This window comes from Saccopteryx leptura, chromosome 3 (assembly GCF_036850995.1).
Source record: "Saccopteryx leptura isolate mSacLep1 chromosome 3, mSacLep1_pri_phased_curated, whole genome shotgun sequence".
Classification (NCBI taxonomy): Eukaryota; Metazoa; Chordata; class Mammalia; order Chiroptera; family Emballonuridae; genus Saccopteryx; species Saccopteryx leptura.
This window is the reverse complement of record NC_089505.1, coordinates 64,024,002-64,129,470: the sequence shown is the minus strand read 5'-3', so window position 1 is coordinate 64,129,470 and position 105,469 is coordinate 64,024,002. Positions and strand designations below refer to the sequence as shown.

General features: G+C 48.7%; 4 protein-coding genes and 1 pseudogene across 4 annotated transcripts; 4 read left to right on the top strand and 1 right to left on the bottom strand.

Annotated features, from left to right (window-relative positions):
• Positions 1-273: 273 nt before the first annotated feature.
• PGLYRP1 (peptidoglycan recognition protein 1) lies at positions 274-1,433 on the top strand. The gene is made up of 3 exons (XM_066372557.1): positions 274-289; positions 388-603; positions 1,179-1,433. The coding sequence occupies exons 1-3, from the start codon at positions 274-276 to the stop codon at positions 1,355-1,357; spliced, it is 411 nt and encodes a 136-aa protein (XP_066228654.1). The 3' UTR covers positions 1,358-1,433.
• Positions 1,434-1,941: 508 nt separating this feature from the next.
• CCDC61 (coiled-coil domain containing 61) lies at positions 1,942-31,190 on the bottom strand. The gene is made up of 15 exons (XM_066373810.1): positions 31,135-31,190; positions 19,585-19,695; positions 18,424-18,582; positions 18,093-18,175; positions 14,229-14,386; positions 12,675-12,836; positions 4,857-5,067; positions 4,686-4,768; positions 3,858-4,027; positions 3,668-3,743; positions 3,302-3,438; positions 3,136-3,214; positions 2,914-2,971; positions 2,380-2,458; positions 1,942-2,256 (listed from the first exon to the last, which is right to left on the bottom strand). Coding segments are annotated over exons 2-15 (1,554 nt in total). The 5' UTR covers positions 19,586-19,695; positions 31,135-31,190; the 3' UTR covers positions 1,942-2,158.
• Positions 31,191-46,441: 15,251 nt separating this feature from the next.
• On the top strand, positions 46,442-77,352 carry NOVA2 (NOVA alternative splicing regulator 2). Its single transcript, XM_066373809.1, has 4 exons — positions 46,442-46,652; positions 55,937-56,080; positions 60,863-61,029; positions 72,154-77,352. The coding sequence occupies exons 1-4, from the start codon at positions 46,568-46,570 to the stop codon at positions 73,234-73,236; spliced, it is 1,479 nt and encodes a 492-aa protein (XP_066229906.1). The 5' UTR covers positions 46,442-46,567; the 3' UTR covers positions 73,237-77,352.
• A 9,319-nt stretch (positions 77,353-86,671) lies between these two features.
• LOC136399039 (PRELI domain containing protein 3B-like) lies at positions 86,672-87,416 on the top strand (annotated as a pseudogene).
• Positions 87,417-100,892: 13,476 nt separating this feature from the next.
• On the top strand, positions 100,893-101,309 carry NANOS2 (nanos C2HC-type zinc finger 2). Its single transcript, XM_066371863.1, has one exon. It carries the CDS (start codon positions 100,893-100,895, stop codon positions 101,307-101,309), a length of 417 nt encoding a protein of 138 aa, XP_066227960.1.
• Positions 101,310-105,469: the final 4,160 nt, after the last annotated feature.

The following is a 105,469-nucleotide window of genomic DNA, read 5'->3' as shown; positions in this document are numbered from 1 at the left end:
CACAGAGAAAGAATAAATAACTTACATTATTTCCGTTTTATTTATATTTAAGTCTGAACGATGTTTTATTTTTAAAAAATGACCAGATTCCCTCTTTTACATCTGTCTAAGACTCACTCTTGACACTTGTCTCGGTCACGTGATACATTTATTCGTCCCATCCTAAAGGCTGGTCCATGAAAATATTTTCTGACATTAAACTGGTCCGTGGCCCAAAAAAGGTTGGGGACCACTGATCTACAGAATGGGGGCAGCAGTGACTCATGAGTTACTATGAGGATGAAACAAGGTGTGTACAGAACTGTGCTTGGCCTTTTAGGGGCCACTGTCATTGTTCTTATTGAAGATGAGGGGATAAAAAGGAGTGTGGGAGAAATTGTGTGGCAGGAACAGGGGCAAGGCAAGTGGAGGAGGGGAAGGGAGTCCTCTCCCAGGAAGCCCTCCTTCCTGCATCAACCTCCCTCACCCCCCCTCCCCACAGCTTCCTGATTGGAGAAGATGGGCTCGTGTATGAGGGCCGGGGCTGGAACACCAAGGGTGACCATGCAGGTGTCACCTGGAACCCCATATCCATCGGCATCACTTTCATGGGCAACTACATGGGTGAGTGACTGTCCTGCAGGTCAGGAAAGGGGGCTGACATGGGCCCGGGGGAGGGCACAGTGTGGTGTGTAGCTGTTGAGAGGCTCTGCCACCCACAAGCTCTGTGACCTTTGATAAGTGACTCAGCTTTGCAGGGCTTCATTTTCTCCTTTGTGGATAGTGACCATTTTCAGCAGCACGGTTCAGAGGAGGATTACTCTATATAAAAGTACTTAGGCTAGTCCATGGTGCGTAAGAAGTGCTTGAAGTGCTGTGGTGGGTAGGCCCCAAGGCCTGGGGACAGAGGGCAAATGAGCAAGAACCATAACAGCCACACACGCTGCACCAGGCACCATCGGTGGGCTTTACCTAAAGTAACTCATTTTATGGCCCCATAACCCTGTGGCAGGTGCCATTATTCTCTTCTTTCACATAGGAGGAAACTGGGGCACAGAGGTTAAGTCATTGCTAGAGAGTGGCAGACTGGGTTTGGGGCCCTAGGGAGCCAGGTGGGAATGCACAATTGGAACCATTACCCCACACTACTTCTGCCCTTGAGGAAGCTCCAACTTAACTCCTGCCTCTGCCTCCCCCAGAGCGGTCACCCCCACCACGGGCCATCCGGGCAGCCAAGAGTCTGCTGGCTTGTGGAGTGGCACGGGGAGCTCTGCTATCCAACTACGAGGTCAAAGGGCACCGGGATGTGCAGCAGACGCTCTCTCCAGGGGACCAGCTCTACGAAATCATCCAGAAATGGCCACATTACAGGGAGTAAGCCCTTGTCTATCTCTACCCCCAGTCATAAATCCACAGCCTCCCCTCCCCTCCAATAAAGATGCAACTCAAACTGTGCTTCTGTATCTGCCACATGCTCCCCTCCCCACACCCCTCCCAGACCTCAGCCACCCCCCCACCTCCCAGCACTCTGTCCTCACTGGTGCTCAAAACCCAGAGATGCTAGCTCAGAAGGCACATCACAGCTCAGAACCCAGAGGTGTCAGGTCAGAGTGCAGGAATCAGCACCAAGCCAGCCCAGATGTCACCAGCAGCAGCTCGGGGGGGGGGGGGGGGGTCTCCCGGGCAGTGAACCATGCTACAAAACATCCCTCTCCACCACACAGCCAGACATCCTGTGCAGAATCTCTGCTTAGACCCCTCTGAGGACGGGCTGCTCAGTAATGCCCACAGGTCTCCAACTTTCACGGCTTTAGAGAATGCAAATTTTTCCTGAGCCTGAAACCAAATCTGCCCCTCAGTCACACAAACATGCCCAGAAATATACACAGGCCCCAACTATACCTCCCCCCTGTATCCATACCTACCCCCTCCACTCCCACCCTTCAATCATAAGGTGAGGGATTCCAAGGGCAAATATGTTTATTTATAAAATGCACATACCCTCCGTCCCAGCATGCGATGTCTGGGGGAGCAGGAGGGGTAAGGGCCTCACACATTTGATACCCTAAAAGCACCAGGAGGGGCGGGGCCTGGGCGGAACTGGAAACACACAAGCCCCACCCCCACGCTGAATCCAAAGGTGGATAGGGGACAGAGGGACAATGCTCCCTCTCCGAGGTCATGATCGAGTGTCCAGTCGGTTCATGTATTCCTGCAAGGCCTTCAAACGGGAGTCTATTTCGGCCATGTCGGGCGCCTGGTAGTCGGAGCAGTACTCTGTGAGAGCAGGCATGGGTGTGGAGGGCTGTGAGGGGCCTGAAGCCATAGAGACCTCCAGGGCCCAACACGCTGCCAGCAGCCTCTGGGGCATGAGGGGGAGATGTGGAGTCCCAGCCTCACCTTTGTTGGGGACCCAGCCCCCCGAATTGGCCAGATGTCTCTGATGGCGGCTTCGTTCCACGGGGGTGGACTTCTGCAGCTGAGGAAGGCATGCAAGGGGTCAGGCACCCTCCCTCTATTCCTGTCCCCCGAAATCCCACAAGAAAATTCTGAACTTAAGGACCTCAGAAAAAAATAACATCTGACATCTTTTAGGCAACTATACAAAATAACTTTTTAACTTCACCAGAACCCTCTGAGGTGAATACTATCATCTTCATTTACTGATAAAGAAAATGAGACAGAGGCTGACGACCTCGGAATCACACAGGTGGTATGAGGCGATTTGTGGCCCGAGCTGATGGTCTTAACCAGCGTCCTCTGCCCACAGCCCACCCCCATCCTCCCCTCCAGTCCAGTGGTCTGAAAAGTGTCCAGAGCCATTTGAGAGGCATGTCTACAACGTGACACCCGGAAGAGAATCACGGAGAAGGGAACATTGGCTTCTGGCGGTTTCATCTGCCCCTCCTCCAAAGCCTGAGGAAAGGCACTCACCGTATTGGACCCACTCAAGGTTGTGGGGCTGAGGTGCTTCCCGCGGCGGCGGTGAACACTGAGGAAGGCGGATTGAAGGACCAATGGGAAGAGTCTTTGGCACCTCCCACCTCCCCCTCTCCGAGTTTCAAGGCTCTGTCACTTAATTTCCCCGCAAAAGACTGTTTCCTGTCTCCCAGACGAACGTTTGGAGGCGGTCCTTTCCCCCCACCCAAGTTTTACCCTCTATGGAGGGATTCAGAGAAATCCTCGAACTCGCTGCAGGAGCTGGCGGACGAGCAGCGGCTGCGGAAACTGTCCACTAGAGGGAGGAGGAGACGGTGAGCCGCCAGCACTCTCCGGCCCCGCCCGGCCCACCTGCCGGCCCGGCGCGCTCCAGCCCGGTTACCCGAGGAGCTGCGGTTTCGAGAGCGGCTAGCCGCGTTCCCTCGACCGGTCACGGGAGCAGAGGGACGAGTCTGGCGAGCCCAGGAGATGGACGGCGCGTCCCCGCTTCCTCCGCTGCCGAATCGGTTCCGCTGCTGCCTGGGGAACCGAAAGGAGACTGCGCCTGTGCGCCTGACTAATGCGGGGAAGGGCATCGCGGCGCCCCCGTGGGTCACAGCCGGGGCGGTGACCCGCCTGAGGTCACGCAAGGGAAGGAAAGAGATGGAGCGGGTGACCAGAGGATGGTGACAGATGGGAGACGGGGACAAATGAGGGTACTGGTAAAGAGGCAAGGATATGGGCAGGTGAAGAGGAAATGGACGCTAACTTCATCTTGATTTCTCTCAGCTTCTTCTCCTTGGCTTTCACAAAGGCTGTGGGGTCAAAGCGGGGCATACGACCACCTAGGATGGGGTGGGGTGGGGTGTGGAGTGAAGAAGCTGCGGTCACGGGATCGTGCCTCCACCGCTCTAGTCCGTTCCATGTCCTCCCACAGGAAGGGCAGGGCTGGCACAAACCTGTGGGCGAGGGAGAGGGGCAGGCAGGGTGGCCTCGACCCCGGCCCCCGCGGCCACTCTCCCGGGATGAGGAGCGGGCGGCGCCGCGGCCACGCGACGTGGAGCGCTCCCGGGACGATGAAGCCCTGTCCTCCCGGGCTGGGTGTGGCACCACTGGTGGAGTCCGTCTCCTGGGAGCGCAGGGCCCCACTGTCAGTTTCCCACCGGCCATAACAACTCCTATCCCAAGCCTCCCCCGGACTTCATCATCTTCGAATCTTCAGGCCCATTAGTTTCTAGACCTTCACAGAACCTTCTCCTAGGCTCTGCCCTCAAGAAGTCCCATTACCCCTTCCAAAAAAAACCACCTGCCATTCCCGACAGCCTAACTACCTACCCCCTTCACCTGACCCTCCTCCTGAGGTCTCCCACAGCTACCTGGTTTTCTAACACCAATTTTCCACCACCCACCCCCAATAAACACCAGCAGAGATCATCCAGATCCCCACCTGCTGGGTCGCGCCTTTTCGTTCAACCCTCAGGCCCTGCCCCTCCCCAGTCCCTTAGTCCAGCCCCAACCTCCTGAAAGCCGCTTCAAGCCCTGCCCATCCCTCCCGACCCCATTCACCTTTTTCCAACTATCCTAATCCCCTACGCCGCCCCGCCCACAGTCCGTTAGGCTTCTCCTACCCCTTCAGGCCCGCCCATCCTCAGGCTCCACCCACCCTCTCCATCCAGCCCGGGCCCCGCCCAACCTCCCTCAGACTCCGCCCGGCCCCGCTGGTCCGCAGCCCACCTGCAGGCGGGGTCGGCTGCTCCGAGGCCCCGCCCCCGAGCCACGCCCCTCACCCCCTCCTGTACGTGGCCAGCTCGCTGTTCAGCGTCTTCAGCCGGGCGCGCAGGCTCCGCTCTGACGCCTTCACCTCCTCCAGCTGCCGGGAGGAGACAGGAGCGCAGAGGTCCAATCTGAGGCCCAGGTCTGCCCGAAAGCCACCCCCGCCGGCCGCAGCGCTCCCTCACCTCCTTCGCCAGGCGGCGGCAGTCTTGGCTGCGGCGGCCAGACCCGCGGGTCCCGAGCCCGCGCTCTTGCCGCAGTTCCAGCTCCAGCCCGCGCACGAGCCCGCGCAGCGCCTCGGCCTCCTGGCGCGCGGCCCGCCCGGCCAGCGCCTCTTCGCGCGATCGCCCCAGCTGGACCTCCAGCTCGCGCTTCTCAGCAGCCAGGCGCGACACCCTGGCGGAGGAGATAGAGGGAAGAAAGCGAAAGCTAGGGGGCGGGGAGGGGAGCAGAGGGGAACGGTCCTTTCATCCCTATTCCTCCCAGGAGTGGGAACGCACCATCATTTCATCTCCCCTCCTCCACCTTCTCCCTACGTTACAAGGAGCATGGCCACATTACCGCCATCCACCCCATGAGCGGACACAGCTGTGTTGAGCTCTAATTCCAAAATATCACTGACCTGTCCTCTATAACCTCAGAGCCCAACACTGAGGTCCTGACCCCAGCCAGCCTCCCCCTGACCCCTTAGCCCGGTCTCACTGCCTCCCACTCACCAGGAGACTTTGTAAAATGCAAATATAATTAGGTCACTACAGTGCTCAAAACCCTTCTTTGAGAAAAAGATGTGCACACAAGGCTATTAACTTGCAGCCCTATTTGTGATAGCAAAAGAGTAGAAATAACCAAACTGTACACCAACAAAGAACTAGTTGGATTTCTAAGGTAGATCCACTAAACTGAGTGCCACACAACTATAAGAAGGAACAAAGAAGAGCTCTGTGTCCTGTCACCAAGTGGTGGCCAGGATGTAAGTTTGAAAACAGTACAGAAAAATGTTTAGTATATCTTTTTACATAAAAGGAAAGGGGGAATTATACATTATATGTGTTCATACTGTCTAAAATATATAAGGATAAATCAAAAAGGTTTTAAAAGCAGGAACAGCAGTGACAATAGGGATATAAGCAGGACCCCTCTGCATGTACTCTTTTTTTGGTATTGAATTTGAACTAGGAAAATATTGTATGTAAATAAATTTTAACAAAATCAATTGCTAAAATTTTTAAAAGAAACTGGCTCAGCCTGACTGGTGGTGGCGCAGTGCACAGAGTGTCGACCTGGGACACTGAGGATCCAGGATGGAAGCCCTGAGGTCGCCAGCTTGAGCACACGATCACGGAGCATGGGATCATCGACAGGATTCCATGGTCACTGGCTTGAGCTCAAAGGTCACTGACTTGAGCAAGGGGTCACTGGCTCTGCTGAAGCCCCCCAGTCAAGGCAGATATGAGAAGCAATCAGTGAACAACTAACACGACGCAACTACGAGTTGATGCTTCTCATCTCTCTCCCTTCCTCCCTCCCTCTGTCCTTTTTTTCCTCTCTCTCACTAAAAAAAAAGGAAAAGAAAAAAAAACTGGTTCAAACAGATCCAACTATATCAAAGTTAGTGGCATACTGGAAAATCATGTCAAGTGACCAAAAAGCTTTATTTTAGCAAGTAGGAAACAGTATAAGGACAAAAAGAATTGCAAAGAAATCTAAACTTCATTCAGTACTCTTTTCTTAGCAAAAGAGAGAGACACACACAGAGAAAGAGACAGACAGGAAAGGAGATGAAAAGCATGACCTTATAGTTGTAGCACTTTCATTGTTCACTGATTGCTTTCTCATATGTGCCTTGACTGGGGAGTTCCAGCAGAGCCAGTGACTCCTTGCTCAAGCCAGAGACCTTGGGCTCAAGCCAGGAACCATGAGGTCATGTCTATGCTCAAGCCTGTAACCCCGTGCTCAAGCTGGCAACCTTGGGGTTTTGAACCTGGGTCCTCAGCATCCTGGGTCAGTGCTCTATCCACTGTACCACCTCCTGGTCAGGCTCAGTACTCTTAGTAGTAGTAATTATATTGGTATTATTAGGATAAAGAATATAAATAATCACATTACTATTACTAGAAACTAAGATATTCAGTACGAGAAAAGACATACAAATCAAAGAGGTTAAATAAATAGACGTCATTTTTCTATTTCTAAAAACCTATCTACTTTCTGACTCCACTAAAAAGGCCTAAAAGCTATGTCAACCCAATGGCAACAAGCACCGCCAACAACCAGATAGACTGTGATCTATAAATACAACTTCCCACTAAAAGAAACCAGAGCTCCTTGGAAAAATTACTTATACCAGTTCTGAGGCTAGAAAAGCAAAAGAAAGTCCAAACATCTTGACTTTCCAGAAAACATGGAAGCCATCAAAAATTATGGGGGTCATTTCAAAAGAAAGTAGGAGCCAACATGAGGATGTTCCTACTAGCCAAAGAAAGGACAGTGCGTCAAAAGAACACCTGCAATAAATAACGAACTACAAACATCTGTGGCAGGCTGAATAAGCACCCCCAAAATATATCCCTAAAACCTGTGACTATTACCTTATATGGAAAAAAAAGACTTTACAGCTGATAAAATCAAGCACCTTGACATAAGGAGATTATCAAAGTGGCGCCTAAATATAATTCCCAGCATCTTTATAAGAGAGAAGTGGAGAGAGATTAGACACAGAGAAGGAGAAGGCAATGTAATTACAAAGGCAGAGAGACTGATTGACATATGGTTATAAGCCCAAGAATGATGACAGCCACCAGAAGCTGGAAGAGACAGGAAATGGGTTCTCCTGTCAAGCCTCTGGGTGGAGCACTGCTCTGCCGACACCTTCATCTCAGCCCAGTGAAAGTGATCTCAAGTTTCTGGTCTCCAGAAATGGAACAGGATAAGTTTCTGTTGTATCAAACCACCAAATTTATGGTCATTTGTCACAGCAGCCATAGGAAATCAACATGACATCAATTAAGTTTAAATTCAAGTTCCTAATGATAGCAAAAACTAAACAAAACTCATTGATCTCCACAAAGGATATAAGGGTATAAGGGAACCAACTTTTCTGAGAAAAGTTAAAGTAAAAACAAAATCAAGCATTAATCATGCCTTTCCCATACGAATTGTACCTCAGGAAACCAAACAGTTGATGAGATGATGCTTTTCTTTATGAAGAATTCCAGCTAACAAAAGCAGAAAGAATTATGGAATTAAATCATTACCTTTTAAAACTCCTAATGAAAACTCTTGGCCCTGGCCGGTTGGCTCAGTGGTAGAGCGTTGGCCTGGCGTGCAGAAGTCCCGGATTCGATTCCCGGCCAGGGCACACAGGAGAAGCATCCATCTGCTTCTCCACCCCTCCCCCTCTCCTTCCTCTCTGTCTCTCTCTTCCCCTCCTGCAGCCAAGGCTCCATTGGAGCAAGGATGGCCTGGGCGCTGGGGATGGCTCTGTGGCCTCTGCCTCAGGCGCTAGAATGGCTCTGGTTGCAACAGAGTGATGCCCCAAATGGGCAGAGCATCGCCCCCTGGTGGGCGTGCCAGGTGGATCCCGGTCGGGTGCATGTGGGAGTCTGTCTGACTGCCTCCCCGTTTCCAGCTTCAGAAAAATACCCAAAAAGAAAAAAAAAAGAAAAATCTAGCCACTGATCAATAGCTGCTTGTTCTCACCTTGCCTAAAAATTAAAATTAATCAAGGATCTGAAAAAAATATATAGATGTTTACATTTTGGGCCAAATATTGAACTTACCCTCTGCAATCAAGAAGACAAGGACCCTGGCCGGTTGGCTCAGAGCTAGAGCGTCAGCCTGGAGTGCGGGAGTCCCAGGTTCAATTCCCAGCCAGGGCACACAGGAGAAGCGCCCATCTGCTTCTCCACCCCTCTCCCTCTCCTTCCTCTCTGTCTCTCTCTTCCCCTCCCGCAGACAAGGCTCCATTGGAGCAAAGTTGGCCCGGGCGCTGAGGATGGCTCTGTGGCCTCTGCCTCAGGCGCTAGAATGGCTCTGGTTGCAACAGAGCTACGCCCCAGATGGGCAAGAGCATCGCCCCCTGGTGGGCATGCTGGGTGGATCCTGGTCGGGCGCATGCGGGAGTCTGTCTGACTGCCTCCCCGTTTCCAACTTCAAAAAAATACAGAAAAAAAAAAAAAAAAAAAAAAAAAAACAAGACAAAGATACCACCTATTCCTACTTCTCAACATGGTATTGGAGGTCCTAGCCAGAGCAATGAGGCAAGAAATATAAATGAAAGATAAGGATTGAGAGGGAATAAACAAAACACTCATTTGCAGGTAATTATAAACATTGAAAACCAAAGACACTCTAACAATAAATTATTAGAAACAAGAAATCTGAAGTTACTAGATATGAAATCAATATGTAAATATCAATTATACAAAAAACAATGTGATTTATATTTAAAGTAAAGAAACTATTAACAAAAGCATCCAAAGTGTGGTGGAACAGCATTACTGAGACATTAACTAAGACAAATAAATGTAGAGAGATAAACTCTGTTCATAGATTGGATACACACTACAGTTTTTATACAGATTTCAGCTCTCCCTAAACAGTTCTATTGATTCAATGCAATTCAATACCAATAAAATTTCCAACAAGTTTTATGTGCTTGTATTGAAAAACATATTGATTCTGAAATTTATACAGCAATTCAAATTGTCAAAAATAACCAAAAATATCTTGAAAAAAAGGGATAATACTCGCTCTATCCAATATCAGGCTAATTATAAACTTACAGTAATAAAAACAGTATGGCACTGGAACCAGGATAGATAAATAAACCAATGGACTGAAGAACCTCACCTGTGTATAAACGTGGTTTGTGATAAAGGTGACAATGGCTGAGCAGAAAGGAAAGGACAATCTTTACAATAAACGGCACTGGGATGGTTGACAGGTCATAGGAAAGGCCCGCTACCTCACCCAAAATCAATTCCAAGTGGGCATGAATGTGAAAAGCAAAACACAAAAGAATTACAAATGATGATATGGGAGAATATTTTCATGACATTGGGAGTAAAGGAGTCTAAGACAAGACTGCAAAGAAAAATATTATAAATAAGTCTACATAAAAATGAAGAGTGTCTGTTCCAAAGACATTATTAAGAGAGTGAAAAGGGCAGGGGAAGCGGTCCTATCAGACCATATGAAGAACTCCTGGAAATCAGGAAGAAATAGACGATTAGAAGAAAAACAGACAATTCACACAAGAGGAAAGCCACGTGGCTACTACACACGTGAAGAAGTGCTCAGCCCCACGGGAACAGGAAATGCAAATGAAAACTACCAAGAGAGGTGGGCTGTAGGAACTTGATCAGAGAGGGATCCAGCTTTGACATCGGAACCGTCAGTCCAGCGCCCTGACTCAGGAGGCAGGTACACAGCACCAACAAGGAAGGTGTCTTTCTAACACCTGAATCTGATTAGCCGATGGGTTTGATAACTATTTCACCAGAAATATGAAAAACAGAGCAATATTAACCATGGAGATAAAATGAACAAAATCCAGACTGTAGAAAACTCAACAAGAGAAATACCCTGGCTTCTTCCACAAATAAGTAGCATGAAAAAACGGAGAAACCGTAATAAATCAAGAGATTTAAGAAACACATCAACAGATTGCCATGTGTGGCCGTAATAATTCACACAAGCCAATTACAAAAGACATCTGTGAGATAATCAGAAGTGTCAACACATACACACGTTAAGGAATTTTTGTTACCTTTGTTGTATGTGATAACAGCACTTCTGTTTTAAATGCCCTTGCATGTTAGAGGTACATATTGAAGTGTTTCCAAGGGAGGGGGTTTGCAATTTGCTTCTCAAGGGACAGGGCAGAACGCAGATCCAACAAGATGGGCAGTGTCATGACCGCTGAAACTTGGACACAAGGATACACACATTATACTATTGTCTACTTTTGTTGTGTACTTGGAATTTTTCCTAATAAAATGTTTTCCAAACTCTGTGGCTCCCCCAAACTCTCCACGGAGCTTCCCACTCAGCCCCTTCCAGCAGACAGCCCCCTAGCCCCCTCGCCCCCTCACCCAGCTCCCTCTTCTGGGGTTGCGCCCGCCAAACTTCTCTGAGCAAATGTCACTCCCCACTCCTGAACCTCTCCTTCTCCGAGCAGGAACGACTGCACTCAGCCTTCCAACATCACCTCCCAGGGAAGCCTGGCTGCCGCAGCAGGCGGCACATCCCGGTCCTCTGCTTCCGGGCCCTCTGTGCACTCCCTTCCTGGCTTCCCAACTGGTGTTATCAGTGGTTTCTGTCTGGATCCTCCCACCATGAGGGCAGTCACCAGCTATCTGTCACTGAGTAGGAACCCGGGCTCTGTGACCAGGCTGCCTACATCCAACTCTGCTACACTTACTACAAGCTGGCTGACTTTGGGCAGTTTCGCTTCACATCTCCATGAAGTGGGACAATAACAATACCTACCTATAACGTTGTAGGAATCTAGGAAGGGGGTTAGACCAAGTCTGGCACTGAGTAAGGGCTCATTAAATATTAATAGCGTCGGATGATGTGCCTGGCATACAGTATAAACTCGTTAAATAAATGTTGGATGAATGAATGAATAAATCTGGGAGCCTTCCCAAACTCTCGGACTCCAAATTGGGAAGGAGAAAAGAAGCCACTGTCAAGCTGTGGGATCTCCGTGCAGAGGGCGCCACCTTGTGGTCATCCTGGGAAACACACACGCATGCCGGCACACACCCAACCAGGCCTGAGGGCTGGTCCTGAGGATGAACTTACCCTGCTTCCAGCACTGCACAGCCAAGCCCCTCCAGGAAGAAACATACGGTTCTCCACCCCCTAAGCTCGCACACCCGGGAGGGGAGAGGGCTGAGCCAACCTGTAAACACTGAGGGCTTGGTCCAGGGCCGCAGATGGCAACAGTACTCAGTGGCTGCAGAACCCAAAGGGGCTGCCTGGATTCAAGGTCTAGCCTGGCCATATCACTGTGTGACCTGGGACAAGTTCTCTACCCTCTCTGGTCCTCAGTTTCCTCTTCTGTAAAATAGGGACAATAGCAATGCCTACTTTGTGAGGATTAAATGAATTAAAATCATAAAGCACTGAACAGAGTCCTTGCTACCCAGTTAAATGCTCCATAACATTTGCTACTGGTATTATATCATTACTATTACTACTACCACAAATATTAGCTCTCCCACAGCTAATGCTGCCACTGCAAACACTACTACTGCTACTACTCCTACTAAAAATATTAGCCCTCCCTAATGTTTGGGGCCCCCTCCAGGTGGACCAAGTCCCCAATTCAGCCCCAGCACACAGCAGGCACTCAGTATGTCAAAAGCATTTGCTCTCTTCACTTCACTTTCAGTTCCCTTGTTCTCAGCACATTCGCACCTAACACAAGGCCTTTGTACATGCTGTTCCCTCTGTCTAGAAAGAACACCCTTCCCCACACCAGTCTCTGACCCACCCCAAGACCCCGTCAGGTCCTGTCACAGCACAGCCTCCCTTTCTTGACCAACTGCATCTCCATTTGCAGTGATATACTCGGGAGGTTATGTGATCAACGTGTATCTCACTCACAGGAGGGGCAAGGAGGGACCAGCACAAAAGAGGCGCTAAATATAGCACTTCCTCTCCCCCTGTCTTTGCACATCCTGTTCCCTTTACCTGGAATACCACCCCTTACCAGGTTTCCTTTCTGGGGTCCCCCACTGTGCCCACTCTGCAACTTCACAGATCTGTCTCCCCCATAGGACTGGAAGTCCCAGAAAGGAAGGGTCAGGATTGTCTCGGTCACCACTGTGTCCCCAACACCACCAAGCACAAGGCGGGCACAGAGAAGAGTTCAGAATAAATATTCAGTGAATGAGGGACTGTAGTCCTCCCAAAAGTCCTGAGCATGGGGTCCCACAGTGCATGATGGGATGTGCCCCCCAGCCCCAACTGTCCACCCCTCCCAGACTCACTGCTCCCGCAAGTGCCAGATCTCGGAATCCCGGATGTCCCGAGGGTCCTGGCCATCCAGCCCTCGCAGGCGGCCCAGCTCCTCCTTCAGTGAACGGATGACGCCCTGAAGGACCACGGGGTCTGGCTTGCCCTGGTACGGGAGGGGCAGCGGGTAGTGAATCCTGAGGAGGATTAGAACCACAGCATCTCAGAGGCCAAGAATCCCTAAGGGTACCTACCAGACCCCGAGAGCCTTAAAGTACAAAAACACACAATTCCCAACTCTCACTCCTAGAGGCTTAAGTTCCAAATGCAGCTTTGAGCCCCCTCCCTGCCCTCTTTGCACCAGTCAGCCACCCCTAAGACCCTCTCATACAGCAATCGTGGAACCACTGGGTCATGTGATTTGCAACCAAGCACAATCCTAGGTGAGATTCCACAGTAGGAGACTCAAGATGACCTGACCTGGGTCCCCCTTGGCTGGAAAAAGGTAGGACACCTTGATTATCTGACCCACCAGGTGCTATTCATAGATTGATAACTTCCCACTAGCAAATCCAGGAGCAGTTAACAAAGGAGCAGACACTGTCCCCAGCTACCCAACTGCCATACCCAACTCCCTTCTCCCTTGCTGCCTCCATTTATAAAGACAGACAGCCAGTCATTTTCCCAGCATCCTTTCCATGTGACCACTTCAGGCAAAGGCCATGTGACCATTTCTGGCAAAATATAGTAAATCTGTTGGGAGACTTCTGGGAACACTTTTGTTTCCCTGACAAAAAACAGTAGATGCAATTGGCTAGCACAGCCCTGTTCCTCTTCCTCTTTCTTGGATACATATGCAATGCCTGGAGGTCCACAGCCATTTTGTCACCATGAAGAGATACGAACCAAATCAAAAAGCTAACTCGTTAAGGATGACAAAAGAAGGCCTTGGCCAGTGGCTCCGTGGATAGAGCTTTGGCTCAGCATATGAACATCCCAGGTTAGATTCCCAGTTAGGACACACAGAAAAAGGAACCATTTGCTTCTCTCCCCCCCCCCCTCATTCTCTCCTTCTTCCCCTCCCCTGCTGCCAGTAGCTCGATTGATTCAAGCATCGGCTCTCGGCACTGAGGATAGCTTAGTTGATCAGAATGCATCAGCCTCTGGCACTAAAGATAGCTCAGTACTGGAGCATCAGTCTCAGGCAGGGTTGCTGTGTGAATCCATCAGAGCACATGTGGGGATCTGCCTCACTATCTCCCCTCCTCTCACCTAAAGAAAAAAGAAAAAGACAAAAGAAAATAAACAGAAAACCGTAAGAAGCCTGAGTCCCTAATGAAACTGTTGAGTTGCCACCACCTACCTAGACATCTTGTTAAGTGATAAACTGTTTAAGGCGCTGCAAGGGCTATCCTGCTGCTTGTACCCAAACACAACACTAAATGATGCAAGCCTCAACACTGAAGATTCCAAAGGTAAGGTTTAAGCAACATCCTCACCTTGCCCTGGGTACCAGGGTTCCTGAGGTCTAGCCACATCCTCTCCCACCTGCCCACCAGCCTGGACCTATGGCCATCCCTTTGTCCCACCTGTCAAACTCCACGGAGTAGATGAGGATCAGGTAGCGCTTGGAGTTGAGCTGGGCCGACCTCGAGGCCAAGGGGCCTGGGCGGCCCCCCATCTTGCGGTTCCGGAGGGACTCCAGATCTGTGTAGGTCAGCAGGTCAAGGGTGACTGACTCACTGCTCTGTTGGGAGAGGGTGGGTGGAGCTGACACAAGACACAACACGGCCATATCCAGAGCACACACCCACACACCTGGGCATAGCCGGGCTTTCCTACACTGCGCCTGCTGAAGGTGGCCCTGTCCAAGGTGCTGGCACACGGACACCATCAGAGGGGGACTGGAAAGAACCTAAAAGCTCAACTATGGGTGACAGCTGAGGACTGTGGCTTTCCCAGTACTGTCTGTAAACGCCTGGGGATCCCTGAGACCTTTTCAGGGAGTCCAAGAGGTCAAAACTATTTGCATAATAATACTAAGATGTTATTTGCCCTCTGGGCTATGTTGACATTTGCACTAATGATGCAAAAGTAATGATGGGCAAATATGCTGGTGCCATTAACAGAAATTCAGCCAGTGGCATCAAATGTTATTAGTAGTCATTGTACTCTCCAATGCCACACAGTCTGGGGGGACCAGGAGGGAAACATCAGTAGATAGATAGACAGACAAACAGACAGATAAAACACAGGAAATTAAACCTGGGAATATCCTTGATGACGCTATAAAGACTATTAATTTTACTGCACTCAAGCCCTGAGCACATAGCGCTGTACCACTCTGTGACAAAATGGGAAGTACGCACCTGCTGCACACCAAGGTGCAACAGTTGTCTCAGGAGAAGCACTTGTGCAATCGAGTTTTGAGCTAAGTTAGCCACTTTTTCAAGGAATGCTGTTTTTACTTGAAAGAACTACCGACAGACAGGACGGGTCTTCAGCCTCAGGGGTCCAGCAGGCATTTTCTCAGAAATGAACAGACTGAGCCTGTCATGTCCAGAAAAACAGCTGACAGGATTTGTTGCCAATGATAAAATTCAAATGTCAAAGCGAAAATTGGAATTGGGGAAACCTTGTCTCTGCCGCCATGTGCTTGACAGCCCTTGGACGCTGAAGGCCTTTCCCGGTGAGGTCAGTGAGGAGATTAGCAAATGTGACTTCCTGATATTGCATAATGAAATGGGACATTTGGAAGAGCTGCACAACAAAGTGAACCAATGTTTCCAAATGACCAATACATGTTGTGACAAAATGGGTAAAATATCCAGGCAAAGGGCCGGATCCACCAGTAGATGTTAGTGTAACTAGATACAAAAGAGTTCACCGATGTGTTTCAGATTCCACATTGCAACCAACCTTGTGGAAACTACCACTTGTCCAGTTTTAATGTGTTAGCTAAAAAGGATACGCACAATTACCTAAAAAGGTATTAAAGTATTCCTTGTCCAAACATGTATCTATGCAAGGCAGATTTTTCTGCATGTACTACATCAAGCCAAAGGTAGCACAACAGACTCAGTGCAGGAACACAAAGGAGACTCTAGCAGTTTTCTATTAAGCCATTCAAGAGATCTGCAAAAATGTAAAACAATACCACATTTCTTCCTAAATTTTTTCGCCTTAGAAAATATATTTTTCATAAACCCATTATTGAGATTAACATATACTAGGAATTCATAGGTATCTTTAAATTGTTGTTTTTAATTTGTAATAGAGCAACAAATATTGATAGATAAACCCTGCATAATTAAAGCCCATTGGTGTCCTCAATAATTTTTAAAAGTATAAAAGGATCATCAGACCAAAATGTTTCAAAACCACTGGGTTAGAGAAATATGTATATGCTGGGATACTAAGCAACCACTAACAAGGACAACAAACTCAAAAATTGTTAATAAAAACAGACAATAACTATACAGCACTTACTAGAAGCCTGGCGTTGACCTGTGGTGGCACAATGGATAGAGTGTCAACCTGGAATGCTAAGGTTGCCAGTTTGAGACCCCAGGCTTGCCCAGTCAAGACACATATAAATGCATCTTGCTCCTTCTCTCTCTCTCTTCCTCCCACCTCCAGAAAAAATAAAATAAAATAAAATCTTAGTGGCGTAACTGGCTTGAGCATGGCCCCAGGCACTGAGGATACCTCCATTGATCCCAACTGATGGCTTAAGCCTCACGCACTAAAAATAGCTTGGTTGATTCGAGCATTGGCCCCAGATGGGGTCTGCCAGGTAGATCCTGGTGGGGGGTGGCACATGCAGGAGTCTGTCTCACTATTTCCTCTCCTTTCACTTAAAAAAGAAAAAAAAAGAGCCAGGCATTATTCTAAGCTTTTTCATATAACTCATTTAATTTTCACAACACTATGAAATGGGGACTAGTATCATCCCACATTACAGGGGCATTGAGGAGAAATAACTGATACAGATGGGAAACTAAGACATTGAGGGGAAGTAAGTGGCCCAAGCTCCAGGCTAGGAAGTAAGTGGCTATTATGCCATTATGCCTATAGATACTAAAATGTAACAGTCTGGGGTGGGTGACAGAAAGGAGATTTTGAGGGGCTCTCACTTTCTAAGTCACACAGTAGTACTGTCACAATGATATGAGTGCTATTTTATCTGTAATCAGAGAAATAATGTAGTTCACCGTTTTAAAATGACATCTAATTAGCATTCTCTATCACTCTAAGTTTCTACCTGCTTCCCCCCCCCCCCCCATTACTACATTGACTACTTGGCATTATATATTTTTTTCAGTTGTCTGTCTCTAGAATGTCAGCTTCATGCAGACAGGGGTTTCTTTGTTCAGTGCTGCACCCCCACACCACAACAGTACAATGAAGTGAATGATTGGCTATATTCACTGATGTAACTAAATTTTTATGAAATATTGTTGAATCTCTCAAAAGCAGGTTACAGAATACCTTGGTAAACATGTCAACTGTATATGTCTAGGGTGAGCCAAAGTAGACTTACAGTTGTTTATTCTTGTATTATTATTTATTAATTATTGTATTATTTTCCATACAAACAATTATAAACTTACTTTTGCCCCACCCCATGTAATTATAGCTCTGTAAAGGCACATATATATACACACACACACACAGAGGTGGGGGGAGAGGTTCACAAATGAATAGAGAAATGGAGAAATGACCAGAGTCGTTTTCACCAAAATATTACCAGGAATATTAGGAGTAGGGTGATTTTTCCTTTATTCTTTACATTTCTCTATAAACTCAATTTTCTACATGAAAATAACTCTCATTAAAATCAAAATATTCATTACATTTAAGAAAAGATAGGCCCTGGCCGGTTGGCTCAGTGGTAGAGCATCGGCCTGGCGTGCAGGAGTTCTGGGTTCGATTCCCAGCCAGGGCACACAGGACAAGTGCCCATCTGCTTCTCCACCCCTCCCCCTCTCCTTCCTCTCTGTCTCTCTCTTCCCATCCTGCAGCCAAGGCTCCATTGGAGCAAAGTTGGCGCGGGCACTGAGGATGGCTCTATGGCCTCTGCCTCAGGCGCTAGAATGGCTCTGGTTGCGACAGAGCATCGCCCCCTGGTGGGCGTGCCAGGTGGATCCCGGTGGGGCGCATGCAGGAGTCTGTCTGACTGCCTCCCCATTTCCAACTTCAGAAACATACAAAAAAAAAAAAAAAAAAAAAAAGATAGCCTTGTACCTTTAATGAAATAGAAGACAATACTTATTTTCTCTTACATAATTTTTTAAAAACCAAATACTTGAAAATAATCCAAAAATATCTTCACTTTAAAGAAAAAAAAAGGAAAGAGAAGACAGAAGGTCTTACATACACATCAAATGGGCATCTACCCCCCAGGAATCCAGGAGACAGAAACTCCCCCACCCCCCACCTCTGGTCCTTACCTGGGTCAAGGCCGATTCCAGCATGTTACAGAAGATGTTGAACTGTTTGAAGTTCCCTGTCTTGTGAGTCAAATCTTCAATGACTGGGTGGGGAGAAAAGCCCGCCCTGAGGTCTGACCACTTGCCCCAACCAAGGGAAACGTATTCAGGCTTTCCAACATTCCCTGACTCCAGCACCTCTGGCCTGAGGGATGAGCCCCACACCCCCTCCCACCTTAGAGCTCTGGTCAGGTGGAAGAGGCAGGTGGGCAGGATCCCAGCTGGTCTCATCTTCTAGGAGAAGCTGATCCCGAGGAAGGAAAGTGAGCCCACCCCAGGCAGGCACACTCACAACTGGCATCGAACTCGCCCCGCCACTGGTCAGCTGTCATCCGGTCCTCCACCTCCAGCTCTAGCACCTGCCCAGACACCACCACCCGCACGGCGTGCTCCATACCCCGGAAAACATAGTCCACCTGCAGGCCGGCTGGCTGGTCCATGGCCAGTGTCACTAGAGAAGGGGAGAGAAAGAGACCCAGAGGGGTTGAGAGCCCAGGCTCAGGAACTGGAAGGCTCCGCCATAAACCAGCTGTGGCACCTTAGCAAAGAGACTTCACCTCGGTTTCCTCATCTGGAAAACAGGTATAATAATGGCACCAACCTTGTAGAGTTGTCATAAGGATTAAATCGGACAATACACATAAAAGTACTCAGAAATGTGTCTTGCACATTACTATGTATAATACATGATGGCTGATAGAATATATGATTCCCAGCACTGGCCCGTTGGCTCAGTGGTAGAGCATCAGCCCAGCGTGGTGGATATCCTGGGCTCAATTCCCATTAGGGCACAAAGGAGAAGCACCTATCTGCTTCTCTACCCCTCCCTCTCTTAACTTTTCTCTTTTTTTCTCTCTCTCTCTTCCTCTCCTGCAGCCATGGCTTGAATGGAGTGAGTTGGCCCCAGGAGCTGAGGATGGCTCCATGGCCTCAGCCTCAGGTACTAGGAAGAGCTTGGTTGCTGAGCAATAGAGCAATGCCCCAGATAGACAAAGAATCACCCCCTAGTAGACTTGCCAGGTGGATCCCAGCCGGGGTGCATGCGGGAGTCTATCTCTGCCTCTCCTCCTCTCACTGAATGAATAAATATATATATATATGATTCCCAACAAAAGAATCATGATTAATACTACTATTTATTAACCCTTATATTCATTAAATACTTATTATTATTCATTCTGCAAACATTTATAGGGAAAAATACAGCTGGAAAGGGGGACAGAGAGTACTGAGGTCAGTTGGGCAGACCTCTGTGGGAAGCTGACATCTGAACAGAGAACTGAAGGTGGTCAGGGAACAAGCCATGTGACTAGGCAAACTGATCTACACTGAGAGACCAGCTAGTGCTATATATTATCAATGATGCACTTAAATCATTTACACTGAGAAACTGATTTTATTAATTAGTCTTTTGTAAGCATAAGTACCTTTTCTTAGCCAAGAAACTACTCACTGTTAGCTCTACAAGGAGCTGGAAGAGAGTCAGGCCTCCAGGTCAGCCTGGATTCTAGAAGCTGGTTCAGAACAGGAGCCCCAGGTGGTCTGGGTTCATGTCCACGTTCAGCTATGAGCACAAACATGAAAAAGTTACTTAACCTCTCCTGTAGCCAGATTCTTTCTCTCTAAAGCACATGCTTAAAAAAAAAAAAATATGCTGCCCTGGCTGGGTAGCTCAGTTAGTTGGAGCATTGTCCCAATACACCAAGGTTGTGGGTTCAATCCCCAGTTGAGGCACATAAAAGAATCAACCAGTGAATGCATAAATAAGTGGAACAACAAATAAATGTTTATTTCTCCCTTCCTCTCTTTAAAATCCATTTTTGTTTTGTTTTGTTTTGTTTTGTTTTTACAGGGCCAGAGAGAGAGTCAGAGAGGAATAGGCAGACAGAACGGAGAGAGATGAGAAGCATCAATCATTAGTTTTTCATTGTGACACCTTAGTTGTTCATTGATTGCTTTCTCATATGTGCCTTGACCACGGGCCTTCAGCAGACCAAGTAAACCTTCACTCAAGCCAGCGACCATGGGTCCAAGCTGGTGAGCTTTTTTTTTTTTTTTTTTTTGCTCAAGCCAGTTGAGCCTGCGCTCAAACTGGCGGCCTCGGGGTCTCGAACCTGGGTCCTTCCACATAACAGGCCAATGCTCTATCCACCGCACCACCACCTGGTCAGGCTTAAATCAATTTTAATAAAAATGAAAAGCATGTGCCACCCTGGGTGCAAGGGATCTGAGCAGATCAGATTGTCACGCTACCCTCAGGAGGGTGGCAACAAAGGTACAAAAGTGTCCATTAGTGGGGAAAGGAAATCCGGGGAGTGGGGGTTGCTCTTTTGGTTAAGGTGGCCAGAGAAGGCCCCTCTGAGCAGAGGCTGGAGGCAGGAAGACAGGTGATTACCTAAGGAAGAGAGTTCAGGCAGAGGGAACAGCCAGGTAAGGGGCCCAAGTTGAGTAGTCCAAGTTTGTTCTAAGAACAGTATGGAGGGCAGCAAGAGACAGGGAGGGGGTGAGTGATGAGAGCAGAGGTATAGGAGGCCAGATGATGTTCATGCAGGACAACCAGGTGGGCTAACAGTGCCCATCCCCTTAGACTGGTGAACGAATCACATTAAAATCCTTGGAGAACCTGATCAGGCGGTGGAGCAGTGGGTAGAGTGTCAGCTTGGGACATTGAGGACCCAGGTTCAAAACCCTGAGGTCACTGGCTTGAGGGTGGGCTCACCAGCTTGAGCACGGGGTCACCAGCTTGAACATGGGATCATAGATCTGACCCCATGGTCACAGGCTTGAAGCTCAAGGTCACTGGCTTAAGGAAGGGGTCACTCACTCTGCTGTAGCCCCTGGTCAAGGCACATATGAGAAAGCAGTCAATGAACAACTAAGGTGCTGCAACAAAGAATTGATGCTTCTCATCTCACTCCCTTCCTGTCTGTCTGTCCCTGTCTATCTGTCTCTCTCTCACGCTTAAAAAATATCATTGGAGAAACTGAGCCATGCCTGACACATAGCAAACAGTCAAGCACTCGATACACATTGGCATGGTCATCATTATTATTGCTCTGTTGTTTCTGAGCTTGAAAGGGACAGAGACAAGGCAAGCCCATTCCCTTCCCAGCGCGAGTCCCAGAGCTGCTCCAGAGACAGAGCCACCCAGAGCTGCCCTCAACTCAGATCATGGGGACCCCTCCAATGCCTGGTCTCCTCTCCTCATCACCTACTTTAGTCCTCACACTTTCCCCAGGAAGTCCTTCCTAAAGTCTGACTTTGGAAAATATCATAGTGTGAGGGAGAAAAATATGAGCCCTGACTTTTAACCTTTTTAGAGTTCTTGAGCCTTTGAAAATCTAATGAGCTCTCTGAGCTCTCCCCAGATAAATGTATAGACCCATAACTTCTTGCAATTAATTTCAGGGGTTCCCAGAATACCACTCCAGGCTCATCTACAGATCCTCTTTCTCAAAGGCCCAACGACAACTGTCTGAGCCCCACATCTCTTGGCAGGCTCTGCCCGTACATCCAAGCTCCTGATTTTATTTGGCAGAGGGGCTTCTGGTCTGGAAGGGGCGCATATGATCTGGACACCTCTGTTCCTGGAATATTCACATTCTTGCAACTGTGCTTTCATTCTCTGAAAGGTTCAGAGGTCCGTACAGTTACACATTTCAATATATCCCTCCCTCATCCCCTGTTCCCCAAATCCCACACTAGGCAGCTCTGGACCAATCCAACTCGGTGCCCTAGACCTCGCCCATCTACCCACTAGCCAGCTACTCAGTGGTCATGTTGTCTTGGTTACCAAGGCATTGGAGGTAGCTTGTAGCCCAAGGAGCTGGGCAACTTCACTGTCCCATTCACCACCCACTGTGGTACCTAACTCTCAAGAGGAGAAAGAGGAGGAAGAGGGGAGGAGAAAGGGGGGCCTGCCCCACCCCACCCCATCCCTGCTGCCACCCTTCCAGCCCTCCTCCCTCCCCACTCCCCCACATAAGCCATTCTGACTCCAAGGATAGCAGCCCTTCACTAGATAATAAGGGCCTTTCAGCAACCAAGTGCCCCAAAAACATTAGCCTCCACCTCAGTCACCAGATATTATTTTTTGATTGATTTTAGAGAGACAGAATAAGAAAGAGAGAAATCTATTTCTGTATGTGCCCTGACTGGGAATCAAACCCACACCTTTGCATATCAAACAATGCTCTAACCAACTCCACCAGGGCAGTCACCAGAAAGTAAGCCCCTGAATATTATCCCCAAATTCAACCCAACCCTTAACACACCTGTCTCTCTCACCTCCTCAAACTTCACTACTCCCTTCCTCCCCATCCCTCTTCTAGGCAGGTCAGAAGCGCTCAACAATGGCTGATGGAATAAATCCCACACCCCTGCCACCTGACTCCTGCCCCCCCCACCCCAGCTCCCCCCCCCATCACTCCCTCCCCAGATGGCCTTGAGGCTCTGGGCTCCACTCTGCAGAACCTCCTTCCTTCCGTATTCCAGCCCACTCCCCTTGGGTTCCTGCTGACTAAACTCCAGAAACCGGCCCTCTCCTCTCCTCCCTGCCCCAAGTCTCTGATTTTCATCCTGCTCTACCAAATTGGGTGAGCCTGGGGGGGGGGGCACACTCTTCTCCCCACAGCAGCCCCCACATTCTCCTGGGGCTTCCTCCACATACCACCTGAATTTTGACACACACACCCCCATTATTCTGCCGGGATTCTGCTGCATATTTGCCAAGGTACTACTCCACACACACCTCATTTTCAGTCTGTATCCATCCAGACTTCCCCTGGATTCTGCTCCCTCCCAAATTCTATGTAAACCCTCTCCTACACACATTTTTCTACCTCTCTCTCCTTTGGGGAGCCCCCTGAACACCACCCGTTCTGGGGTTCCCCCGCCCAGAGCCCCTCCCTCTTTTCCCTTCATCCTCAACCCCCTCCCACTCTGACCCTGTCCTTCAACCTGCATCCTCCCTCCATGCTCTGTGGCCAGTGGCCCATCCTGGTGGCTGGGCTCCGTCCAGTCCCAAGTCTCTCCCAGCTCCTCTTCCCCTCAGCTTCTAGATCGGCATCCCAGCGGAGCCCTGAGGCACCGCTCTCACTGACCCACAAGCTCCACACTTCAACCTTGCGTGTCCCATGTGGACACCTGAGTCCCACTCTGGCCCACACACCTGACTTCATTTCTCGGGCATCATGACATCAGGACTTCTGCACACACACACTGCCCCAGCCCCAGCCTTCTCCCTCTCATCTTTCTCTAAGGTGACCCCTCAGTTTCTAGCGTTAGCTCACCACACCTGGCTCCTCCTCCCAAATGACACTCCCCTGACTGTTTCATATTTCACAGCCCCCACCCCAGGGCTGGAGCTGAAAATCCTCCTCGCTGGGCTCCCCAAAGAGAAATCAACTTCACCGTCTCCCACACCAGCCCTGGGTAACCCCCGCCCCTGGCAGCCCCCACCCTGATGGTATACCCCCCTCCCTGCAGTCCCACCCCACCACATATTCCAGCCTGGCCACGACTTAGCAGGAGCCACGCAATTTCACACCCTATCGTTCAGCTCACTCGCACACACACGGCCTGGCCTGAGTGACCCCTCCTCACCATTCTAAGATCACATCCCACCTGTGGGTAAATCTGAGCTGGATAGAATTCCCCCCCTCTCACCTGCTACTCCCTCAGAATACAGACCAAAGCCTTCCACAATGTTCCCCTGGAATGTGCAGACCCAAAAGCCCTTTAGGACACCCCACAACCCAGACCGCCAGACTGCACACTGAAGCCCACCACCATCTCCTGGGTACCCAGATGCCAGCCCCCACTGTCCCACAGACGCTTTTACCTTAGATAGGGGCCATGCATATTTATCAACCAGGGACTTACCCTGAATTCTGCGCTCTGGTAGGTGTTGTAACAACCCCCCGTTTCATAGAGGATGAAACTGAGGCTTGCCCAGGACCTCACAGTGAGGGTCTAGAGTGTTCATCCACCAACTCATTACCCAGCTGCCTTTCCCTGCCTAGCTCTGCTCCTCTCCCGGCTAGCACTAATCTACAGGTGGCTTCACACCTTAAGCATGGCACATGCTGCAGGCTAAGGACTCCTGGGTAGAGAATCTGCTCTACCACTTACCCACATGTGGCCCTGGGCAAGGCACTTCCCTCTCATCAGTAAAGTGGGGATAATAAGAGATCCCACCTTAAAGGATTGTTGTAGAGATTCATTAAACACATATAAGGTGCTTCAAACAGTGTCAGTCAGCTGCTACCATCTGTGCAACTAGTTGATGATTAGTTGTCATACCAGAAGCCCATAAGGGTAGAGCCATTTTGATCATTCTCGTATCTTCGGCACCCTGAGCCTACCACAGATCAGGGGCTGCTTATGAGTTAAAGGATGATGCCAGGTAATGGGGTCCGGGAAATGGGGTCCTAGACACTGAAGATTCAGCCAAAATTTTCTCCCTCAGCTTATTCATTGTTATCCTTCAGGTCTCAGTTCCAATGTCCCCTCCTGCAGGAAGCCCTCCCTGACTCCCACTGTCTCCAACAGAGGGCCAGCCAAAGAGGAAGAATGTAATGAGAGCTCCAGCCAAGCTCTGGATCAGCCTATTTGACACAATGAGGGCCGCAGACCTTCAGCATCACCTCAAATGTTTAATGAAAATGCTGGATCCTGCGCATGATCCCAAACCTACAGAAGCAAAATCTCTGGGGGTGGAATCTGCATTTCCTACAAGCTCCCCCAGCACAAACTAGAGTTGAGATCTTCTGCCTTTGGCCACCACAATCTGCCCAGTTCATTACCCCCATCTAGACTCACCCAAACCCTCTCAGCTCAACAACTCTGCCCAATACAACAGGGAGACACACCCCTGCCCCAGAAATGGTGATAATGGTCATATAGTACAAGTAACACCTTTTAAGTACCTATGTGCACTTCTCAGTGCTGATACCTATATTTATTCATATGGAACCAGCACTCTAAGGGGGGGTCTAAGACTCCCAGTAGACTGAATGGCAAGAAAACAAGAGCCACATATATGCTGTCTACAAATACCCACCTCAGAACAAAAGACACACACAGTCTAAAAGTAAAGGGATGGCAGATGCTATTTCATATAAATGAAAAGAAAAGAAAAAAGCTGGGGTAGCAATACTTACATCTGACAAAATAGAATTTAAAACAAAAAAGAGAGACAAAGAAGGATATAATGTGACCCTGGCAGGTTAGCTCAATGAAGAGTGCATCATCCCAGCATGCAGGCGTCCTGGGTTCAATCCCCAGTCGGGCTGGGCTACATGTGAGAAGCGACCATCTGCTTCTCTTCCCCTCCCTCTCTTCTCCTCACTCTCCTCTCTCGCAGCCAGTGGCTGGATTGGTTCAAATGTCGGCCCCAGGCACTGAGGATAGCTTGGTTGATTTGAGCATTGACCCAGACAAGGGTTGCCAGGTGGATCCCAGTCAGGATGCATGCGGAAATCTATCTATCTCCCTTCTTCTCACTTAAAAAAAAATTAGCAAACCAGATCCAGAAATATATTAAAAAGATCATACATCATGATCAAGTGGGATTCATTCCAGGCATGCAATGTTGGTACAATATCCAAATCAATAAATGTGCACCAAGTAAACAAAATGAAGAATAAAAAACCACATAATCATATCAGTAGATGCAAAAAAGCACTTGATAAAATCCAGCACCCATTTATGATAAAACTCTGAGCTAAGTGGAAATAGAGGAAACATACTTCAATGTAATAAAGGCCATATATGATACTCAAAGCCAACATCATACTCAGTGGGCAAAAGCTACACGCGTTTCCCCTAAGATTGAAAACAAAACAAGGATGTCTGCTTTCAGCACTCTTATTCAACAAAGTACTGGAAGTCCTAGACCTAGCCACAGCAATCAGACAAGAAGAAAAATAAGCCTAACCAGGCAGTGGCACAGTGGATAGAGTGTCGGACTGGGACACAGAGGACCCAGATTTGAAACCCCAAGGTCACTGTCTTGAGCGTGGGGTCACTGGCTTAAGTGTGGGATCATAGACATGACCCCATGGTCACTGGCTTGAGCCCAAGGTTGCTGGCTTGAGCCCAAAGTCACTCTGCTGTAGCCCCCCCCCCCCCATCAAGGCACATATGAGAAAGCAATCAATGAACAACTAAGGAGCCACAACAAAGAATTGATGCTTCTTATCTCTCTCCCTTCCTGTCTGTCTGTCCCTATCTGTCCCTCTCTCTGACTTTCTGTCACTGTCAAATATAAAAATAAAAAAGACGAAATAAAAGACATCCAAATTGGAAAGAAATAAATAAAAGAAGTAAAACTGTCACTATTTATAGATGGCATGATACTGCATAGAGAACACTACAGATTTGACCAAAATACTACTAGAACTGATACATGAATTTAGTCAAGTAGCAGGATACAAAATAAATATCCAAAAACTAGCTGCATTTTTTTAATGTATTCATTTTAGAGAGAGAGGAAGAGACAGAGAAACCAAAACATCTATCTGTTCCTGTATGTTCCCTGACTGGGGATCAAACTCACAACATTTGCATATCGGGACAACACTCTACCCCAGTGGTCAGCAAGCTCACTAGTCAACAGAGCCAAATATCAACAGTACAACGATTGAAATTTCTTTTGAGAGCCAAATTTTTTAAACTTAAACTATATAGGTAGGCATATTCCTTATCGAGGTAGCGCCCGCACGTGGTATTTTGTGGAAAAGCTACACTCAAGGGGCCAAAGAGCCGCATGTGGCTTGCGAACCGTGGTTTGCGACCAGGGCTCTAACCAACCAAGCTATCTGACCAGGCATCAGTTGCATTTTTATACACCAATAATAAAATATCAGAAAGGGACACTAAGAAAACAATTCCATTTACAATTGCATCCAAAAAAAATAGCTAGGAAAAAATGTAATTAAGGATGTTAAAGATTTGTACTTGGAAAATTATAAGACACCGAAGAAAGAAATTAAAGAAGATAGAAATAAGTGGAAGCAGATACCATGTTCATGAACAGGAAGAATTAACATCATTAAAATTACCATACTACCCAAAGCAATCTATAGATTCAACACAATTCCTATCAAGAAACTAATGGTGCCTGACTGGTGATGGTGCAGTGGATAAAGGGTCAACCTGGGACGCTGAGGTCCCAGGTTCAAGTCTCGAGGTTGCCACTTGAACATAGGCTCATCCAGCTTGAATGCAGGCTCACTAGCTTCAGTGCACGGTCTCTGACTTGAGAATGGGATCAAAGACATGACCCATGGACACTGGCTTGAGCCCAAAGGTCACTTGCGTAAAGCTCAAGGTCCTGGTTTGAGCAAAGGCGTCAATGGCTCAGCTGGAGCCCCCCCAGTCAAGGCACATATGAGAAAGCAATGAACTACTAAGATACCACAACAAAGAATTGATGTTTCTCATCTTTCTTCCTTCCTGTCTGTCTGTCTCTGTCTGTCTGTCTCTCTCTCTCTTGCTAAAAAAATAAAAGTAAGAATTTAAAAATTTTAAAATTTTTTAGCCTGACCAGGCGGTGGTACAGTGGATAGTTAGACTGGGACGCAGAGGATCCAGATTCGAAACCCCAAGGTCACCGGCTTGAATGCAGGCTCATCTGGTTTAAGCAAGGGGTCACCAGACCTGCTATAGTCTCCTCCCTCGGTCAAGGCTCATATGAGAAAGCTATCAATGAGAAACTAAGGTGCCGCAACGAAGAAAAGAATTGATGTTTCTCATCTCTCTCCCTTCCTGTCTGCCTATCCCTATCTGTCCCTCTCTCTGTCTCTCTGTTTCTGTCAAAAAAAAAATTTTTTAATGGGCAAAAACTCTGAAGACACTTCTGCAAAGAGGACATACAGATGGCTAATAGACATTAAAAGAGGCTCAATGTCACTAATCATCAGAGAAATGCAAATTCCAACCACAATGAGCTATCACATCACACCATCAGAATGGCTATCATCAATAAATCAACACACAAGTGTTGGCAAAGGTGTGGAGAAAAGGGAACAGTTGTGCACTATTGGTGGGAATGCAGACTGGTGCAACTACTGTGGAAAGCAGTATGGAGTTACCTCAAGAATTAAAAATGAAACTGCCTCATGACCCAGCGATTCCACTTCTGGGAATATATCAGAAGAAACCTGAAACACTAATTCAAAAGAATATTTGCATCCCTATGTTCATTGCAGCAATATTTCCAATAGCCAAGATTTGAAAGCAGCCCAACTGCCTACCAGTGGATGAGTGAATAAAAAAGCTATGGTACATTTACACAATGGAATACTACTCAGCTATAAAAAATAAAAAGGAAATCTTACCCTTTGTGACTGCATGGAGGGTCCTGGAGATTACTATGCTAAGTGAAATAAGCCAGGCAAAGAAAGATAAGTACCATATGATTCACTTATAGGTGGAATCTAATGAACAAAATAAACTAACAAAATTGAAACAGACTCATGGACACAGAGAAGAGACCAACAGTTCTCAGAGGGGAGAAGGGTTGGGGGCTGGGTGAAAAAGATGAAGGGATTAAGAAAAAAAATCCTCATAGAAACAGACAACAGTATGGTGATTACCAGAGGGAAGGGGGCTGAGGGGAGGTAGAAGGTAAAGGGGGAATATACATGGTGATGGAAGGAGACTTGACTTGGGGTGGCGAACACACAATACAATGTATAGATGATGGATTATAGAATTGTACACCTGAAACCTATAATTTTATTAACTAATGTCAGCCAATAAATTCAATTTTTTAAAAAGGGAAATCATACATACATAAATAAATAACTTAATTCCCTGGCTACGTGGCTCATTGCATAGCACATCGTCCCCATGTGCCAAGATCACCGGTTTGATCCCCAGTCAAGGCACATATGAGTAGCAAGCAATGAGTGTACAAATAATGGAACAACTAAGTGGAACAATAAGTTGATGCTTCCTCTCTCTCTCTCTCTCTCTCTCTCTGAAATCAATGGAAAATTTATATAACAACTAAAAAAGAAACAAAAAGGAATCCCAGTGGATATACACAAACACTAATACATATCCTGGTGGTGGGGTTATGGAGAAAACTAAAACCAAGTGGTGAGGAGCCAGGGAGTGACAGAAGCTATTTTAGCTTGGGTGGTCTGCCAGGACCTGTCTGCGGAGTTGACATTTGAAAAGAGGCCTGAAGGAGCTAAGGGAGAAGTCATCTAGCTAGACATCTAGGGGAACACGATCCAGAGGGGTTGGCAAGTACATTCTCCAGGTGGGAATATAGTTGCCAAGTCTGGGGGACGATGCAGCCACAGCTGGAGCAGGGTGAACAAGGGGGAGTGGCAAGAGTGGAGAGTGGGGAGGAGAGAAAGCTGAATCAAGAGGGGCTGTGGCCTGACCAGGTGGTGGCGCAGTGGATAGAGCGTCGGACTGGGATGCGGAAGGACCCAGGTTCGAGACCCCGAGGTTGCCAGCTTGAGCGCAGGCTCATCTGGCTTGAGCAAAAAGCTCACCAGCTTGGACCCAAGGTCGCTGGCTCCAGCAAGGGGTTACTAGGTCTGCTGAAGGCCTGTGGTCAAGGTACATATGGGAAAGCAATCAATGAACAACTAAGAAGTCGCAACGTGCAACAAAAAACTAATGATTGATGCTTCTCATCTCTCTCTCCATTCCTGTCTGTCTGTCTGTCTCTGCCTATGTAAAAAAAAAAAAAAAAAAAAAAAAAAGAGGGGCTGTGGGCTTGGCAAGGACTTCTGCATGAGGTGGGAGTCGAGGATCTGAACGGGGGAGGAACATGGTTTGACTTTTGTTTTAACAAGATTCCCCTGTACGTGGGTCAAGGGCAGAGGCAGGGATCCCAGTGAGGAGTAAAACCAAATAAGAACGCTGAGGGCTTAGACGACAAGGGGCAGCCAGAGAGAGTGTAAGACAGGCTGGATTCTGGGTATGTTTGGATGGTAGCGCAGATGACAACTGTGGAATGACCAAGTGTATGCGGGTCAGAGAAAAAGGGAGAGTGAAGAACAAGTCTGTCCATGGGTTTTGATCCGAGTGCCTGGAAGAATGGAAATGTCATCAACTGGATTTGGAGGTGGAAGGGGGGAAACGACAAGTTTGGTTTGGGACAAGTCTTTAAGGCTGGATGTCAGCAGGACTTCCAAGTAGCAAGCAGGCGCCGACTGGAAATTTGACTCTGGCGTTCACCAGGGAGATCCAGACTGGAAACAGCACTATGTAAAGATTATCTGAAGCCCAAAACCTGCGTGAGGCCACTAGGTGAGTGGTATGGTCCGAGAAGAAGTCATTCTACCTGATGAAGCTGAGACGCAAAGAGTTAAGTAAACAACTTGCCTAAGCCGCCTTGATGTTCTTCCCTTGATGTTCTTCGGCAGGACCAGTGACAAAGCCAGGATTCAAACTCAAGCCAACCAAGGCCAAAGCCCCTGCTCTTAACCGCAACGGGGTTGTTAGGCAGTTAAAGAGTTAATTCACATAATACACTTGATAGGAGCCTTGTACATAGTGAGCCCTCAGTCAAGGCTATGCCTTCCACCTCATTAAAGCATCTCTAGAGGCCTCGTCCTCTCGCTCCCCAGTATTGCTTCTTCACGTGCCCACACCGCCACCGCCACCACAAATCAAAGCTTACAACTCACTGCAGGGCCCTCCGCCCCTCCATGCGCTTTATTAACCCTCTGCCCTAAAACCTCCCATTAGCTCGCAAGGCTGTATTACAAGGGCATTTTTCTATTTTACCATCTGTTGTCTCTCCTGCTTTACACACTTTCCCCAGTAAAGACCCTCCTGAGAAATACAAGACACCTTCCGTCTCACAATCTGCCCTCTGCCTCAAAAACCCTAATGAAAGCGCTTTAGGGCACCCCCTCCCGACTCCCACACTGCCGGATCAGCAGCTCGCCGCAGCCCACTCTCCCCAAGAGCACCCCCTCCCCCCACGATCGCCCACCGGTCCCGCGCACCCTCCGCTCTTCCCTCTCACCTTTCCCACCACCACCCCTCCTCGCGAACGGTTCAACTGCCGAAGCTTCAGCCCCGCCCCAGGATCCGGTCTTCTTACTTCTGAATGGCTCTGGCTTACTTACAGCCAAGTTCCCATTAGTCAAACAGACGCCCATCACTCTGTCCCGCCCCAGAGAAGAACCAGCCCTTCACAGATCGCAGTCGGCCAATTCAGAAAAGAGGTTCCGAAGTGGGTCGGGTCATCGGTCTCCTTTCCAATCACTACTGGTTAATTATTACTGTCAGTCATATAAAGAGGGTTGCTCCTTCGAGAGGGGAGGGAATCCCGGAAGTAGACCCTTAGCTCCGCCCATCACACCCTGCGACAGAGTAAGCCGCGCCCTCGGGAAGAAAAGGCCGGGGACAGCCGGGGGAATAGTCGGACGCTCGAGAGCAAGTGAATATCTTGGGTGTAGTTTGAAAACTGCGGAAGTGTTCTTAGCATAAAAAATCCTGCACTAAGTACTTGAAAGCCTTGGTTTATTTAAAGTTAACAACCCTGCAATATAGGCGCTATTGTGATCCCCATTTTGCCACTAAAGAAACAGGCTCAAAGAAGTAGAGCCAGTGGCCAGGGACCACACAGCTTGAGGACACCTATTTTGAGCCAATCAGGCAGCAACTGGGATACTGCACAGAGAATGAGGTGAGAGTAGGGGAGGAGGAGGGAGCATTCTTTAAGAGAAGGAATACAAAAACACAAAATTGGGTATGAACGTGAAAATTTACTTCGAACATGAAATAATAGCAAATTACATATTTCAAAGAACTGACAAATACCGCAATCATTGCAAATCCCCAAAGGTGATAACGTAATGTTTTTATTCATTTACTGCCTGACACACCTCTGTGATATGTTTCCTACTTTTCTGGCTTCGTATACTTATTTCACAATTTCCTTATCTCCAGAGAGAAAAGTAAATTATCCTTCCTCTGGCGTGCTTGATGGAACTTTATTTAGTCATTAGAATTTTTTTAAAGTTTCAGCATCACAAGTCAGTATTGGTAATGTCATGTAGATTTGAGGGAAATTTGTGAAAACTTTCATAAAGTGGAATTCATGTTAGCTGTAAGTCATGTGAAAATGTTTCCACAGACCCAGCTTCTGGCTCAGTCCTTTTTACTCTTGACTCAACTCCCTTGTGCAGGTGCTTCTGGAGTGATCTTCAATTGCAGTGTTTTTCAACCTCCAGTCAGAGTACAGGTGTGGGTCCACCAGAAATTTCTTACTGTCGTAAAAGAGTTAACAATCCTGATGTTGGGATGGTCAGTTGAGAAACACTGCCTTAGAGGACAGTTCACGCCACAATGACTGTGGCCTGGCACCTAGTGAGTTAGCACCTTGGACAGTAGGAGCATTCCGGGAAGCCATTGCTACTCCAGGGCAACTAGGTAGGTAGGCAATTTAAGTATACCTGGAAGTATCTATGAATCCCATAAAAATATCCCACAATATCCAACCTGAAATTGTCCTTAACTCCTATTCCTGTCATCTAGGTCCCATAAATGCCTAAGCACCACCATGGTGAAGAGAAGTACAACAGGGTGAAGGGAACTGGAAAAAGACAGTGACAGAAACCAATTGCATTTTAAATATCCTCCTTTAAACATCAGACCATAAGAATGCTTTGGTAGGGCCTTGGAAGGTCCTATGCAAATCATGAGCATAAAACTTATATGAGCTTTACTATAAACCCACCCTCAACACCAGTCATTAAGCATTTATTGAATGACCATTGTGGCCAAAAGCTAGTACCAGAAATCCTGCCCTGAGGCCAAGTAGCCAGTCCTGACATTGCCACCAACTGGTTGTGGGGTCCCCTTTCCTCTGTGGGTATGAGTTTTCCTGCGTGTGATTTGTGTATCACCAAAAGACTAACATTTAGGGTTGTGATGAGGCCTAGATATAAAATTCACAAAATTATCCAGTTGAGAACTTGCGCTTGGCAGTCAGAGAAACTGGGATTAGAACCCAAGGCTTCTTCTAACCAGCTGGGGGAACTCCCACCAATCATGCTTCTTCTGTGAGCTTCACTTTCTCAGTTTATAAATAGAGTTCAATTCATTCATTCACCAAATGTTATTGAGCACCAGAAGCTTTTCAGGGTATAGAAGTAAGTATGTCAGTGAACAAACAGCAGAAGCTCATGACCTGGTGAAAGGGAAACAAACCATAAAATACAAATAAATAGCCTGACCAGGCAATGGCACAGTGGATAGAGCATTGGACTGGGACATGGAGGACCCAGGTTCGAAACCCCGAGGTCACCGGCTTGAGCGCGGGCTCATCTGGTTTGAGCAAGGCTCACCAGCTTGAGCCTAGGGTCGCTGGCTTGAGCAAGAGGTCACTTGGTCTGCTATAGCTCCCCCACCCCGGTCAAGGCACATATGAGAAAGCAATCAATGAACAACTAAGGTGCTGCAATGAAGAATTGATGCTTCTCATTCATCTTTCTCCCTATCTGTCCCTCTCTCTGTCTCTTTCTGTCTGTCACAAATAAATAGAAATAAAAATATACAAATAAATAAATGTCAGGTAGGGGTAAGTGTCATGGAGACAATAAAGCAGAATAAAGGAGACAATATGGCCAGAGAAGCTGTCTCAGAGAAGCTGACTTAGAGCAGAGACTTGAAGTAAGTGAACAAGCCAGTCCTGTAGGTCTAGAGGAAGAGCATTCCAGGAAAAGGAAACAGTCAATGCAAAGGCCCTGAGGTGGAAACATACTGATGCATTTAAAGAACAGTGAGGAGGTCAATAGGAGTGTGTGGAAGTGTGGTAGAAGATGTCTGGGAGGGAGCCAGAAGCCAAATCATGTAGGGTCTTGTAGGCCATTCTGAGTGAAGTCTTAGGTTTTGCTCTGAATGGGTTGGAACCCAGTAAAGGTGGAGGGCAGCAGAAACATAACTCGACTCATGTCTAAGTGGTCCTGCTGATGGCTGAGTTAAAAATAGACTGTTAAAATAATTCAAATGAGATAACATTTTGGCAATTCCTTGGAAACTTAAACATAGATTTACCATATGACCCAGCAATTTCACTCCTATGCATATACCCAAGAGACTTGAAAACTGATATTTAAACAGATACTCGTACATGAGTAGTCATAGCAGCACCATTCAGAATAGCCAAAAGCTGGCAACAACCTAAATGTTTATTAATAGATGAATGGATAAACAGAATGTGGTATAGCCATGCAATGGAATATTATTCAGCCATAAAAAAGCATAAAGTTTTGATCTATGCTACAATATAGATAAGTTGAAAACATGCTAAGCAGAAGAAGCCAGGCACAAAAGTTCCCATATTATATGATTCCACTCATATGAAATGTCCAAAGTAGGCAAATCCACAGAGGCAGAAAGCATATTAGTGGTTCCAGGGACTGAGGAGTGGAAGTAAGAGTGGGGAGTCACTACTTAATGGGTGTGGGGTTTCCTCTGGGGATGATGAAAACGTTTTGGAACTAAACAGAGATGATTCTTTCACAACATTGCAGATGTACTAAATGTCTCTGGCTTGTGCCTTTTAAAAATGGTTAATTTTATATGTAGCTTTCACCTCAATAAGAAAAATTTAAGCAAAAGATTTTAAAAATAATTTGAATGAGAGATGATGGTGGCTTTTACGAGGGTGGTAGCAGTGGGGGTGGCAGGACGTGGTTAGAATCTGCATATAGTCTGAAGGTAGCGTTGACAGAATCTGCTGATGGATTGGGTGTTGGGAAGGAAAAGTCAAAAATGATTGCAAGGCTTTTTCATCTGAGAAGCTGCCAAGATGAAGTTTTCCTTTATTGAGACTAGAAGGGGGAAGGGGAAGAGTGAGGATCAGGAGTTTGCTTTTGGACCTGTTGAGGTACCTAATAGACTTCCAAGTAGATAGGTGAATATGTGAATCTGAACTCAGGGGTGAGGTCCAACCTAGAAAGATGTGTACATTTGGGAGACTATCACCAAAGGAGTGATGAAGAGAGGAGAAGAGGACCAAAGACTGAGCCCCAAGACCCTCCAATGTTTAAAAACCCCAAAAATGAAAAAATAAATAAATAATAAAAAGTCCCAAATGAGAAAGAAACAGCAGAGAAGTCTGAGAGAGAATAGCCACTAAGAAAGGAGGAAAACCATGAAAGTGAGTGTCTTGGAAGCCAAGAAAAATAAACTTAGGAAGAGGGTGTGACTATCAGTTAGAAGACTTTAGTCACATGAGGGCGGGTCAGTAGACTATTGGATTGAGCCACATGAAGGTCACTGGTGTCCTCACGAGTTGACTTGGCCAAGTGGTGGAGCCAAACCCTGACTAGAGTGATTCAAGGATGATTGGAGGCCAGGAATTGTAGACCTTAGTATGGATCACTGTTGTTGAGGGTTTTGTTATAAAAGCAGAATATTGAAGCTGTAGCTAGACAAGGACATAAAGCATGGTTGTATCAGAGCATGTTTTTATGCAAATGAAATGATCAAGAAGGGAGGGGAGAATTGATGATGCAGGAGAGAAGAAAAGAACTACTTGACTTATGTCCCTGGGTAGGGGAGAAAGGATGGGATGTAGTGTACACAGGAAGATGTGGCCTTTGGCTAGGAGTGTTTCTGTCATTGACAGGAAGAAATGCAGAAAACAGTGTCTCGGGTGCAGGTAGCCAGGTAAATGTCCTGGGAACCTGTGGAAGTTCTCTTCTGAGGGCCTCTCCTCTCTCTTTGAAATCGGAGCAGGGTCAAGGGCCAGAGTGAGGACTAGGAGGAGGCGATAAAGGTCAAAGGAGGGGTGAGAGTGTGAAATAGTCTGCCGGGAGCACGGGAGAGTGAATGGACATGAGTGATCTTGAACCTACAGTGAGACCAGTCCTGTTGTCGTGTGTGTTTCTGTCCAACCATGTTCAGTGGGTGCAGGCACAGAGTAGCTGGAGAGCTGGGTGACAGCCGCCCCCCAATCTCATTCATGTAAAAGCTGGGAACAGGACTGGTACCCGGTGGGTGCTGGAAAGGAGGCCAACTGTGATAGTAACAAGTGCTTTGATTCAGGAACCAGAAAGGCTGTAAACAGGACAGGGACTACAGATGGGGACCCAGAGGCCCAGGTGAGTCCCTGCCAAGTTTCACACACTCTAATATGATTTTTTATGAGATGCTATTATTATTATGCCTATAAAGTGACCCAAAAGCTAAATCCATTATCAAATTTGCTGAAGCAATCAACAAACATTGCCCAAGCCTCTCTAGAATGTCCTGTCTGGATGGGTATTAAAGCTGTGGTAACACAAAGGATTCATTCAGCCCTGGGTGTTCTTCCTGCGTCATCTCAGTGAGAGGTAGTGAGGTGGTGAATGAGCCTGTCTGCCCTGGTTTGAATCCCAGCTCTGCTTTGTATGACCAACTTCTCCATGTATCAGTTTTCTCACCTGCAAAATAGGGATAATAACAGCACGATGTGCCTCATAGTATTTTTGTGAGGAATAAATTAATACATGTAAAGTGCTTGGCACAGTGCCTGCCATGCAGTAAATGTTCAATAAACAGGTCCCACTGTCATCTCATTAAATCGTCTTAACAATATGGGAAAGCTTGACCAGGTGGTGGTGCAATGGATAGAGCAGCACCCTGGGAGACTGAGGATGCAGGTTCAAAACCCCGAGATCTGAGTGTGGGCTCACCAACTTGAGTGCAGGGTCACTGGCTTGGGCATGGGATCATAGACATGACCCATGGTTGCTGTCTTGAAGCCCAAGGTTGCTGGCTTGAGCCCAAGGTTGCTGACTTAAGCAAGGGGTCACTGATTCAGCTGGAGCCCCTGGGTCAAGGCACATATAAGAAAGCAATCAATGAACAACTAAAGAGCTGCAGCAAAGAACTGATGCTTCTCATCTCTCTTCCTTCCTGTCTGTCCATATCTGTCCCTCTCTCTGTCTCTCTCTCGCTAAAAAAAAATAAAAAGGAAAAATAGAAAACAATATGGGAGAAAGGTACTATTCTGGTTCCCTATTTACTGTGACAGGGTCTAAAATATTAAAGTGGTAGCATTCAAAACCTTAAACACACACACACACACACACACACACACACACACACACACATGGAGGCATGTGTTCGTTTTTAGTAATTCTGAGTGGAGATGAAGACTAAAGCCCAGAAATGCTAAACTCATCTACATAAGCGAATGCATAAAGCAACACTTTCACATCCATTAGACTGGCCAAAATTAGACAGTCTAAGAACACCGAGTTCCAGAGAAGTATATGGAAGAACGGGTCATTCGGCACTGACGGAAGGAGTACAACTGAGTGCATCCTTTCTGGAGAGCAATCTGGCAATACTTTGAGAAATTAATGTGAGAACGGCTGAGAACCCCACTTTCCCCCTCTCCATCAGGCTCACAAATGAGGTACATATAAGAATGAGCAATGAGGGAAGATTAGGTGGCAAAGAGTTGGAAGGAATTTGATGTCCATTATTAGGGCTCAAGAAGTAGAATGTGGAATATATGATGAAATACCACACAGCAATAAAAAAAAAAGCCAAAGCAATGCTTAATAAATGCCTCGTGCTAAATGCTTTAAGATACCAGCTTGCAATGACCTTTTGAGAAAGGGACCATGATTTAATACCCCCTGTTTCACAAGTGGAGAAACTGAAGCCCAGAGAGGTTAAGTAACTTGCCCCAGATCGTCCAGCTAGTGAGCAGCCAGGCTGCGACTTAAACCCAGGCCACCTCTCCAGAGTCCTCTTCAGATTCACTCATCATGAACTAGAAATAAGCAAAGGCCCATAGTGAGCTCCCAGAAAGTACAATGAAAGAAAGATAGATTTGTAGCTCAAAGGCATTTTTGCAAGTTTAAAAACCACATACAACAAAACTAATTTTAAGGCTAATTATGGATTTTAATGTAAGAATAAGGAGGGATTGAGGGCCAAAATTCAGTACCCTAAAGTGATTGCATATGAGAGGGGAGCAGATGAAGGAGGGAAATTACTAAAATTAAATTCAACCAAAGACTATTACATAGAATCAGCTTAACCCTATACACTGATATTCTACGTTTCTAGATGGCCCGGGGGAGGGGGTAATGGGGGAAGGGGGGGTTAGTGCATACCTTGGAGAAAGTTGTCTGAGAAGAGAGAGATGTGTGAGAAAGGCCTGTAGCATGGTAGAGTGGTTAAGGGGGTAGCTTCTGCAGCCAGGCTACCAGGGTTCAAGTCCCAGTTCTGCTGCAAGTGACTTCACCTGCTGTGCCTCGGTTTCCCCTTCCATAATATATGTAAAGTTCAACCTGTGAAGAGACGCACAGAAATTTCTCCCTCCACAAACTTTTTATTTTATTTTATTTTTTTATAGAGAAAGAGAGAGAGAGTCAGAGTGAGGGATAGACAGGGATGGAGAGATGAGAAGAATCAATCATTAGTTTTTCGTTGCGCATTGCAACATCTTAGTTGTTCATTGATTGCTTTCTCATATGTGCCTTGACCATGGGCCTTCAGCAGACCGAGTCACCCCTTGCTTGAGCCAGCGACCTTGGGTCCAAGCTGGTGAGCTTTTTGCTCAAACCAGATGAGCCCGAGCTCAAGCTGGCGACCTTGAGGTCTCGAACCTGGGTCCTCAGCATCCCAGTCCGACGCTCTATCCACTGCGCCACCGCCTGGTCAGGCTCCCTCCACAAACTTAAGGCAAGAAATCTACAGTTCTTCAAAGTTCTTACTAAAATCACTTTTCTTAAAAAAAATGTAGCTTGCATACAACACAGTGTATGATCTGACTTGCTTTTGAAAAGGATTCTGGCTGTTGCAAGGGTGGACGCAGAGAGCCCAGGAAAGAGGTTCCTGTGAGAGTGGGAGGTGGAGGGCTGGTGGGACCTGGGACCTGGACCTTGTAGTACAGTATTGACAGAGGCTGCGACACGGGGTCAGATTTAGAATCTAGAGGTGCAGCAGAAAGGGTTTGCTGATGGATTGGATATGGGTGTGAGGCAAAGGGGGGTGTCAAGGGCGAATGCAAAGTTTTTGGCCTGAGCAACTGGGAGCATTTGGAATGTATCCCAGAGGCAGTAGGAAGTCATAGGAAGATATTAAGGCTGAGGGGGAGGGGTTGCGGTCAGATGCCATAATCACCAAAGAGGCAGCCAGGACTGGGAACACAGGCCCGAGGGACAGTGGACAGGATGGACTGTAGCCCTGGCTCAGCCCTCAACTCACTGTGGGCTCCTGAGAGTGATAAAGCCATTCTGGACCTCTGTCTCCCCATATACAAAGAAGCCGTTAGGAACAAACGACCCCTAACGGCCCTCTCAGCACAAAGATTTTTGCTCCAAGATTCTCTGACTCAAATATCCCCAGATCAGACATGCACACATGGTTACGCCAAGTCAGACCCCTCTCTTCCTCATCCTGACAAAGCCCATCCTTGCCCCAGCGGACAGTAATCAGAATTTCCCTGGTCTGGGAACCTGGGGAAAATGGCAGGTAATATTTGTTGAGTGCCAAAGGCTCTCTCTTAGCTCTGTCACACTGAGACCAGACAGGAGCTCTGGGAGGTAGGTGTTTTATTATCACCCCACATGTAAATGAAGAAACTGAGACTCAGGAAAGGTGAAATGATTGTCCAAAGTCACATGGGAGGAGCAGGACTCCAGTGATGTGTCCCCACCTACACTGCTATCTACCACCCTGGTCCAACTACCAGCACCTCGCACCTGGATGGTCAAGATCACCTCCTCATTGGGCCCCTTACTTCTACCCTGCCCCTGACATGGTATTGTTCACATGCAGCCAGGAGGATCTTGTGATAAGACCTAACTCTCCCAGGGTCCCAGTTCACTCAGAGTCAAAGTTAGGTCTTTACTGTGGCCCTCAAGGCGGACAAGGTTGGCTCCCTGCCTAACTCTCCAGCCTTTTCCCTCCTGCTCTTCAACTTCCCTGAGCTCCTCTGTCTCCAACATGGCAGATGTATTCCTACCTCACAGCCATTGCCTGCTCTTCCTTCTGCCTGCACTGCTCTATCCCCGGAGAGCCACACTGACTCACCTCCTTCAGGCCTCTGCTTAAACATCACCTCCTCAAGTGAGAACTTCCCTATCCACTCTGTAAAACTGCAACCCCCTCCCACCCACTGGACCTCAATCCCTCACCCCCTTCCCTGGTGTATTTTTCTCCACGGCTCTTACCATCATCTAACATAGTATATGTTTTACTTGTTTATTGTTTATCTCCCTAGAATGTGATCTCATGAAGTCAAAAATTTGTGTCTTTTTTGTTCACTGCTATATCTTCAGTGCCTAGAACAATGCCCAATACATAGTATTAGTGCTCAATAAATATTTTTGTCAGATGAATGAGTGACAATCTGCCTTCAGGGTTGACACTCATAACCACTCTCTGTTGTGTGTGATACTCTGTGTTAACTGCTTTATGTATTGGCCTCTGATCACATCTCTCCATTTCTCTTGCCCCTACTGGGGTCCCAGCAAAGCACCCCCTCTTCCTGGAGTCTGTTCTGGCTCCATCCCAGCTCCTATCTGGCCCCTTCTCCTCCATCACCACTTCGGAGCCCATGCCACTCCCCTGCTTAAAATCCTCCAGCGACTCCACGATTCCACCTTCTAGCCACCATACCAGGGTTTTCATACTGTCGGTCACCACTGCTGAGTGAACTATGATATCATCCAGCATTTTTTCAGATTAGAACTGTACTCATAGTGTAAACATAGACTAAGGTATAGGTAGAATATGATTTCTTTTTTTCCTTTTCTTTTCCAAGTGAGAAGAGGGGAGATAGAGAGGCAGACTCCTGCATGTGCCCTGATCAGGATCCACCCAGCAACCTCATCTGGAGCCATGCTCAGAACAGTGCCTGAGACAGAGGCTCCACCAAGCCATCCTCAAAGCCTAGGAGCAATGTGCTCAAACTGATGGAGCCATGACTGCAGTAGAGGAAGAGAGAGAAAGAGAGAAGGGGAGGGATTGGAGAAGCAGATGATAGCTTCTCCTGTGTACCCTGACTGGGAATCAAACCCAGGACATCCACACACCAGATTCATGCTCTACCACTGAGCCAACTGGTCAGGATGAGTATGATTTCACGAACTTTTGTTTCAGCATTATAGGCATTGAAGCATGACACTAAGTGTATTTCTTACTGTGGGTCAAAAAATTTGCACAACCCTGCACCACACAATCCTGCCTCTCTTAAATCCCATGTACAGACTAGATAGATGACACTAATATCAGCTTTTCATTGGGACCCATGCCAAGTGGTTTTACCTCCTTTGGCTCTTCGACTCCTCACCACTCAATTGACAGATGGTAAGACTGAGACTCATACTAGAGAAAGCTTGTGCCTGAGGTCAGCGAGCTGGGAAAGAGGAAAGCAGGGCTTGAGCCCCAGCCCGCCTCCCTTCTGCACCCACCCAGTGCCCGCTTGCCCTGTCCCACACAATTCGCTCCCCACCTACACAGAGCACTCAGGTGTGCCAGCCTGTCCTTGGAGCCCCTAGATGCAAGCTTCTTCATAGCTCCTCCAACACTGTGTCCAGCAGGATCATTTGAACTCCCATTTTGCAGGCTAGAAAGCATTTCCAAGCATCCACCATTCTATCACCCTTCTCCTAACTCCCCTCTTTGAGAGGCAAGAGAGGGAAATGGCTAAAGATGTGCCTTTGACCACCTCAGGTCAAATCCCACACTTCAAAACTTTGCAGCTGTGTGATCCTAGGCAAGTTCTCTGAACCTCAATTTTCTTTTCTGCAAAACAAGAATAATAAAAGCACCTACCTCAAAAAGCCAACTGTGTCTGCTTTGATGGTTAAGACTTAAATATGTTGGAATACATGAAAAATTATTAGGTCAGTGACCACACTCCTTTGTTGGAAATCTTACCAGCAACACTCTATAATTGGGCTATATAATCCCAATTTTGTCACAAAAAGGGGAGGCCCCTACCTGGCCAGGTGATGGTACAGTAGATGGAGCATTGACCTGGGATGCTGAGGACCCAGGTTTGAAACCTCTTGGTCCCTAGCTTGAGCGCCAGCTCATCCGGCTTGAGTGTGGGGTCCCTGACTTAAGCATAGTATCATAGACACGACCCCATGATCGCTGGCTTGAAGCCCAAGGTCATTGGCTTGAGCCCAAGGTCCCTAGCTTGAGCAAGGGGTCACTGGCTCAGCTGCAGCCCCCTGGTCAAGGCAGTTATGAGAAAGAAATCAATCAACAACTAAAGTGTTGCAACTACGAGTAGATGCTTCTCATCTCTCTTCCTGACTCTTTCTCACATGCTCTCTCTCTCTCTATCTCTCTCACTAAAAAAAATAAAAATAAAATAAAGGTAGAGAGGAGACCCTTTCTTGAGTTCATACAGCTAGAAAGTGGGAGGGTCAGAATTTGGATGCAACTTGGCCTGGGCTTTTCACCACAGTCACAATAGTCCTTTGGGCTGTTAGTTTTGACAGCAACAGCAAGCAACATTTTCCAAATTAAGAAACTTAAAACTCAGAGAGGGTAAGGATATGCCCAAGTCACACAGCATGTAAATGGCAGGGCCAGGTTTTGTTTTTTGTTTTTGTCTTTGTTTATTAACTTGAGAAGGCTTCAAATAGCTTTAAAGATTTTATTTATTGATTTTAGAGAGAGGAGACAGAGAGAAAGGTATGGGGACAGGGGCGGATTTAACGGCGGACACAACAGGCACGTGCCCTGGGCCCCGACTTCTGAAGGGCCCCACAAAAACCCAACTTGAGGCCCTGGCCGGTTGGCTCAGCGGTAGAGTGTTGGCCTGGCGTGTGGGGGACCCAGGTTCAATTCCCGGCCAGGGCACATAGGAGAAGCGCCCATTTGCTTCTCCACCCCCCCCTTCCTCTCTGTCTCTCTCTTCCCCTCCTGCAGCCAAGGCTCCATTGGAGCAAAGATGGCCCGGGCGCTGGGGATGGCTTCTTGGCCTCTGCCCCAGGCGCTAGAGTGGCTCTGGTCGCTGCAGAGCGATGCCCCAGAGGGGCAGAGCATCGCCCCCTGGTGGGCAGAGCGTCGCCCCTGGTGGGCGTGCCGGGTGGATCCCGGTCGGGCGCATGCGGGAGTCTGTCTGACTGTCTCTCCGCGTTTCCAGCTTCAGAAAAATACAAAAAAAAAAAAAAACCAACTTGACACTTTTTTCTAATGACACCAACTTTGGTTTCATATGTGCAATTTTAACATTAATAGTACATAATACCTTTTATTCATTTAAAAATATGGTTAACATGTATTTTTATTTTCCCTGTCTCTCTTTTTTTTTTAAGGGGCCCAATATTTTCTACTGCATCGGGGGCCTCAACCGACCTTAATCCGCCTCTGAGTGGGGAAGGAGTGGGAAGCATCAACTCATAGTTGCTTCTTGTATGTGCCTTGACCAGGCAAGTCCAGGGATTTGAACTGGCAACCTCAGCCAGATTTTGAAATCAGGTTCATACGTGTTCAGATGCAGGATGACTTTTGTCCCATGAGCCCCTCCATAAAGCTCTGATGAGCAGGAAGAAAATTTTCCAAGTTGAGGATAGTCCTTGTCCCAGCTCAGTGCTACCGCCTTACACCCCTGGCTGCAGCCCCTGCCCAGCCTTGGGCGGCTGCTCCCCTGAAGGCTCTAGGATGAGGGTACTGGGATGGCATATGTGATGGCAGAGGGTGTAGCAACCCCCTCCACCAGCCTCTGATTGGGGCCCTGCAATCCCCCAGGATTTGGTGCTTGGAAAGCTGACGTTGGGTTGCTATGGCAATGGGTTTGGGGTGGTTGCCATAGCAGCAGAACTAGCCGGGGTTTAAAAATATCTAGGAGGAGGTTTGTGTTTGTGTGTGAGTGTGAGTGCGTGACCGACCGTGCTGTTGTGTGTGTCCAAACGGGAGGGTTTGGGGGGGGTGTGGAGCTAGAACTGCAGACATGACTTGGGGTGGGGGCTGAGCAACACACAGGACTCCATGTGTGTTGTGCATGTCGCTGAATGACTTGTGAGGTCTCACATATTGTGTGCATTAGACTATGTGGGCCATGTATCTAAATGTGTGTGATTACCCAATTTGTGTGGAAGACACAATTGAGTCTCTTTGTCAGTGTATATATCACATGTCACTAACATGTATGCCTTATGTAATATAGATTGTGCTTGTTTTGTGGCTGTGATCATGTACTTGTAACTTCTCAGGGTGTATGTGGCCAAGTGTGGAGTTGTTTTGGCTCTGAGTATGTGCACCTGGGAAATACTCAAATATTGGACATGCATGTGTCTATTTATGTGTGAGAGCCTGTGGTGTGGCTTTGGGTCCATATGACTTGAATGTACATTATTCATTATTGATAAGTGTATGTGCTTGAACACACCTGCACACATGTGCCTATCCCCTGTGAGTTGTCTTCATACATCATGAGTGTGTACCTGTGTGTCTGCAAGCGGGCCTGTGTGACTGGGGCAGGGGTGACTTCACCCTCAACCCCATGGATGTTGGGATATGTACCTGTGTGGTATGGGTGTATGTGACTCAAAGGGTCTAAGGTGTGGATCTCCGCCTGACCCCAGTATCTCTCTACATCCTTCTTGCCTCTTCTCCGTCTCCATAGCAACCAGCTCCTCAGCTCCCTCCAGGAAGATGGAGAGGGAGGATCTAGACTGCAGTGAACCACAACCCCCTATCATCCCCCTTGGCTCTGGGGACAATAGGGGGAGGGGACAAATGGGCTGCCACCCCATCCACCACAGGCCATCTGCTACCTCCCCATCCTGAGGACCTGTGAGCATGGCAAAGGAAGGGCAGCAGTGAGGTAGAGCAGAGGGAGAGGCCCCCTGCTGTCACAATCACCCCCATCCAGGCCTCCTCTGAGCCTAATCTTGCCTCTGGCTGACCTAAGAAGGAAAGAGTCCTAGGAGACCAGGAATCCAAGGATAAGAAAATTCATGTATCAAAGAACATTGAATATTAGCAATAATCAATTCCAGAAAAAGACTCCATACTTCCAATGATTTTAGGCTCTGAAATTAAGCTTGTCCTGTATTCAAATTCCGGTTTCCCCTCTGTCTACCTGTGTGCCTTGAACAAGCCACACTCCACGCTCCTGGGCCTCCACTTTGTCACCTGAAAATTTGTTTTTCTTAATGACATGAATAGTAATACTTTACAAGAGCCAAGACTCTTTTGCTCCCTGTTGTATGCCAGCATTTGGGACAGTGCCTGGCACTTAGTACATGTTTATTAAAATGAGCACCAGTTGGGTGCTAGACTCAGAGCTACATGCTTTAACTCAGGTCTTCATTGAATTAATCCCCTGAGGCCTTGCAGTAACCCTGTGTTAATTCTTCAAGGAACAAATGAAAGATTTGAGGAGGAACTTCCCAGCTGTCAGAGGTGGGAGACTTGCGACGTGGGATTTTTTATCTCGACCAAGTGATGTCAAGTTGCTGAGGCTGTTTCCTCACCTGTAAAATGGAAATAATAAGAGTACGTCACATAGTTGGTATATGATAAATGTGATAACGTTTGTGAAGCGCTTACTTAGAACCGGACCCAGAACATAGTCAGTACTCAATGAACGTTCTTTACAGGTGAGGAGTGGGGAACGTGTGCCCAAGCGCAGGTCCTTATTGTAGCCTGGAGCTGGGTCTCTCTGGCAGCCGTGGGAAGGGGCGTGGCCAACCTATAGAGGAGTAGTCAACATGTGGGGGCGTGGTCTAAGCTTCAAGGACAGACCAATGGGGCACTGAAGGGCGTGTCCCCGGCCGGCATGGGCGAGACCTTGCGCGGGTGGGCGGGGCCAGGCCACTCAGGGAGCCTCCGGGAAGAAGATGCTCGGGCCAGCAGCCACCGCCAGCCCTGCCGCCGCTGCCGCCTGTGCCCGCCGTCCCCCGCGTCCCCACTAGCGGTCGCCTCCGCCGCCTACCTCCGGCCCCCCGCCCCGAGCAGGGTCTGGGGGGCTCGGCCCTCCACCCAGGGTAGCAAAGGAGGGAGTCCCGTCCCTCCAGTGGCGCGGTCAATCCTCGGGATCCCTGATTTTGAGAGAGACCCCACCCCTCAGTTTTCTCCGGACCCCATCGAAGACCCCCCTTGGCCCTCCCATACTGCTCACGTCCGCTTTCCTGACTCTGTCACCCCCCAGAACCAGCTCCCTCCGATTTTCCTCTCCGGGGTTCCCCCTCCCCCCTCCCTCCGCCGCCGCCCCCTCCCCCTCCCACATCCCCTTTCCTCCCCCTCCCCCGTCCCCCTACCCCCCCCCCCCCCCGACCATGAGGATGATGGCCGCCGGCGCGGTGCACGGCCTCTTCACGGCCTCCGCGGCCCCGCAGCCGCCGCCGCCCCCGCCGCCGCCGCCGCCGCAACCCCAGCCTCCCCAGCAGCCGTCGCCGCCGCCACAGCAGCCGCCGCCGCCGCCGCCGCAGCCGCAGCAGCAGCAGCAGCAGCCGCCGCCCCAGGCCCCCCCCATGGAGCCCGAGGCCCCGGATTCCCGCAAGAGGCCCCTCGAAACGCCCCCCGAGGTGGTCTGCACCAAGCGCAGCAACACGGGAGGTAAGAAAGGGCTGCGCTCGGGGTGGCGGAGCGTACAGGGGCCTCGCCTTTCTCCATCCTCTTCTCCCCCCAGTTGGCAGGTGCAAGAGCTCTAAGGAGGGGAAGGACTCCCCTCCCTAGACCCAGTACCGAGAGGGGAGTTGAGGAGGGTCCAGACCCCCTCCCCTTCTGGCTGCGGCCCGGGGCTGGGAGCTTTGTCTGCGATGAGAGGGGTTGGGGGGAGGGGGTGGTAAGTGTCCTTGGGGGGGAGCAAAGGATGAGGGGCGTGGGTCTCTCTGAGCCGGTGACTGTGTCCTTGAGGGGTGTACTGTGACCCTTTCGGGGCAGGGGTGTTCCAGACTGGTGTGTCCTGGCTGGGGGGAAGGGAAGGAGTAAGAGGAGGCCTGTGGACACAGAGCTTTCCAGCCTTCCTCCCTGGGGATGTCCTGAGCAAGGGTTGTCCCCGAAGGAGGCATGTGTGGGCCATGGGCAGAATTGTGCGTAGGGACAAGCTGGGTGGGTGTGTTAGGTGAAGTGGAAGAAAGGGTGGGTGTGTAAAGCTAGGTGGGAGAATGTGTGGCTGAGAGAGGTGTGTATGTGTTCGTGTGTGCGTGTGGGCCCTATAAGGCCTGGATGTGTGACATTAGAGATTATGGCTATAACAGGAAAGGGTGTGTGTGTGTGTGTGTGTGTGTGTGTGTAAGAGATAGAGTGAGATGAAAGGGGCTATAATCCATGTTTTGAGACCCCTGAAGGGAAATGTATGTGTAACAAGGAAAAAAGTGTGTGCATGTCATCCCAAAAGTGACTGTGGCAGAGTGTGATACATGAGTGAGAGGGTGTGTGTGACATGCGAGGGGGTGTGTGGGGGATGCCGAATGGGCTGGCTCTGGGTGTGAGCCATGAGAGGCTGTGTGGATCAGAGGAAGGCAATTCAGTGTGTGACACAGGCGTGTCTGGGTGGGGTGGGACCAGGAGAAGCCAGTGTGGGTATGTGACAAGAAAATGGTGTGGGTGTGACTCCAGAGAGGCTGTGGCTGGGTGTGACACATGGAGGTGTGCAACAGTGACATCAGAGGGGGCGTGTGTGACAAGGGAGGTGGGTGTATGATGAAGGAGAGGTTGGGGCTCTGTGGGTGAAATGCTCAAGGATGTCTGTCCAACAGGGAACAGGGAACATGTGCATATAACACCCAAGGGGTAGAAAAAGGGAAGGAGTGTGTGTGACACCCAAGTGTGTGTATATTAGTAACTAGAGGAGAGATATGTGTGTGAAATGGTTGAGTGTGTGACATCAGTGAACTGGGGACAATTGTGTGTGTGTATGTCAAGGGAGTGTGTATGATGGCTGAATGTTTGACACCACAGAAGGTGTGTGTGTAAGACAAGATGGGCCTGCGCTTTGTGTGTGACCTGAGGAGGGATGTGTACCGAAGAATAAAAGACAAGCTGGGAACACTAGGTGTATGTCTCAGGGTTCAGGTAGGGTTTGTGGGATCCTCAGAGCCCAGCCCATTAGCTCCCTGAAACGAAGGAGACCCTAGAGCAAACAGGCCCCTCCAGGCGGTCACCTTGGCCAAAATCTCTGCTTCCTCTGGCCTTTCCCTCCGCACGGGAGTGGGATGGCCTCAGGCAATGTTCACCCTTCCCACGCTGCCAGTCACTGTAGTGGATTGGGTGGGGACCTCCCACATCCTCCCCTCAGATGAACACAGTCAAGTCTCTTCCCCCCATCCCAGCGTTTCCCCCACCCCAGTCCAGGTGGGATAAGAATTGGGGACCCCTTGGCTGCCTATGAGGGTGTCTAGCAGAAATTGGAGGAAAGGGAAGTTGGGGGAGGGGTTGGGAGAGAGTTTCCTGTCCTTCTTCCTGCTCCCCCACCCCCAGCACACACATGAATATGGCCCCACCGACTTCCTTCCCTCCTTCCTGTCCCACTGCCATTCCCAGTCCTGGAGAGGGTCAGGGACCCAGGTGATCCCTGAGCCCAGCCCGGCAGTCCAGCCCCGCCCCCACGGGTGGGGAGGAGGAATCCCATTCTTCTCTTAAAGGAGCTGAGATGTTCAAAATCAGATCACTCAAAGCAGCACAACCTATCAATAGTGATGCTGCCAAAGACAGCCAGGTCCAAGTACTTGGCACCTACTCTGAGTCAGGCTCTGAGATATGAGTTAATTTCCCAATAAACTCCTCCAGGGAGATGATTTGAGCTGCTTTTTCTAGATAAGTAAAAGTGAGGCTCAGGAAAATGAAGCCATTTGCCCAGTGTTGCACAGCCAATCAGTGGTGGAGCTGGGATGTAGTCGACCCTGAGTGCCAGGTTCCAGAACTCATGTGCTTAACTCTCGGCAGCAGGGAAACTAGGATGAGCCCTTAGGGACCCGCTCCTCCAGACTCTGCCGCCTCGCCTCCCCTCCCACTGACCCACGGGTAAACTGAGGCCCAGAAATGCAATGGGACCATCCTCCATTCACAGAAACACTCAGGGGGAAGACTAGGCAAGGGTCCCAGACTTTCATCTCAAAAGTCAGGGCTCCTTCTGATAATACGTTCATGACTGTGGGATACTGGGTCAACCTCACCCCTTTTCTGAACCTCTCTGTTACCATCTGCCCAATTGGGAAATAACAATAACCACGTTGGTAATAATAAAAGCTACCAATATAATTGCTTAATGCCTTACATGCAGTATTTCATTTAATTCTTCCAACACTCTATGATGTAATAATAATAATAAATTACAATAATGGCTTAACATTGATGGTCTACAGTGTGCCAAGAATAATTATGGAAAACACTTGGTATGGGCCCATCATCAAATCTTTACAATTCTATTATGTTATCCATCTATCTTACAGATGGCCAACTGAGGCACAGAGAGTTTAAGTAACTTGCCCAAAGTCAGTCAGCTGATAAGAGTCAGAGCTATGATTTGATCTCAGGAGGCTGGCTCCATTGTGTGGGTAGACAGTATAGTGAACCCCATTTTCAGGTGAGGAAACAGGCTCAGAGGGATGAGAGTCTCCTCCAGATGTCACAGCAAGTTGTGGCAGAGTGGGTAGATGGAGCTATTGCCCCTGGCACCAGCCTGCCACTCCTGCCCCACTCTTGGGGGCTGATGGAGGAGATGGTGGCTGTAAAATCTGGCTTTTGGGCACTGTGACTGCCAGGCAGATGCCATTGGGAGGGGGGCGTTGGGTAAAGAGTTGGATGGAAACTCCAGTGAAGAGAAACAAATGACTCCAGTCTGAAGGGACAGTAACACTGAGTGTCCACTTTGAGTTCAGATGGAAATTCTGAAGGTGCCACTTGAATGGTCCCCATACTTCTAGCCTCCATACCTCTGTCACCCTCAGATATAAACAGAAACTTACACACACACATACACACACACACTCACCTCACACCCCAAATGTAACTTACACAAGCCACGTCTTGCTCCCAATTTCCCTCACTCTTTAAATACAAAGACAACAGCACCAGGGTTCTGAGCCCTATCCATCTCATCACTGTTTTGTTCTCAGTGTGGGACCTTGACCCTCAGGCAAGTAATTTCACTGCTCTAAACCTCAATCTCCTCATCTGAATAATGGGACTATAAGATCTTCCTCTGCTTCTCCGGGTTGTTGTAAGAGTTAAATGAGATTGCATATGTGAAGTACAGAGCACAAGGCCTGGCAGATGTTAAGCACTCGATAAACAATAGCTATCGTTTATTATTATAGTTATTGCCGCTGAGAATGTCATAGTCCTGTTTCACCACTCGATGTTGAATCGCCCCAAGGAAGTTATACCCCACCCACCTTTCTCTCACTCAGAGACAGTGTAACAACACAAAGACAGCATCACACCTTCTGGCATCCCATCCCTTCAGAGGCACGCTCCAGTAGTATTACATTTCTCACACAAACGGGCTACACCATCATTCACAGAAAGACATCACACGCCTGATGTCCCACCCTCCTCAGTGGTACCACCCCCCACCGCCTCTTATCCTTCACCAATAGCATCCTCACACACCTCTGACAATATGAGCATCACACCCCAGCCTCTTCATACCTCCACAGAAACACGACACTCCCACCCCAACCCCCAGACACCAGCAGGCACTGTGAGTACAGCAGCCCAACTTTGCACCCCCCTAGTCACTGAAAACAACACCTTGACAACATACAACTTTTTAGCCCTGTCTTTGTCATTACTGACCCCCTTTCTAGATCAAAACCACCTTTCAGGGTCAACTCCCTGACAGTAGAAAGTGCCCTTCTTACCCCAGCACCCAGATCTTTTGGGCAGGTAAACATTATTTACAGAGGGGGTAGGGAGCTTTGGTTGTTTTTTGGACGCCTTCATAGACACTCCTGAGGAGGGTGGGCACAAAAGGCAGGGGGCAGACAGAGACCTATAAAGACTAGAAGAGTAAAGACAACCCCTTCCTAAGGTAGAAATGCGTGAAACTGCAGCCAGAGGGACACATTAATCAGGAGAGTTGAAGTTGACATTTTTAGTTCTTTAGCCCCTTGTCATGAGTCGAGGGGTCTGCCAGGACCCTAAGGAAGGAGCTAAGAGGAGGGTAAAGAATGAGTGGGTAGAAAGTTCTGGCATCTAGATTCTGCTTCAGTAGAAAGAATAGAAGGAAGAACTTTTCACAGGCAGAATTTTGATTGTTCAAACAGAGTGAGATGTATGAGGCTTGGGGGCTCCAGGTTCAGTCGAGGTCACGTGTTTCCCCTTGCTGCAAGGCAGGCTGGGAAATAGAGGCCTGGCCTCTTCCCAGGGTAAGTGGGACTCAAATGGTGGGAACTGCTCCCATATAGGAGGGACATGCAGATTCTGGAGAAGACCAGACTGACGGCCACAATGGGGACTCCTGGGACCTAGATTTCTGAACTTGAATAGGTGGGAGGTCTCAGCTGATCACTCTCCACAGGAGACTGGCCTGAGGTGGGGTTCTAGATTTCCCCTAGTCTGATACAGCAACCACCTAGTACTCACACTGTGGTTTAAAATGGTCCACAGACAAACTTATTTCCTGACCAATGTATGTTCATATGAATGCATGTTGAGGGGGGAAACAACATAACAAGTCCTTCAAACTCTGATTAATAGTGATGAGATTTTTAAAAATAAGATTCTTTTTTTTATTGATTTGAGAGAGAGGGAAGGAGAGAAGAGAGGAATGAGAACTTTAGTTGTCTATTGATTGTTTCTCATACATGCCTTGATTAGCATGCTCAAGCTGAGCCAGAGACCCCTTGCTCAAACCACTGATCTTGAACCAAGCCAGCAACATTGGGATCATGTCTATGATCCTGCACTCAAGCCCGTGACCCCGTGCTCAAGTTGGTGAGCCTGCACTCAAGCCAGCGAGCCCACGGTCAAGCTGGCGACCTCAGGTTTTCAAACTAGGCCAGGTCGACCCTATCCACTGCCCCACCACCAGCCAGTCAGTAATGAGTTTTAATATCCTCTTAAGTCAATGTAGATGTTAAAAGTGAGTGGATTTGAAGTAAAGGGACCACCTGTTTTGTTCCGTGAAATAACCCCCATCCCTAAAACGAGGCCTGGTACATAGTGGTGCCGGGAAGGATTTGTTGGAGGAAGGAAGGGAAGAAGGAGAGAAGGAGGAAGGAAATCATAGTACAGAACGATGGCAGGAGGACAAACTTCAAGAAGGTGGCACGAGAAAGAAGGATGTCGCTGAGATTCTGAGGCAGGAGAGTGGGGGCCGGGTCCCACTCCACCAGTGCGAGGACGTTCCTCCTCCAAGAAGCAAGGAAAAACCGGGCAGCCCCTGAGGGGAAGGAGATGGAGAAAGTGGGTATCCCCTCCTGTTCATATTTCTCAATAAAACCCCAAAACTTTCATGCTTGTCTCCCCACTTATAGAGCACTTACCATGTGCCAGACACTGTGATAAGAACTTTACTTGTATTCACGAAACAAATAATAATAATGATACTTAACATTTCTCAAGTGTTCCATGTGCCTGAGACCATCCTAAGTACTTGACAGTTTATCATTTAATGATTAGCAATATCCCCGTGAGGTAGCACTATTGTATCCCCATTTTACAGATGAGAAAACTGAGGCCCAAAGAGGTGAGGCGACTTGCCCAAGCTCACACAGGCTGTCAGTGACAAAATTTACCCTCAGTCTAGGACTGTTTCTGCCATTTCCTATGGGAATTCTGACAGAACCTGGGAAGTATAAGAAAGGGCACAGGAAATGGGGTGGGAACAAGCCCAGTTTTCTTCAGAGCAGATGAGTATCTTCCAGCTACAAGAGGGAAGCTGGAGAGAAGATGGGAATGGAGGCAGAGGAAGAAAGAGGACAGAGCACTGGCGAGAGAGGATGGGTCTTCCTGGTACTGAACCTGCTCTCTGGAGAACTAGCCCCCATCTCTGTGCCTGGTTTAGGGACAGGGCAGGCAAGGGGTCCCCTCTGGGAGCCCAGGGAAGAAACTGAATTGGGGGAGAGGGTCAGGATGATTGATGGCACGGCACTTTGGTGGGGAGGGACAAATTGCCTAATAGGCTTAATGGTCTGATTAGGCAAGTTTAAGAGGATTGCCTTGGGCTCAGAGAATCCCCTTAATTCTGTACCCCCGCCCCATGCAGGCACAGCCACATCCAGCCCCCATCTTAACACATCAGGGAGCCCAGAACCTTCCGTCTTAAGGAATCCCCTGGCCTGCACCCACATTTTGCCAACACGGTTTCTCTTCTATCTGCTCTGTATATTGGAGTTTCATGAGAGAACATTGAAAATAGGTTTCCTTCACTTAAAAGAAACAGTTGAGCCCTGGCCGGTTGGCTCAGTGGTAGAGCGTCGGCCTGGCGTACAGAAGTCCCGGGTTCGATTCCCGGCCAGGGCACACAGGAGAAGCGCCCATCTGCTTCTCCACCCCTCCCCCTCTCCTTCCTCTCTGTCTCTCTCTTCCCCTCCCGCAGCCGAGGCTCCATTGGAGCAAAGATGGCCCGGGCGCTGGGGATGGCTCCTTGGCTTCTGCCCCAGGAGCTAGAGTGGCTCTGGTCGCGACAGAGCGATGCCCCCTGGTGGGCAGAGCGTTGCCCCCTGGTGGGCGTGCCGGGTGGATCCCGGTCGGGCGCATGCGGGAGTCTGTCTGACTGTCTCTCCCCGTTTCCAGCTTCAGAGAAATACAAAAAAAAAAAAAAAAGAAAAAGTTGAAAACCAGTGGGGGGTTGTCTAAGACCTTAAGCTTTGGAAACAGAATAACCTGGCTCCCCCCACACACTTTTTCCCCCAGTACTTATTGCATGACTACTACTGCTGGGCACTGGTGAGTCCCTGGGAGACAAGGGTGAACTCTAGTGACATGGTCCACAATGGGCTTCTGTGATACATTGCTCTGAATGCAGGAAACAGGGAGAGCCATCCCCTCCGCAGAGTTCAAAGAAAGTTTCCAAGAATAAGATCTATTGGGGGGGGGGGAGGATCTGAAGGATAAGAGGAATTCACTGAGGGAGGGGCATTCCAGGCAAAGAGAATGTGCAAAGGCCCTGAGGTGGGATAGAGGAAGAAACATTGGAGGGACAAAAATAAAAGTATGTCTAGTGCCCATAGAGAAAGATGGGGACCTAAAGCTGAAAGTGGGTAGAACCAACTCACCAAGGGACTTATATTGAGAAGGGTCCAGAATTTGTACCCTGGAAGGACTTAGGAGTATCCTGAAGGTAGGAGAGGCTAGGCATTTGCCTTGAGACTGCATTAACAATGTGCTTTATACATGACCAAGAAAATTGGCCCATAGCAAAGAATGGCCAAAGCCCCACAAACACCTTGGCACCATCTTGCCACCTCAGTCTTGAGATTGACTGTCCTTGACCTCACTGGTCTTTGGCCACCAGCAGCGGAGGGTGTTAAGCAAGGGAAGGCCAAGAATAAAGCAGGTTTTCATTTGAACCCTCACCCAGCAACTGTCGTGGTGTTTTTGGGCTGCTGACCTTGAGCTGGTGCCTTTCTCTGAGTCCTTCTGTGCCTCAGTTTCCTCTTTTGGAGCTCATTCTGCTTACCTCACTGGTAGGTTGTGAGGAAAGGATGAGATCAAGCTTGCAAAGCAGCACGGCAGGTCCATTGTGTGTTGAGAGCATCTCCGGAGTCTAGCCCTCCTCTCCTCTCCCCTCTCGCTGCTTCCACCAGTCAGACCATCATCTTCCTAGCTTGTTGCAGTCGCCTCTTCACTGGGCTCCCAGCTCTCCCACCCTGGCTCCCCTCCTGGATGTCACAAGGCTCTTCTGGAAACCTGAGTCACATCACATCCCTGCTTTGCTCAGAGCCCTCCGTGGCTCCCACCTTACTTGGAGTAGAAACCAAAGACCTCACTGTGGGCCGCAAGCCTGAACACCCCACCACAACCACCAGCCCTTTGAGTCCTCATCTCCTCCCACTCTCCACCTCTCTCACTCAACCCCAGCCACGTGGGCCACCTCACTCCCCCTCAAACAACCCAGGCATAAGGCCACCCCAGGGCCTTTGTACTATCCCTTCCACCACGTAGCCACATGGTTCTGTTCCCTCCACAGTCTGGAGACAGCATATCATCATGGCTCAGAGATGAACTCTGGAGCCAACTTGGCTTCCAATCGGCCCTGCCACCTACTAGCTCTGTGAACTGGGACAGTTTCCTCATTTTTGTTTCCCATCTGTAGAATGGGTTTTTTTTTAAGTACCTCCTTCATTTCATCAGTGTGAAAATTAAAAGCACTGGTATTTGTATTTGGGAAAGAGTCTAGCATATATTAGGTGCGGTAGAGTGTTTGATAAACAAAGAGAGCCACATTCTCCGCAAGGGCTTTCCTGGCCACCAGATCTGACAGTGCAGCCCCTACACTCCCCATCTCCTTTCCTGCCTCTTTTTTTTTCCCCAGTACTTACCACAGTCTGACACAAACCATACTGTCTGTCTCCCCACTCTAGAAGACTGTCACTGTGCAAGTTCTTGGCTGAATCACTAAAACTTTTTCGGCCTTATTTTATGTGTGAATTCAGGCTCTTTGGATGTTTTCTTCATGGCTGTTTTACTAGAAAGAACAGTGCCAAACACATAGCAGGTGCTCAGTAACTATTTGTGGAATGAATGAGTGAATGAATGAATGAATGATCATTATTATTATGATTTTCCTTACTGCTATTCTCATGGTCGTTGCCCCTGTATGTTACTGTGATCCCAGTGGTTTCCTAGGGCTCCCCATCTGGCGCCTGAAGAAGGGGTACCTTCTAAAGGTGAAAACCCTCTGCCACTCCCCTCCCTCCTGACTCTCCTCCTGCCATGTGCCCCTGCAGAGGAAGGTGAATACTTCCTGAAGGTGCTGATCCCTAGCTACGCAGCAGGCTCCATCATTGGCAAGGGCGGGCAGACCATCGTGCAGCTACAGAAGGAGACAGGAGCCACCATCAAGCTCTCCAAGTCCAAAGACTTCTATCCTGGTGAGCCCCTGCCCAGGACTCTGCCCTAGGCCTCTGGTCCCTCCCACCTGGGCCCTGGATGGGGGGAGGGCTGCCAGGGAGAGTGAGAATGGTGAGGGACCTCCCCAACGACAGAGCTGCCCACAGCCCCTGCGGCCAGGCCTAAGAGCAGATGGGGGTGGGGGCAGGGCAAGACAATAGGCCTGCTGCATATTCATGAGTCATTTGCATGATGTGCTGGCAGATGTGCCCCTTCCCACACACCTGCCCCTTTGGGTCAGTTGGAGGAGCTTGTGGGAGAGGGGGAAGGGAGGCAGGTGTTAGGGTGTTCCTTGGGGTTTGTAGGATCGACCATCCATGTCACACACACCCCCACTCCCTTCGCCCCACTCTGTCCCTTTGGATTTCTCTGTCTCCCCGTCCTGCCCAATCTGAGTCTCAGTGGCTTTCTGTCTGTGTCGTTCTTTATGTGTCTCTCTCATTCTATCTCTGACTCCCACTTTCTGTTCTCTTCGTCTCCACTCCCATGGGCCCTCTGTCTCCTGATCCCCCTGGCTCTGCCTGGCCATCCCGCACATCTTGTTCTCCTCATCTCCCATCAGGCCTGTCTGCCTGTCGTCTGTGGTCTGTCGTCTGTCTCTGCTTTTCCCTCTTCCTTCTCCCCCGCCTCCCCTCCTTTTCTGTCCCCCCATCTCCCCATCTTTTCCTTTCCCTCCACCTCTCAGATGCTCTCAGTCACCATTCATTCAGTACTCACAGCACCCTGCAAGGAAGCCGTTCTCTGCTGGGCCATTCTCGCCCCTCATTCCCTCTTCCTCTGCTTGCCCGTCTCTCCCTTTATGTTTCTCTCCTTCTCCCAAGGCTCTGTTCCCTGGAGTGTTGTTTTGTTTTTGTTTTTTTCACTCTCCAAACCCAGACATTTTTCTGCCTCTCTTCCATCTCTGTCTCCCTCCCCCAACCATACATTTTTCACTCTCTAATCCCCCTCATTGTCTGTCACCCCTGCATGCTCCCCCCAAGACCACTGCCTGAGCTTTGACATCTAGGAATCCAAGGAAGGCCCCCCGAATTATTGCATCTTTGGCCCAGCGCTGGTTCTAGTTCATCCTTAATCCCCTTGGATTTTTTTAGGTCAGACACCAGAACTGGAGCCCGGGGTCAGGACACATTCATATTCTCTCTCTCTCTCTCCACCCTCCACCCTGCCCACCGCCCTTCTCAGTAAGCAGCTTTGGCAAGAGGTTTAGAGAACAGTCCAGGGAACCAGGCAAACCTTTCTTTTCTGGTTTTACGCTGACCCAGTTTCCCCCAGACCCTTCTAGCCCACAAGATACAGATAAGACCTCTGCTTGGAACATTCATCAGAAAACACTTAGCTTCTTGCTCTGGATCACATTCTGTGACATGAGGCATGACATGAGGCACATTATCTCCTCCCAACTCAGGGACACACCCCACAGACCAGGCAGCTGGAAACCCTGGAGGATGGGACAGTCATTGATTCTCCTGGGACAAACACAATTCAAATAGCATAAGCCAGCATCACTCCAGCCCTTGGATGCGCAACCAGCCTCCCTCCCCCCTCCACATATGGCATGTGCCAGCTCCCGACTCAGGGACACAGGACTCATCCCATTATATCCCAGCCCTGTCCCTAGGACTTCCTAGACCCACAAAAACACAAGAAACAAGATGCTACTGCTCTAGACAAATAGCATATTTCCCTCTGCTTCTGGCTGACACCCTTTCATTCATTCATTCATTCATTCATTCAACACACATTCTCTGAAGAGCTCCTCTGTGCCCCCCTGTGCTGCATGGAGATGGGGACACAGCAGTGACTGAGATGTCCCGGCCTTACCCTCTCAAATCTCCCCTCCCAGTAAGGGAGACAGACCCAACACCAGTGATGATCCAGAGCGCTCAGGGCTAAATGGGGAAGCCCAGAGGACAGTGGGAGTCTAGATGGGGCACACGACTCAGCCTGTGGGGGGTCAGGTCAGGATGGGCTTCCTGGAGGAGGATCCCAGAACAATAAATGAGCTAGGTAAAGAGCAGTGAGGGATGTTCGGGGAAGATGAAACGGCTTGTTCTAAGGTTTGGGGGGAAGGTAGTTTATTCAGTGTGGCTGAAGCATAGAGAACAGGTGAGACATGGAATGGGTACTCTAGGCCTAGTAGGTTGACACACAAGCACAGACAACATGTACAGTGCATTTGTGTGTCTACTACAAAACCTGCCTGGCCCTCAACCTCAGCGGAGGGGTTGGAGTTTCCTGCCCCTAGATTCAAACCTTTCATGTCACACCAAGTGACACTGAGACCCAGAAAGAGGCAGGTCCCTGCCTGATGCCACACAGACTCCTGTGCACTCACCCAGACAGGCTGGTGTTTCCAGACACCTGAATTTGAGCATCTACCTGAAGCCCTGGATCCTATCTCCAGAAGGAAAACACAGACACACACACTTTAAAAAATTTTTGATTTATATTTGTGCCAGAGTGTAAAATCCTAAGTGACTACTTAATAAATTCACACATATTCTTTTTCACTAACAAAACCACAAAAGCAAAACTGCAATCATGTTATACCTCCCTTTCCATTCCATACTCACACACACACATGTCACACACCCCAAATTTAGTACAGGGTAGCTCAATGGTTAAAAGCTCAGACTCTGAAGCCAGACACCAAGGTTCAAAACTCTGATCTTTTATTACTGGCTGAGTGAACTTGGACAAACCCCAAAGCTTCTCTGTGCCTCGTTGTCCTTAGCAGTAAGTCAGGAATAATAATATTGCCTGCATTATATATTAAAGTGAACAAATATATATATAAAGCACTTAGAATGGCTCCTGATGCTTGGTGTTATGTAAGCACCAGCTGTTATGATTGGACATTCTTTCAGAGTTTAACTGAGCCCCACAAAACCCTTATGGACCCAGGTTAAGAACTACAGGGGGGTGGGAGATCGCAGACTCTCTGAGCTGGAAGGAAACCTCGCAGTGATGGTGAGCCTGGCCACTTCATCGAGGCTCTCCCTGGGGCCACCCTGAACCCCCCCCCCGTTCCCACCCTGACCCACACCCTTTCCTATTTACACCCAGACGGAGGCAGCCTGCACGCTGACTCACCCTTGGCTCAAACCAAGCCATTGTTCTGGGTGGGGGGGGAGTAAGAGTTAGGAACAGCAGCCCAAAGGAGATGGAGGATGTCAACTACACAAGTGACCCAAGACAGTGACACCCACATATGACAAGACTGGCATGCCAGGCTGAGAGATGGCAAGCAAGGGGTCAGAATAGTAGCACCAGCATGCTGCATTAGAATGCCCACAGGGCACTGGGCATTCATCCCCATGTGTCCCAGACACATAGGCACACAGAGCCTGGCACACACACAAGGCCTCTAAGAGAACCAAGGAGCTAATTGGTCCTACAGACAGTGTCTCACCTAAGGAGAGACATACACATGCCCCAGACACCAAAAATGGCCAGCTTCACCCAGGCACTCACATTCTCAGACCAGCCAGTCATAGTACAGTCTCCTTTGTCTGGCTGTGATACATATACTCGACATACAAACACATCATTCCACCAAACAATCTTACATCCTGACAGCTAGGTCTGCCTGTTGGTCTCTTTGTTGTGTTCATGCACATCAATCATAATCTTGTCTATATCTTATATACATACTCACTCACATATACGTGCATACCACACATCTCCAAATAGTTTTTTGAACACCTAGAGTGTCTAAGTCTTTCCTTCATACACCTGTACACACATATACACAGGACACACACTGTCATACAGAGTCCAAATGATATACATTCATTGTTACTTCGCGAGATTCTTTGTTTCTTTCTCTCAAACTCTCATAGTATACTTAACCTCGAACATCACAGCGACACCCATAGTCTTTCTCACATACAAGTGTACACACAAACCTCTTTCCTGGAACTACTATGTCATGCAGCCTGTTTATATCTCATCTCTTCTGCTCCTTCTTTTATACACACATACACAGGTAAAGATCATTTAACCAGTCCTGCACAAGTATACACATGCATGCACGCACGCGCGCACACACTGTAATGATAGCCAGGTCAGAACTGCAACCAGTATCTGGAGAATTGCCAGCAAAGGCACCCAGTCCCCCAGTGCCCACTCTTCCATGAGTTGCCTTTGACCCCCTCTGCTTTCTCCTATATCTACACCCCTGCCCTCCCCCACCCCTCAGCCCTCCATCTGGTGGGTCCAGGCAGGCACTCAGGCCTCTCTTCTTTCTCCCCCATCCCCCAGCCCTTCCCCATCCTCTCCAAAAGCCCAGAGGCCATCGCTGCAGGCTTTCAGGGGTTGCCATGGCAACGGGGCCTCATCCCTCATCCCCCTGGGGGTGGGCTAAGGACCCGGCCAGCCACACCGATAAGGGGGTTCCAGTTACTGTGGCAACCGTTGCAGGCCTGAGCTCTCCTGCTTCTAGAAGGGGGGAGTAAGTGAATGGTTGCCAAAGCAACCGAGAGCAGGCAAAGACTGGGAAGAGGCAGCTGAGCCTTGTCTCCCCTGCCCAGGGCTGCTGTGGACATCGCAAAGCACTTAAGCATCATTCTTTTATCCCCTGGGGTTGTTTTAGGGAAGGAAAATAAAGTGCACATTATAAAACAAGGATTCCACTCACTCCCCAACTACTCACCATAGCCTGGGAACCCTTGCCAGCTTGCCCAGGCTTCCCATGTGACCACTCTCTGGACCTCAGTTTTCTCTTTCCATTAAATGGGGCCTGTCTCTTCCTTGCTCAACAGGAACCACAGAGCGAGTATGCCTGGTACAGGGCACAGCAGAGGCCTTGAATGCTGTGCACAGCTTTATAGCCGAGAAGGTCCGAGAAATCCCACAAGCGATGACCAAACCTGAGGTGGTTAACATCCTTCAACCCCAAACCACAATGAACCCCGACAGAGCCAAGCAGGTCAGCAGGGGCAGATTGGGTTTCTGTAAAGCTTGTGAGGTTCGGGAGAAGACACTTCTCCCGTCACTGGATTATTACGGGGGCTCAGTGGCATAATGTCAACAAAATGTTTTTATCAGTCAAATACATGGTAATGGTCAGTAGTATTATTATTAGGAAGTCAGCCTACAGACTCCAGGTCTCCTGATTAAGAAAGAGTGTAATTGTTTGAGAGAATTTGGTCACAACTCCCTACTTATCCCTCCTTCCTGAGGCTCTCTAGATCATCCTCCCATCCACCTCATCCTATTGTCTCTCAGAGCAACCTGCCTCCGACCTCCCTTTCCCACCGGAAGTGACCTCAGTGATAGTACATCCACATCCAGAAGAGTTGTCATACTCCCTTTCTCCATTAATTACTGTTTGAGAGTAACCACCATTTTGGAGAAATGTTTTGTTAGGGAGAAAGGAGGAGGGCCCTTCTTCTATACAGCCCTATCTAGAAAAGATGGAAGGAGGAAAGCAACACCTCTCCGTTGCCTCAGTTACAGAGAAGCGGTAGTGGAGGGGCGTGGCAGGGAGCGGACCAATAGCTTCCCAGGCATCTCGGGTTGCCATGACCACGGTGGCTTGGGGCAGGTGGGCTCCCTGCAAAGCCCCTGGCTGCACGGTCCTGAGGGTAAGGGCTTAGGCGTAGAGGAACGCGAGACTGGCTTGTCAATATCTTGTTTTCTCTCCCTTTTCCCGCTCCCATATTCTCGCACACGTGATGCAGAGATGAAAAGCTCCTTGTGAGTGTTCCTCAACGTCTGGCTAGAAGCAGACAGAGGAGAGGGCCTTGGTAGAAGGAATCTGAAATTCTTGGGAATTCTTGTTGCCCTGAGGTGAAAGAGATCCAAGCTCTTGGGAAAAGGAGGTCAAAAAACCTTGGAAGAACGATGCCCAAGCAGATATCCCAAAAAAAGGTCTGCGGACTTGGGGCTTGGAGCGCGGGCGCTGTCCTTGGTGCTGAAGCGACTCCGCTCCTTGCGCTCTGCCAGGCCTCTCCCACCAGCAGGCCACAGCTTACCCACAGTCTGTAGGGAGGCGAAGGGATTGCCTCTTCCTTCTGCCCTGGTCGCTGCCACGAGAGGTCTTGGGTTCATCAAGACCTGTACATGTTGCAGGAAAAATGGAGTCAGCATCATCTGTGCCTGAACCTCCTACCCACCTTCTAATCCACAGAAACTCTGAGATAGTGCAGTCCAAGGTTATAGAAACAGGATTTTTCCTCTGCCTTATTAATCCAAGGCTCCAAAAAATGAGGGAGATAATGACTGAAAGCTCAGGCTCTGGAGTCAGATGTTGAATTGAATCTTACTCTGACATTTCATACCTGTGCAAACTTGAACAAGTGACTTGATTTCTCCATACCTGATTTTCTCATCTATAAAATGGGCTTCATTACAGTACCTGCTCAAGAGTGGTACTTAGTGTTCACTGATGTTTGGAAAACACTTAGCATTTATGCCTATTGCACAGAAAGTTGTCAAAGAGTGTTATCTCTTGTTATTGTTACTGGACTTTTGAGCAGGAGACCAGTCTGTCTAGTCCTTTTTGTCTTGGACTTACTGTGTTTCTATGGGTCTTCTTCTCTTCTATAAGCCTCAGTTTCCTTCTTTACAATAAGAAAGTTAGGCCGAACCAGGAATTATAAACAGAAATGCCTCCAGGATTCAGAAAGGGAACATGAAGGAGTGAGGACCATGGTTTTATTATAGAGATATAATACCACCCCTTAACAGGGGCAGCTGCTACCCAACTACATTTGATACTTGCCCTTGGAAATGTGAACATAGTGTTGCCACATCTTCCAAATTTCTCAGAAGAAGCTAGAAATATTTGAAATCAACTGATTTTTTTTCTTTTCCAAGTGAGAGAAGGGGAGATAGACAGACAGAATCCCACATGCACCCTGACTGGGATCCACCTAGCAACCCCCATCTGGGGCTGATGCTCTGCCCATCTGGAGCCATGCTCACAACTGAGCTATATATAAATATTATATATTGAGTGCCTGAAGCAGAGGCTCCACGAACCATCCTCAGTGCCTGGGGCCAATGTGCTTGAACCAATTGAACCATGGCTGCAGGAGAGGAAGAGAGTGAGAGAGAACTAAAGAGAGAGAGAAGGGTGAGGAGTGGAGAAGCAGATGGTCACTTCTCCTGTGTGCCCTGACCAGGAATCAGACCCAGGACATCCACATACCAGGCTGATGCTCTACCACTGAACCAACTGGCCAGGGCCAAAAATCAACTGATTTTTAAAGGTCAGCTTCAATTTTAAAACACTATGTGGCTAATAGCTGGGTATGACCTAAGACCACCAGTTTTGCTAGACCAGTGATTCTCAGCCCTGGCTGGTATCTGAATTATCTGGGTAGCTTACTATATATATTCCAGGGTCCCCACCCTGAATCAGAATTTCTGGGACTAAGGCCTGGGAATCTGAATGTGAACTCTGACCTGGGATCAGATCTTAGCTCTACAGTTCTCTATCTGTGTGACTGGAGTTACTGAACTTCTCTGTGCCTTTATTTCCCAATCTATAAAAAGTGATAATAATAGTACATTCCCCGTAGGGTTGTTGCTAAGATTAAGTTACTATATGAAAGTTAAGAAAAATGCCCAGCACATGGTGAGTACTGTTAGCTGCAGCTACTACTGTGGTTATTGCTGTTGTTGTTATTACTATTAGTTTAAAAGCTCCAGATTTGCAATCACTGGAACAGATGGTCTCTGAGGTCCTTCTGGCTGTAAAATGCCTACAATCAATGGCTCTGTGATTCCAAGATTCTAGGCATATATTATTCTAAGACTCTACTGTTCTAACATCCTGAGACTCCAGGAGTCTATGGTACTGCCCCTACGGATTGCTCTAAGATGCTATGGTTCTCCACTCTGGGCCTATTGTGAAGGCACCTACTGTTTTCTGAGAGCTTCCCATGTACCAGTCACTTTAGTCATTGGATATTCCTAATCATTGTATGGAGTAGCTGTAGTTATGTCAATGTGGGAGAAGAGGAAACTGAAGCACAGAGAGGTGAGGGCATTTCCTTTCACCATTTCTTAGTGGTCAGTTTCTTGATGAAAAGGTCCCATCCTTCCCCCATTGCTCTGAAATGCTATATCACATACTAAATGCTTCTTTGCTCTCAGGTTAGGTTTTATATATTCTTTTGTTCTATCCCCTTCACTTGTCAGATTTCTTATTTTCTAATGACTTTTTGTAAAATAACAACTGTATTGAGTAAAGTTCACCATTTTAAAGTATATAATTCAGTGGTTTTAGTGTATTCACAAATGCATTGATCACAACTAAGTCCAAAACATTTTCACCACCCCAAAAAGAAAACACATACCCATTAACACCCATTCCCCTGACTCCCCTCCCTAGGCCTTTTCTAACACAGATTACTTTGGGTCTATGGATTTGCATATTATTAATATTTTATATAAATTAAATGATATTTATCTAGGGTTTTGTGTCTAGCTTCTTTCCCTTAACATAATGTTTCAAGATTCATCCATATTGTAACACATATCAAAACTTCATTCCTTTTTATGCCAAATAATATTTCATTGTATGTATACACCACATTTTGTCTATTCACCAATTGATAGAAATTTAGGTTGTTCCTACTTTTTAGATATTATAAATAATGCTGTTACTGAACATATGTGTGGACATATATTTTCAGTTCTCTTGGTTATATACCTTGGGTGAAATTGCTGAGTCATAGAACAAATCTGTTTAACCTTTTGAAAAACTTCCAGACTGTTTTCCAAAGTGGCTGTAACACAGATGTGAGATTTAAATCCAGGTCTATCTATGAGAAAACAATGACAACAACCATTTTTTGACTACCTACCATGGGCACATATTAATTGGACGCTCACCTGGCACCCAATGCTTGACACCTAGTATATGCTCAACAAATGTTGTTTGTTTGAATGAATGTATGATGATGCTTCCACAGGGGCCAAGCAGAAATGTGACTGTGGGAAGGTAGACTCTGTGAGTCACCTGAAGGGCAGCCATACTCAGTTCTAGCTAATTGTGGCCATACTTGAATTTTAAATTCATCATTTCTTGCATGATCTCAGTTGGGCTTTGCAATAATCCTGCAGAGAATGTATGCATATCCCCCATTTACAAATGAGAAAACTGAATCTTGAAAAGATTAAATCCGTTGCCCAGCATCAGTGGTCAAACCAAAATTTGAACCTGAGCAGGTGTCTCCAGAGTCCAAGGCAGCTTTTCAGATGTGTGGTACACAGGCTACAAACTGATGGCCCAGCTACTACATGGTGGTTCTTAGACATTTTTTAAGAGGTTGCCAACATTTAAAACTTTGGATGTTTCACATATGATAAATCAGAATGTCCAGTTAATCTAGAAAACTGAGATGGGACTGAGTTTTATAACCCAAATGCACAGTATCCTACCATGCACACACACACACCACCACCACCACCACCACCACCACCACCAGGTGATATACAGCTAGATGCCTCCACCCAGTTTTACTCCTGCTTGGTCCTGTAGGCGTGTCATCATTTATTTTTTCATCCATTCACTCCTTCACCCACTTTTTGCTGAGTGGGTACTAGGCACTGAGAACCCAAGAGTAAACAGTACAGACAAAAATCTCTATCCTTGTGGATCTTAAATTCTTTCAACAGAAGAGGGAAAATCTTCTATCAGAAACAGAAAATACCCTGGCCGGTTGGCTCAGTGGTAGAGCGTCGGCCTGGCGTGCAGAAGTCCTGGGTTCGATTCCTGGCCAGGGCACACAGGAGAAGCGCCCATCTGCTTCTCCACCCCTCCCCCTCTCCTTCCTCTCTGTCTCTCTCTTCCCCTCCCGCAGCCAAGGCTCCACTGGAGCAAAGATGGCCCGGGCACTGGGGATGGCTCCTCGGCCTCTGCCCCAGGCGCTAGAGTGGCTCTGGTCGCAACAGAGCGACGCCCCAAATGGGCAGAGCATCGCCCCCTGGTGGGCATGCCGGGTGGATCCCGGTCGGGCGCAAGCGGGAGTCTGTCTGTCTCTCCCCGTTTCTGGCTTCAGAAAAATACAGAAAAATAAAATAAAATAAAAAGAAAAGAAACAGAAAATAAGTAAAATATATAAGGAGACTGTCTAACTAGTGGTAGCACAGTGGATTGAGCATCGGCCTGGGATGATGAGGGCCCCGGCTCAAAACCCCTAGGTTGCGGGCTAGAGCACAGAATCATCAACATGATCCCAAGGTTGCTGGCTTGAGCCCAAAGGTTGCTGGCATGAATCTCAAGGTCGCTGGCTTGAGCCCAAGGCTGCTGGCTTGAAGCCCAAAGTCGCTGGCTTGAGCAAGAGGTCATTGGCTTAGCAAGCGCTCTAGAGCCCCCTGGTTAAGACATGTATGAGAAGCAGTCAATAAGCAACTGAAGTGAAGGAACTAAGAGTTGCTGCTTCTCAAGAAAATTATATATATATATATGGAGACTTGACTTGAAATGGTGAACACACAATGCGATATACAGATGATGTATTATAGAACTGTACACCTGAAATTTATATAATTTTGTTAACCAATGTCACCCCAGTGAATTAGATAAAAATAATAAATAAAAATTAAATAAAAACTAGTTAGATGAAAATAAATGAGTAAATAAAATATATAGAATATCAGAGAGTGAAGAGTGCCATGAAGAAAAATCAAGCAGAGAAGAAAGAAAGGGAATATTAGCATATTTTTTTCTCCTGACTTTTTTATTTTGAAAATATTTAAAGAGCAGTACAATAAACTCTCTATACACTGTACTTAGATTCAAAAGTTGTTAACATTTGCTTTATCTCTCTACACACACACACACACATACAAAGTTGGTTTTTTGTTTGTTTGTTGCTGACCCATTTGAAAATAAGTTATAGACTTCGTTCCTCTTCACCCTTAAATACTTAGCATATATCTCTCAAGAACAAAGGCAGTCTTCTATATTATTATATTACTATTATCATACCTACAAAAATTAATACTAATTCCATGCTATTGTTTAACAAAAAGTCTATATTCTAATTGCCCCAAACTATCTTTTATACCAACAGAGTACATATTTTTCTTTTTGGTGCCAAAACCCAGAAACAAAAAAGTATGTATTTTTCTATCTAAGATTCAGTCAGTGTTCATGCATTGCATTTGGTTGTTTTAGCTGATTAGTCTCCTTAGATCTATAATAGTTTAGGATAGACTATTTTTTTTTAAGGTAGAGCCAACAGCATTGCTGATTGGATGTTGAGTGTGAGGGAAAGAGAGGATGCCTAGTCTTGGGCCTCTGTAATGAAAGGATGCATTTTCTGTGTACTGAAATGAGGAACATCATAGCAGGAACAAGTTTGGGGAGAAAGAGGAGAAGTTCCGTTTTGAACTTTAAGTTAGGAGTGTCCGTTCAACATTATATAGAGCTATGAGGTTAACAGTTGGATATGAGTCTTGAGGTGTCCGTAATGGGGGCAAAAAATGGGCAAATAAACAGGTTTTGATAGTTGGGTGGTCAGGAAAGGCCTCTCTGAGCAGGTGCATTTGTGCCAAGACCTGAATGAAGGGAGATGTGAGCCTCCTTTTCTGGAAAAGAATGTTTCAGGTGAGGGAACAGCAGGTGCAAAGGTCCTGAGTCTGGACTGAGCTTGGCAATTTAGAGGAACAACAGGGAGTCTGGTGTGTCTGCAGTGGAGTCAGCAAGGGGGAGGGAAGGAAGAGTTGAAGTCAGAGAGATCAACAGGGAACAGAGCCTTGTTGGACCCAATGACCTCTTTCTTGTACAAATATTTCCCATGCCTACCTTACTCTCTGAAATTATATATAAATATAGATATGAAACAAAAGTAAATATGTAAGATTCTTCAACAATTTTATTCAGATAGAATTCACATACATAGTATTCACCTGTTTGAAGTGCAGTTCAGTAATTTTATTATATGGAGTTGTGCACCCATCACCACGACCAATTTTAGAACATTTCATTTCCTCAAAAAGAAATCTTGATCCCCTTAGCTATCACCCCTCAATCTCCCCAGCTCACACTCCCCAGCCCTAAGCCATTGCTAATCTCCTTTCTGTCTCTATAGATTTCCTTGTTCTCAACATTCATATAAATGGAATTATACAACATGTGGTCTTTTGTGCCTGGCTTCGTTCACACACCATGTTTTCTATGTTCATCCATTATTGTGGCATATATTAATACTTCATTCATTTAAATTGATTGCCAAATAATATTATATTGTTTCTTTTTTTTTTTTTTTTTTTTCTTTTTTCATTTTTCTGAAGCTTGGAAACAGGGAGAGACAGTCAGACAGACTCCCGCATGCGCCCGACCGGGATCCACCCGGCACGCCCACCAGGGGCGATGCTCTGCCCATCCTGGGCGTCGCCATGTTGCGACCAGAGCCACTCTAGCGCCTGAGGCAGAGGCCAAGGAGCCATCCCCAGCGCCCGGGCCATCTTTGCTCCAATGGAGCCTTGGCTGCGGGAGGGGAAGAGAGAGACAGAGAGGAAAGCGCGGCGGAGGGGTGGAGAAGCAAATGGGCGCTTCTCCTGTGTGCCCTGGCCGGGAATCGAACCCGGGTCCTCCGCACGCTAGGCCGACGCTCTACCGCTGAGCCAACCGGCCAGGGCCAAATAATATTATATTGTATGGGTGAACATTTTCTTTATCCCATTAGACTTTTTATTTTTTTGTTTGAGAGAGAGAGACAGGAAGGGAGTGAGATGAGAAGCATCAACACGTAGTTGCAGCACGTTAGTTGTTCATTGATTGTTTCTTATATATGCCTTATGTAGGGCGCTCCAGCAGAGCCAGTGACCCCTTGCTTAAGCCAGCGACCTTGGGCTTCGAGCCAGCAACCTTTGGGCTCAAGCCAGTGACCATCGGGTTATGTTGGTGATCCTACGGTCAAGCCAGCAACCCTGTGCTCAAGATGGTGAGCCTGCGCTCAAGCCAATGAGCCCGTGCTCAAGCTGGTGACCTCGGAGTTTCGAACCTGGGACTGCAGTGTCCCAGGTCAACAGTATCCACTGTGCCACTACCAGTCAAGTTATCCCATTCGACTATTTTTTTTGAGAGAGAGAGATTGGCAGGGAAAGAGAGATGGAACATAGAGCTGCTCCTGTATGTGCGTTGCGGGAAATTGAATTGACAACTTCTGCTCTGGAATGAGGCTCCAACTGACCAAACTATAAGGCCAAGACTTAATTTCTTTTTCATTTTCAGAAAGACAGAGAGAGGAAGGGAGAGAGAAAAAAGGGAGAAGGGAAGCATTTATTTGTTGTTCCACTCAGTAGTGCACTCATTGGCTGCTTCCCATGTGTACCCTGACGGGGGGGGGTCGAACCTGCTACCTTGTTTCAGGAGGATGCTCTTAACCGACTGAGCTAACCGGCCAGGTCCCCATTAGACTTTTTAAATAAAGGAGAAATAAAAGTAAGATGATTTGGGCCTGGCTGGTTGTCTCAGTGAACAGAGCGTTGACCTGGCATATGAATGTCTGGGGTTTGATTCCTAGTCAGGGTACACAAAAGAAGCAACCATCTGCTTCTCTTCCCCTCCCTCTTCCTCTTCTCTGCCTTTTCCCCTCCTCAGCAAGTGGCTTGATTGGTCTGAGCATCAGCCCAGGCACTAAAAATAGCTCAGTTGATTCAAGCAGCAGCCCTAGACAGGAGTAGCTGGGTGGATCTCAGTTGGGACACATGTGGAAGTCTGTCTCACTATCTTCCCTCCTCATACTTAAAAAAAAAAAGTAAGGTGTTTTGTTATAAAAATCAGATGAATTTTAATATGTAGATGCTCAGCCAGGACCACAGTAGAAAAAATAATGAAATAGTCAGCTGCTCAAACCTAACATAGCATAAGTGAGTGAGACAGCGACAAACGCAGTGACCCAGAGGGTAATATTGGAAACTTAGATGATACAAGTGTTATTACTGCTGATGTTACTGTTTTCTAAAATGATACAAGACTATGTGCTCTTGCTGGATAGCTCAGCTGGTTAGAGCATCGTCCCAATGTACAGAGGTTGCTGGCTCGATCCCCAGTCAGGACACACACAGGGACAGACCGATGTTTCTGTCTCTCTCTCTCTCCCTTCCTCTCACTAAAAATCAATAAATAAATGTTTAAAATTTTTTAAAACTTAAAATTAAAAAAAATAAAATGATAAAGGACTCTTGGTAGAGTTTGGAACAAAACAAAGTACAGTCTTGCCTTGATTTACTGAGGCTTGCATTTCTGGACATTTTAATAGATCTAAAAACTGTGCAAGAAGGCCCTGGCCGGTTTGCTCAGTGGTAGAGCGTCGGCCTGGTATGCAGGAGTCCCGGGTTCGATTTCCAGCCAGGGCACACGGGAGAAGCGCCTATCTGCTTCTCCACCCCTCCCCCTCTCCTTCCTCTCCCTCTATTCTCCTCCCACAGCCAAGGCTCCATTGGAGCAAAGTTGGCCTCTGCCTCAGGCTCTAGAATGGCTCTGGTTGCAACAGAGCGACGCCCTAGATGGGCAGAGCATCGCCCCCTGGTGGGCATGCCAGGTGGATCCTGGTCGGGCATATGCGGGAGACTGTCTGATTGCCTCCCCATTTCCAGCTTCAGGAAAAAAAAAATGTGCAAGAAAATACTTGGCACTTACATGTATCATGGTGTTTAGTGCTGAGCTCAGAAATTTAGAAACAGACTTTTCACAACATGAATGTCAAAAGTCATACAGGACTAGGAATGGTTCCTTGTCTTGAGGAACTGCCTCTTACACAATGGTGCAAACATCTGTGACCTTCCCACTGAATGCCCATATCTACCCCTAGTCATTGCAACAACCAAAACTGTTCCCTCCATTTTCCCAAATACCCGCAACATCTGGCTTGGGGCGGAGAGAAGAGGCAGAGGTGAGAGCTTCAGGGGCTAGAATCCACAGTTCTGAAGGGATGTGGGAAAGATTGAAAAGAAGGAATTTATATGTAGAAATCCTCTTGGAGACGTGAAAGGAGACATTTAATTTTGAAATACTGGAATTTAGATTGATCAATTTCGTGACTGCAAAGGATGGGCTGCTTTGCCACCTAGAAGAGGGGACCACCATGTGTAAGTGACCAGTTTTCTCCTTACCTTCTCAGACATGTGGTTTTTGCTGTCCTCATTTTACAGGTAAGACAACTGTATTGGATTGCTAGGGCTGCCATGACAAAGCACCGCAAACTTGATGGCTTACAGGACAGAAATTCATTTTCTTACAATTCTGGAGACCAGAGGTCTGAGATCAAGGGTTGGCAGGGTTGGTTTCTTCTGAGTCCTCTCTCGTTGGCTTGTCAATGGCTGTCTTCTTTCTGTGTCTTCCCATGGTCTTTCCTCTCTGTGTGTTTATATCCTAATATCCTCTTCCTATAAGGACATCAAGTTGGATTAGGACCCTGCTAATGACCTCACTTAGCCTTAATCACCTCTTTAAAGGCCCTTTTTCTAAATACGGTCACTGAGGAACTGATGGATAGGACTTCACGGATGAATTGGGGGTGAGGGGAGGAACAATTAAGCCCATAGCAGCAAGAAGGAGGTTAAGCAGGTGGGAAATACAATAGGGCAGAAATCCATGATACTGAATTTCAGCCCCTTCACTATCTGGGTGACCTGGGGCAAGTCCCTTCACCTCTTAGGCCTCAAGTGGCTCATCAGTAAAGTGAAACTAATGCTGCCTTTTCTGGGGCTCAGAAGACTTAATGTAGAAGGGCATGGCCACCATGACAAGCTTGGAGCAGAGTCCTGGAGGGCCCCCACTAGGACAGCCATTCAGTCTTTAAGATGCAAGATGGAAGAGAGGTCCTCCGGGGTGCTAGGGGCAGGGCACAGGGTGGCTGAGAAGCTACCCAGGGGACTTGGAATATTAGCTCTTTTTTAACCAACAAGTATGGAAAAATTATGATTCTTTTTATTCCAATACTTTTCACAACCAGTAGGAGTATACTGGTGCATCTCAAGGGGGCCCGATTTGGGACACTTGAAAGCAGGGCTGAGAATGACACTAACATTACTGTTCAGTCTGTGATTACCACCCTAAAGCTCCACCCTCTCTCTCCCCTCGCAGGCCAAGCTGATCGTCCCCAACAGCACGGCAGGCTTGATCATCGGCAAGGGGGGTGCCACAGTGAAAGCTGTGATGGAACAATCGGGTGCCTGGGTGCAGCTGTCCCAGAAGCCAGAGGGCATCAACCTGCAGGAGCGCGTGGTGACAGTCAGCGGTGAACCTGAGCAGGTGCACAAGGCCGTGAGCGCCATCGTGCAGAAGGTACAGGAAGACCCCCAGAGCAGCAGCTGCCTCAACATCAGCTACGCCAACGTGGCTGGCCCCGTGGCCAACTCCAACCCCACCGGCTCACCGTATGCCAGCCCGGCTGACGTGCTGCCTGCTGCAGCCGCCGCCTCCGCTGCTGCCGCCTCCGGCCTGCTGGGCCCTGCGGGGTTGGCCGGCGTGGGTGCCTTTCCTGCTGCCCTGCCTGCCTTCTCAGGCACCGACCTGCTGGCCATCAGCACGGCGCTTAACACGCTGGCCAGTTACGGCTACAACACCAACTCCCTTGGCCTGGGCCTCAACTCGGCTGCAGCCTCCGGGGTCCTGGCTGCCGTGGCTGCCGGTGCCAACCCTGCCGCCGCTGCCGCTGCCAACCTCCTAGCATCCTACGCGGGTGAGGCAGGGGCGGGGCCAGCCGGAGGGGCTGCCCCACCTCCACCCCCGCCACCCGGAGCCCTGGGGTCCTTTGCGTTGGCCGCAGCCGCCAATGGCTACCTCGGGGCCGGGGCGGGTGGTGGGGCAGGCGGAGGGGGTGGCCCGCTGGTGGCTGCTGCGGCAGCGGCCGGGGCAGCTGGTGGCTTCCTGACGGCAGAAAAGTTGGCAGCGGAGAGTGCCAAGGAGCTAGTGGAGATTGCGGTGCCTGAGAACCTAGTGGGAGCCATCCTGGGCAAGGGGGGCAAGACGTTGGTGGAGTACCAGGAGCTGACAGGCGCCCGAATCCAGATCTCCAAGAAGGGCGAGTTCCTGCCAGGCACGCGGAACCGGCGGGTCACCATCACGGGCAGCCCTGCGGCCACGCAAGCCGCTCAATACCTCATCAGCCAGCGGGTCACCTACGAGCAGGGAGTGAGGGCCTCAAACCCCCAGAAAGTGGGATGAGGCCTGTGGTGTGTGCTCCCACCCTTCTCCCTGTCCCTTCTCCTCCTCTTCCTTCTTTTCCTCCTCCTCCTCCCCAACTCTTGACCTCAGCTCCGTGTAGTCCTGCTCCTCCTGGGATTGGGACTGGGGTAGGTCTGACTGCACCCCCTCCCTTCTGGTAGTCATAGGCAGGATTGAGAGATGGCTGGGGATGGAGCCCAGAAGCTCCCTCCCTGGCCCTGAACTGACCCCTCCTCCCCTCCTCTCCATGCTTGGCTGGGCCTGACTCTCCTCTCCCAGGGCCCAGGTCTGTGTGATATCTGTATATATTGCATTTTGTTGATTTTAATAGAAAACAAAGCGTTATTTTCTCTTTCTTTCCCTCCTTTTTTTTCTGTAAGGACTTTTTTCCCCCTTTATAAGTTTTTGTTTCCATATGGGAGGAGGGGAGGGAGCCTCTGGGTGACCTAGAATGAGGGGCCTCTCCAGAACAACACCCCACCTCTCCTACTTTCAGTTCCAGGTCGAGGGATGTAATGGGAGGAGAGGTAGCAGGAGTCTGGGCTGCAACGGAACATTTGGAGGAGGGACCCCAGCGTTCCCAGATTGTCTCAGCTACCCTCCCCCCACTACAGTCACCTCTCCTAGGTGGGACTTTTAATTCTTTTGTTGTCAGGTTGTATGGGGGTGGGGTTGCTGCTGGGAATGAGGCTGGCTCTCAGACTGGGCCAATCCAGTGGGCAAGACTCTTATGAAAGGCTGGAGCAACTGCCTGTGGCTTCTCCTATGGCTTTTCCTAAAGTAATGGGAATGAAGGTCCCTGTTGTGATGTTACTGAATCAAATACTTTCTGGGGCGCTTCTGGCGTTCCTTATGATGTCACAGGAAGTAGTTGCCCAGAGGGCACTTCCTGTGATGGTAGAAGAGACAGGTACTTCCTATGATGTCTCAGTGAGCCTTCCTTGACAGTTACTTTAATGATATCATGGGGGCATGTACTTCCTGTGGTGTTTCCAGGGTACTTCCTGTGATGTCATTGGGGTGAAGCATGCACTTCCTATATTGGGCTATGGCCAGTTACTGACCCTCTTTCTTCACCCATACCCCTCTTTGGTGGGTCTTGGCCTGGGGGTCTTCCTAGGAGGAGAGTAGAGGGTAGACTTGGATCTAATCTAAAGGACTCAAAGGAAAAAGACCCAATATTGTCAGGGTCACCTCCATTCAAACACACCAAGTCTGTGAACTCACCTGGCAGGGAAGGGTGGGAGATGGAGCTAGTGAAAACTGTTAAAGACCCCCATTCCCACCCCCACCTTTTGTGTGCATGCTGTGTCTGCGTGGCTTTGTTTCATTGAGTCTAGTGAGCCAAATATGTGGTGGCTCTGTCAGGCCAGTGTGGCCCATTGTAGAGTTCAGTGAGCCTTGGCCAGAATGCTTCATGTGGTCTAATGGATTATTAGATTGGCTTGTGGTTTTCAGTGAGCTGGAGCACTTTGGTGGTATCTGATGAATCAGAATGTTTTGGTGCTCTCACCATGGGCTCTGAAGAGCTAGAATGTTCTGATGGACTCAGCCAAGCCGGGCAGCCCTGTAGTTTGGGAGTGGCTCCCTGAGCGCCGTGGCTGTGGTCAGCTCTAAGGCTTTGTTGGCAGGCTGAGATTTTAGGACCTGACCACCCTATAGACTTGGGATAGTTGAGACTCACCTCTACCCCCATCCATCTCCCCCTCCCCCTCTGAGACCACCTCCACTTCCTCCAACCCAAAGCAGGGCCCTCAGGGCCCTGGTTCCATCATCAGCATCTCTGGGGGAGGGGCATCCCATGCCCACCCTCTCCCCCATTTGTCCCCTCCCGAGGTCTTCCAGACCCTTCTCTTCTCCATGGCTTTAGAGGAGGGAATCCAATCTTCTCATCTTTCTCCCAAAAAAAGGAGGGAAGAAAAGCCAGAGACAATTCCCACCCTTAAAGCCTGGGAGACCCCTCCCCCTTTCTAGAGAGCCACCCCCAAATCAAAATGTGAAAATCCCTAGAAAGCAATAGCCTTCAAGGTACCTTGCACTGAATTTCCCACCCTAGCCTTCCCACCTGATGGGAGGCTATAGCTTGGGCACTAGGGTAACTTTTTCTATGCCCTCTCCATCTCCAGGGTGGGGCAGGCCCATTTCCCCACCCCTACCTCCCATTGCTGCTGCCCCCACCCACCCCTAGTCTCCAGACTGAATCCAGATGGAGATCTGAGTGCCAAAACAATTCTTGATGTAACTTTGTACATATCTTTTGCAGTTGGGGGCTCCTGAGGTGGAGGTGGCCCTGTGGGCCATTGCTCCTCTCCACCTGTCAAAAAGACCTTACAGTATTTCACAGTATCTCCACCCACATGTGGGTGTTGCAGTATCTAGCTGGAATCTCCCCCCTACAACTCCCACCCCCAGGCCCTCAGGAGGAGGGGAAGGAGCCAAGGAGAGGTAAAGTAAGGTCTGGGAGTGGGGAGCTGGGATTTGAAAATGCTCATTTGCATATCATTTGCATCCTCAACTGCCCTCTGCTTATCAGATGCTTTCTGTACCCATTTATTTACCCAGTATTCCTCTCCTACAGACAAGTCTCTGGGGGCTGGGCCTCCTGAAAAGTGTTCCCTTGGGGTATCTGTGTGACAGTCCCCTCCCTATTCACATTTCTTGGGGACCCCTACCCCGCCAGCCAGGGTTATCTGACAAGTAGCTTGCTAGCTCAGTGAGCTAGTTCACTCACCATGTTGGGGAGTGGAGAACCACCCACCTTTCCCCATTTCACCCTGGAAGTCATTCTACCATCTTCCCCATCTCCTGAAAGTCCCTTTGCAATCTGACCTCAATCTTTTGTGCTGCAGTTTGCCCAGAGGGGACGCAGATGTAAGGTCAGAGATGGGGATCATTGAAAACCCATCACCTTCCCCCTCCCCCCGTTAGCCAATCAAATCTCAGAGACTCTGAGTGGCCTCCTTGCACCCTGCTCTTCGGCACCCATTAGGTGCTTAATAAGTGTTTGCTGCATTGAATTGTCTCCTGGTTCCTTTCCATTTGCCCTCCAGCTTTCAACACTTCCTCCCAATGTTTCCCTCTCTTTTCTCTGGCTTCCTATGGCTTTCTACTTCCTCTACCTGTGGCTCCCAATGTTACCTGTCCTGTCTCTATCTTTGTCTGTGTCTGTCTTCCCCCGTTCCTCACTCTCAACACCCCCACCCCATTTCCCCATTGATTAAAAAAAAGTGCCAAACTTCCTTGGAACTGAGCCGCTCTGGGGGGGAGGGAACCTCAGGTGGGAGGGGGCAGAAATGGGACCATTTCTTTTTGAGGAGGCCCCTAGAGGCATTGAAAAAGTATGTGGACACTTAGCTAAATTGGTCCCCCTTCCTCACCCTCCCACCCTGAGTTTTTCTTAGAATCTTTATAAGAAAAAAAAAAAAAAGACAGAAAAAAACTCCCCTTCAGCTACCCCCCTCTAACCATTTGGATTCCCCAAATTCCACCAGCTGGGAGAACCCCACTTGCCTCCTTGGGGCAAATCTGTAGAAACTGGGGGGAGGGGAGACAAGCTCAGCTCTCCTCTGCTGGCCCAAGGAATGGTGCCAGCTGGGCTCCAGAGAACGACCTCAAAGCACTTATATGAGAAGACGGGGTTCAATGTGCCAAATTCACCTCCTTCATCCCCATCCAGGCAGGCTCTGAGCCAACCTGCCCCAGCCACCTTCTGCCCTGTCCCAGCCATCTCTGCGTGGTCAAGGGGGCTTCACTGCAATAATTCTTAGGGATGAGAAGGCAAAGACTGTGCCATCTTTATCTGCCCTGACACCTGCCCTGGACTCGTAGGTGGGGATACATGTATCACAATTAGAATTTAAGAGTCGATTTATAGATGGTTGGGGACCTGTACTTGGAACAATATGGTACCACTTTCCTGTGAGTGGTATTTTTTTCTCCCCTTCGTAACCCACAAGCCCCTCTGTATCTCCTGGATCTGTTTCTCCTGCTTGGTCCTCCATCCCACACCCTCCCTATTTCGTTTCTGATTGGTGGCCTACTTTTTGGAAAGTGAGAGGATTCCCCTGAATTGACTTATTGCTCTTTTAAGACCAGGATTAGAGGTTGTGAGAGACGGAGCGGTGGAAAAAAGTATTCATCCGGAGTGGTGATGACAGTGGTGGTTTGGGCGTCCAGGCTGCTGATTGGGTGCACACCTATTGGGACAGCCAGGCAGGCCTTCGCTGTTCACTCGCGTCTGCCCCGCAGTCTGGAACCCCTTTCGGCTGTCGCGAAAGCCTGAACTGGGTGTAACGATGCAGAGAACGGGATCGCGATGCTCCTGTTCAGGGACACTGGCCTACAACTCTTGTGGAGTCGCGACAGCCAGCCCTACTATCGCGATCCCTCTCCACCTCTGTCAGCTGTCTGGACGCCACGGTGGAGGGGACTTCTCCGTGGCGCCGCTGCTGGTGCGTGTCAGGTCGGTCACTGTGCTGGGTGGCAGGGAGGTAGGTGGGGAGAGTCTCTGTGGGGAGTGAGGGTGGTGAAGGCTGCTGGTTTTCACCCCTTCTCAGACAGTCCAGGATACTCTTGTCTCCCCGAGATAATTGGGGGGACTGCCTAATCACCCTTCCTTACCTCCTCTTTCCCCCCTACCCCACCCCCAAAACCACCAACCTCTCATTTTCTAAGTGACTCCATCACCACCGGCCACCGGGACCTGCGGCCTCATTGCTCCAGCCCGCCCCACTCGACAGTCAGACTCGCTCATCGAACTTTTTGATTAACCTTTTCTGTGTTCATCCCACGGAAAACTGTGTGTCCGGCGGGGGGGAAGGGGGGAGGCGAGGGACAGTCGCTACCTTTTCTCCATCTCCTCCCACAGCCCATGCCTCCCCACCCGCACCCCATTCCTTACCGCTAGGGTCCTCCCCGTCCTGGGGATAGAGACCCTTTATAAATATCTGTCTGGCTTTGTCCCTTTCGAAGGCGGGGCCAGGGGCGTGGCCTCCCCCAAGTGGAGAACGCACTCTGGCCCCACGCCTTTCTGTGCCCTGCTGCTCCCCACCCCTTCATTGTAAATAGTCACTTTTGTACTGGGTTTGAGCCAGGGGACGTGGGGAGTCATTTTTATTTTCTATGTTGGCATCTCAGGCCACTGGAGGCATGGCCCACATCCCGGTATGATTTGGGAGAATCCCAAGGTGTGCCCCCTCACCCGCCCCCCATTGCTAAGGATTTCAAGATTATCAGTATTAGCCCTAGAGGGATGGGGTACACAGATCCCCTGGCAGGGAGGTGGGAGAGGTATGGAAAGGTGTAGTCGAACAGGACGACTCAGTTTTTCCCATCTATGAAATGGGTTCGTCCTCCAGGTTCCCTGATGAGCCTTCGTGAGATAATAGTGGAGTCAGAGGCATTAGAATCTCTCCCCCTTCTCTGTTCGGGACAGACAGGGTAGAAGAATGGGGGTGGGGTAAGGCTGGAAAACTGATTGCTAAATCCTTATTAGGACCTTAAGCCAGCCTCTCCCAAGCTTGCTCTCTGCCTTGGAAAATAGGGGGGACTGGAGGACCTTTAAGGTCCCTTGGGTATCCCCAATCCTTACATTAAGGGCCCAAACTCAGGGCTGGCCCCATGCCTGCTACCCCATTCCATTTCTTAGGCCCAGACCATCCACCATGTGGCCATGCCTCCAGCGGCTCCATTCAACCCCCTCTAACTGATTCCTTCCATCCTCTGCAACCAGAGACGCAGCCCACCTCCCCCCACCCTCCCACCTCCAGAAGCTCCTGGCTGGGGCCCACTGTCCTCTCCTCTCCCCTTCCCCCCATTGCCATGCCTGGGCCACGCCCACCCCACCCACCCACCCACCCCCAGTGTCCGTCGTGTGACCTAGTGCACCATGTATTAGCTTCCATGGCCCCCACCCCGGCCCCCACCACACCCCCTCCCCCACCCCCTCTTCCTCGGCGACTTCACCTTTTTTTGCCGCGATAAACGCCATCTCAGCATCTGTGTCTAATGTTGTCTTTTTTGCTTGACATCACACACTCCTTCTTAACCCATCCCCTTCCCTCTTTCTCCTCCCCACACCTCCACCCTCATCCTAAATTCTTCCCCCCTTTCCCCCAGGGCTCTGGGCATCTAGGGGAGGAGGGTGGGGGGACCCCTGAGGATGGGCCCAGAAGGGGGAAGGAGGGGAGGGGAGGACTGTTACTCTGGACTGGATGAGCACCCAGAGCAAGTATGTCTCAGGGGACCAGGTGCTCCAGGTTTAGTTTCAGGCCTCAATGTCCAGTCAGGAGGGTAGACACCACCACTACGCACATCCTTGGCACACAGCCCCACAACATGCTCCCGGACACACGCACATCCCCACGTAAAGCATGGCAAATGCACAACCCAAGTAGAGTCAGGAAAGCCTAGTGTTAAGGTTTGGGAGTTAGTTGAGATCTGAGTTCAAGTCCCAGTGCTGCTATGTAACCCTGGGACTTTGCCCCTGTGCGCCTCCATTTCCCCATCTGCAAAATGGAGATATTTATTATTTTTATGGCTTATCCTAGGATTTAATACACCACTCATTTAAATTATTAAGCACCTATTACGGGTAAGGCAGTGTTCTAGGTTCAGGAGATAAAGCAATTAACAACACAGACCCAAATATCTCTGCCTCTTCTACTGGAATCTGGAAATTCTTCCTTAGCACAGAACCTGGCACATGGAACTATAATTAATTCAGGCCTGCAAGCCATCGGCCACCAGGCATGTCTGGTGCACACATAATCTTGTTTGGCCTGGACAGTGTTTGTGTGAATTTGAGGCCAGCATTTAAACCTTGTGAGACTTCTGCAAATGCAGCTTTTCAGTTTCTCTTGAGAAATCAGATCTCGGGGTGGTGACTGCCACCTGGCCGTAATTGGATGAGTGGGGCTGTCACTGCCCCTCATCCAAGGCAGAAGGCTTGTGTTATGTGCCTGGTCCCTGGAGGCATTTGAATTCGCAACCCCTGTGGTAAGTGTTTAATACTAATCTCCTTACATTTTTGGAGGTGTCAGAGATGGTGCTTGACGGGATGATGGGCCAGCAGGAGGAAAGATAGCGCTGGAGATGGAGGCAAAAAGAGACGTGTTTAGGGTCAGGTCAGATGCACTGGTTCTGATGTAACCAGGGCACCTTGTTTCTTTCCAGATCTTTGTCTCTACATTTGGAAAACAAACACCCAACAAAGCTGTACTTAGCTTCTGGAATATTCCAGAAGGATTCCACAACCGAATCACTGCCTCAGTACCTGACACACAGGAGATGCTCAGCAGATAGCGGTCACTGGAGATAAACCCTCCAGCTGAAAAATTAACATGATTCTAGAGAAACAAACCAAGAGAGGAGGGGTGGGAGGAAAAGGGAGGCAGGCTAGGACAGAACAGGAGACAGTGATGGGGATAAAGACAAGAAGGGTAGAGATGGAAAGGAGTCCTTAACTGCTTGGGGTATGTTTTTTTCATTCGTTCACTCATTTATCCGTTCATTCAACAGGCATTTACCGAGCACCTACTATGTTCTTAGGCCTAGGCCTAGGGACATGGCCTCAAACACGAGAAGTCACTGGTCTCATGTTAACAGCCTGCAAGCCATATCCCCAATGCTTAGCACATAGTAGATGTTCAAAAATGTGCCATACAGGCACCTCTGGTCCTCGCCTGTGACCCTCAAGTATTGCCCGGTATTCAGAAATATCACCAAGTCAGGCCATTTTTGAGAAAAGTAGAACCGTTTTCCACTAGGAAACTGGGAAGTCGGCAGGCATTTGGGGGAGAGGGTGGAGTTTAGTTTCTGTTCTGCTATGTGACATTGGAAACTCTCACGACCTCTCTGGCTCAAGAGATCAAAAGGAAAGGACATGAGGTCAGGATGCAGGTGAGTACTGGGGGATTCCTAATTCCCCCAAAGCCCCCAAACCTTCCCTGGTGGTAGGGGCGGGGAGATGGAGGACAGAGAATTGCAGAGGTATGGGGCCTCAATAAGAAGACAGATAAAGAAAGAAGACAGAAGAGGTTTCCAGAGGAGAAAGATGGTCCTAGACACAGAGCTGGGCTGAGAAGATGGAGAGAAGAGGGGGCCTGGTTGGGGGTATGAAGGCTCAGGGATGGTTCTGAGAAGCCATTGCATATTGGAGCAAGGTCATTAAGAGAACAGAGAAGGCAGAGGTGAACTGGCAGAAGGAAAGACAAGCACAAACAAAAAATCGAAAAAAGGTGGAAAGAGAACAGAGATGGAGAGGGGGGTTGCCAAATTTAGCAAATAAAAATAAAGTACATCCAGTGAGATTTCAGATTTTAAAAAATGAGTAATTTTCTTAAGTCTAAGTATATCTAAGTATATGCAATACTGGGGCCATACTTACATTAAAATATCTAAAATCCAGGCCCTGGCTGCTTGGCTCAGTGGTAGAGCATTGGCCCAGCATGTGGAGGTCCCGGGTTCGATTCTGGGCCTCCCCCTCTACTTTCTCTCTCTCTGTCTCTCTTCCCCTCCCACAGCCAAGGCTCCATTGGAGCAAAGTTGGCCTGAGCGCTGAGGATGGCTCCATGGCCTCTGCCTCAGGTGCTAGAATGGCCCTGGTTGCAACGGAGCAACACCCCCGATGGGCAGAGCATCGCCCCCTAGTGGGCATGCCGGGTGGAGCCCTGTTGGGCACATACAGGAGTCTCTTTGCCTCCCCACTTCTCACTTCAGAGGGAAAAAAAATCTAAAATTCAAATGTAAGTAGTTATTCTTTATTTTATCTGGCAACCCTAGGTGCAGAACAAAGATCAGAGGGACAGCAACAAAGCCAGGAGAACTAGTTAGAGGAGCCAGGCCATTCTAGTCCACTATCTGGAATCCTAAATGGGGCATGCCTTGCCCACTGCCCCTCTCTCTGTCCCTGAGCCTCCTTTCTCTGCCCTGTCTCCCCTCTCTCTGCCTCACTCTCCCTAGCTTTGTCCCTAAGGCCCTTTCTTGGAGACCCTGTATCCGTTCCCTCCACTCCCCTTCATGCCTCAGTTTTCCTCTACCCTCGGGAATCTGCCTCAGATATCAAAAGTGGTTGGTCACCCTTCTCAACCCTTCCCAAGTCACCAAGTGGAAGCTGGGACTTCAGGGGCAGGCCTGTGGGGAAAGTGAGAGACAGGGAATGCATTCAGGGACACTACATCCATTCTCAGTCAGGCTGTTGATGCTTGGGGCTGGAAAAAAGAGACATTCCGCCAGAATGCTCCATCAGCGGACAGGTCCTTGGTGATTCCAGCAAGTCAGGGGCCTCTCCAACTTCCCTCCTTCCTCCTGCTTCCAACTGCCACACCTGCTGGAGACTAGTCTCTAAAGGTTCCTCTTCAAACACAGCCACTCCAGCAATCTGGGGAGGTCTCCGTCACTGTTTCTGGCCTCCTGCCCTTGCCTCTTCTAGCGCTCTTCTCTGCCTCAGTTTACCTTTAGTATTTCTCTGGGTGTCCGTCTCACCAAAACTTCTTTCTTCCATCACTCCCCCACCACAATTTCATCCCTTTATATGCCTCAATTCTGTCTCTTTTTGTCTCTGCTAGAGGTGGGGTCTCTGTGTGTCTCTCTGAATTGCTTTCCCTGTCTCTGCCCCTCTGCATCTCTTTCTCCATGCCTGTGTACCCATTATTGCTCAGGGGCAGCAAACAGAATCCACTTGAGCCAATAAAAGGAGAAAAGGACTTAATAAGGGGCACAAAGCCCGTCAGAAGCCATAGACTCCAGGTTGAGCCTACAGGGAACTCCCAAATCCACTGCCCAGAAAAGGCCGCCCAGGAAACGCTCCCTGCTCCCTTACACGACCAGAAAGCCAGCGCAGGATCTGTGACCACACAGGATCGCTGGGATCTATGGTGGCAGGACGACGGCCAAGCGCCTGCCTGTCTTCCCACATCTCTTTAGAAATTCAAGCCTGACCTGTGCTGGCACAGTGGATAAAGCGTCAACCTGGAATTCTGAGGTCACCCGTTCGAAACTCTGGGTTTGCCTGGTTAAAGGACATATGGGAATTGATGCTTCCTGCTCCTCCCCATCCCCCGCTTCTCTCTCTCTCTCCCTCTCTCCTCTCTAAAGTGAATTTTAAAAAAGAAAAGAAATTCAAACTTCTCACAAAGGCATCTGATTGGGGGAACCTCCCCGGCCACAAGGCATCATGGGAAATGTAGTTTTAGTTTGTAGACCCTTGCAATTTGTGCAGTAAGAGCGTTAAATATTATAGATGCAAAGTGGAATAAATGTTGCGGGGGTCCATTTTCTCCCCATTATTGCATGCACTCTCATTGTCTTTCAAAAAATTTTTATTACAGTTGACATTCAATTTTTATTTTTTATTTTTTGTATTTTTCTGAAGCTGGAAACCGGGAGAGACAGACTCCCGCATGCGCCCGACCGGGATCCACCCGGCACGCCCACCAGGGGCGACGCTCTGCCCACCAGGGGGCGATGCTCTGCCCCTCCGGAGCGTCGCTCTGTCGCGACCAGGGCCACTCTAGCGCCTGGGGCAGAGGCCAAGGAGCCATCCCCAGCGCCCGGGCCATCTTTGCTCCAATGGAGCCTTGGCTGCGGGAGGGGAAGAGAGAGACAGAGAGGAAGGGGGGGGGGTGGAGAAGCAAATGGGCGCTTCTCCTATGTGCCCTGGCCGGGAATCGAACCCAGGTCCCCCGCACGCCAGGCCGATGCTCTACCGCTAAGCCAACCGGCCAGGGCTGACATTCAATTTTATACGTACAATTTTCAATTACAATTGACATTCAATATTATATTAGTTTCAGGTGTATGTACAACATAGTGGTTAGACGTTTATATAACTTAATGAAACGGTCTTCTCTTAAGTCTAGTACCCATCTGACACCATACATAATTATTATACTATTATTAACCATATTCCCTGTGCTCTACATTCATCCTTCTATGTTCATGTGTTTCTCACTTTCAGTCCTTCTCTTTGTCTGTTTTTGTTTTGTTTTGTTTTTTGCCTCTTTTTCCCTGTCCAGTTTTATTTCAGTCCTTCAGCTCTATAGCTTTATCCGGCCCTCTTTCTTCATCGCTGACTGGTCAGTGCCAAGCCCCTCAGCCTCCCTGCTTTACCCTCACCCCTATCCCCAGGTCCACCTCTAGCATGGAGGGGAGTCTCCCTCTCAGCCTTCACACTGAGGCTCAGAGCTGCAAGGAAGGGAAGGTATGGGTGTCCCTGATTCCACAGACAAGCCAGGAAGAGGACCCAGACTTTGGCATTTCTCAGCTGCTCTCCTTGCCGGCAGGAAAATTCAGCCCCTCCAGGTAGGCAACGTGAACCAAAGAGGCTGGTTAATTCCTGGCCGGAGCTGGTGTGGCCACAGGAGCTTGAGAACAGAGCCAAACCCTCATCAGTCATATGTCACTGACAACTCAATCTGCTCTCCTGGAAGCTGTGGCTACCTCAACCTCCTCCCCTCTTCACTGTTCTTCCGGTATCTAGTGACTTTAGAACTGCAGGGAAATGGAGCTCCGTCCTTCTCCGGAAGTACATGTTCATTCCAAAAATATTTACTATGTGCCCCTGATACTTTGCCAAGCAATCTTCTAGATACTAGGAAACAAAAGAGACAACAAATTTCCCTATCGTTATGAACATATGCTCTACTGAGGGAAACAGACAATTAACAAGCTAAGTAAGTAAATTATACACTACACAGATGATAATACATGTCATGAAGAAAAATGAGACAGAGAAGGGAGATAGTGCTGGAAGAGAGGGGAGCTGTAATTTTCAATACAGTGAACAGGCTTTACTGAATATGTGACATGTGAGTGAAGACCTGAAGGAAAGGTGAGAGGGAGAATGCAGATATCCCGGGAAAGAGCATTTAGGCAAGTGAAAAAAGGCCCTGGAGTCGACTGTGCCTAGAGTATATGTGGAATAGCAAGAAAGCAAGAATGGCTGGAACAAAATGAGCAAGGGGAGGATGGGAGGAAATTAGGTCAGAGGGGAGACAAAGGGGGCCATATTATTTAGGGTCTTGGAGGCCAATGTGAGGCTTTGATTTTTTACATCTAGTGAGATGGAAGCCATGGGAGGGTTTGGATCAGGGAGTCGTGAGCTGAGTCAGATTTTAACAGGATCACTCTGTTGTATGGAGGGCAGCCTGTAGGGCAGTGGTAGTCAACCTGGGCCCTACCACCCACTAGTGGGCGTTCCAGCTTTCATGGTGGGCAGTGGCGGAGCAACGCAAGTATAAATAAAAGGATAGATTTAACTATAGTAAGTTGTTTTATAAAGATTTATTCTGCCAAACAGCAAAAATCTGACATAAAGTACTTGGTAAGTAATTATTATTATATGCTTTAACTTGCTGTAACTCTGCTTTATAAATTTTATAAAGTAAAGTTACAAACCGGTAGGCGGTTAGGAAATTTTACTACTAGCAGAGATACAAAAGTGGGCGGTAGGTATAAAAAGGTTGACTACCCCTGCTGTAGGGGATGGGGGCTAAAACAGGGAGCCCAGTGAGAGGATGACTGCAGAAGTCCAGAAAGAAGGTGGTGGTGGCTGTGGAGATGGAGAGGAAAGGCTGGATACGGACAGAATTTGAAGATAGCACTGACGGCGGTTGCTGGCAGACTGGATATGGGGCGTGAAAGACAGAGTAGAATCAGGGATGACTTCCAGTCACAGAAAGCTCTTAGGGCTGGAGTTTGGTTCCAGTTGGGATTTAAAAATTAATCTGGCTAAGGCTAAGAATCAGTAACAATCAGTATCACCAGAGTTTGGTTTGGGGTTGAAGAAAGGGTTAAGATTTAGGTAAAGCCTGACCCATGGTGTCACAGTAGATAAAGATTGACCTGGAGTGCTGAGGTCTCTGGTTCAAAACCCCAGGCTTGCCCAGTCAAAGCACGTATGAGAAGGAAATACTACACGTTAATGCTTCCCACTCCTCCCTGTTCTCTCTCTCTTCTCTCTAAAATCAATAAGTAAAATCTTTTTTTTTTTAAGTCACTTAAAAAGGTAAATTTATAAAAAAAGATTCAGGTAAAGATGACAATTAGTGTTATGGTCATGGTTATATAGGGTAAGGGTAAACATTAGGCATAAAGTTAAGACACTGGTTATGGCTAGAATCACAAGGCTAGGATTATGGCTAAAATCAGGGTTGTGTTTGGACCTAGGACTGGATTAAGTTTATCTCTGGGATCAAGGTCAAGGTGAATCTCTGGTAAGGAGCAGGGTTAAGGTTTAAGATCAGAGTATACCATAATCATCAGATTTACAGTTAAGGGCCAGGGTCGTTAGGGATAGAATTAGGCCAATATTAGAATCATAGCTAAGAATAAATCATAGGTTTAGGATTAAGGACAGTGTTGGGGTTCAGGACAAAGTCAGAGTTAAGTTTGTAATAGAAATAGGGCTAGGGTTATAGCTGAGGTCAGAGTCAGGTTAGGCCAAAGGTAGAGTTAAATGAGGACTAGGGTAGGATTACCTTTAAGTGTTGACCCAGGTTTTCTCAGAAAGTGGGTTAGTGTGGCTTGGAAACAGGGTGGGGTCTGTGTGGCCTCTTTGTGCCACCGGACAACACGCAGGCCGCTGACGCCATGAAGATCTGGACTCTGGAGAACATCTTTGACCACCCATGGGAAACTGGTACAGCAGCTGCAGTGTAGAAATCCTCAAACCATATGACCCCAGGCATGGTTGGAGTTGATGTACTGGGCAGACATATAGATAGATCCCTCTGGAAAGTCGTGCAGTCATAGACTTCCCAGCACAGAAGGGGGACTGCCTTCCATTGTGAAATCTCTTATTGGTGCGGCAAGAACCAAAACATATGTGCAAGAATGAACATTCTGTAGTTGATCCTGTAGAGAAAAACAATGGAACTGAAATCCACTAATATTTCATTTATAAATATAGTTTCAGTAGATGACTTACATACAGACCACATCCTCGGGACCCAGAAAAAACTGTTTTGACTCAAGAGGTCGTAATCACTGTGAAAAGAGTCAGTCTCAGTAGTTATCTCAAAGAGCTGACGGCAGGTACAATATCTTTAGATGCTAATAAAAGCCAAGAAGCAATGGAATGAGTAATACATTGATTAAATGCTGAGATTGAAGAATTGACAGCTTCAGCAAGAAGAAGCATATGGACACCAATAACTGCAGCAGCATTTGCAGAGAAATGATGAAAATTGTTATACCACACCCAGTATCCCAGATCTCTACTGACTGACGTTATATTTTTTTGTTATTCAAAAATTACAACTATATTTTAGGTAAATATTTTTTTAAATAAGTTGAAGAAAGGCTATGTGACTGGATCAAAAGAAAAAGGTGCAGGGTTCCTAAATAAAAGGGAATATGACATCTGACATTTTTTAAAAAAGAATGTGGGTTGGGTTAGGGTTCTGATTTAGTACTAATGCAAGTTGGAGGTGGATGTAAGTCAAAGGTTTGGGAATTTTAGTGTTGGAGTGTGTATGGGAATGTACATTGGGTGTGGTATTAGGTAAGGTGGTATTAGCAGCTATAACAAATAAATGCTGACATCTCAGTGGCTTAAGACAACAGTGCAGTGTGGGTCTAAAACAGGAGACATTCATAGTTTGGTTCCACCATCACGAACACAAGGAAGAGGAAGGAGGAGAAGCCTTCCTAACTTCTTTCAGGATGGAAAGAATGGGAATTGATGAGTCCTGAATTGATGAAGAGAAAGGTTAACAGTCTTTAGCCCTTAGGTTTAGAGGGCTGAGAAGGGGACATGGCCAAAAATCCAGAGATGACAGAGAGATTGAGAAAGAGACATGAGAGACATGCAGAGACAGAAATGGACAGAGACCACAGAGAGAGAAAGAGAAAACAACAAAACACACACATACACCCAGAAGCTCCCCCCCTTACCCTTATCTGAGCCGACCTCTTCCCCTCTCTCTTTACTTAGTGAGGCAGGACGCACTCTGGGTCCTTCTGAGTGATATTTATGTGTAGTCTATTTGTTGATTTTAGGAGATGAAGTTTTGTTTTCTCTTTATTTTCTTTATCTTCTTAAGTTTTGTATATTAGAAGCAAGGGGGGCCTGACCTGTGGTGGCTCAGTGGGATAAAGCATCGACCTGGAACACTGAGGTCGCTGGTTCTAAATCTTGGGCTTGCCTGGTCAAGGCACATATGGGAGTTGATGCTTCCTGCTCCTCCCCCTTCTCTCTCTCTCTCTCACTCCTCTCTCTCTAAAAAAAAAAAATCAACAAATAAAATATTTAAAAAATAAAATAAAATAAAATAAAAATAGAAGCAAGGAGAGAAACTGCCTACCCATTCTGACCACTCCTCTTTAAACAAACAAAGCAAAGGAATCCTTTCACTCTTACTAGAGAGCCCAGAGATTAGGTGGAATTTTGAGGATGAAGGTGGCAGACAAGCGGTCTTTGCTGAGGGGTATCCTCACATCACCAGATGCCCGCGGCTCTTTCTCCCCACCAGAAGAGCTGTTTTTGGTCCCTGGAGATCTTCGTGAGAGACAGATCACTTACAGATAAAGAGGGTGGGGTGAGCAGAGGTCTCTGGGTCCGTGATTTTTACAGCTACTGCCTAACCCCCGCCCTCCCCCCAGGCCCAGAGAGTCATATGGCCGCAGCGCAGGATGTACCTCGCCAACTCCCCTTGGCAAAACCTTTCCAGGGGCAAATGAAGTCTCCAGGACCCACACCCTGCCTACAACAGTCACTACTCAAGGCTCAGGGAATTGAGGAAGCCGGGCATGGAGCTAGATCCGCAAGGACAGAAGTAGGTGCTACACCGGGTGGGAGAAGGCGTGACTAGAGTGGATGAGCACAAGAGGTGGCCTTCTATGGGCGGACTCAGGCCTGAAATTGACAGGGGACGTAGATTTGTGACTGTGATTGGAGGACTGAGGAGGGGCGTGGTCATAGCCCTGTGGGCGTGCCTAAAGAGAGGGCCTGGTTTCGTATCCCACGGGCTTCGCACAGAAGTCTGAGAGCGGATGCTGGTTCACACAAAGGTAAGAGAGAGGATGCCCAGGGGTAATCTTGTAACCAGTCCTGGAAGCGGCAGATCCGGAAAGTATCCAGGAAGCTCCTCCAGCTGCTCTCAGGAAAACACAGAATGGCAAAATAGTAACTAACACCCAATGGACACCAACACAATTAGATAGGCCGCCCTTGATAAGCACCCCCACCCCAGTCTGGGTCTTAAGCCTGGCACCTGACATGCACCATCTCCTTGATCCTCAAAAGGCCCGAAGAGATAGAAACTGATTACTCTCTCCACATACGGACAAGGAAAAAGAAGCACACAGACGCCAAGTAACTTGCCTAATTCACCCAGCTAGTAAAATGTAAGCTGGGAGTTGAAGTTATGCAGCCTCCTCCCCCAGCGCATGTGCTGATCGACTGCACCTCAAATACCCCCATGAGCCACAGGAGCAGACACAAGGTAACAAGCAACAAATACACAGATGCACACCCTGACTGGAAGATCCTCTCCCTACACCCACCTTGCCAGCTGTGGGACCCCAACCCAGTCCACCCCCCAAGACTGGGTCCTCACCTGAACCAACAGTGACAGCCCCTGCTTTGTTCAGCTGGCAGAGCTGGAGTCAACCAACTGCTGGGCCTGAGACCCCTGGTAATACCTAAGATGAACTCCAGGTGGTCCTGGACCCCCGAGATCAAGGTTAACTTGGAGGGAGTCCTGGCCTAATGACTAAGAACAAGGACTCCAGGGTGTCACTCTTGCTTTGTCACTGGCTAGCTGTGTGGTCATGGGAAAAGCAGTTATCGTCTTCAGATCTCATTTTACCATCTGTATAATGGGGGCTCATCAAGTTCCTTCCTCTTTGGATTCCTGTGAAGACGGCGCGATCTCGTTATTAAGCACTCAGAACTAAGTGCTCTCTCGCTGCTAGTCCATTATGGCTAAGTGTGAGTCTCAGTTTACCTGTCTGAGGGGTGTGCCGTAACCAAACCAGACAGCTGAACTTGAGTGTCCAGTGAACACTGTGAAATTGCACAGAAAACTATGTGTGTTCATACAGCTTTCATCTGATTCTCCATAAAAAGTTGAGAAAAGTACAAATACAGACAAAAGGATGTCTCTACAGCAAGGGATCTTGGATCACATCACTCTCGTTTATAACACGCCCCCCACCACCACCTGTGGCTTCCCACCTCAAATCCACATATCACATGTTCTGCAGTCTCCAGCCTAAACTCCAGACGACCTGGGCTCATTTCACTTGCACTCCTTACCCCCCTTCCCCACCTCGTTTTCTCTCTGCTCATCAAACACACCAAATTTTGTCCTCAGGGACATTTGACATTTTCTGGTTCTCTTCTTTTCAACTTAAAACATCCCTAACCACAGGGGTGTTCTCTAACATCTTACCTAAAATAGTAATACCCCATCTCACCCCAACCTGGAGCCTCTTTACCAAACACCCTGTTTTTAGTATCTTCGCAGCACTGACCACGATTCACTCATTCATTTCAACATATCTTCATTGAGTATTACCACATGCTGTTCTAGGCACAGACACAAAAGTGAACAAGAGATAGTCCCTACCTTCAGGGTCTCACACTCTGAACCTCGTAACTATTCATTTATTTGCTGGTCTGTTGTCTCTCCCCGTCACCTCTCAACTAAAATGTTTGCTCCCAGCCCTGGCCGGTTGGCTCAGGGGTAGAGCGTCAGCCTGGAGTGCAGGAGTCCCGGGTTCGATTCCCGGCCAGGGCACACAGGAGAAGCGCCCATCTGCTTCTCCAACCCTCCCCCTCTCCTTCCTCTCTGTCTCTCTCTTCCCCCCCCCCCCCCCGCAGCCGAGGCTCCATTGGAGCAAAGTTGGCCCAGGCGCTGGGGATGGCTCCATGGCCTCTGCCTCAGGGGCTAGAATGGCTCTGGTCGCAACAGAGCAACACCCCAGATGGGCAGAGCATCGCCCCCTGGTGGGCATGTCGGGTGGATCCCGGTCGGGCGCATGCAGGAGTTTGTCTGACTGCCTCCCCATTTCCAACTTCAGAAAAATACAAAAAAAAAAAAAAGATAAAATGTTTGCTCCCTGAGAGCAAGGAACATTTCTGTCACATGCTGATTTAATTTGGAAAACCTCATTCCACTGTGTAATATTTAAAGCCTGCACAGTGGCCCACAGCATCTTGCATTGTCTCTCACCTCCTCCCACTCTCCCTCTCAGTTTTCCCAAACCACAATGCTTCTTCAACACACCAGTCACACTCTGACCTCAGGGCCTTTGCACTGGCCAGTCCCTCTGTCTGGACACTCTTCCCCCACATACCTACAAGGCTTCCTCTCTCATCTCCTTTAAGACTTCTGAAATGTCACCTCTTGCAAGAAGCCTTCCCTGACCAATCTCTATCTCTCTACTGTCTTTATTTTTTCTTTATAGCACACAGCCCTACCTGACATATTATATTTTATTTGTCTATCTTATTTGCTATCATCTAAAATTCCACCTCCTGCCCTGGCCAGTAGGCTCAGTAGATAGAGCATTGGCCAGGCATCCGGATGTCCTGGGTTTGATTCCCCATCAAAGGCACACATAAGAAGTGACCATCTGCTTCTCTTCCCCTCCTTCTCCCCCTTCTCTCTCTCTTCTCCTCCCACAGCCAGTGGCTCAGTTGGTTTGAACATTGGCCTCAGGCACTGAGGGTAGCTTGGTTGATTCGAGCATCAGCCCCAGATGGGGGTTGTTGGGTGGATCCCAGTCAGGACGCATGCAGGAGTCTGTCTCTCTATCTCCCCTCCTCTCCCTTAATAAAATAAAATAAAATTCCAGCTCCATAAGAGTAGAGATTTTTGTGTGTTTTATCCATTACTGTATCATCAGCACCTAGAACAGTGCCAGGCACACATTAGGCATTCAGCAAGTATTTGTTGAATGAATGGGCAAATATTCTCCCATGTCTCTGTGCCCCACCATCTCCATCCCTATGCCTAGCACCTTTCAGTAATCTTTGGTGACAGAATAAAATTTAAAATACTTTTTTTTAATATTTATTGATTGATTTTTTTAGAGTGAGAGGAAGGGAAAGAGAAACAAACATCAACCTGTTCCTGTATGTTCCCTGACTGGGGACAGAACCTACAACCCTTGTGTATAGCTATAAAACCAACCGAGCTATCCGGGCAGGGCACTATGTACCTATTCTAATGACTTTATGTCTGCTGTCATCTTCAAAATAGCCCCATAATAGGAGGTCTGCAATGTTCTTTCTTTTTGTGAAAAGGAGGAAACAGAAGCCCAGAGAGGTGACATCACTTGCTCAAAGCCACACAGCAGAAAGTGGCAGTGCCAAGATTTCACTCAGAACCCCCTGGCTGCAGGGCCTGCACTGCCAACCACCATGCTAAGTATCACATTACTCTTGTTTTCTGTCTTTTGCTTCTGTCCTCCTCTCCTGGAAACTGTCTCCTTCCATCATTTCAAATGTGAGTATGACCCTTTCCTCTCTCTGGGGGCCTGAATTTGACTGCAGGCTAACTGGGTAACATCAATCACATATGTCACCTCTCTGGGCCCCAGTTTCCTGTTCTGTAAAATAGGGATATTAGAAGACAACTTGACAAAGTTGTCATGAGAGTTTCATGAGATTACACAGGCCAGTGCCCAATAAATAGAAATTGCAAGGACAATGACCATGAGCTCCTTGGTCCGTGGGGTGGGGGGCATAGTCCCTTCCCTGGTTTTCATTTCTCCTATCTTGGTCTCTGCACAAGTGTGTCCCTCAGTCCCTCTGGGAGTCCTTGTCACCTCTGTATGTTTCCTCTTTCTCAAGATTTTCCTCCTCCCGCCTGACCTGTGGTGGCGCAGTGGATAAAGCGTCGACCTGGAATGCTGAGGTCGCCGGTTTGAAACCCTGGGCTTGCCTGGTCAAGGCACATATGGGAGTTGATGCTTCCTGCTCCTCCCCCCCTTCTCTCTCTCTCTCTCCTTTCTAAAATGAATAAAAAATAATAATAAAAAAAACAAAGATTTTCCTCCTCCTGCCCCTTCCCACTCATCTCATGAACCACCAAGGTCTGTTTTCTGCCAGGCGCCAGACTGAGGGGAAAATTCAGCAGTAAACAAGACAGCTGTGGAGTCTGGTCAGCAGAGAGGGTCTGGCCCTGCTGCAGAGGTAGAAGTCTTCCTCAAGTAAACACCCCAGGCTGATGAATTTCTCATCAGTATCGTCTTTGACCTTACCTTAGTACACATCAGCAAACTCACCTTGGAAGAAAGTCCTCTGAGAAAGGATGTCCTTCAATTACTGATCCAATTAAACACCACTTGGAGGGTGGGGGGAAGAAGGGGAGCCATGGACTCAATAATAGAGCCCTAGAAAAAAACAATCAGGGAAAAGATAAATAATAAAGAAAAAACAGACTGGGAAGCAACAGAATGTAAGTCTCCAGACATTAGGTGTGATCTGTAAAAGAGTTCCGGAACCTCGGAACCCTCATCCCTCCTTAGCCATTCTTGCACATCCAGCAGATGCTACAGCTGCAGGGACCAGTACTGGGTCCCCGGGTCCCAGTTCTGCCACATGCAGGGACTCATGCCTCCCCAGCTGAAGGCCTCAGCTATGATTTTATGGAAAGCACTTAGCCCAGAGACCTCCATACTCATCTTGTTTTGGTTCCTCCCTCCAACAGCCCTGTTCTTCCACATAGCAAGCCCCAACTCTTCTGCCTTCAAGAGTATTCATGGGTGGCCTGACCAGGCAGTGGCACAGTGGATAGATTGTGGGACTGGGATGCAGAGGACCCAGGTTCGAGGCCCCGAGGTTGCCAGCTTGAGTGTGGGTTCATGTGGTTTGAGCAAGCCTTACCAGCTTGAGCCCAAGGTCGCTGGCTTGAGCACAGGATCACTCGGTCTGCTGTAGCCCCCCAGTCAAGGCACATATGAGAAAGCAATCAATGAACAACTAAGGTGCTGCAACAAAGAACTGATGTTTCTCATCTCTCTCCTACCCTATCTATCCCTCTCTCTCTGCCTCTGTCTCTGTCACAAAAAAACTTTTTTTAAAAAGAATATCCAGGGGTGCCTGACCAATGGTGGTGCAGTAAATAGAGCATCAACCTGGGACACTAAGATCCCAGATTTGAAACTCCAAGGTCGCTGGCTTCAGCACAGGCTCATCTGGCTTGAACATGGGATCATCAACATGATCCCATGGTGCTTGGCTTGAGCCCAAGGTCTCTGGCTTGGCTGGAGCACCCCCTCACCCATCAATACAATCAATGAACAACTAAAGTGCCATAATTATGCTTCCCTGTCTCTCTTTCTCTCCCCCCCCCCAAATTTCTATGGATAGGTAGCAAACAGGTCTCATTTGTTCTTCCATATGACTCATATAACTCATCCTTGCTGATTTCCTACTTCATTCTGTCCTTACACTTGGCAAGACCCTGCTTTCTGCTGACCACTTTTGCAGGCTCTTACAAGGGCCAGAGGATGTCCTGGGTCTGGGCCATATAGCCTTGGGCTCAGTTCCAGCCTCCCACTCACTGTTCATGTAACTTTAGACAAGCTTCTGGCCTCTCTCAGACTCCCATTCCCATCTGTAAAATGGGACTATTAATAGACCCTACTGCACAGAGTCTCAGGAGGTTACAAGGAAATGGCAAAGGTAGAGCCTACTTGAGCATGGTGCTAGCCCAAAGGAGGCACTCAACAAATAAGTGCCCTTAAGATTATGGCCTCAGGCCCTGGCCAGGTAGCCCAGTTGGTGAGATACGCCAAGGTTGTGGGTTCGATCCCCAGTCAAGGCACATACAAGAATCAACCAATGAATGCACAAATAAGCGGAACAACAAATTGATGTTTCTCTCTCTCTCTCTCCCTTCTTCTCTCTCTAAAATTAATGAACATGCCTAACCTGTAGCGGTGCAGTGGATGAAGTGTCAACTGGAATGCTGAGGTTGCCACTTTGAAACCCCCGGCTTGCCTGGTCAAGGCATGTATGAGAAGCAACCACTATGAGTTGATACTTCCTGTTCCTCCTCCCCCCCTAAAATCAATAAATAAAATATTTTATAAAATAAAACTAATCAATAAAATTATTTTAAAATATTGCCTCAATTGTGTCTTAATTACTATAGCTAACGCCTAGTAAGCACGTCCCATGGACCAGTCTCTGTGTTACTTTTAACCGCCATGGAGTCCATGCTTTAGGGGAGGTGCTGACATCATCCCTCTTGATATATGAGGAAACGAAGGCTAAGAGAAGTTAAGTAATAAGCCCACAAACCCGTGCAAGCAGGTGGTAGAACCAGGCTTGAAGCCGAGGCTGATTACAGAGCATGTGCCCATGCCTACCCCTTAAACTGTGGGGCATTTTGTGCTGAAGTCACCCCACTGCCCAACCCAGTGACCCCAACATTATGCCAGAGCTGTCTGACTCGCCTTTTCAAGGAGGAAAACAGAAAGAAAACCTCACAGCCAGCCAGTGTGCTTTTATTTATAGGTTTTCAGAAAGTGCTTGGTCTACACATAAATCTGGGACCTTGGCCAGGAACTGTGGCTTTAAGAGTGTGAAACTTAGATCCTTCCCATCTTGGGCCTCTGTAACATAAGAAAGTGGGGTGAGCTGGACCAGGTGATCTGGAAGGCCCTGTGTAGCTCTCTGAAGCATTCACTTATTTGTTCATCCTGTTGACAAGTGTTGACTGAGACAGTGCAGAGCAGCAGGCAAGGCTCTGGTGACTGCCGGCTGTGTGACCATATAGACATCACCTAACCAATTTGAGCATCAGTTGCTGCCTTTGCAAATCAACAGTAATAATGTACTTAACTCCGAAAAGCAATGAGGGTTCACTGGCACAAGGCGCATAAAGGGCCTTGTAGGAACAATCTCAACTCTGCCCTCGCTGACACAGTCCAGAGGGAGAGAGAGACCCATACTGTCAGTGATGACTCAAGAGTGGACAGGGCTGGGATGTAGTCACCCACAGAATTCAGCTGACTCAGCCTGAAGGTTGGAGGGCTTCCTGAAAGAGGCTACAGTATAGCTAAGCAGTGCTGAACACTGTAATCACTAAAGACAATAGGAATCACCCATGTGAAAGGTGTACCGTTAATCTTGGGCATTCAGAGCAAGGACATATAACATGGCCTGGAGAGTCAGGTTACCTCTCCTTTCATGCATCCTCCTAACGTCCCCTGCTCTGCTCTCTGCTCAGCCCTGAGCTGGGCAATGCTGGGGACACATCAATGACCGTGACATCCCTGTCCCTGAACTTCCATGCTCACTGATTACCAGCAAGGACAGACATCAAACAGGTGTTATCTGAATCATTACCACAAAACGAAATTGCAGAAAGCTGGGAAATAGCATCACAAGAAGACCTTTCCTGTGACATTCACAAATCCTTCCCTATCACCTCCCAGCAGTGAGCCTGTCCACAGAGACAATGCACTCATTCAGTAAGCATTTAGCAAGCTCTTTCTAAGACACGGCAGACAGTGTCTACCACAGGGAGCTCTCCACACTTTGTTCAGACTTTGGTCCCTAACCAGACAGAGACAGTATGAACTGACGGTGACAGCCCTGCTGTCTATCCCTAGTCAATAAACAGCAACCAGAGGAGTATTCCAAAACATATTTCTCATATGTCACTTCCTTGCTCACATACCCTTCAGTGGCTCCCTACTTCTCTGAAGGCAAGGACCAAGAGGCTGACCTTGGCCTACATCACTGGGTCTTTGTTGTGTTTTTTTTCCACTGACTTAAGAGAGAGAGAGAGAGACAGAGATGAGAGAGAGAGAGAGAGAAGCTCCATTGTCCCATCTGGTTGTGTCCTCATTGGTTGCTTCTCATAGGTGCCCTCACGGGAGATCACACCTGAAACTCTGTAGCACCAGAACGACACTTTATCCACTGAGCCACCCAGACACGGCCCATCATCACTAGTCCTTAACACCATGAGACCTGACACCCAGCTCATATAACATTTCAAAATGCCCTTTTAGTATTCTGAAATTAAACTCATAGGTAATATGGCCCACCAACACACATTTTATTTTCAAAAAATTTGACTTTAAATTTTATTTATTGACTTTAGAGAGAGAGTAAAGGGTCAGGGTCAGAGAGAGAGAGAGAGACAGGAACATGGATCTGTTCCTGTATGAGCCCTGACTGGGGACTGAATCGGCAACCTCTGTGCTTCGGAACGACGCTCTAACCAACCAAGCCATCCGGCCAGGGTATATTTTCAAAATTTTATATCATGTCCTAATTGAACTAACTGCAATGGAGAAATTTGTAATAAAATCATAATCTATTTTTGTATATAAATGCTCAAGTATAGCTATTCTAAAAAAAAATCTCACCAGGCATCACCAATACGTAGACTCACCATGAATGAGAGGAATAACTGTGTTGTTTGGACAATTACCACAATCAGCATGGCCTGGGGTGGCGCAATTTCTAGAAATAGTAAATAACTCTGGATAAAATTCCAAGCAACACCAAGAATAGGCAGGCCACCATGTACACAGTTAGCCAAATTCCAGGAAAATCAGTGCATCTTACAAAACTGCAAAAACACTCGGTGTTTATATGTGAAACACTGCTGGTTCCAGACTCAGCTCATCACAAACGGGTTTTTCCACCTACATGGGTGTCCAGTGGGACACAGGAAAGGTAAGTGGAGCCAGGGACAGAGCTTGGTCATGTGGACTGTTAATATACCTGGCATCCCCGGTCTCTGTCCACTAAAGCCAGTCACACCTCCAATCACTGTGACAAACCCAAAATGTCCCCACCACTTCCAAAACATCCCCAGAGGGAGATCCACAGTCTCATGGCAGCCAGCCCCTGCACACCAAGCTATCCTTGTCTTGGGACCCTCACTCCACTCTGGCCACCTCAGTCCCCTTGCTGTCTCATACTACAAGCCTCCATATCTCGTGTTCCTCTTTCTGGAAAATTCTTCTTTGTGCTCTTAGCCTCCAGGTCACCACCCCAGCACAGCCTCTCTCAGGGCACCCTACCTGTATGTAATCAGCTGTTCATGGTCCATTGTTTTCTCATTTGCTGGCTGTTGCCAGGATGGACTGGCTGCTCATGAAATAGGCACGAGGTTGCCATGGTCACAGCTGAGTTTCTAGTGCCCACCACAGGAGGCTCCAACGATTGCGCTAAGTGGTCAAGGTGCCCACTGGAAATCATGAGTGGAGGAAAAATTTCTTGAAGTGACATGGCCTGGAGGCAAGGCTTTTGCTTGGTCCTGAAGGTCAGGAAAGATTGTAACAGTGCAAACGGCCAAGGCAGGGCATTCTGAGTGAGACTGTGCTGTGCCAAGGTCCTCTGATGCTTCTAAGATCAATTCTCAGCCTGACCTGTGGTGGCGCAGTGAATAAAATGTCGATTTGGAACACTGAGGTCGCCAGTTCAAAAACCTGGGCTTGCCTGATGGAGGCACAAATGGGAGTTGATGCTTCCTGCTCCTCCCCCCTTCTCTCTCTCTCTCTCTCTCTCCCCCATCTCTAAAAATGAATTAAAAAAATAAAAACGAAAGAAAAAATATATATTAATTCCCAGTGTTTCTGGACCCAGGGCTAGTGCGAATCCCAACTCTCTCATTTCCCTACTGTGTGACCATGAGTACATTCCTTAACCTCTCTGAGGCTCACAGCCTTCTCTGTAAATTGGAAATAATAGTGCCCACCTCCTTGAGTGGTTATGAGGTTCAGATGATGCTTACAGATCATGTTATAAAACCCTGAATGTTGGCCCTGGCCGGTTGGCTCAGCGGTAGAGCGTCAGCCTGGCATGCGGGGGACCCGGGTTCGATTCCCAGCCAGGGCACATAGGAGAAGCACCCATTTGCTTCTCCACCCCCCCCCTCCTTCCTCTCTGTCTCTCTCTTCCCCTCCCACAGCCAAGGCTCCATTGGAGCAAAGATGGCCCAGGTGCTGGGGATGGCTCCTTGGCCTCTGCCCCAGGCGCTAGAGTGGCTCTGGTCTCGGCAGAGCGAGGCCCCGGAGGGGCAGAGCATCGCCCCCTGGTGGGCAGATCATTGCCCCCTGGTGGGCGTGCCGGGTGGATCCCGGTTGGGCGCATGCGGGAGTCTGTCTGACTGTCTCTCCCCGTTTCCAGCTTCAGAAAAATACAAACAAACAAACAAAAATAGATAAATAAAAAAAATAAAACCCTGAATGTCATGCCCTGGCCGAGTAGTTCAGCTGGTTCGAGAGTCGTCCCAATGTGCAAAGGTTGTTGGTTGTACCCCAGGTCTGGGAACATGCAGGAACCAACCAATAAATAGACAGATGGGTGGAGCAGCAGGTAGATGTTTCTCTTTCTCTAAAATCAATCAATAAATTTTGTAAATAAATAAATAAATAAACATTGAATACCATAGTATGCCCTCAGTATTTGTCCAATAAATCATTCCTAGTTCAGGACATAAGAAATTTGGTTTTAATTTAAGGAAGTCAGGGGAGCCCTGGCCAGGTGAATAAAGCATCAAGCCGGTGCACCAGAGGTTGCGGGTTTTACCCCGTGGTACATAGGAGAAGCAATCAATGAATGAGTACACAATTAAAATGGAACTAAGTGAAACGAGTTGATGATTCTTTCTCTCTCTCTCCCCCCCTACTTTTTTCTTTCTCCCTTTCTCTCAAATCAATGGAAAAATAAATTTTAAAAAAGGTATGGTGGCCCTGGCCGGTTGGCTCAGCGGTAGAGCATCGGCCTGGCGTGCGGGGGACCTGGGTTCGATTCCCGGCCAGGGCACATAGGAGAAGCGCCCATTTGCTTCTCCACCCGCCCCCTCCTTCCTCTCTGTCTCTCTCTTCCCCTCCCGCAGCCAAGGCTCCATTGGAGCAAAGATGGCCCGGGCGCTGGGGATGGCTCCTTGGCCTCTGCTCCAGGCGTTAGAGTGGCTCTGGTCGCTGCAGAGCGACGCCCCTGAGGGGCAGAGCATCGCCCCCTGGTGGGCAGAGCGTCGCCCCTGGTGGGCGTGCCGGGTGGATCCCGGTCGGGCGCATGCGGGAGTCTGTCTGACTGTCTCGCCCCGTTTCCAACTTCAGAAAAATACAAAAAAAAAAAAAAAAAGGTATGGGAGCATTTGTTTTGTAGTCCCATAAACTGGCAGGCTGTGTGTCTCTAGGCCAAAGAGTTTTCCTCTCTGAGCTCCAAACACTTATCCATAAAATAGGGTCATAACTGTCTCCCACATGACGTTATTGTGAAAGTTAAACCAGATCATGTCATAACTGGGCAGCAGTGTCCAGCTCATAGTCAGGGGTTGTTGTTATTACTAAGAATGGCTCTGGAGTATAAGAAAGGACAGGCCCACACCTTGGAATAAAGGAGGAGGGAGGTGAAGGACATTCGCTTTATTGAATGGATTGGGGAAGGCCTTTCCAGAAATCAAAGAGCAGCCTGGAGGCAGAGCAAGGACCAGACACAGGGAATGACCTCCTTCCCCATCTCCGTGGGGAATTCAAGTCAGATGGGAGTCATGGGCAGGGAGTGGGCCCTTTAAATCCTAAGCTCCACCTTTGTTTAGAAGGGTCTTTGGGGAATATAAAAGGGGGTGCAGCTCCTCTCTGCTCCAGAAAACTACCTGCTCTTCCTGCAGCTAGTCCACAGCTCTGGCCTCTCTCCAGCCACCTACCACTCCTGCCTGGGTACCATGCCACAGCCACACTTCGACATGTGGAAGGACTACTTCAACCTGAGCCAGGTGGTGTGGACACTGATCCAGAGTCGGGGGCAAAAGCCAGAGGCCCAAGGTCTTGGGGAGCCAAGCCCTGAGCCCCAGCTGGGGCAGGACCCAGGGCTGGGAGGGCTGGGGACCAATGGAGGCCAGGCCATCCTGTGCAACTTCTGTAAGCACAATGGAGAGTCTCGCCATGTCTACTCTTCACACCAGCTGAAGACACCAGAGGGTGTGGTGGTGTGTCCCATTCTGCGGCACTATGTGTGTCCCCTGTGCGGGGCCACTGGTGGCCAGGCCCACACACTCAAGTACTGCCCGCTCAATGGTGGCCATCAGTCTCTCTACCGCCGCAGTGGGCGCAATTCCGCGGGACGCAAGGTCAAGCGCTGAGGACAGTGAGGTGCCCCCCTGCACCCCTAACCCTCCTGGTTCAGTCCCTACTAAGTTCCTGGACCCTCTCCCCGCTCACCTAGCCCTTTGGAACTTCTGTTCCCCAGAACTCCAACCCTGATGGATCCTGCAACAATGGCAGCTGCTGGGAAGCCAGGCCAGCCCCGGGACCTCTCAGCCTCTGGGGTCCCATCCTGCCGGCGTCTGTGAATTCGCAGTGCAGCAGCGCTCCCGCCCCTTGGACTACACAGCCGTGAGGCTCCTTCTGGGCCACAGTTCAGGGGTCCTCAGTCCTTCTGGGGCCTGCTGGTGACACCAGCCTTGCCCTTTTGACTTCTCAGTCCCTGGGCTCCATTCCCAGTGGGATTCGTGGATCCTGGGACCAATGGGACCCCGCGGTGCTCTGCCAAGCCAGCCCTCAGATTTTGCAACTAGCGAACAAGACTGGCTTGGACTTCCGGCCCAAAAACTTCAGGATGGGACTTGCGACCAGCTGTGAGCAAGCTCCTCAGCCACCCGCAGACCCGCAGACCCGCAGACCCCGGGCTCATCAGGAACCGCCCAGATGGTTCCCTCCCTGCTCTCTGCAGCCCGTCCACAGGAGCTGGGGGCAGGAGGGGATGCATTGTTGTACACCCTGTCTCCGCAAGTTTGTCTGGGGGTGGAGAGCCTTGAGGTGAGCTGCCACCCCTCCCCAACTCCTTCTGGTTGTGTTTCCCGACATTTGTTGTTCATGCCTCTTACTGCGGCCCTGCCCCCAACCGCAAATCACCAATGGGTCCTTCCCTCAGCGAGAGGGTGCGAGGGCGTCTCTCCACCACCTCCCACCCACGCCCACCAAGTCAGGATAGTTTGTTAACAGTTTGTTTATTTTCTCCCTTTTTTTTACATCCTCCAACAGTTAAGTCAACAAAGTGCCCGTATGGGAATGGCAACTGGCTAGTTTTTATTTTAAGGGGCAAAGCAGAGCTCCAGTCAGATTTTAAGTTGTTTTTGGCCCAGGGCTGGGGCCCACGTGCTGCCCTCTGGTAAATAAAGAGTGTTTCTGGTTATCTTCCAAATTGTTACCTCTGTTTGTGTTTTCTCATCTGGCCCAAACCAGACACAAATACCCCCTCCCACCTCCCACCCCCATCCACTGGTGGGGGGAGGGGGCCACACTTACCCCAACACATGGGGAGGGGGAAGCAGAAGGGAAGTGGTTCTAGGTTCCTCTCAGGATGTGCCCCCCATATATCGTCCCTCACAGGTCACTAGCGGACTGGTCCTCCAGTCCCAGCTTCCACCTTGACCCCAGATTCCTCTTCCACATTCTTCTGGCTCTTTCCAGGGTTTCTCCCTCCCACCCTGATAAACCACAGGTTTTCTAGGACCTACTTTATGGTAATTCTTAAACTTTGGGTGCCAGACCCCTTGGAGAGGTGATGAAAAGTATGGTCCCACCCTAGGGAAATGCACATATGCACAAAACATTGCATATGATATCAGAGCTTCTTTGATTCTGTTGTTTCATAAATATTTATTGTGCACCTGCTGTGTGCCAGGCACTGTTGCAGGCCTTGGCTGCTACAGCAGCAAGCAGGGAGCTGACATTCTAGTGGGGAAGGCAGTGCACTGACAATAAATATATGATGTCAGGTGGTCAGTGTTATGAAGGAAAAGAAGACAGGTAAAGGGGTGGAGATTGTGAAGCAGAGGCTGTTACAGACACGGCCTTTGTAGAAGTGACATGTGAAGAGAATCCAAATGAAATGAGGAAGCCTGACCTGTGGTGGCACAGTGGATAAAGCATTGACTTGGAATGCTGAGGTCACTGGTTCAAAACCCTGGGCTTGCCCGGTCAAGGCACAAGCAACAAGCAATCAATGAACAATTAAAGTGAAGCAACTATGACTTGATACTTCTTGTTCTCTCCCCTCCTCTCTCTGTAAAATCAATAAATAAAATTTTAAAAAAATGAAACGAGGAAAGCAAAGAATATTCAGGGAAAGGGCAAGCCAGACAGAGGGGACAGCAAGTTCAAGGGCCCTGAGCTGGAACTGAATCCCGTGTGTTTGCAGAGTAAGCACAAGGCCAGATGAGTGAGAGCTAAGATCACAGAGGCAACTGGGGTGGGCAGAGCGCTCAGGTCTCAGACTGGACCGCCCTCACACACGCACTGGCTACAGAGAACCAAAGGCCCAGTTGGGGTCTCTATTCACAGGTCCTTTTCCATGACAGAGACCCCCAAGTTAGGTCCAATAGAAAGAAGGGACGGCCCAACCCCAGAACCGGGGTGTGCAGCTGTGCCCAGCACAGGGGTGCCCTGGAGGAAGCAGAGTGGGGGGGCGCTGCTTCGAGCAGGAAGCTGATGCCCTCTCAAATGGGGTGACAAGGGAGAGTGCAGTTCAATAAGGGGACTGAAGTGCGGCAGCAGTTACAGAAAGCCACCAGTACACTCAGTACTTGAGGGAACTGGGACATGTGGAGGGGTGTCCTTGAGATTTGGAGAAGTGGGAGAAGACGCTGCCGTAGGTCTGGGTTTTGGAGGACAGAGTGCCTGGGGACACCAGGCAAAGCATCCAGTATGCTGCCTCACACCGGGCTCTGGGGCTCAGAGGACAGGGCTAGAAACAAACACGTAGTAGACACCGGGTTTCTGGGGGTTTTCATTAATTAAACCATTTGTTTGACAGAGAATTAAGTGGCAGGGTAGCTGGCAAGACCTGAGGACACCAGAGGGGCTAAGGACGTAAAGGACCCTGACCTTGATCTCCTCCATCACCCTCACCTGCACTGCTTCATATGCCTCTGCCAAAGGCCCCCTCCCTGCATCTTCTCACGAGCTCCACCCGAGTTAGACCCAGCTCCCCACTCAGCCCAGACTCCCATGGAGCCACAGCGCCCTGGCTGCCTCCCCTGGACACACAGGGGAAGGGAGCCATCTACTTGACATCCAGGTGTCTGGTCCTGGTCCCAGTTGGGGATAAGCTGGGATCAGTTTGGATATGGTGAGTATAACGTGCTCAATGGTGTTAATGGTTGAATTTCTTTTTTTTTTTTTTTTTTTTTGTATTTTTCTGAAGTGAGAAGCAGGGAGGCAGAGAGACAGACTCTTGCATGAGCCTGACTGGGATCCACACTGCATGCCCAGTAGGGGGTGATGGTCTACCCATTAGGGGAGTTACTCCGTTGCAGCCGGAGCCATTCTAGTGCCTGAGGCAGAGGCCATGGAGTGGTCCTCAGCACCCAGGCCAACTTTGCTCCAGTGGAGCCTTGGCTGCAGGAGGGGAAGAGAGAGAGAGAAAGGAGGGGTGGAGAAGCAGATGGGCACTTCTCCTGTGTGCTCTGGCTGGGAATTGAACCTGGGACTTCCACACGCCAGGCCGACACTCTACCACTGAACCAACCAGCCAGGGCTGAACTTTTTTTTTTTTTTTGTATTTTTCTGAAGCTGGAAATGAGAGACAGTCAGACAGACTCCCGCATGCGCCCGACCGGGATCCACCCGGCACGCCCACCAGGGGGTGATGCTCTGCCCACCAGGGGACGATGCTCTGCCCCTCTGGGGGGTCGCTCTGTTGCGACCAGAGCCACTCTAGCGCCTGGGGCAGAGGCCAAAGAGCCATCCCCAGCGCCTGGGCCATCTTTGCTCCAATGGAGCCTCGCTGCGGGAGGGGAAGAGAGAGACAGAGAGGAAGGAGAGGGGGAGGGTTGGAGAAGCAGATGGGCGCTTCTCCTGTGTGCCCTGGCCGGGAATTGAACCTGGGACTTCTGCACGCCAGGCCGACGCTCTACCACTGAGCCAACTGGCCAGGGCCTCTTTTTCTTTTGAGTGAGTGAGAGAGAGTTAAGGGAAAGATGAGAAGCATCAATTCACAGTTGTGTCACTTTAGTTGTTCACTGATTCTTCTCATACATGCCTTGACAGGGGGGAGCCAGTGATCCCTTGCCCAAGCCAGTGACATTGGGCTTCAAGCCAGCAACCTTTGGGCTCAAGGCAGTGACCATAAAACCATGTTGATGAGTCCACGCTCAAGCTGGCAACCCTGCGCTCAAGCTGGTGAGCCTGCAGTCAAGCCAGTGACTTTAGGGTTTCAAACCTGGGACCTCAGGATCTCAAGTCGATGCTCCATCGAGTGCACCACCATCCATCAGGCAAGGGTTGAATATTGTCTTCC

Bases quoted from the DNA above. Each gene is read 5' to 3' on its own strand.
- PGLYRP1 (XM_066372557.1), top strand. The intron at 604-1,178 runs GTGAGTGACTGT...TGCCTCCCCCAG, and splicing joins TTTCATGGGCAACTACATGG to AGCGGTCACCCCCACCACGG.
- NANOS2 (XM_066371863.1), top strand. From the start codon at position 100,893: ATGCCACAGCCACACTTCGACATGTGGAAGGACTACTTCAACCTGAGC.
- NOVA2 (XM_066373809.1), top strand. From the start codon at position 46,568: ATGGAGCCCGAGGCCCCGGATTCCCGCAAGAGGCCCCTCGAAACGCCC. The intron at 46,653-55,936 runs GTAAGAAAGGGC...GTGCCCCTGCAG, and splicing joins CAAGCGCAGCAACACGGGAG to AGGAAGGTGAATACTTCCTG. The intron at 61,030-72,153 runs GTCAGCAGGGGC...CTCCCCTCGCAG, and splicing joins ACCCCGACAGAGCCAAGCAG to GCCAAGCTGATCGTCCCCAA.
- CCDC61 (XM_066373810.1), bottom strand. The intron at 3,439-3,667 runs GTTAGCGTCCAT...TCGGTTCCCCAG, and splicing joins CTGAGAGAAATCAAGATGAA to GCAGCAGCGGAACCGATTCG. The intron at 2,257-2,379 runs GTGAGGCTGGGA...CTGCTCTCACAG, and splicing joins GGGCTGGGTCCCCAACAAAG to AGTACTGCTCCGACTACCAG.